Source organism: Oxyura jamaicensis, chromosome 10, assembly GCF_011077185.1.
Source record: "Oxyura jamaicensis isolate SHBP4307 breed ruddy duck chromosome 10, BPBGC_Ojam_1.0, whole genome shotgun sequence".
Classification (NCBI taxonomy): Eukaryota; Metazoa; Chordata; class Aves; order Anseriformes; family Anatidae; genus Oxyura; species Oxyura jamaicensis.
The window spans coordinates 1518669-1651348 of NC_048902.1; the positions used below are offsets into that span (position 1 = coordinate 1518669).

The 132680-nt window shown below is 36.7% G+C and overlaps 2 protein-coding genes and 1 long non-coding RNA gene across 8 annotated transcripts; 1 reads left to right on the forward strand and 2 right to left on the reverse strand.

Annotated features, from left to right (window-relative positions):
* The first annotated feature begins 47459 nt into the window (after positions 1-47459).
* Positions 47460-101801, forward strand: DMXL2 (Dmx like 2). Of its 5 annotated transcripts, none has more exons than XM_035336024.1 (44): positions 47460-47546; positions 55781-55906; positions 57416-57487; positions 58162-58240; positions 58887-59040; positions 59956-60022; positions 61808-61983; positions 62674-62857; positions 63477-63651; positions 64533-64769; positions 66015-66292; positions 66479-67175; positions 68375-68496; positions 69546-69635; positions 71358-71475; positions 72207-72326; positions 72735-72962; positions 73734-75413; positions 75700-75810; positions 76569-76738; positions 78022-78119; positions 78276-78441; positions 79400-79664; positions 80391-81490; positions 82540-82731; positions 84274-84350; positions 84907-85037; positions 85742-85990; positions 87881-88062; positions 88793-88923; positions 89933-90018; positions 90265-90466; positions 91258-91375; positions 92171-92233; positions 92632-92718; positions 92796-92917; positions 93696-93834; positions 94353-94413; positions 94496-94623; positions 96472-96549; positions 97151-97242; positions 97831-97883; positions 98966-99183; positions 100306-101801. In XM_035336024.1, the coding sequence occupies exons 1-44, from the start codon at positions 47460-47462 to the stop codon at positions 100513-100515; spliced, it is 9219 nt and encodes a 3072-aa protein (XP_035191915.1). In that variant the 3' UTR covers positions 100516-101801. The 5 variants fall into 5 exon arrangements, with proteins under 5 accessions (XP_035191915.1, XP_035191916.1, XP_035191917.1 ...); XM_035336025.1 differs by having other exon boundaries at positions 84910-85037; positions 100306-100515; XM_035336026.1 differs by lacking the exon at positions 92171-92233 and having other exon boundaries at positions 100306-100515.
* Positions 92780-96476, reverse strand: LOC118172255. The gene is made up of 2 exons (XR_004753618.1): positions 95354-96476; positions 92780-93487 (listed from the first exon to the last, which is right to left on the reverse strand). It is a non-coding gene; the product is annotated as an uncharacterized LOC118172255 (long non-coding RNA).
* A 1417-nt stretch (positions 101802-103218) lies between the features above and the next one.
* Positions 103219-121639, reverse strand: GLDN (gliomedin). Of its 2 annotated transcripts, XM_035335542.1 has the most exons (11): positions 121295-121627; positions 119349-119400; positions 117344-117361; positions 116207-116314; positions 113930-114076; positions 113248-113367; positions 108766-108846; positions 108554-108679; positions 107717-107867; positions 107464-107534; positions 106078-106801 (listed from the first exon to the last, which is right to left on the reverse strand). In XM_035335542.1, exons 1-11 carry the CDS (start codon positions 121622-121624, stop codon positions 106686-106688), a joined length of 1320 nt encoding a protein of 439 aa, XP_035191433.1. In that variant the 5' UTR covers positions 121625-121627; the 3' UTR covers positions 106078-106685. The 2 variants fall into 2 exon arrangements, with proteins under 2 accessions (XP_035191432.1, XP_035191433.1); XM_035335541.1 differs by lacking the exons at positions 106078-106801; positions 107464-107534 and adding an exon at positions 103219-104443 and having other exon boundaries at positions 121295-121639.
* Positions 121640-132680: the final 11041 nt, after the last annotated feature.

Sequence of the window (132680 nt, forward strand, 5' to 3'; positions counted from 1 at the left end):
TAGAAAAAATAATAATAATAATAATAAAAGCATCATATAAAAGCAGCATAAACCATTAACACTCCCACCACCACCACCACCCCCCCCCCAGTAAATAAATAAATAAATAAATAAATAAATATTGAAACTACTGTTCCATAAATAAGTTCCTCTGTGAAGGAAAGCAACCTTGAGGGAAATAATGCCTATGTAGGCAAAACTCGCATATCTCCAAGACAAAATGCTAAAGGTGAATGCCTGCCCAGACAAAATGATCTAGTATACTGTGGGGATGAATTGACCCAGGGTACAATCCTCACAGAACATTACTGCGCTAATATGCACTTCGGCATTTATAATGCAATATAGTTATGCATACTGATCAATATGAAAATCAAAGAAACTGTTTTCTCAGTCTCTGAATTTTCAGACCTTCATCCCTGATGAAGACTAATGTCACAGTCCAGCAGTGACAGATCATATGTACTCAGAATGACAAACGTTGCTAGGTGAGACTTCTCCCATACTAAGTCAGGCTTAAATGGAAGCCACTGTGGCTTCAGCAGCTAAAACTACATGCATTCCCCTACTAAGTGATGGGCTGGTTGACACTGAAGGCAGGCAAGCAAAGGAGCACGGACAGCACAAATAGGACTATGTAGCTGTATTATCAGGCAGCGAGTATAGAACACCAAAGGAAATGTTCATGCAACACAGAATTGCACTGTGAAACTCAGTGCTACGGAAGTTGCAGTCACTAAACTACATATGGCTTCAAAAAGATTTAGACAAATTCCTGGAGCATAGATAGGCCTATCAGTGTCTATTTAATACAATGGTTTGGAAACAACATTTGACTTGGAAGCCCTTACACTGTTGATTGCCACAAGCTATAAGAATATAAGATGACCCTTTCCTTAAAAGGGTCTTTATATACTTTTTCTGTTAAAATCTGATGCTGGACTAAATAGGTCTTTGGTCTGACCCAGTGAAGTTTTTCTCATCTTACCCATCTTCTGTGGTAATACAAGAACTTCAACGAAAGTCTTTGATCTGCCATCTCCCATAAACGCTAACTTTCTTTATATTGTAAATGATTTCTACAAAGTCACAAGGTATATGCATACTCATCTACAGTACAGAAGCAGCAGTTTAAATTCCAATAAACAAATGATTTTTGATGAAATAACTCACTGAACAATGCAAGTATTTTACTGAATAGGAATATTATGTACAGATAGTTTTCTTCCATATTTTGATTTATTCATGCTAATTATGTTTCCTAGCAGTCCAATGATATTTTTATTATGAGCTGTTTAATCCTGTATGAAGAATATTCATTGAATATTCCCAGTATTAAACAGATTTCTCAGAAGTTCATACACAATGTTTTCTTGTTGGACATGACACAGTTTTATATACACTGATGAGGACAATTTTATTTAATAATAATGATAATAATAATAATTAAAAAAGACACCAAAAATATAGGACTAGTTGATATGAATCTAACTAAGCAAACTTCATGGGAGTCCAAGGAAAACTTATACAGTCAAATTTATACAGTCAAATTGGTTGGTACAAGTGTTAGTCTGCTCTCAAATATGTCCAGATATAAAAAAAATGTTGCTGACTGATGTTCAGGAATTAGCTAGAGACAAAGTCTGGCACATTGTTCTGAAACATGCTTGCACACATCATTAGTTAATAACAAAACTTTTTATGCAAATATGGTAACAAACCGTAATGCTGTCCTACATAACAAACTTGCTAGACATGGATTGAGGTGGATAATGCAGAACTACTTAAAAAATTGGGTGGGGACTCAGAAAAGATTAATTTCATGTCAAACTGCAAATTTTTACTGCAGATTTTTCACAGACCCAGATGCAGAGTTATTGTGAGCCTGTTTTGCTCAGATGATCTCCATTCGCAGAGTAGGCTTACTTTAAAAAGTTAAGGATTATTCTCAACTCAGAATGAAAACTGTAAGAGCTGAGGGCACATGAGCTTCCTGCAAACTTTGTTATGTGCATTTAAAAGTAAAAAACATTGGACAGCTAGCAAAATCTCATATCATGTACACAGATACAGAAGTAGAAGAAGCAGCAGCTGATAATTTCTTGTGAATTATAGCAAACAAGACTGTGTAGTTTTAAATACGTGTAGAGTGCTTACTTTGCACAAAATCATTTGTAAGAGATGTAATTTTATTTTGAAAAAAAAAAAAAACATAGGAAGCATAACAGCAAAAGTTTCATCAGTGTGAAAAGGAGTCCATACCTGGTCTAAAAATCCCTTTTTGGAGCAGTATAGAGGAAATTGCTTCTCTGTTTAAACAACACTGAGAAAAGCAGAACAGCATTAATGGATGAAATAGTGAAATGGATGAATAGTTCAAAGCAATAGACAGAGTACATCAGATAGGCCAATGGCACAACTAGGAGAACCAGAGTGGCAGCAATTTAAAGGAGCAGAAATGCTTGATGCCTGAGATTCCCATTTTATCCAGGTCTTAACTGCTACTGCTATATAGTTAAATTGTGTAACACCCCAACAATCTCTTGAATCATCACTGGAACTCCTGTAGAGAATGTTTTTTCAGCAAGAAGCTGGCTATCTGCATGACACTAGAACTGGGAACTGATGTTGGGCTGAACTCTCATATGCTATTTAACCTCAGTTCCCTCAGGTCTGATTCATGCATTAAATAAATAGTGGGAAAATAATTTTAGCTTAGCCTTGATTTTTTAAAAATGTGTTGCAAAGACATAAAAAATGGGACTATCTAGAATTTAAATGTAATTTTTTCAAACCATGAAGATACAACACTGGCACTAGGTACAGTGTAATCTTGGGAATGGTTAACATGAAAGAAACCCTTAAGCCTGAATTCCCAACTCCAGATTGAACAGACAAATCTATCATCCTACTGACTGATATTGGACAGAACAGTCCCAGAAGAGACCACACTGGGGTACCACTTTCATTACCATATTGACTTGTTGTATCTAAATTATGTAAATCAAAAAATTAAATGAGAAATGCCATCTTAATTAGAAAGGCATCAATTTGACTAAACAAGTTAATATGTGAGACATGTTATTTCTGCCCTTCTTTCACACCAGCATTAAGTATTAATAAGAAAAGAGATTCTTCACTGAAAATCAGTTCAATGCTAAGAATCAGACTGGCATGAATCATATCAGGCAAAGCCTCTATAAATGTATAAGTGTTTTGCATTGGTAAAATGCTAGTTTACTTACAAAACTGCAGGAAAATGTTTTGGGATCAATCTGGCCAAGGCTGCTGAAGTAGAACAGAGCCTGTATTTCTGAGATATTTTGTCCCATTTAAAAAGTATATATAAATATTATTCTCACCATATCTTCCTTTAAGTAATACCACAAGATCCAATATTTCTAGAACTTGTAAAATTCTATTCAGCAGGAAACTATTTCAGTAAACTATCTTGGCCATTCATAAGCATTGGAAAAATATTCATTAAAACATCTCCACTGGTGTATTACAGGTACTGTGAGCATTCATAACCAAATATGAATAAGTACGTCCATAGATTCTACCTCCCACAATATACCACTTTCCCTTCTAATAAAAGGAATCAATAACTGTCTCTAATAGTACTTATTTCTAAGAAACAAAATCTATCAGAGAGGGAAAAAAAAAATCCAAATTAAAATTTCAATGCATTACAACAGCACTCAGAATCCAAACAGATTTCAGGTTTCTTTATAAGCAAAGTTTAAAAAGCCTCTATACCTTCTCTGGAAAAATTTACTTCCAACACACAGTAAAAAATCTAAAATAATAAAAATCACATTCTTCCATCAATATCAGTTTCAATGATCTTTCAAGTACTCCAAGCTTCTATCTCATTAGCAACATTAAAATATCTAATGTCAAAACATATGGCACTTACCTACTAGTGAAATACTAGGCAAGCCATTCCAATCTCTTTCATATATATTTCATTTAGGAGAAAACAAAGGCTGAAATAAAACCCCGTTTCCTACTGAGATGTGCAACCATGGCAATATCATGTGTAACAACCATTATACACCTCTACTTTCTGAGCTTTTGCATCCAGCATCCAGTTCCTTCTATGTGACTGTCCCTATACATTGAATGATGTGGGCTAGAGCACACTCTGCTTTTTGCCTTAGCCAATCTTGTTAGGGAAACATTTTCAACCAGTCTTTTATTTGACCTTCCCATTTTACACAGTTGTACTTGGAAACAGAAAGTAAAATATGGGGGGTTTATGGGGGATTTCAACTTGCCAGATGTCAACTGGGATCACCACATGGCTGACACGAGCAAGTCCAGGAGGTTCATAAAGCACCTAGATGATAACTTGGTGCACATGCCCAGGGAGCCAACTAGGAAAGGTGCCCTCCTAGACCTGTTGCTGGAGAACAGAGAGGGTCTTGTGGGAAAAGTGGCAATTGGTGGCCGTCTTGGTCATAGCGACCACAAAGTGGTTGAGTTTAGAATTTACGGTGACAGAAGGAAAACTGCCACCAAAACTTCAGCCCTGGATATGGGGAAAGCAGACTTCAGGCTGCTCAGGGAACTAGTCAGCAAGGTCCCCTGGGAAACTGCTTTTGAAAGTGTTGGTGTCCATCAGTGCTGGTCAATCTTTAAGCACTGCCTCCTAAAAGCACAAGATCAGGCAATTCCAAAATATCGGAAGTCAGGCAGGCGGGGCTGAAGGCCGGCATGGCTGACCAGGGATCTTCTACTGGAGATTAGGCAAAAAAAATAAAGTGTACGGCTGCTGGAAGGAGGGTCAGGTGACGAAGAAGGGGATGCTGTTTGTGTTTGTAGGCAGAAAATTCACGTGGCCAAAGCCCAACTAGAGTTGAAGCTGGCCATGTCTCTGGGAAACAATAAAAAAGGTTTTTTTTCGATATGTGAACAGAAAACGGAGAACCAAAGAAAACATAGGTCCATTGCTTGATGGGGAAGGTCTCCTCACAGACAATGACATAGGCAAAGCAGAGATGTTTAATGCCTTCTTCGCCTCTGTCTTCAACATGGATGATGGGCTTCAGGACCCAGGGTGCCCTGAGCTGGAGGACCATGACGGTGTAAATGACTAACTCCCAACCAACCCTGAATGTGTGCAGAATTTGAGGCTCGGCCAGGATCCATACAAGTCCATGGGTCTGGATGGGATTCATCCCAGGGTGCTTAAAGAGCTGGCTGACGTCATCACAGGACCTCTCAATTATCTTTCAATGATCTTGGGAATCTGGAGAGGTCCTGGTAGACTGGAAGCTGATAAATGTTGTGCCAATTTTCAAGAAGGGTGAGAAAGAAGACCCAAGCTATTACAGGCCTGTCAGTCTCACGTCAGTGCCTGGTAAAATTATGGAGAAGATGATTCTTGAAGTTACTGAAGCGCACCTGGGGGACAATGCAGTCATTGGTCCCAGCCAACATGGGTTCATGAAGGGTAGGTCCTGCCTAACAAATTTGATTTCCTTTTATGATAAGATCACCCAGCTAGTCGATCAAGGGAAACCAGCTGATGTGATCTTTTTGGACTTCAGCAAAGCTTTTGACACGGTTTCCCATAGGATCCTACTGGACAAAATGTCCAGGATACAACTTAACAAAAACATCATACGATGGGTGAGCAATTGGCTGACGGGGAGGGCTCAAAGGGTTGTGGTAAAGGGGCCACATCAGGCTGGCGGATGGTCACTAGTGGGGTCCCTCAAGGTTCCATTTTAGGGCCAGTCCTCTTCAATGTTTTTATAAATGACCTGGATTTAGGACTAGAAGGTGTTTTGAGCAAATTTGCCAACGACACCAAACTTGGAGGAGTTGTAGACTCGGCTGAGGGTGGAAAGGCCTTGCAGAGAGATCTGAACAGATTGGAGAGCTGGGCGATCACCAACCACATGAAGTTTAACAAGAGCAAGTGCCAGGTCCTGCACCTGGGACGGGGCAACCCTGGCTATACGTACAGACTGGGCAACGAGACGCTGGAGAGCAGCCCCACAGAGAGGGATCTGGGGGTTGTGGTTGACAGCAAGTTGAATATGAGCCAGCAGTGTGCCCTGGCAGCCAGGAGGGCCAACTGTACTCTGGGGCACCACAGTACAAAAAGGACATTAAACTGTTGGAGAGTGTCCAGAGGAGGGCAATGAAGATGGTGAAGGGCCTAGAGGGGAAGACTTATGAGGAGTGGCTGAGGTCACTGGGCCTGTTCAGCCTGGAGAAGAGGAGGCTGAGGGGAGACCTCATCGCAGTCTACAACTTCCTCACAAGGGGTACTGGAGAGGCAGGTGACCTATTTTCCGTAATCACCAGTGATAGGACCTGTGGGAATGGTGTTAAGCTGAGGCAGGGGAGGTTTAGGCTGAAAATCAGGAAGAGGTTCTTCACCAAGAGGGTGGTTGCACACTGGAACAGGCTCCCCAGTGAAGTAGTCACTGCACCGAGCCTGTCTGAATTTAAGAAGTGATTGGACTGTGCACTTAGTCACATGGTCTAAACTTTTGGGTAGACCTGTGCGGTGCCAGGAGTTGGACTTGATGATCCTTATGGGTGCATTCCAACTTGGGATATTCTATGATTCTATGATTCTGTGAAAATAGAAATATATATACATATTGCCATTGAAATTCTACCACACAGGCACAGGACAGTTAGTACAGCATTAAGAAGGAAAAAAAAAAAAAAAAAAAAAAAAAAAAAAGCACAAAACAAATTACCTACTTATTTTATATTATTTATATTATACAGGTAATAACTGGGAATGGATCCAGGGGAGCCTTATATTTCAAGTGAAGAGAAATACAGTCTAAGAGGGGAATCTGGTGTCCTACATTTATAATCCAGGTTTCCACAACTGAACAATATTAACATAAGGTAAGTTGCCCTGCAAATAACACAATCATCACACACATGATATAGCTTAACTGACTGCCTTCTCAAAATCTCTGGCTTTGATATTTCAGGTGCAGAGAACTGACACAAAATTTATACTATTAACAACTTTCAATTAAAAAAAAAAAAAAACTATTCTGCCTTTTTTTTATTATTATTTTCTGATTTATGTTTACTAGGAGTTTAACTGGACCAACATTTTATGAGTTAACACTAGCTTACTACACTGCATAACTATTTCCATAGCTGGTGTCTGATTTCAGACAAAGATACCCCTCTATTGATCAAGCTTACTAAAGTGTTTGCTGACTGCATAGATATGCCAGATATATGACTGCTTTATACAGAAGCCTAATACGAAGCAATCACAGGGTAGCAATTAATCAGATACATTAAATGTAAATAGAGTAAAACTGAGAAGGTACAGCACTGATTAAGGACATTTAAACAAAAGATTTTTCTTAACCAACATATTTTGAAGTGAGCTGTGCTGCCCTGACTTTTAGGGTGTGAGCATGGCACTAACTCCCCAAAGCTTCATCTGCAGTGCTGACACCATCTAGATGCCAAATGAGCAAAAGCAGACTCAATAATGAACATGACTAATAATTAAGAAATTTCACCAAGTATAGACATGATCCCTCTGTAGTACCCACATGCACATCTCACACAAAACAGGCGTAAGCGTAACTCTTTGCTGTTTCCCTTGGTCTCTTCTGAGTGTTTCCTTTCTCTTCTATCAATAAACATTATAGAAATAGCCCACTAAACAAGAACAGAGCTCAGTTTTTGCATGCTAAAACACTAGTTGATAGCATAAATACATTTTGTTAAGAACGTGTATCCATGGTTTCCATACATGGCTTATAGATTATTATTGGAAAACCAATGACATCAGTAGAGGAATGTAAAACTTGACCTTAAGCTAGACAGTGATTGGCATTGACTGTAATTCTTCATGAAATTTCATATAATCAACATGCAGATGCATGAGGAGCAAGTATATAATCAGTTGCTCTTGATCAGAGACCACTTTACATGAGAAAACAATCCAGCACTGGCATTCAAAAGTGTAAGGGCTATGACAATTTTAAGTGGAAGTTAAAGTTATGGTAAAAAATATCAAAGGGAAGTTGCAAATTTATTTTATTTGAATGAAATAATACATTCACACAGGATTTAAACACTACAGACTGAGAAGGGATTATGGACTTAATCAGTTTGTTTGGTCCATGGATGTTGCAAATAATATCCAAATGCCATTTTCACTGATAAGACTTTTTTTTTTCATCTTTAACTTCTACCAGTATCTCAGACTAATGCATGTATAGAAGGCTGTCTCTTCCTTACTTACTCATTTAGTTTTATTCAGCATTTATTGGGGACCCTACAAATATGATGTTAGCTACTGATAAAAATCATTTCTAGACATTAGAAGTCAGACTGGCAGGCAAAACAGTACAGTTCCTTCTACATCAGGCATTTAAAGAAAAAAAAATCCCAACATTAGGAAAAAATTCTTTACCGTGAGGGTAGTCAAATGTTGGAACAGACTTCCTAGTTAGGTGGTTGATGCTCCATGCCTGTCAGTTTTAAGAGGTGTCTAGATAGTGCCTTTAATAACACATTTTAACTTTTGGTTAGACCTGAAGTAGCCAGGCACTTGGACTTAATGGTCTTTGTATCTCTCTTTCAACTGAACTCTTCTATTTCAGACAAACACCGTTTGCTCTGATGCATATCACCAATAAAAGTTATTTACATCCCCAAATCTTGCACAACGAATCTGTGCACAACTATACAATTGCACATGTAAATTCAGTGGTTGCGCATAAGCAGTTAACAATCACCCGAGAGCAAGCACTTTTCTGATATTCATGTGTACTTGCAATGACTGCACAGGCAAACATGGGTGGACAGAGAAGAATGAAACCTGGGCCTTATGACAGCCACTACAGTTAAATAGAAGTTTTAGGAACAAACAAGTAGAAGGGTCATCAGATTGAGCCCATTCTTACTGCAAGCAACAATGCCTTGTAACTTTTATGGGAACTAATAAAGCTGCAGTGTCAATAGGTCAGTTTCAGGACTTTCTGGAGGGAAAAGTAAAACCATGCCAGCAAAGGAAGAAAGCCTGGGGTTCTTCCAGCTGTATAATCCAAATTCCACCTTAGTGGCTCTCAGTTTTACAAAGACTACAAATAATAGGTCAGACACTTCAACACCCACAGGTGCAAGTTCTGGATCGGGAATTTGAAAGCTACACAATTATATACTAAAGCTCACAACTTCATTAAGTACAGAAGTCAGTTGAGACCAAGGTTCAATCCAAATATTTGGGATTGTGGACAAAGCCCACCTCAGAATAAGTTTCATAAATCAAAATAACGTCCTCAGTAACAATATATTCTCTAGGAAATATTAAATGTGAAAAAAAAAAAAAAAAAAGATTAAAATGCCTCCCTTACTACACCTGCAATGTGTATTGGGTTTATAAAACAGTTAATCAGATCATCAAAAAGCAAGAGTAGTTCTTTATACAGCAGTTAAACCATAAAAGCAGGTAGCTGTCAATTCAAATTCAAATGGACTTTGTAATCATCTGGTCAACAAAGAGGAGTTATTAATCAATACTCTGTTGCGCTTCAACTTCAGTAAATCTTATTCACTGCTCTGATCATGAATGTGCATATGTGCATTTTAATAAAACTGTTCACTGCCCCTGTACATAATTTATCCATCTTTTTTTTTTGTTCTCTAGTATGAAAGAAATATAATTGAAAGAAATATAATTTAATTCATGTTAAAAGGACTCTGAATCAAACTTTCTCAAATAATGAAACTCAACAGGAACCTAGCTTCAGTATAAACTTACAGTAGCCTCTTTTCCATCCCTGAGTCATATATCCTTATATTCCCCAACTAGAATTCCAAAAAGTTGATTGGAGAAGAGGCATCTCTTCAGTCAATTTGCAGATCAAATACAGTAACAGTGTTCTGGTCCTGAGCCTCTGTGTTTTGAGCAGCATTCACAGTAGGCACGTTTGTACAAGTCCCTAAATACATATCCTGGGTTTATATCTAAAATAAAGATACACCTATACAAATATAACAGTTTGGATAAGGATTTCCATGCTGAATGTGCAGACTTGGAGAACACTGTGGTGGCACTGTGTACCTTTACTAGGAAAAATAATACTCTATCTTTCCTGGTTATACACATGTGCACACACACATAAATATTTTGGGAAGGTCATTTCAGCTGGACCCTTTTAAAAATATTCATTGTTGCACATACAGATTTTTAGTACTATAAAAGGTCAGCTCTTCTGATTCTGCAAGTGTTTCTTGTAAAGAAGCTCCCCATGAATATGCAGACGCACACCCCTCTAACACTTCAGTCACTGTGCATTAATGTGTGTTCTCTGTATATTTCAAAGTCAAACAAATAATACCTGTCATGAACATGAATTTCTAATGTCTTCTATATTTCATTTTAAATGAAATGTCAAAATGATGGAAAATATTTTCCAGAAAGTTTGCAAAGGGCAGTGTCTAGTAAAAAGTTGCAATATGTAATTCTGCACTGGTGCAAAACATCATTAAAGGGACAATGGCACTGTTTAAATCAGATTTTTAAAATTATTTTACTTACCTTTGTCAATCCCTACACTGTGCAAACTTAGAGTTGAAATCCGTCTGTAATCCTGATTTGTTATTCTCCAATTACACAGCTAGTGAGATTTCCCTGAAGCTGAGAAAATGGATGCCAGTATATTCTTTTTCCTTTGTAATACAATATCATGTTGACATGATATTTACAATGCACACTGAGCTGGAAGCCAAGTTTGGATGAGTGGTGCTTGCAAAAGATTGATTTTCCTGGCTCTGTCACCTGGCATGTACAAACGTGCTTTTATACATTTATTCACTATCATTGGTGCAATTTATTAAGCACCAAGGAAATCTTAATCAGCATATGTGGGGTATTCCCATAATGTTAGCTGCCTTTTGCATCAACAAGACAGACCCATCAGCTCTCCTCAGCTCCTTGACTTGATATATTTGTTGTCCCTTCCTCATAGCATTCAAGTTGTATTTTTTTGTAGCCACTCTATAGCCTGCTTCTTTTATTTTTCTTCCTAATCACACAGCTAGCAGCTTCTGACATTCAAGGAGGCCACAGTTGGGCTATCCTACATCCTCAGTCCCTTTCTGAACATGCCAGAAAGAGTTCATATCCACTTCTTTCTCAGGCCACAATTTTGTTTTCCCATCCTCTACTTGTCTCTCTCCAAACTGTCCAGCCTCATTTCCCCACCAATAGAAACATCAGAGCTCAAGTCCACTCAGCCCGCACACCTCAGCTCCACCCTGGATTTCTCCAGTGGCAGCTCACATTCCCCTCAGAAGCAAAGCTTCTCAGGACACTCTCCGAGATGCACCTTGAGGAGAGATTGCAAACAATTTGTTTTTTTTTTTTTTTTCTGGCAAATACAAAAATATTGAACCTGAATAACCACCAAAGAGGAGACAGGTGATTACTAGTAAGTAATCACTTATGTTTAATTCTAATAAGTTACCACTACAATGTTTAATTCTGTTTGGAGTAATCCAACAGTTTGTAAGTAGTTATGTTCCCCCTTAGTATGCTGCAAGTACAAGTTTTTTTTCTCTTAGCCCTTCAAGGGCTAAGTACAAGGGCTAAGTACATGTACAGCCTCTCCATGTCCACTTGCACAGTAACCGCCCCCTCAAAGGAGCACTTTGTGATTGAAAACACTGGACTTGAACTTGAGCAGGCACAATTTAGAGCAACTCCATTAATTCAAAGGATGTTGATTTATGTCTTTAAAGGTTGTTAACAAATGCCTGGCTAATAAATGCTGCTGTACCCAATTACAAGTACCAAAATCATTCCTTTTTAAAATATATTTGGCAAAGCCAGTCAGACTTCCTTCTTTTTATTTGAACAGAGACATCTTGCCTCAACTCCCTAAATCTCCTGTATACAAACAACCTTTTTGATCTTAAAGCATTTTTGAAAGATTTGCATCTCAAAGATGTTTTTTACTAGAAATTTATGGTAGCTGTTTGATATTTCTTGTTTACTAAAAGAATGTAAACAAGATTTTGTGTTCCTGAACGCATTATGAATCAAACAGCAATACAATTTCTTTAGTTGCTGTTTAAGCCTCTTGACAGCCTGTAGCCTGCCAAGATTCTAGCTCTTGCTTGCTTTTTTCCATAATTGCTCTGCAAATACTTTTTTAACAATACTTTTAACAATACATCCTCCGTACCCACATTTTGGTGTTTCTGCCTCCCTCAATTTACTCATCACCCAAAAAGTCTTTCTTCCACCCAAACAATGATACTTGGTCTCTCCTGCTCCAAAACAAAATATTATTTGGCCATATAGTAGAGATTCCAGATGATCCAGCTACTGTTTCCTTATATGAGAGCTATAAATGATTCTCTTTTATTTCTCATAAAGGAACTTAAATTGCACTGCTTAGGAGGTGAAAGGAAGAGGTGTGTTTTCTGTGTGGGACTGCTGTTCTTCCAAAGGACTTTCATTCTTACCCCTGCGTCCTCCTTCAGCTCACAAACTGCATGTTTGGTTTGTGTGTTGTGCTAGTGAATCTTTGTTAACATAGTAAGTCTATCTTTCAGTATATTAGCTATATTCATAAAAAGAAAATGGCATTAAGCCAAGTGACATAATTTTATCTCTAGCTAGGGAACACAAAAGAGTGGTTTGGGGTGGTTGGTTTTGTTGGGTTTGTTTATGTTTGTTGTTTTTTTTAATGTTGGCACAATCCCCATTTCTTTCAGCATTAATATTTCAGACTTGTGAACCATCAGAATACAGTTCACACAGATGAAAAGATGAATCTTACAAAAAAAGAAAGCATTGATTTTCAGGAAGCAAATGAATCTCCAATGTCCATACTACCTGCACTGCGATCTCTAGCAGATAAATTATTAATGCAAGCGTATGAACATCATTTTGTTGTGATTAGATTTCACTTAAATTTTAATTTAAAAAAAGTCACAGGGGATCGAAGAAGCAGTTGCATAAGATAAGCGAGTCAGTCAAAGTTTTATTTTTCATGTTTGTGTGCTGGGATTATCTGGAATCTTATCATTCATGCAGCAAATTACCAAGAACTACATTAAAAATGCGTATAGCCTTTTTCATTTTTGAAAGATTCAAGACTATAAATAATTAAATGGGTAAGACATCTGTTATTTATGAGCTAAAATGACAGTTTTAATTTAGTTCTTCGTTTAGCTGAGCCTGACGTATTGAGACTAAGTAAAAGAAAACACAGGAAATATTTTAAAATGATATCTCACAGAGCTTAGACATTCCAAGTGTGCAAATCAAACACTGGGAATTTTGTTTGTTTTCCTTCAAGGCCCATCAGAAAGCACTCTTCATTCATGACCTCGTATTACATGTCCATGTGGATTCTGATGACAAGATAGAGCAACCACAGAGGCTTCATAAAATAAATGAGCCACTTTACTTCTTTTCAGATTTTCTGAAGAGAAATCGTTGATTTTGCACATAAATACATGTTGCTCAAAAAACAAAGCATTACTATAAAGTAAATATTATTTCCCTTACTTTTCCCATTCCCTCTCTATCCACAAATACACTCCTGTACTTCTTTATCTAAAATATTACACTGACCTTTTTTTTCCCTGAACATTGTTCACTGGAAGAATTTTATTTTTTTTTTCTCAAGGAAAGCAGGAACTTGGTTCATCAACAGAAAAAAGGGAACATATGCAATAATACATATATCAGTCCTGATATGAATCATGTTGTTGTGAATGGAAATATTTCCCATGTGAAAATAAGATACTTGAAAAACAATGTAACAAGATTTCTAGAGAGATGGCTGAATCGAATAAAAAATAAAAGTTAAGTTTGGTGATTTGGTCCCCATCTCCACCTTGCCAACTAGCATGCTGAAACTGGTGTTTTGGTATGGCAATGAGAAGTCGGCTTTTTCTAAGAGGATTCTCTCCCTCTCTCAAATACCTTTGTACCATAAGATGATCCCTTAGGAACAGGCCTTTAAAGCTTCTTCCTCATGATTGATTGTTGAAACTACTTAGCATCTCATGGCTGCTATCTTTGAAGGAAAAAGGATTGGGCCCATATTACAGATGTTCATAGCAGACATTTTCAGACTTAAGTAAACAAGAAGAGTGATTAGAACCAGATTTTATTTTTTTTTACATCTTTCTATATAGAAGACTAAAAGATGATTTGGGATACACTTTCAACATGGATTACTAAACAAAGACAATTTTTGTGATCTCATTTATTTATATCTCCCCCAGTTTCATATAGCATATGGCCCTCAAGAACCAAGGACCCAGAAAGCAGAACTCAAACCGACGAAAAGTGATGCAAGTATGTTTATAAATCTTTAATTACAATTAATTTCAGACTGAGTTTGCATTGGAGTTAGCTGGCTTCATTCTCTATGTGAGAAATCCAGATTCTTCATAGCCTGATGTGACCACAGGTGAGATTAAGGAGAGGAAAAAAAAAAAAAAAAAAAAAAAAAAAAACACTAAGAAGGAAGGTTTCCAATAGCAAGGAACATCATAATTCTTCTCAGACTGAGGAGTTCAGGTCTGGACTCCCAAGTGGTCAGCCTGAAACTGAAACAGAACTGCTTTTCAGAGGTGATGGACATAATAGCTGTCACTGAAATCAGTGACAGTTGTGACAGTTGTCATTGCTCTTTCTTTGAAAAACACTGCTGTAATAGAAAGGGTTGATGACGTTGACATGAGCTTTGTAATAACAAGCTATCCTTTATAAGATCGTCTATGAAAGGCAGACACAAAAGCAAAATATACTGGCTGGTCTCATAAAAGACTGTCCCTACAAACACTGCATTTCTTAAGTAGTAGGCCATCACTAACAATATTACTACCATGTCTAGAATCGTCAGCAACTTTCTTTTGATATCCTCTAGTTCCTCAGACAACCAACTATATATTCAAAATACTCTCCGAATATTACAAAACTGTAGTGTACTTTTTTTGATAAAGAATGGTAGAGTATCAGTGTTTCAGGTATTAATTCCATCAGCTTGTATGGCAGTAGACAAGGAAAAAGGCAGTTCAAAAACCTGTATATTTTATATCTTTTCTCTCAAAGAAGAAAAGGAAACACAAAGTAATACTTTTGGTTTTGTACTTTGAAAAAAGATTTTTTTTTCTACAGGAATGCAATAAGAATCTTTCTTCTCATTAATCTTATTTTTCATTGGTCATCACCCATTTATTTAGTAGGATTTAAAAAAAGAATGTATTGGCTTTTTCCATTCTCACACACACAAAGACAAACAAACAAAACTGAAGTGAAAATGAGGAGAAAAAAAATATTTGTTTTCTTACTGGACGATCAACTTGATTGAAAAAAGACCAACAATTTGTCACATAACATGTAAACAATTACCTCCCCGCTCGCCCTTCTACCCCCCCTCCCGCCTCTTACTCCCAACATGTAAAAGTTGGGATAATTATTAAAATAAGGGAATCTGGAAGAAGGCAGATGTTGAACAGCATTCAGACCAAAGACAGCTGTTGTAGATTTCAAGAATATTAGAATAATTTAGGGACATACTAGAGGATGAACACAGGTGAAAGCTAGAAAATAAAATGGTGTCAGGAGAAAAATTAAACTGTGCTAATCATACAGATTAAATTAAAAGCTTGTAGATAAGCAGTGTTAACCCCATGAATATAAGCATTCGTGGCCACAGAAGTGTTTTCAGAGTTGCAGACTGATGCACACTTGGTCATATACATCCTATAACTTCACAAAGGTGCTTGAGTTTATTTCAAATCCATCTTTTTCCTTTCCTTTTTTTTTTTTTTCTTTTTGTCAGAGCAAACTAATATATGTCCTGAAAACAACTAATAACAGATAAGAACAAAACTACAAAAAAAAAAAAAGACTGTTACAAAGTAATATTTTAGAGCATCTGGAAATCAGATGTCAACTGGGTGGCTTTCAATATCAGGAGAAACACCTGCTCCAGTTGCACGGCATGTGGGAGCTATTTCAGCAGTGGAGTTGTGGATTGCCTGATCTACAGAAAGTTGCCTGCATCTGGCAAACTCTGTTTAGCTCTACTTGAAAAACAGACTCCTTTGAAGTCATAGATCATTAAGGCATATTTGTTAATGTATTAATGAAGTACAATTTTAGTTTTGTGAGTCAAATTTAATTAGGAAACTTTAAAAGCTGTATAGATCAGGCCCTGAAACTATGTGATACTACCAGCAGCATTGTTTCTCATAGCCTTGAAACACAAGAAGAAACACATGCAAGTGCTCAGAGCCAACAAAATCATTATTATTTATATGGATTGAAGCTCAAAGCCTAGTTATTGACAAGGAGGTATTAGCTCTCTTTTAAACAAACAAACAACAAAAAAATAGCAAACTCTAAACTAGAAATGTTTTGCCATCACAGAAGATAGGGCCTGACCACGATGTAAAACAAAGGGAAAAGGCAGCAGGTGCTGAAATATGGAAGATCTAGGCCGTAAACATAAGCTTAGTGTTCAGTGTCTGAAGAAGGATTATGAATTCTGTAGTCATATTTAGGGTAACATAATTCTAGCAAAATACAAAGTATTATTTTCTCCACCTTAGTGCTGCAAAGAAGAGTTGATAATAAATTTTCATTTCCACTTTCCAGCAGAGAGGTCAGAACTGAAAAATTTTCCCAACTGGAGCAATTTTGGAAAATAAATGCCACTTAGGAAAAAAAAAAAAAAAATAAAACAAAGCCAGCAAAATTTCAAACATATTTGTGTCTGAAAAAAATTACTGCATCAAATTTTTTGAATATTATGAGCTAACATAAATATTTCCAAAACAGATTTGCCTCCAGTTCATGGAGTGCTCATTTTCTATTTATCAATCAAGTCTCAAAATATCAGATTCTTTCATTACAAATACAAATGTGAGGTCTTGATTTTAATTGGAGTAAGTTTCTGTGATTGCTAAACTGTGGCTATTGATAAGGTTGTTTTTTTTTTAATTCAATTTAAAAAATACAACAGCTTGTCTATCTGTTTGACAGGAATTGTCAGTAATAGGACACACTATACAATATAGTAAGGTATAGAGCTCTTCTGTGAGTCCTACTGATATGTCATAATAAGACATATGGTTTTCCGTGCCAATACAACTGACGTGTTAGGTTACCGTGGAAAAATAAAGTGAAATGAATGTTCTTGTTGTTGTTGTTTTCTAATTGAACTTTTTTTTTTTTTTTTTAAGCATTGACAGGAGAGGGAGGGAATTAGCAGGTGTTTCTTTAAAACTGAAGTGATTGCATGACAAAAAAGTATATATATGCTTTAATTGTCAGTGGCATACTGCTTTAAATGAGATTCAAACATGAGCGTTTCTCGTACCAACTGGTGAAGTACCATCAAGAGTTAAAATCATAAATGAATACAGTCCGTTGGATAAACAGCTGCCTTTCTAATCCACCCACACAAAAGAAACCACTTGCCATTCTATATCAATGCTTCTAAGATGCTGAAAAAACAAGTTGATAGGATTTTAGGTTAGTTTAGTTTTTAATTATTAGGAAAAGAAGGAAAGAAAATCCAACTAAGCTGTTAAAGGAGACGCAGCTCTGCATGTGCAATTCATGTTTCACCACAGTTTAAGTACATATTTAACTATTTTAAATCTATTATGTGCAAAGCAAAAGTAATGGAAATTTTTTATTCTCCTCCCACTTGCATAATAGCTGACTGCATTTAATTGAAACCTTCCTCAAAACTTTTGAGCTGAGACTAATGATGGCAGTTTTGAGACAGCAGAATTTTTCAAAAAATATATGAGTTGGGGAGGATAAAAAGAGAGCTATAATGAAAGTCTCTTTGCAACATTAACTAGAGCATTCACTGGTGCAGAAATACCAGAAATTATCAACATACATCTTTTGCTCAGGTAGGCTGCAAATAAAACTTACACAGCAAAATGAGAGATTCTTCACTGGATTTCCACAAGTACAAAGTATATTATCCGAAAAGCTCAGGGTGAAGGAAAAAAAAAAACAATAACTTTAATTTCTACAATCCACTTGCCCAAGTTCCCCAAAGCAGGGAAAACTGCCTCTAGATGTACAACAAAAAGTCAAGGGCAAATCAACAAATAAGAACTATGTTAGTATTTCTTGTGTGAGTTGTCCTAGTAGTTGTTCAGGCATGAAATAAAGGTTTTGTTGATCACAGTAACAACAAGCGGTGATACTTCAGTGTAGTCTACCAGAAACAACAATTTCTATATCATTGATCAGTTTACACAGATATTTGCAATTGTAGCTGGGGAAAATAATAAACAAATAGATAATCTTGATATAAAGAAGTCCTATCTCTGAAATAATTTAGCAGTCTCTAAGCTGAAGTAAAAGCTACTGAAAATTAAGAAATGGTAACACGTCCCATTGCATTAATGCATAGCATTTGCTGTTTTATAGGAGATGGAGAGCTAGATGCAGTAAAGGAATTCAGTTTGGAAGCCAGATTTTGAAGCCAGTTGCATACCATAATGTCATTTTGGGGGAAGAGAACCTACAATGTCAACCTGTAACTCTATCCAGAATGGAAACTTTAAAACATCAGCTGAGTTTTGCTTCATGTTTACACAAAGCTTCACATATTGAATCCCTGATACTGATTTAAGCCTTGCAGTGGTACTGTAATAAGTACCAGTAAAAACAGTTAAAGACACACCGGCTTAAAAATAAATAAACAAACATATGCTGCCGTTGATTAAAAAAAAAAAAAAAAAAAAAAACGTGTTCATTTCACATGTTGTGACTAACAAGGAAAGAGGAGAGAAAAGGGTGATTGTATTATCATGCAAAAAAAAAGAAAAGAAAAAGAAAAAGAAAGTCATCAAAGAATTGATGACTCCTAAGCCTGCCTAGGCAGACATGTGTATATAGTGCAGTTAGGTAACTCCATGGAATAACTGCCCACATTTCAAATCTTCCTGTAACACAGGTATGTATCACAAGTGAGTGCAATTTTCCCCTACAGATCTGTGTGGCTATGGCATGTAAAAACAAAGAGCAAACCAGTTAAGCAGTTCTATAGAAAGGCCAAACTCTGTGCTGCATCAGTCAGTGTACTTTCATCCCAAGATCCATGACCTTACACAGCCTTTGTGGTATGCAAGGCCACAAATCATTATAGATTAATGGAGCTCTAATAGGAGGACCACCTCTCTGCCTTGCTCCATGCATCTTTGAGAGAGTGAGCTGACATCCAATAGAATGGTAATCAATACATACCTGACAACAGCGATGTACGTAAATTATAAATGAAGGATCATTTAAATACATTTAAACACCAGTTAGCCCTTCATATGCACTTGAAATGCAGATCTTGTTATACAAAAAATGGTTTGTGGTATATAATTGTGCAGGAAACATTTTTCAACAGTAGTAGGTCACATTACAAACTGGCTGAGTCAAAGGACCAGGTGGTTCAGGGAGACAATACCATCAGACTAAGAATAGTAGCAAACCAACAGATACTTTCCACTTCCCCAAGGTCTTGTTTCTTTATACCAACTGTAATTTACCTTAAGGTATTGATTGCCTTCACCAAAGTACTGAAGGCACTACTACCAGTATTATATATGTTGTCCATCCCTTTGCTCAAGGACCTGAGCTAAATAAAGGCACCCATTATCATTCTCATCTTGCTTACACCACATTGCTCCAGAATAATTCCTCCTGGAGCAGTTCCTCAGCCATGTCTCCTGTCTTAAGCAGCACTACACTGATTTACGCTAGTTAAGCATCCAGCCTATGAACTTTATATAAGCACAAGAGAAAAATCAAGGCCACAAGAGAACTGTTCTTTCTGTGGTGTCAGTGAGAAATGAGCTTAAGCACTGACATAACTAGTCCATGCATTTGTCATGGGCAACCTTCTTGTTTTTCTTCTTTATTCATCTCTTTCACTTGTTTTTCCCTTCACTTATCACTTGTTTCTTCTCTGTTCTTTCAGCTTTGAGGGACAAGAGAAAGGGCAAATGAATTCAGATATTCTGCTGAACAAAGAGTAGGCACCCTCAGAAACAGGAAACTACCTAAGTTTATTTTGCAGTAATTGCCAAGGAGTAAGTTAGTACTCCAGAGACAATTCTACCTAAACACGTAACATTTGGCTACTTCAAAGGTATATTAGTGGAACTTCTTCAACATTGACATATGTTCATATGACAATGTTCTTGTCATTCACATGGCATGGCCAGTTCCCTGTAGTGCATTAGGCAAACGATTAGATCTAATTTGGTCACTAAGAGAAAGCGTCAGGTTACTAACGGAAACACCAAAAAAAGATTCCTTTTCTGTTAAGTTTATATGAAACCTTATTTCTTTCTCTCCCATAGATAATACGCTCACAGCTTCTGAGTCTAGTATGAAGAAACTGAAGAAAGACTGTGCAGCAGTAAACCAGCACACACAAGAAGAGAAAACTTGCAAGAGTAACCAATAAACTCTTTGCTCCAGCAAGTAATTTGTTATCACTGTGATCATGCCTAGCTATTCTCCTCATTACTTCTTTTCTTGAAGAATACAACTTGATAGCCCATCCCTAGCATAGCTCTTGCGGTCAAAATGGCTTCATTCAGACTTTAAAACCTCCCAGCTTTTAGTATCTGTTCAGCTACTGCAAGAGTGAAATTGCCTATTAAAATTTTGACCAACCAATTTTATTTAAACATATTTTTCCCTCACTGCAAAATCATTGTCTAGTTTGAATTGAAGTTAAGGAAAGTTGTTCTGCTCACAGCAGCAACAAAAATATATGAGCACAAGACTCACCTTGATTCTAAGAGTTTTACCCACACAGAAGGCAAAAAAGCAGCTAGAAGTGTGCTGAAACTAAACTGTCCCCTCAACCCTGACCATTCCTGTAGCATAGAGAAAATTGCTGGCTGGTATAGAGCTTATTCAGGCTACTTCCAGCACAGATAACAAGAGCGCAGTTTCTGACAACAGCCACGTGCCTCAGTGCAAGTGCAGAATTAGTGCAAAAAACTGTACTGCAAAGAAGGAAAATATCCTACATGGCCTAAGAATGAAAATAGTACCTAAATATACATGTTGAATGTTAAGACCATTAGCCAATATTACCCACAATTCCATCTATATAGACAAATTAATGGTTGAAGACCTGAGTCTGGCCTAGAGAATCTAAAACCTAGTATTTAACCACTTCCAGTAAAAATAAGTACAGCCCAAACAACCATACGCCTCTACTTATAACTAGACTCAGTTATCATTCCTGTTTGACACAGCCTGTCACAAGAGTATCACGACATTGCCTGCATCAAGTGTTGAGTTACTGAATAATCCATGGCTAAAAGGACAACACAGAGGACTTAAATATTAGCAAGCCAGAGCAAACAGGACTATACAAGCTAAAAATGAGCATAATGAGCCTTGGTGGGATTTCTGGCTTAACAGGGGACAGGAGAACAAGACCTGAAACTGCTGAAAAGTTGTGGCATTGAAATCAACATGGACTAATTTGATCAGCAGCCTATGCTGACAACTGGCTGTGGAGAAGGAAAAAAAAAAAAAAAAAAAAAAGGTGGCACAGAGCTGGCATGCATACATCTGTCACCGCGTAGAAGCTGAGTGTCCAGAGTGGAACAGTTATAGGTTGGTGTTGAGCTGCCCACCACTACCTTACACCGAGGCCCGTTGGAGCAAGTGTCCGATCTCCATGACTCAACTGCGCCTACCTGCCAGAGTGATAATGGGGCAGGTCTCAGCTCATTCAGTGCATACCTGTTTTTAAAAGCATCTCTGACATAATCTATCCCTCACTTGGTCTGCTTTAGAGAGCTTAATGGTATCATGCTGTTTTTTACTCCTTTTCCCATGTGAGACAGGGGAAAGAAGAAGGCCGAAGGACTCTCCGCTCGTATAAGTGATTTAGCCAAGACATCCTGCAGCTGCCACATCAGCATTGCTGACAGCTTTCCAAAAGAGTAAGCTGTCAGCCTCATTGCTGCTGAGTTAGGATCACAGCAAACTACACAATTCAGCAGAGACACCTGACTAGAAGATGCTCGTACATTTTTGCTCTTAAGAGTACAAAGACATGAAAGTGAAGAAACACTTTCCCTCAATATCTTTAGACTTCTAAAAGATAAACATGTAAAAATTCAGACAGCTTTCAGCAAAAAATCTTACATTTTCAAATACCACTGCAGATGTCACAGTGATGAACTCACCAATGTAAAAACACACTGTTTGTCAACGCATTTGCTAACCACTGAACCAAACCAGCCCATCATGAAATATTCATAATAAATCAAGAAATCATACAAGCTGGCCCATTTTCAGGTTTTTCAGCAAGGTTAGGACTAAGGTCATGATAGGCTAAATCTTCTGATGATCCAGATCTGTTGTACAATGAACCACAGCTGAATTACAGCTTTATAGTACCACGGCACACCAATAGGTTGATTCACATTTTTTTAGGTCTTTGCCTGTGTACCACTAGAGTTCCTGGTTTCACTAAGGTCGGGTGATACAGGTAAAAGTGTGAGCTGGTAAAGTCAATAAAAATGAGTGTTGCTAAAGCAAATCTGTGCTCATTTTCTGTGGAATCCAAGCTTTAAAAAAAAAGAAAAAGGAAGAAAAAAAAAAAGAGAGAGAGAGAGAGAGAAATCCTCTCTAAAAAGCAAGCACCTCACTTTACACTAATCTCAATCACTGAAAAAGCCACAAATGTCCAAAGCTAAAATCATACTGCAGATACTAACAGCCTAAGCTGCTACCTTCCAAAAATCTTAGTTATTGTTCACATCTCACACTATAGGTTCTTCCCAGTTTGTTTGTTTCTGTTTGTAGCAAATGCCAGTTCACTGTGAAAAATACTATCTGGGAAAATATTCTGAGACATTGAAAAACTGTGTCTGCAAGGTATACTCTGAGAATACATCTTGAGATAAGCCTCCGAAGGCCAAAATGGTGGAATGACATTAGGCTCAGAAGTTAGGCACCATACCGCTTTCTTTATCAAGAACACCAAACCAAAAGCATGGCCTAATAAATACTACTGAGAAAAATTAATTTCCTCTGGACTTCTGGCAGGCTGCTCCAAGCTTGGGAAGCAGTGAGCTTTAAGAACTGTGATTTTGGGCTGGGCTCTTAAATCCTGTTATGTATCCAGCTTTTAATCCTATTTTGCTCAGTCCTGGTCCCAAGTACCATTTGGCTATGAAAGTTTTCAATCTGTCCTTTCATGTAGATCCATACCACTTCAGTGCAACTACATTCAGTGTCTGCTAAAACAGACAACATCCCTGCAAAGACTTGGATTTGTAGCTGTATTTTTTTATACATCCTCAAATCTATTAACAGAGCTTCAGTAACTCTTGCAATAAATTAAATCTTCAATTCTTGTTCTACGAGTGAAAGAATTACTTAAACAAGTGTTACATGCAAATGTCCTGTAGAAGGGAGGCAGCAGAATATATTTATAACTCATATGAACAAGCAAATTCATCTCATGTAAACAAGAGCTGAACTGTAGAGCTACTGTTTCCCCTTCCCTAGATCCTAAAAGCAAAATACCTGCCATGTTCATAAATCCCAGATAGCCTGTGAAGTCCCAAGAGTTACTCTGAAATGAGTTTCCACCTTCAACAGAACTACATTATTCAAAGGACCTTGCACTTCTAATTTGTCATTGTAATATGTTCTTCAATACCTTGCACTGACATTGTGTAATTTGACAGTGTTACGTGAATTGGTCTCTGAGGAAAAGTTATCTGGTAATATTCCCAGCACCCATTAGTTTCACTGCCAAACATGGCCACTTTCACAAGAAGGACAGAGGATTTAGTTATTGCAGAATAATTATTTCCATATTGGTTAATTTTGCTGCAAAGTTAGAAGAGGTATCACTGAAGTTTAAACAGCCTCCACCACCCCCTCGCTCTCTCTCTGACAGAGGCTTAAAACAAAGCTGAAACTGCTGAGACAGCAATGATCAAAATTTATCATGTTTTGCAAAAAAAAAATGTTCTGAAAAATCGGGGGGGGGGGGGGCATGACTCTTTTTCATAAAACAACACCTAAAAGATTCTCCACAGTGGTTCAACAGACTGAAATACATCAGACAATGCCTACAAATTTCCAACCATCAACAGCTCTCGGCTCATAGCTAACATGCTTCACTGAGCAAGGGACAAGGAAGAGAAGAGAGAGGGCCAGTAAATGAAGAACACATGCCAGAACATATACACCAACTTTGGCACATCAATATCTCTGTTCAAACAAATAGCACATTGTTCTAACAAAGAGTAACTTTTTTTTTTTTAGCTGTTATCCATAGGTTACTGTGATAATGTAAACTAGACAAAAAATGTTATCACAGATATGTACCTTAAAGCACATTTTAACACAGTTTAATTAAGAATTAAGGAACAGTTATCCCTGCAATCAGTGAAAAGTATAGCTCATTAGGTCAGACTATTATGGATGGAAATATATATATCTATATCTATATATAAAACAAAAACTATTTGATTGTTTAAAAACTACCAGACAATGATTACATAAAAATCACTGCTATCAAATTTTAAAGAAAGATATTTTCAAAAGAACATTGGTTGGAACAACTAAGTCTGTCTTCTAAGCAAAGTAATACAAAGGAATTTTCAGCTTTGCAAAATTACAGCTTGGTTCCTGATAATTCAGTATACTTCTCCCTCTGCTGGAAAATCCATCCTATTACACAATCCAAAGATGCATAAAGATGAAGTATGATTATAACATATTTCTCTGACTCCTCCTGCTGAGACTTGAACCTAAACACAGCTCAGTGCTTTTATAATGAATGCTGCATAGCTTCAATAATTTATTCAATTTCTCTTCAGATAGGAGATTCATTTTTGTGAGCGACTTGCAATCTGAAATCAAGGAATTATAACTGTTACTAGTTAAATGTTTCAGTTGATGGAGACTTTTTAAAAGTTCATTATTAATAAACATATTTTCTCCTTCCAGCCACTGCTTTCCAGAAAGGGGGGAAGGAATCCTGTATATGGACAAAGTTCTAGAAACCCATCATTTCTCCTAATGGAGAGAGGGGGGAAAATGTGTTAGTGTGCAATTACTTTAAGAGAACTTCTGCACACAGTTATGTAAAAGATAAACTCCTAACTTCATCTTCTAGAGATGCTGAAATCAATGCTTAGGTGCAAACTGATGGTTGAAATCAATAACAGAGTGTAGCATGTAACCACGCTAATTTGTAGAAAATTTTCCACTCGAATGAACACCTGATGGAATTAGATGCTCTGTACGAGTATTTCACAACCAGCGTAACTCATTCCATTGCTTAACATTGCAAAGAGGTTTCCCTAGCACTTTGGAGTACAGAGATCCTGGGGTAGGTGTAAGTAAACTTCCATAAAGAGAAATATATATGCAGACAGAAAGACTCTTTTATGTTTCTGGAAGTATCTGTTGCTGACATACAAGCAGCTGACAGTGATGAATTTGGGTTGGATACCCGTCCAGACTCAAACCACTCCAATATTTCCAAGAACCAATTAACAAAATTTCACTCGAGTCAGCAGTTTGATTCCCGTACGCGCAGCAACCTCTGAGTTCAGTTTACACAAAGAACAATCAGAAAGAATGAACACATCAAAAAGCAATTTCTTAAATGTGGCATTTATTTTGTTTATTTTGTTTAATAGCTACATCACACACTTTGTGATGACATTCTTCAACTTGGTTATCTTAATAGCATCATGATTGAACCCATTTTCTGGAGAGAACAAACTGTAATGAGCTTTGCAAAACGGGAGCCTACTTGAAAGTCAAAAAAGTAAGATCTTATTAAATGGAAAAGTAGCACCCCATGAAATCCTGAGCATAGCTTTCAGTCAGCAAGGCCTGACTCAGATACCTCCTACATTTTATCTCCTTTTCTGAAAAAAAAAAAATATATATATATATATATATATATATATATAAAAATATACTACCTTCCTAGCTCAACAGTATTTAAAATTCCTTGGTATGCACACGTGTATTAGCTACATAGCCAGCTAAGGTAAAGGTTAAGAGGACTGAGGAATCTTGCTACAGTTTTTGTTCCTATTGGCCTGAGACATAAACACTTTGAAATATGATGCCCAATGTCTGCTGACATCAAAACCAACTCATCCATTAGCAGAATTAGAATGGAAAATAAGAATTTGATTTGAATGCCAATATTTAGCAGAGCAATCCTGCTTAAGTGAAAATAGCAAAAATACCTCAGCTCTCACACCAGAAGCCTTAAAAGGAAAAAGCTTGTAGTTTAGTAGTAATCATCAAACACTACAAAATTGCACTTAAATTGCACTTAAACCTGTCTGCATCACCAGCTGCATCATCTTGGAAGCAGCTGATCCACACAGGGCACGCAAAGCACTGTTGAAGAATGCCCTCCGCCCTGAACAGGTAGTACATAAGATACATAAGTACATAATACATAAGAAGTTCCTACAAACATGAAAGTGTTGGTACCTTTGAAGCTATTACTTTTTCAATCCAGGAAAGAGCTAAGATTGAGTTTCAAACTGGCATACATATGGGCATATGAAAAGTAGACTGAAAAGAAGAAACAATAGTAAATAAAAAGGTATTCAAAGACTCATTGAACCCAGACAAAATAAATAGCAGACCATAACGAATTATGCAGAAGATCTGAAAATTGAGATAACATCATTAGAAACATGCAAAGGAAACCAAACCAGAGAGGAACAGGAAACAAATTACCCTGCAAGTTTCACACACAGCTGCGTAATCACTGATAAAACCAGAAACCTCTGAGTAGGAGATACTTCCGCAGAGCTGTTTCAGAGTGAATCCCAGCTGGCTGGTTTCTCTGCAGCACTTTGGAGTTTATAATTTTAGTTTTAATTTAAAAATCATAAGAAAATCCGGTATTTTCTGCCACTTTAAAATGTGATCACAAAAGATGCTGCCCTTCAGGCTGTCTCCATTTTCAAACAAAATTACTGCAGTTTTGTTCAAGTAAGGTGTTGGATTGGGAATCAAAACTCATTAATATTTTAAGTACTTTGGTACCATGCATTAAACTAACATACATCTTTGACCAAGATGCAAATAAACCCAAGAATAAAAAAGAGTATTTACAACAATTTCATGGGAAACAGGACTGGTCTAATCAACCTACATTTCCCAGTAAGTCACTACACTGACTGTGTCTATCAGCAACATTTACCTAACAATTTTTACAAGGAACAAAAAATAATTAACCTCTTCAAATCAATAACACTGATGATTTTCATTCCTTTGCCATTCCCTTGATAGGAAATGATAACCTACATCAATGAAGACAGAACGTAGCATTACAAACACAGGAATTGAAAATGAGTTTCAAGAATGACTGGGATTCTCTACTCTACTGTGTGTTACCTTGGAACAGAAGTACCTCTCCAGCAGCTTTTATATTTGGTCTATCCTCAACTTCTTCTGAGATTCTCATAAACATTAAGATACTTTTGGCTGCAGGGCTGTCTCACTATACCAACAACTAAACACAAAAAACCTTTCATTGAACTTTTAGGAAGTTCAGATTGGAAGCTAGGAAAAGATTCTTCACTGAGAGGGTGGCCGGGCACTGGCACAGGCTCCCCAGAGCAGTGGTCACAGCACTAAGCCTGCCGGAGTTCAAGAAGTGTTTGAACAGCACTCTCAGCATAGGGTTTAATTTTAGGTAGTACTGTGTAGAGCCAGGAGTTGGACTGTGTTCAACTTTCAAAACTGGATTTTTTTTTCCCTTAAAAAAAATGTGCACTCAGCTCCTACACCCATGCTAAGTAAATCTTTGACTACGCACCTGTCTAAATCTTTTATACTTTTTTTCATATCCCACACAGAAAAAGCTCAGAACCATCACCAGGGCTCAATGTATAATTACTGACTGGAGTAGGAGATTATGTATGTATAAACAGCTTTGGGATTTTTTATTTTATTTTTATCCTCCCCCATTCTCCCTTTCCACAGGACTACTTCACCTTTAAATCCTAAAGGTTAACTTTTATTTTTAATATTGCCACTGGCATATTTACTTTAAATTTACTGCTGTACTGTGTAAATGCTAATATTTCCCAATATATATATAAATCCTAGATTTTGCAATGTTATCATGCTGATTTATTTTGAGATACATATATTTAAGGTAAAGAAATACTGCAGCAGTCCCTGGCAGTGACTTATGTTTGGAAACAGTTTCTATTCATCTGAAACTAGAGGTACTATTATTCATAATAAATTAATATTTTGCTAAATTTAGCCCATTCTTTTCCTAAATTGTCCACATTGAATGTTATTAATTTGAGCAACTGTGAATTGTGAACCGTGAATATATATCTGCATGAATACATGAGCTGATGGGTTGATCGAGAATTGCATGCTTTTCATTCTCTCTTTTACTATTGTACTTGTTTTCTGACTTGTCTCTTTTTAGTATGATTTATTATTCAGAAATCAGAAGAATAATAAGAAAAAAGTTTCAAATAAATAGTATTTAACCCACATTCCATGCACACGTGTTTCTCCTTACATTAGTGTTTGAATGAAATGACCATTCCCTGAATTACTTTAAACTTAAAGGAAGAGCAAATGTAAAAGTCTTATTCAAGACCAAACCAAACAGCCATTTAGATTTCAAGTGAACTTGAAAGGACAATGCTGTTTTGACTCAAACCCAGCAGAATAACTCCACCCGCTCTATTTACACACCACATTTCCTCATATGCATAACTTTTGGAAACATCTACCCTGGGATTGAAATTTTTCAAACATTCTCCCTATCTAAAAATGAACAGTTGGTAAATAAAACCACATTGCCTCAGCCATTTCACTTATTCACCTGCAAGTGCCAAGAAACTGTAAACACTTCTGAAAAGAAAGATAAAACTGCTTGAAAATTGGATCCTTGGTACCAACCTCATCATCTCTGATGATACCTCTCTGATGCCTATGTCTGATTTGAGGAGCTGAAAAATAACAACTGTTAGAAACTATGCTCTGAGTGTTCACTAGTTAGGACTTCAAATTTTGGTAGAGTCTAACAAACTCTTGAAACAATCCGACACTTCCTTATGGAAAGTTATTCAAAACATGCCTATTTTGAAGAAAAAGTGGTTGTTGCCAATGTGCTGTTGAAGATGCCTACTCTTGCAGTAGCTCCTCTTAATACTGATGATCCTGTACGTCTAATATACCATTGGTATCTCTGGGTACAGATTCTCCTAATGTCTCCCATATCCACACTGTTTTTTTCCACATAGCTGAACCCAGCCAGGAATTTTAAATAAATCTCCTCAGTTGTAGGTTTTTTATGCAAAAGAAGAAGAAATTCCCTTGTCAGTTCATTGCAATTCTTCTCATCAGTTATGATTTGGGAAAAGATTTTTTTGTATCAAAAAAAAAAAAAAAAATGTATCTTCTTTAGAGAGATTAAAATTTGACTGAAACATGCAAAGTGCACATGCAATCAGCCAGAGCAACCACAGCATTTGCAGCATTTGCTGCATCTAGCACTAATGCCTAGAACTCTGTGCTATCTGGACCAACAGATGTGCTCCAGTCCAACTCTGCCTTGCATCTATATTTTCTTGGTACAATGCTGTACTCAGCCACTGGGTAAGACAGAAACCTTTAAACCCACAAACCTGGTGGGCCTCCACTTATCTGTATGCTCATTTGGTAATGTCAGGTGAACAACAGCAGGCAGATAGTCCTTTTAGAAAGTCCTTCCTTAAAAGACCTGTCACTAAACCAGATGGGATTTGTAGACAACCAGAACAGACTGTCTTTGTAACACTGCAGAAATGTCATGCTGCACTACAAAAGTCCTATAGCTGTCACTGTGAAGCATTGCTGCTTCGTCTTGCAGAAGTGTGCAGGCATATTGTTACATTTGATCTCTCACTTGATCTTCTTCCCTTTTCCCTTGGCTTTAAGCAGGCTCCCAAACAGCACCACCTCTTCCACTAAAATTCCCGATGTGTGTAAGAGTCCTCACATTTATAAGCTAAAGACTAGTAGCCTAAGGCCACATGTACATGAAATAAATGTGCCTCATCGCAGCTATGCTAATGCTGTCACACTGGAACAGATATACACCATATACGTGCTGCAACTTCACAAGTTCAGCTTATACCAGCTTGACTTTATCTGGCAGCACAACAAAATACATTATGTAACTATAATAAAAGGAACTGCCAAAACACAGAATGGGATTAAGATAATGAGTTTTTAGAGGTTTGGTGCTGACTATCTATGACTGTCTGTCAAGCTTCATAGCCTAACTTAATATATGTTTAGTACTTTAAATGTAAAAGAGGGTTAAACTCAGTCTGCTTTGTGATATTCTTTCTTAATTCCAGCCTCTACAACGCTGCCTTCCAGTATTGATAACAAGTCATATCAGACATCACAAAGAACTGTAAGTTACCATTTTAATTTTGCATTGCTAAATTTAGTTAATAAGAACAGATGCAGTTGCTTCCTTATCTACATAATTCTTTGTGCTGTTTAGAAAGTACAGGCTGTGTTTACTGCTTTGTAAGTAACCATGAATCTGACACTTTGTTTCCCAGAATTATTTTTCTTATTCCATCTTGACTGGCACTGCCAGAGCACAGCAATCTGCAGAGCAATCTCCATGCTTATGATTAAAGAGATTTTTGTGGTATTACTCATTTCTCTGGGAGATAGGATAAAAATATTCTGTAGTTAAAGTAAAGGCATACATCTGAAAAAAAAAAAAAAAGAAAAAAAAAAGAAAAAAAAAAGATATTTGAAAGATATTTGAATATTTCAGCTCAAGTCTGTCAAAGGCAGATATAAGAAAATCAATCTAACCCTGGTCTCATTTTGATTTCCTGGATTCTCTCCATTCATGAAACAGAGTATTAGCCAATCTGAATGGAAATATTATCTGTCCTAAAACGATAAGTATTACCCAGAAATGGACAGGAAGGGTTACTTGCTGAAAAGACAAACTTTGAGGGCTGAGCGATATTCAGGTTTATGATCAGTTGCTTTTGCTGTTCATCCCAAGACTCAAAGTCAGCCACTTAACAACAACACCATCTCTTGTGAAACAGATGCAGAAAAAGTGCAGCCATGTTCTGTCATATGCTAACATAACCTTAGCATGTGTTGAAAAGAGAATAGCATACTACCAGGAAAGAAGCATGTAAATGTTTCATTTTTAATAATGAACACAACAAAAGTTTGGAACAAATTCATGCAAAGTCAATGACACTGAAAAGGTCATAAGTCATACTAGCTAAGCACTCCTTCTAAAATGGATATAAAAACTGCTGGCTTTAATATGCTTGGTAAACTATGCCTGCCTTTGATGGAAGTCTCACAGTCTTCCTTAACAGCAATAGTATTTCATACTGATTAAGATCAATTGCAACAGGCTTCCTCCTCCACAAAGCCATATTTTCTCTTCCTATTGGTGAAAGACACATTTTCCTTTCTCTGTGAGGACAAAATTTAAGTCCACCAATTCAAGTACCTAGATATGGCAACACCATGTGTCCCATCCCTAGCCCCCGCCACCCCCCATTCACTAAGATTTAGTATGTTTAATCTCAAAAATACAAAAGCACTGATATCACCATTTTAACAGATGACAAACAAACATATATAGAATTATACAACTTGCTGACATGTGAAAATAAGGAATTGGACCCAAATCATTCCCATGAAGCTTAAAGGTCACATCACACCCTAGGTTCCGAAGCTAAGTTTCTATATTCATTAGATTACCTCTTTTTTTCTTTCTCTCCCCCCACCCCCACCCCTTTCCACCTCCCTCCCAACTCACCTTTTCCTTTCTTTCTCTAACTTTCTAAAGGTCAGAAGGGTACTAATATGACCACACCACCTTTGTGTTGCTGGAGTATGAAATTCCTACTGTCTAGCCCTTTCCTATCCTGAATTATATGCTGATACAGTGTACTATTTTAAAGTGTGAAATAAAGAGGGGAGCAAGGGGAGATAGAGAAAAAGGAAAAGGAAATTATTCTTTATGTCACACAAAAAGCACTTTTCTCACTACTATTAAACATATAATAAAGTGAGAATTGTTTCAAAACAAATTTGAGGTACCTTTTTCTTCATTCCCTTTACTTATTCAAATTTGTGAGCCTAAAGTACATGAAGAATATATACCCAGGAAAGGCACATGGACCAAACAGTTTTTCTGCAGGTTCTTTGAGGTCCACGTTTTACAAGGAAAAAAGGCTTACAATAAGTTTTGTAGTGTGTATCAGACCATAATCAAATATAACCACTGGGTGTCACTAATGTTCTATTTAAAAAAATAATAATAAAGATCAGCAATTTACTAGCTTTTATGTGTATTTTCAGGTGGAAATATTTCAGCATGCTTTGGCCATCCCCAAGCTCTGAGCCTTCATAACATACCCACATATTTAGGACCAGCACTAAATTTAAACAGATGAATAAATGGGAGTACAGAATCTCAAGAGTTCTGTGTTCTTTCCCAAGAATACTATTCCTGCCTCAACTCTAACTGAATAGTATTCAATTTAGCAAGCAACAAAATCCTGCCACAGAATAACAATACAGGAAAGCAGCTGTTTCTGTGCTGTTGGTCTGAGAACAGACCAACCTAATTAGTTGGTGTCAAATACAACAAAAAAAGCCAATGTGCTCCTACAGTAAAAATCAACAGATCCTTTGTATCATTGCTATCAATTGATACTAAAATCCACCACTGACAAGATCTTTTCAGCATGCTTTGTATGACTGCATGGTTGATCTGTAGGTGAGCTTTGAAGGTGAAACTCTATAAATTTGTTCTTTTTTTGCCACCAGTAAACTACCTTTCCACAAGCAATACTCTGGTTCAGCCTGAATAAAGGAAACTTATTAAAAGGATATTCTTTCATCAGATCTAGGGAAGGGGGTTGTCAAGGTCAGGTTGTCAACCTTTTAATTACTTCTTAACAAAATATGTACAAACAATAAATCATTCAAGACAAAAAATCTACCATTTTAAAGTATGCAGTTTCTGCCAGAGCAGAACAATACTCATGTATGCAGAAAGGCAGTTTTCTAGGTATGTTATCTAAACAGTTCTTTTGATTTTGTATTTGAAAGATCAACTCTAAGAGTAACACTTTAAATCTAAAACTACTGATACCAAGTTTATCCTTGCAGTTTAAGCATCTTCTTTTCTTATTAGCAATTCTATTTTTTCTTTGATATTCTAGTTTGTAAAAAGGAGAGCATTGCCCATTCCCTTGGTTCTTGAATACTGATTGTTATTCAAAAAGAGTAAGTTATTCAAAAAGAGTAAGTACACAATCTTGCTATAATACATTGAGTGTAAGGAATACAAAAATGTTATGCTAATAACAGTATACCTCAGAATAAAGTTTTATATCATCACCAGTGGTTTCATGGTTCACATTCCAAACTAATCATGTCCAATTTCATAAAGGTTTCTGTTTGTGATGACTTTATGCTGTCTGATGGATGACAAAATGACTGCTTCCCCTTCCTCTGCTACTCTGTGATCTAATTATAATATCAGATATCATCTGACATGCAAGTCTATAGGGTCATATGTAGATAATGCATATGTAAGGTATATAATATATGTTTGTTCCTGCCTCCTTTTCCCTGGTGCTATGTAACTTTAACATTCAGTATGCATCACTCAGAGAAGCCTGACAAGATAACATCAACAGATACAGACTGGTTAAAATAAAGCACAGAAAAGCTAGCGAAATTATCTTGCATTTTTTCCCCATCCTTACATTATTCATTAGATACTCAAATATATATTTTATGTTTTTATTAAAAGGAAGAGATAGATACGTAAAGGAGATATATATTTGAACAACATTTTAACGAGATGGAAAATGACTCTGAAATGATGCAAGCACACATAGGCCTGCTTAAAGACAGCAGGATAGGGCTGATTTGCATTAACCAAGGTCCCAAGTATCTCTTTGGTAAGGGCCATTTCTAAATACAGTTTCCTTGATTATAGCATGAAGAGAGAGATTCTGGGATCAGAAAAACAGCTTCATAACTGAAGGTTCTCTGGTGTCTGTCAAGCCCACAATACCAAATACACACACATACTTCTGGAAATCAAGAACAAAGCTAAAAGTCACTATAAGACAAAGATCTTGTCTCTCGCTCTCAAGACAAAGGAAGACAGACTTTTTCCTATAATCACTTCCCTGAACAGGTGGTCCTATTCCTAAATTGTTTTTTCTGTCTATGTAAATTGGATATTCCATGTTTTTTGTAATCTTTTGGGTTTTCAGGGGAAGAGGGAGTTGGTTTGCAACTGTCCATGTTCCTGGAGATATTTTCTTTAACCTATAAAACTGTAATAAAAAGACTGAAAGGCTTCTGCTGTATCTCTCGAAGCATCCATTCTGTCAGTATATGCTCTTTCTGGAACATAAAATGCTATGTGATGTTGCCCTGGAGGATGCTTAGTCATTTTTCCAAGGCATACAAAAGTATTCCTTGGGCAATTATTCTGATCTATTTCACAGTATTGCTACTTACTAATTACTAGCAAAGATGAACAAATTTGCACTTTGGGACACTAAACTGGAAACCAAACAGTAAATATTTAAGAATAGCATAGCTGAGAACAAAGCTATACAAATGCATATTTGTTGGCTAGCATAAATCATCTGGACACCACCTTGCAGACAACACCTTTTCCCCAAAATGTTACCTGCAGATAAGAATCCAGAGCTGTTCCAGCCTCCTCCCACCCCTTCTTTTTGGATCTTCTACTAGACATCCAATTCCAATGCTGTTCTACCCGCTGCATGCTCCAAAACATGGAGGAGAGAATTTAATGGAAGTGATCATTCATTTTCTCCCTTGATCAGTTAGGGCAAAGAAAAATTAGTGAATCATTTTGATATTTTGTGTAGGTGCTTCATATTTTTTCAAAATAGAAAATCTAAGGTCTGCTGAACTCTGAGATGAACTTACAGGCAAAAATAATCTACAATTGCACCTTACTGGGCAGACAAACCATGAAGAAAAGCAATGTCATGAGAAGCTTCCTTTATAACCAGTGTCACATCTAATGAGACCAGTGGTGACTTCTACCATTGTCAGAACCAACAAGTCTGAAGCACCTCAGTTACCATGAGGAACATTTTACCAAATGAATCACAGAACTTTCTCACAGCTAACACCACCTGGCAGAGTTCTGAAATGCTAATGTTTGTTACCTTATGAATCCAACCCCTTCTATGTATAGTAGCACAGACTACTTCCCCTCCTACTGCATCCGGGGAGAAACTAAAGCAAATTTTGACACACAGACCAACACCACTCAAAAGGTACTTACATATTTTTACTACATTTTCTGCAGTAAGTGTGCTGTCCTCCCAGATTCAATAAATAAATAAATCACACTGGCTGTGCTGGCTTGTCATTTTATCTCCCACTTCCATCTGCTTAGTTGCTCTCAGCTGGAAATAGGAGAAAAAGACAGCAACATTCAAATACTATTTTCCCTGGAACATGGAGCAAATTTTAGAAACAGAACAGTATCATATATATATATATGCACACACACACTTTTTTTTAATACACAACTTATGTATATTTTATATTTTTTTTTCCATCAAAAAATACAAATTGTATAGTCAGGTCAACATGACTACAAAATGACTGAACACAAGTGCAGATAACAGTAGCATTTCTATAGGACTCTGGGCTCAATAGAGCAAAACACACAGACCCTGTCACTTCTCTTCCCCATTAAAAAAAAAAAAAAAAAAAAAAAAAAAAAGGTAGAGATATTTTCAGTCTCTGCAGTTGGAACTGGAAAGAATTTCTGATGCTTTTGCAGCATCAGTTCCCAGGTTTCCCACATTAAGTGGAGGAAGGGGTGGAAAAAAAAAATAAAAATCACATGTCAGACAGCTCACTATCTGACGGTCCCAAATAACTGAATCATCATTTTTTTATTATTAATTTTTTATGTTTTGGAATTCCTGCTTCATAGTTGTTCTGGTTTAAATTTAATAATGTTTCAAAGTTTTCTGCAGAACAGGGATTTCAGTCAACAGCCAGCTCTATAAATTAATCTGTTTGTTATTTTGTTAGGACAACTGCACAGATGGAGACTCTACACTGGTGCTAGAGGTCTAAGCACCCAAGCATCAAATTAAGCTGTACAAACCATAATAAATTATTATATAGCTAGATTGCTAAGTAGCTGATTTATATCTACTATTCTTAGTCATGGCAGGACTAAATAATTAAGTCATTTGCAATGCTGAACCATCTCTTCTAGGCATCTCTCCTTTTCAAAGTTGGATCTTATTTTTTTGCATTTCAGGCTCAGACATAATGGAATAATTAATCTTTTTGCTAAGTCTGAGCCCAGCTCAAGAACCAAATGGAGAGCACTTGGCTTCTCTCTAGCTTGCTGTGGTTACTTCAGATCTGTGATAGAAAGCAGAACAAATGCAAGGCTGACCTCACCCACCACTTGCAGCAACAGACAAGGGGCACTGTGCTGCCACCCACAAAACACAGTTGGAAACAGAAGAAATTCAGCCTGGATGTTTCCTGTTCTAGGGGATCTCTAGAGCAATGAGGCGGCAGAAGGTAAGAGGTAGCAACTACTGCTCCCATCACCATTTCATCACAAGAATCTGTCAGCAAAACAGTGACAGATGCTTTAGCTAAATGAAAGCTGATGACTCCAGAACAGGTTGATGTATCACAATGAGGTTCTGGGACAGCAAACTGGAGACCATTTGAACATCAGAAGACACTGCTTATAGATCCTATATGCTGTACTTCACATTTTTTAGCATGGTTCAGTAACACAGCACAGCTGGTGTCCAAACAGATGGAAAAACAGCTATCCAAGATGTTGAATTTGCAGCCCTACTCATACTATTACACAGCTGGTCCCCTTAGTAAAACTGTACATTTATCCCTGATACTAAAAGCTGGTAGTCTGAGGCACTATATGGATGGACCACCGCACAGCCCTGGTTGGGCTGCACAGGCAGCACCAAAATAAAGCTGCTTTAAATAGGTTATTTGACCAAGAATGATGGCAAACACCCTTCACCAACAAACACAGCAGCAGTTGTCATTTTAAATTTGATTTGCTTAACTCTGAAAATGAAAACATAGATTCTCTGATAACTATAAGGTCATAATGAAATGAACCTTTTTGGGTACTTCATTAGTAATGTATAAGAAATACCATAAGATTCAAATAACAGACTGCTTGTCCTGCTACCTTAATTTCTGGATTTATATATTTCACATAATCACAGAATTACAGAATTGTAGGGTTTGGAAAGGACCTCGAAAGATGGAAAGGGTCCAACCCCCCTGCCAAAGCAGGTTCCTTAGAGCTGGCTGCCCAGGTAGGCGTCCAGACGGGCTTTGAATATCTCCAGAGAAGGAGACTCCACAACCTCCCTGGGCAGCCTGTTCCAGTGCTCCGTCACCCTCACCGTGAAGTTCTTTCTCATGTTGGTGCAGAACTTCCTGTGCTCCATCTTGTGGCTATTACCCCTTGTCCTGTCCCCACAAACCACTGAAAAGAGGTTGGCCAAATCCCTTTGTCTTCCACACCTCAGATATTGATGAGATCCCCTCTCAGTCTTCTTTTCTCCAGGCTGAACAGACACAGGTCTCTCAGCCTTTTCATAGGGAAGATGCTCCAGGCCCCGTATCATCTTTGTGGCCTTCCACTGGACTCTTTCCAGGAGATCCCAGTTTTTTTTGTACTGGGGAACCCACAACTGGACACAGTACTCCCGGTGAGGCCTGACCAGGGCAGAGTAGAGGGGGAGGATCACCTCCCTTGACCTGCTGGCCACACTCCTTTTAATGCATGTCAGGATCCCATTGGCCTTCTTGACCACCAGGGCACACTGCTGGCTCATGGTCAACCTGTCGTCCACCAGGACCCCCAGGTCCTTCTCCTCAGAGCTCGACTCCAGCAGGTTGTCCCCCAGCCTGTACTGATAGGTCCGGTTGTTCCTTCCCAGATGCAGGACTCTACACTTGCTCTTATTAAACCTCATTTGATTTCTTCCTGCCCATCTCTCCAGCTGGTCCAGGTCTCACTGAATGGCAGCCACTCCTCCCAGCTTTGTGTCATCAGTGTACTTGCTGAGGGCAGACACTATTCCCTCATCAAGGTTGCCGATGAAGATAGGACCCTCATCCAGGTCATTGATATTTTCTGGAATAGCAAAGCAAAGCAAAACATAATGTTGATCAGATACAGAGAAAAATATTGTTTACATTGATAAGGCTCCTTAACATCTATACCATCCATGGAAATTCCAAAATGTTACAAACAAAGAGATATGACTTGTTTTCACATGACTTTCAGAAAACAAATATCCAGGGGAAAAATAAAAAATAAAAAAGAAGCAAGTTTTCCCACAATTTTAACATATGGAAAATTATACAATTTTGTACTCCTCTTACCACAGCAAACCTTTGTGAACAGATGGTAGCAGATCTGTGTGATGCAGTGGGCAGCATTTCCATATCACGCTGCTGGCAAATATCAGTGACATTTAACTCGTTTACTCGTGCACAGCCTCAGAGCACACACACATTGCTGCATTGCTGCTCTGTCAGAGGTGTTTTGCACCTACAAGCCCTCTCCTTAATACTGCCACTTGCTTGTATTGACATTTTTTTCCTCCTGCACCGAATGAGCCAGAACGATCACAGAATCACGGAATGGCTTGGGTTGGAAGGAACCTTAAGATCATCTAGTTCCAAACCCCTGGCTTGGGCAGGAATGCCACCCAATAGATCAGCTTGCTTAGGACATCATCCAATCTAGTCTTGAACACCTCCAGGGATTGGGCATCCACAATAGGTGCTCACGGCAGCCTGTCCACCAGCACAAACCTAATTAAAGTTCTCTTCTTTACCCCACCATGAACTTCCATGGTATGTACAAGGGACTTCTGCATTTGATCAACCTGAGTTAGGGAATTCAAGAGTTTAGGGAAATGGAGTGGGAAAAAAATAAAAATAAAAATAAAAATAAAAATAAAAATAAAAATAAAAATAAGGCAGAAAGCATTGGGTGGAGGGGGAGCACAAGCTAATGGGTAAGAAAACACAACAAGACTCCAAAGACACACTACACAAATTAAAGAAAACCTGAAACACTCTTCCCACCAAGTCACTGGCAAAAACTCTAGGTTTAATTAGGTCCAAATTTTACCTTTTGTCTCAACTTAATTTAAGGTATGTAACAGGATAGGCACAGTGCCCTTTCAGTGAACTCTTTGCCCACTATCATTAATAATGGCTAGCATTCAGTTCATTTCTCATATCCTGTTTGCGGCTGTAGGAACCAAGAGAATGTTTTTCATAGGCATCATCTTTATTACTATCTCAGAATTATCTGCAAGATCAGAACACACAGCTCACATCCCAAAATACTAGAAATTCTTAATGCTACATAACATAAAGATTCAAGCAAATTTCACTTTAACACATACTAAAACATTGTGCAGATCAGTTTGAAGACTAGAGTAAAATCTACATGCTCCTTACAGATATGTTGATTGGCAATCAATCATCCTTAACTATCCCTGCACAGTGAATCTCCACAGTTATAACCCTCCACAGATCCCTCAAATTCACAGGAGAGAAGGTGCAAAAAAAATGAGTTGTTCCATTTATAATCTTCTGGGAAATATATTTAGCTTACTGTTAACAGAAACTTGTTTTTTATTATTTACTATTAGTAATATAAATCTCACAAAGGAATGCCAGTCACCAGTTTAAAACTAAGAAGTCCATAGAGCTTCACAGATGATACATCATCCTTGAACTGACTTCTGAGAAATCTTGCATGAAACACAATTTATTTTAGCAACGGAATACAGGGCCAGCACTTCGCTCTTGAGGTTATGTGCCAAAAGTGCCACATCTCGAATGGCATTTGCAAATATATAACATATATATACTTCAAATATTAATAATGTTCTTTGTATAACTGCTAAAAAAATGCCAAGGTTCTTCTGTGGACACAAAAATATGAACAGGTGTTAAACCAAGCAACCTCTGCTGAAGTTAAGTGAACTCCACTGCAGTTATGGCTCACTAACTCCCACAGCCACACAAAGATGATGCACTTCTGCCTTCCTGAAATAAAAATTTAGATAGCAACTGTTCTAGACAAAATGCCTATGACAAAGCAAGCTCAGGGAGAGAGGCTTTGTGAAGGCCTCAGCTGCAGGGTTTATAGTACTTAGAAAAAAATCACAGAAACAATATAAATCAAGAGACCAACTTCAGCTGCAAGCTCCATAGGATATGTATTAAAGATCTTACATGGTCACTGCCATTAAGGAGCAAAGAAAGGCAAAATCCCCAGGATTTTTTTTTGATTAAGTCTCTAAGTGTTCCCTTCCAACTTTAGCTACTAGCACTTAAACAGAAAAGCATCTAGAAGTCAGTCATCTGAAGTCATTTGGTCAGATGCCAAGCAAATACCTGTCAGTCCCCTTCCTAGTAAGTCGATTTGCAGTTGCCTCTGAACACAGGACTCTGTCTCTAAAATATTTCCTTAATCTAAAATAAGTACATCATTAAATGGTAATTTTACACTTTATTAAGAAAATGCCAGTAACCCAAACCTAACTCAATGAAAGACTGCTCACGAGTATTACTGTTGCTTTCTACCTCCTGAAGTTTACTTCACTGAGACTGTTTTAGAATTTAATTTTCATCTAGAGAGGCATATAAGTTCTTTGCTTCTTATGGTCACAAAGCGGTCAGACTGGAGATACTTGGGGAAAAAAGAAAATTAAAAAAAAGATTTTTAACTTTTCATTTCTGAGGATATTTTGTATTTTCAACTTTTTAGTCTGGTTGATATATAGAGAAAAATATCAGAATCCTGTACAGTCCCAGTTACTACTAAGTACATGCTCAGTTCTATATTCACAGCTTTTTAAGAGTTAATTAGACAAGAGAAACTCAAGTTTAAAAATAAATGTCATCAGTGAGCACAGTTGGTGAGAGATGCCTCAGTTATATCAGTAAGGAAGAATATCGATAACTATTTTACTTCATTTCAAATGGTTCAAATGGTATTAACAGGCTCACTGGAAATGCATAAAGCCTGTGGTCCCAAAGTTACCCATAGTAACCACATTTGCACTGCCTAAAGCACACCCCAATATATACAGGCATTACACTGTTGTTCTCAACACAAGAAAACACCATTGGGGTAACTAGCAGTGGTTCTGCTCGAGTATCAACAAGGTCACGAAGCGTATGCTACTGACTTGAGTACTGAAGAGTTAATTATTTGCCCTCCAAAAATTACCAAACCAAATCAAACCCCAGCAGCTTGCGCACAGATCAATTACAATGAACTGTGACCTGTTGCACAATGGACTAGTTCACAGTATCATTTAGTACATCTCTCTTCATGCTGCATTCCCTGCAGAGTCAATAAACTGGTAAACTCTTCCAGAGAGCACTTTGAAAAACCTACAGGTAGGTACTCTACATGAGTTGTTCCTCAGGTTGCTCTGTCGAGCATATAAGGAACACAAGTTAAACTACAGTAGTGGATACTGTTTCCACTCCTTTTCCTCGACCAATGCTAATATACATTTAACTAGAAAAATAGTGCTGATTGTTTTTCATATTGCAAATGTAGAATAGGTTCATAGTGACATTCAACAGCTAAATACATAAATGATTTCATATTTTAGTTCCATCTGCAGTTCAAAAAGTGACAGCTATAATGTTAAGAGCTCAGTTGTTTTCACTTGCAACTTAAAAGTCCATATCACAATCATTTGAAGCGTGGATAATATTACAGTGGGCTCAAGGTAGTCTTACCAAAAGCCAGTGAGTCATAAGAATTTTTTTTTTGGATACATTCAGATACACATAGGAAATAAGTTCAGCAGAATGACACAGCAAGTAAAATGTAGGTTTATATGTTGCTTTAAAAGAAACATTCTACATAAGTGCCAGTAAAATTCAAGAAGAGTACCAATAGGAAAGCAAAATGAAAGTAAGACGAGAAAAGCTACTCCCTTACAGATTCTTGTTCTTATTGGAATAACAATAGCTTTCTTATAAAATAAGGATGTATTAGTGACAAAGCACCATGAAAATGTACAAGAGCTACCAAGAAAGCAAAACACACACAAATTGAGAATAAACTTTTCAAATGAGGGTCCGGAGTGTCTTGGCATACGTTCCCTAAAAAGGCTTTTAATTCAAGCCTTCCTTAGTTCTTCCTTGAAGAAACAGTCTGTACCTGAAAACAGGCTTCAGAAATTCACAATCAGAATCTTGTTCTGGTGTCCCCCAGTTCCTAGATAAGAGCCTGTACTATAAATAACCACGTAACACCTTTATCACCTTATGGACAAAAATGTCTGCCTCTAGGACACACAAAAAAAACCTTACTGTAGCATAATACATCTCAATTTTGTTTCACCCTTCTAAAGGACATATGTGTCTGAGGTTTTGTTTGTTTGTTTAAAAATATGACCAGGAGAAATGCCTGGAAAATCCTTCATATACATCTACTGCCTTCAGAACACAGTCTCATATAGAATGCTTAATCATGGGTCAGGAAAGTTATTTGTATGTAATTGACTATAAAATCATTTATTGTTTTACTGAATCATCATTTAGGGTGAAAGTTGAAGAATATGCACTTAGAATCCCTCCAGTGAGTTCACAAATAACCACGTACATTTAATACTTTTCCTCCTGATGCTTGTGAGATTTATAGAAAAGATCAGAACTTACATGATCAGAACTGCAAAAATAGAAAGGATCATTCTTCCATCTGATGAAAAATATTTATTAAAACAACAGTGGCTCCTAACGTATGTTAGGATCCAAACTCTCTGAAAGTGATTCCAAACATTTGTTCACTAAAAATTTCACTAAAATTCTCTATAGCATTAGCATTTAGCAGAGAGCAAAAAGAATAAACTGAGCCAACAGAACTAGTTAATACTTAATTGTATGTCACTAATGTACGATGTTATGCCACATATCACTACTTGGAGTAACTCGGGCTTACGTTGTCTCTGCTTTCTTAGCATTTGGGTATTTACAACAGAATAAACAACTCAATCATTGCTTAAAAAAAAAATCCCATCTCATACAACTCTCTCCAAAAAGTCTAGCCATCTGGAGCTGGCATCATGATTAGACAGACTGGGAAGGAAGGAAAGAAAAGCACTGAAGCTTCTGAAGAAAAGTAAGATACAGGGCTCCCAGAAATCACCTGCCTTAGTCATGGAGTCAGTACTGTTGAAGAAGCGCCTCAAATCCTTTGTGCTGTTTTAACTATCTGTCCTTTTCCCTACCCCACAATTTAATTAGATTACAGTTTTAAAACAGTGGTTCCTTCCCTCCACAGGTTTCTGATTGCGGTTTAAAAGAACTCTTGAAAAGATGAAATTTAGGAGCAGCTTTTAATGTTATTGTTTTTTTATTTCACTCTTTAAAACTGAAGCATTGGTGATTACAGGAGAGTAATGGTCCACAGTGGTGGACATGTTTAGACACCCAACTACTGCAGAAAGCGTTCAGCATTTATGTACCCTTGAGGAAGGAGAACTTTCAGTTTCTAGAAACATAATCTTTTAAAAATATCCAAGCAAAAGTAGTGCTGTAACAAGGTCTTTTCAGCAGTATAGAAGTGATCATCCTTCACAGATGAATGTCTTCTTCAGCACACAATGAGCTTATAAATGAGTACATGAGCACACAACGAGTTTACAAAGTTATTAGGCCAAACCTGTTCTTTCAGTAATAACAAAAGTACAGCAACAAAAACGCATTCCAGTTTAGAAATTAATAGCAGAGAAGAGGTGTCGCATATTATGGGTTGAAGCATGTAAAGACAAGTACCTTTTCTTCAAATAAAAATACCACTTTTTCAAGAATGCAGTGAAGATTCAAGACAGACATCATGAATCACGGGGAAAACATTCACAGAATCATAAAAGCATTGTGTTTAAAAGCTCCCTGTGTCTTGTGAACAGGTAACGGCCTTCAGCAGAACAGGTACTGACACAGTGGTCCAGACAGGGCGTGCTCCTCATTCTTCAAGATACCAAGTCAAGAATACAGCATTTCGCTTTTGAAATAAAACGCAGTCCAATATGGCTATTTATCTTCCAAAATGTTTCTTCGGACTCCCTCCCCCCCCCCCCCCCCAAGGCTATGAGCAGAACATTTCTTTCATGTGTGCTTTAGGACTTCTTCTTGTGCAAATTCCACAGTATAGTCTTCTGAACCATTTCTTCCCCGCTCCATAAGACACTTGGATTTTTACCCTTGTACCACTAAGGAAACCTAGAAAAAAAAATGGCTATATGTTCTTTTGTTGTTGTTTTGGTTTTGCTTGTTTTATAATCATGATTTCTGTACCAACACATATTTCCTTCTGATTTTTCTGTATAATATCTTATTTCACCAAGCAAATATATTCCTTCCTCCAGCAATTAAAAAAAAAAAAAAAAAAAAAAAAAAAGTTATTTCTCCGCAGCATCTGTGTAGCTCCGTGCCTGCTTTCTAAATTTGGATCTCTCTCATTTGCCTTTCTCTCACTCATTTAGGAAGCCACAGAAAGGAAGAAGAAAGTCCCAACCTTTGAATACTTATGGGTTTGGGTTTTTTCTTTCCTTGTAGTTTGGAGAAGGCAAACAGTCATCCATACATACCATGCAAACACGGTCTTGAGAGGTAATCTAATCCACCCTGCTAGACCAAGCCAGGAGCAAAGTACCCTAAGTGCTCCTAACACCTTGTTAAATCTCCACCTAAGGTGCTGCTCCAACTGTGGTTTATTGGCATAAATTAAACTGTCATTTTGGTTCTGTCCAGCAAGCTACTTTCCTGCAGTAATAGGACCTCTCCTCCCCCAGTTCCAATTAATTTCAAGCCAAAGGAGGGACTTCCTGGCCAAACAGCTTACAGTAGAGGTACTGCCGATACTTTCCTTACTTTGTAACCCTAAGCAAAGTTATTGAACAATGCAACAAGCTAGTCAGGAACAAAAATGAAAAAAATGCCCCTTAGGTGTTTCTTTTTACCCTCAGAGAGAGAAGGAGAGGGGAGAATGGGAGAGATTGCTACATGTTCTTGTGCATAGAAACCACCATTATATGCACTGAAAATAATTTCAACATGAGATATTTAAGTCACAAATAAGGATGAATCAAGGTAAATGAAACTTGATCTGTCAGCAAAACTCAGGTGAAAATACTTTTTTTTCAGGAGGAATGGGAAGGGCTTATTTGCAGGTATTTGGAGAGCAATTCTTGTGCAAATATCTGGGTATGGAACTGACCACGTCTATAGGATTCCACAGACCCAAACACAGTATTTTACTAGGAAATCCCTATTTTGGCATTATTTTCACTTTAAAGAGGAATCTTACCTGCTTCAGAGTAACATGCATTCTCTATCCCACAACAAGGTCACAGTGGAATAAGAGCACCACACAAGTCAAACACTAAAAAATCCCTCACCAGCTCAAACAATAAGTCTTTCTCACAGCTGGCATACGTAAGAATTACTGGCACTCTTAGCCTGGTTAGGTAACAGAAGTCTGAGCTAAAAGCCCAAACTCTCACCAGCCGCGTCTGTCACCCAGTAAGATCAAAGCAGTCCTGCAAGTACTCTAGTTGCACTTAAGACTCTTTGCAAAGAAAACGAGATAGCTTTACTACACCTAGGAGAGGAAAATACTTTTCTTAAGATCATACTGTTCTCCTGTCATCCTATTTAATATTATGCCTGCCTGCACTGATTATCTATTCAAAAGCTCCTTATCTTTTCAGGCATTGGTTAAACTTGATTACACAATTTCCAAAAATACACTGGTTTTGCCTTTAAGTCCTGCTGCATGCATTTGAAAAATCTTACCAAAACAGAAATCAGTTGTAAGTTAGAATACATTTTATATGGAAGATAAACAGAAAAGTTATGGAATAGTATCAGTGGAAGCATAAGAACGTTCTATAGTTGCTTCATATGTAACCTGGCCAACTGAAGATCAAAATGGTATCTCCCATTTCATCTCAGAGATACCATCCCCTTTAAAAGGGAACAGCCAGTAAGTACCATGGGAATAGGGTCAATCTTACTTTTTTGACATTTTTGTTGGGTTTTTGGTGTGTTGTTTTTTTTTTTTTTTTTTTCCATTAAAAGTGACTTCATTACATTTTAATTTACCACTGCATTCTGAGTAAACTCATTTGTTCAGTAAGAGACATGTACTTTCAAGAAGCAGTATAAGGTGGGGGGAAATAAAAAAAGGTGGGGGGAAATAGAAACGCTGGGGTGCAGCTGGGCCTTGGGATGCAGGACCTATGCCTCCTGCCAGGAATAAACGTCCAAGGAGAGGAAAGGGTGGTGGTTTTCTCATCAAGGTGCTGTAAATTCATGTCTACAAGTTTGAAACACTTGCTTCCCATTGACACGAAGCAGTTCTCTTCATCCAAGGAGGCCCGCAGGGCTCCTGGTACCTGCTGCAGGCTGTACCACACCAGGGGCTCTGTTCAAACATGAACAGCAGCTGGAGGGACACTCACGGATTCCCAAGAGCTTGGTAAGAACTTTGAAACATGATGGAAAGTGATGTTCTTTAATGGAGAAAACCAACCAACCAAACAAACAACAACAACAAAAAACTCTCTGAAGCAACGTGAATAAACGGGCAGCTTGCTCCCTGCACCTGAGCATCGCCGGTCCAGCAGCAGGCTTCCAGTCAGCGAGGCGCTGCCCGGGCTCCTCCGACCCGAGAGCTTCCCTCACGCCTGCCGCTCCCCAGCCCACCTCCCGGCTGGATAAAAGCTCCCCAAAAACCCTCTTTTCCCTCCCTCCTGCTCCTAGGAGGCGCCCTGCCACAGTCTCACCTCAAGGCGTCAGCCGAGCGCCCGGCACACCGAGGCTCCGCAGCCGCCCCCCCGCGCCCCTCCACTGTCCCCCCTCAGCTCTCCTCAGGCGTCGCGCGCGCGAGCTCCTCACAGCGCAGCTCCCCCCACCCCCCCCATTACCCGCCTAACGGCCGGGCGCGGGCACAGCCGCCGCCGCCCCCACAGCGGCCGCCGCTCGCGCAGGTGTGGTTGCTGCTGCTCGCGCCTCACCTGACTCAGGCGCTGCCCAGCGCGTGCGCCGCTCCCCCCACCCCCCGCCTTCCCTTTGCCTTCCTCCCGCCCTCGCGCGCGCTCCCGCGGCGGGCAGTGGCCGTGCCCGTGCGGCGGGCGGGAGCGCGGAACCATCCGGGTCTCGCTCGCTCGGTGCTCGGCGGAGACGGCGGTCGCGGCGCTGCTGTCCCCAGGCGAGCCCGGCCGTGTGGGGGCGGGCCGCCATGCACCTCCACCAGGTGCTCACCGGCGCTGTCAACCCCGGGGACAACTGCTACTCGGTGGGCAGCGTCGAGGACGTCCCCTTCACGGTAACGGCGGAGGGGGGGATCGCTGAGAGGGGGGCGAAAGCGGAGGGGTTGTGGGGGTACGGGCGGCTGCGGGGGCGCTGCCGGGGGGCACTGGAGCTCTCCCGGCCCCGCAGCCCCCCAGCGGGCAGGGCCGGCCCCGCCGTGGCCGTCGGGAGGGGCGGGGCGGGCTGCGGTGCCCCCGCGGCGCTCCGAGGGCCGGGGGCCCTGTGCCCTGGGCCGGGGGAAAGCCCCGAGCTGGGTGGCCCCAGCCTGGGGGGTCGCTTCCTTGCCTCTTTTTTTTTGTTGATAGTATTTTTCCTTTTTTTTTTCTGAACGCGGACGGTGTCTTTCTGCGGGAAGAAAATACTCTGTTGCACCAGGCATCTGAAGAGGCCTATCCGCTATCCAAGGGCGGCTGGCTTCAGTTACTGTGGTTAAAAAAAAAAAAAAAAAAAAATTCTTTGGCAGATGCTCCTGCAAAAGTAGACAAGAGACACCTTCGGTAAATTTCCAGGGTCTGTGGATTTACCTAATAAATCTGCTTATCATCCACGGGCTATTTCTTGTCAATTCCCATGTCGATTTTGACTTCCATAGTTTCTGATGTGCCTGTCTGATTTTAACGAGTGATCGCCTTCTGCAGCGCTTAGCACACTAAAAGCTGATCGGTATGTTGTTATTTGTGAATAAATAGTCTCATTAGACTTCGTGTTAACATCTACAAAATACTATCCAAGACACAAACCAATTCCAAATTAAATGATATAGGGCATCATTTTTGGTCTAAGACAACCACCATCAGACTTGTCAAACATTTAAAGCTTACTTTAGATTATCACAGATGTCTAATTGCAGTAATGAATGCTTGAAATTCATAAGAAGTAAAAGGTGCCATCTTTTTCTTTCTTGTTCTGCTGCTGTGCAGCCATACTGACATTAAAGGGGCCTCTTACTTCTGATCTTTATATAAGTAACACACTCGCATTCGCATTCTAATGTGTTGCCTTTCCTGTAACAATTTGAGAAGTCAGTAAACTGCTACTATAAAAGACAACTTTTTGCTATTTCTCATACCAGTTTTGATAACATCAAAAATTAATATTGACATATAGTTTAAGTAAGACTTTTCCAAGACTTCAGTCACTGTTTTCTCTGTCTGCTGTGTCCATTTTTTTTATAACATATTTAAGAAGTAGCTAACGGGATGGGGATGACTTAATAAACGTATTTCCTGGAATTCTGCAGCTGTAGCTTTCCTCTTCCCTTTTTCTCTTCTCTCTATATTTGTGGTAGGCTTTTAACTTCCAGGTCAGTGTAGCCAGAGCTCAGATGATATTTTCTGCCTAAAAAATATACTGTTTTAAAGCTTTGCTGAATGGCATCTAGTTATTCTGAGAATGCCAAAGGGAAAAGAAATGTTTGCCATTCTTTTTTTTTTTTTTTTTTTTTTTTTTAATGTGCTAAAATGCTAGTTTTATTGACTCCAGGGAGTGAAACAAGTCCAAAGAAATAAGAGCTAAGATCAGACAGGTTTTTTGTTTGTTTGTTTGTTTGTTTGTTTTATTACTAAATGACAGAAGTTCTGTTTATGTCATTTCTGGTGATGCTTCAGTGCACTATTTGACTTGCTGTTGAGCTGGGCTTCCCATTCTCATTTCAGCAAATATTGTTACCTGTGTTTCCACAAAGGAATTTACAAAAGTTACAGGCAGTCAGTTGATATTTATTATAAATGGGCCTTACAAAGTACACACCCTGTCTAAAGAGAAAAAGCACACGGTATTTGAACATTGTAGTCTATTGGCAACTAATGTATTTCTAAAGCTTGTAAACTACCTACATTTTTCAAGCACTGTTTGATTTTATGTAGCTTTTGTCATTAAGCAGCCTTTTTTAGCTGACCCAACTTGAGTCACCGACCCTAACTGCATGCTGTGTATGTTACCAGTCTGACTTCCCATGACCTGGAATAAGGTGGTTTCTTACAAAGAAGATGAGCTGTGCTTAACCTGTTTGCATGACTTCTGCCCTTTGTCCAAACTCAAGGTTGTTTTTTTTTTTCAGAAACTTTGAACAGAAGATAACTGTTTCTAAGGTCAGTCTAGGTACCTGTACATAAGAACTTTTCTGATGGAGTTGAAAAGTCTTTAATTTAGTTTTCTAGTTTTTGAAAAAGCTTCTTGGCATCTTCTGTGCCAGTACTTGCAGTTGGTCTCTGGAACTGTGTGTAATCACAGAATCATAGAATGGCTGAGGTTGGAAGGGACCTCCAGAGATTATCTAGTTCAACCCCACACTCAAGCAGCGTCACCTGGAGACTCCACAACCTCTTTGGACAGCCTGTTCCAATGAATTTCAGAAACAGTTGCAGGTGGAGTTTCCCACACATGTGTAATCTTTGGCAATGAAAAAAGCAAAATGTTCTTCCACAATAACTGAGAATAGGTTTTCTACTCTGCTGTGCATTTCTCCTCTACTTCATCCTTCCTGAAAAATCACTTCGTAAAAGTTTCATTTGCAAATCCCACTGTTACTTACTACATATAATCTGTATGTTCTCTACTGTGTCATGTTTATGTGAAAGGCACAATAGACTCTTAACATCTGAATCCTTACTACGTTTTTTTTCTGTGAAACTTTTTGTAAACTTATTGTAAAGCATTTAATCTCGAATCTGTCTCAATGTCAGTTTAGGAAAGCCTACTCTACAGGCACATGGTAGCGGTGGGCTTTTTGGACTTATTTTGCCAGTTTGCATTGACCATTTGTAATTCTACTTGGGAGAGAGAAGGGGGATTGTAAATGTTCTGTCTGTTGATAGCTGTTTAAACATGTTTCAGAATCCAGGTGTCTTCATTGCTAATAGGAAGGAATAGGAATTTCTTAGTTTTACCTGCTTAGTATCTATAGCCGCAACTTAAAAAAGTGTTGTTATACAGGAGGAATACCTGAACTTTTAGATTATCTCACAATGCCAATATAGGCTTTTAAGGTTTTAATAAAGGTGAACTTTTTTTTTTTTTTTTTAATACCACTGTTAGCTGGTTCTGATTTTGTTCCTTTGAAATCATTTGCCATCTTAAAATGCCTCTGTACCCGTAATAGTAAATATTAGAGCTTGAGAACTTCTGCTCTATTTCACTCACATCAAATTTGTGGAGATTTGCAAGCTATAGAAAGAAGAGAATCATTTTATATACAAAAATAAATATAAAATATTACATATTTATAAAACATTGTTACAACCAGAGAACCAAATAGGAAAGCACAGACGTGAAAGATGAAGATGCACATGCCTCTTTCTTAGTATCTGAAAATCAAGGATATAGCATGAACTGTTACATCAGGATACACAATGTCCTGCTTTTTCAGAGGCAAAGCCTGGTGCTCCTGCATTCAATTAGAGCTTTGTCATTGTTCATTTCAGTGGTCCCAGATCTTGACAGTTAGAGCAGACATTGGCAAACTATAGCTTATTAGTTGCTTGTGAATCTTGCAAGTCATCCTTGCATTCTGGCAGTTTTGCAACTCTATTTAATTTTCTCTTTAAAGTTATCAGTGACATTAGAAATGGAGGTTGGCAAGAATTACACATGGGTGGTTTTACTGCACTTGTTTTATTCAGTGACTGCTTATAACTGTTTGTCTGAGGCCTCTGCACTGCTCTCACACGTTACAGTATCTTAGCATCTTATTCTCTACCTTTACTCTTTGTATGGCTTACCAGTTTTCTATTCCATTTATCAGGCTGTGCAGATCATCACACTGTTGCCACAAATATGGGAGCCACTTTTCTTATGGCAGGAGAGGTCTGTGCAGCCATGAATGATCTCCCTGAATCCTTTAGAAAGAACTACTGATGTTAAATATTATGGCACTTCCCTATTCTTTGTCAGTATAGGGTACTTCTACTGTGTTACCAGCTCAAGAAAGGACAAATTTAAAAGAATTTAATTGAAACACATTCTGTTCTAGTGTAAATGTGCTAATATGTTGAGTATATTAGAAAAGCTTCATAAAAGTAATCAAATGGGAAACTTGTATTTAGAGATATAAGGAGGTATGTGCATATACCTTTCAGTACTGGAAAGTATATTGACCCCTGCTGTTTTGAAAAACTTGAGACTATAAATGTGAAAAAGTGAATTACTATTTTTAAAATGAGGGCGTGCCTTTCCTGAAAAGTGGCAATATGATGTACTTCTTAAATAAACTTACGTTTTAAATTAAATATACCTTTACATAGTTTCAAGAAACAAGAGCCATTCTCAGAATAAATATCTACACTAAGAAAATGATCCCAAAACCAAGAGACAGCACTTACTCAAAGACCCTGGAGCTGCAGGCTGACACCTGTTGGGAATGTGTTCCAGCGGAGGCCTCTAAAGAACTAAAGCCCCTCTGTTGGCACAGGACATCAGGTGTGCTGCCAGCTGCTGGGGCAGTGCCAGGCACAGGCAAAGAGAAGGAAAGATAAGAGTGACAGTGGTAAGATTTCACTTAGAGATCTCTGCATTTTGATGATTCTTTAAGGAAAAATTAAAAAAAAGAACAAAAACAAAACAAAACAAAAAAAAACTTCTACTGTAAAACACCCTTTTATTTAATAACTACCTTTTCAGTTAACTTCATAAAAACATGCTAAATAGTGTAATTAGCCAAAAAAATGTTTATTTGCTGCTATAATAAGAAGGGGTACATAGGGGACAGAGGAGGAGAAACTAAAACATTGGAAGAAACCAGATACTGAGTTCTCTTACTTCATAAAGTAAACAACCGTACACGGCTATTAAATCTTTCCTGGTTCATGCATTATCAAACTACACACACATATGCATGCATGTTTAAAAAAATTAAGCACCCTTCCCCATATCAATTCCGAGGCACATGTCCCTAACTCCTCCCAATAGGACTGAAACTAGTGATAAATCATGTTTAACTGAAATTGAAATTTGCAAGTCAAGTTATCAATACTGACAGTGAAACAAGGGATTATCTGAGAAGTTTAAGACCTTATTTTAAGTGGATCAGTGCCTTTTTTTAGCTGTATTGAGCAACATTTTAAATCACATCTTTTTAGCAGATTTGTATCAGTAGTTATGAGGCAGACTGTTGAAATAAAAACTGAATTTGATTTTTTCGATTCTTTGCTGTTTTAATTGCTCACCCTTTGAGAAAAGTAGTAGGAGATTCAACTGCTTGTGAATATTGAATTCTGAATAAATTATTGGATCTGCAGGACTTGGTTCTATTCTCTTGTCTACCTGTGGGCATTCTTTTCTTGTTCTCCATCTTCCTTCTTACTTGAGAATGTTTGCTGGACTGACCAGCATTTCACACCACCAGTTGAGCTGGTTTTTCAGTAAATTCAATATAAAAAGTTGGAGAATGATAAGGCAAAAAGATTTTCTGTTCAGTGCCAAAACTTACTTCAGTATCTCAAGTCTTTTTGTCTCCCACTTTCTGGAAAAAAATAATATTCAATTTTAATAATTATTTGTTACCTCCCAGACTGGGTCAAACAATTACACAGCCTAGTCATGAAGGAGCCAGGATATTCTCTTATACAGATAACGTCCCTCTAACCACCTTTTAGCAGTTGTTTGTTGTTTTTTTTTTTTCCTCTCTCCTGCTTGCAGTATACTGATACTCCACTATCAGTTCCTCAGAGCTTCCCAGAGTGATTGCAGACTTTGAGGACACAAAAAGACAACGCTGTGTCACTTTATTTTCATGAGATGGCCTCAGAAGTCTTTCAGACAGTCTACATTTCATAGCTAGTTTTCATTTTTATGTGCAATTACACAGCTACTTTGAATATTTCATTGCTGCATCTACTTGTAAAATTAATATCTTCATTTCATGTTCAGATAGGCACTTAGCAACTGGGCCACATCACACAGGACCACATCAAAAGCTTGCATGTTGACCAGTGATGATAATGCTCACAAAAATAGGTATTCACAAGCAAAATTTATATAGCTATTGAACCTAACGTTCTTCAGACTGTAAAATCTGTAAACATGTTCTCAGTTAACAACTGTGCTAGTAGACATCTTCTGGAGCAACAAATTGCAATGCATTAAGAAAAAAAAAAAAGAGAGAGAGAGAAATTGGAATAATTGTTTTTCTTTAAAAGTTTCTTTACAAGGACATGCAAGACCTTTTACTTTAAATATTTTGGTAACAAGAAGGTCATTTATAGAAACACAATGATTTTCTGGGCTTCAGGAAACTAATAGCAAAACATTTTGTCACATTCTTTCTGAACTCTTGATATTTTTCTTTGTGTATTTTTTGCCAGTTCTCAAGTTGAGAGACATAATATTCTCAGCTGAAATTCCACAACCCTTTCACTTAGAAACAAAGATCCACAATTCCAGAAGTTTTAACAGTCATGCATTATGATTCTGTAACAGGCCCAACTGTTTGGCAGCTGTAGGAGATTTATTTTCACAGACGTGACTGAAAAAAATTATTAAAAGCTAAAGCTTTATGTATGCCAGGCAACACAATGTTTGAGGAAATGTTAGCACAAGGAACAGCTTACAGGTCTGCATATTAGATGAAAGTCGGTAATCTACCTCATGATAATTTCTTCAGTCTGAGTATCTGCTTTTCTGCTTATATTGCAGTTCATTTTTTGGTTTTAGCAGTGGCTAAACTTTCACTAAATTTAGCATTTTTCTTCAGATTTTCTCATCTGATCCTCCCAGGAGGATCACTGCTTTATTCAGCTGTTGTAAAATTTCTGTCTTCTGTATTGGAATCAGGGGAAAAAATGAAGGAGACCGACTTCTTACTATAACTTTTCACTCTGAAATAGCTTGTTAGTATATTGATGAAAGGAAGGGATTTCTATGCTTGAATGTGGAAGTTCAGTGCAACAGAGCATCTGGAGTGATGAAGGGGTTTAGAATAGTGCATTAGGACAGGTGCACTAGTGCATTAAGAAAAGGTTGGCAGACATACATACTTATCGTGCCAAAAAAATGCTGCAAACTGTCATTGTACTATAACCTATTCTTAAACAAATTATTTAGACTGTAGTTTGTAATGTACAATGAAATATAATATACCCAAGACAAATCTATTATTATAACATGTTTTTTAAAAACTCAAAAGTGCAGAAATTGGATTCTTATGGAATTGATACTCTTTGATACTCTTTTTAAATGGGGGGGCATATTTAAGGAATTTTTATGCAAATTCAATAACAAGTGCAGGGGACAAAACTTGAAAAACTTTAAAAAAAATACACAACGACAACAACAAAAGTGAAAGTACACACAGAGCTTCAGTTCTGTAATAAGTATTTCTTACTATTTCTTTTTGCCATGGAAGATTTAAGGTCTCCTTTGCTACTTTGTTTTGAAATGGGTTCATATTGCTCCTGCCCTTGGAACTTGATAACATAAAAATTGGTTCCACAAAAATGGAAACCAACCCTTGTAAATTTGTTATGCAGGTAGAGTACAATTCTTCCTGTATTAAATATGTTTTCACTGATATTCAGGAGCAGCAGCGTTATATAGCAGAAATATCTTTAGGCTCTGCTTTCGTTTATAAAAGGTATACTCTGGTTGTGTAAAGTAGCAAATGGGTAACTGCAGACAAATAGAATTTTTCTTCATTTCCTATGATGCTGAAGAGAAAATTATAATCATGGAGATTTTTTTTTTTTCCCTTGAAAGTAGAATAAACATTTTTAATATAATACTGCCAACATCTGACAGTTGGCATTATTTTTCAATGGGTGTTATACTCCACTGTCCAATAAATGTAAAAACATACGATTCCAAGGCAAGATGACAGTATTCATTATTTTATTGCACACTTAGTCCATAAACTGATCAAACCTCAGTATGTTCATATCTGTGCATAGAGGGACATACCATTCCACAGTTTTAAGTTTCTTAAGGTGTCGGCATCATCTGGTAGAATTTCTTTTCCCTCCTGAAAGAATCCTTCCTAATCTGAAAGACTTTGAAGAATGACCCTTAAAAGTTGCTTTTTACTTGTTGCTTATCCTGCTGGTGTTACCAAGACAATGAGGAATAAACTCTCTACATCGTAATAACATAAAGTTCATTATTTGTGTAAATGGAGATTTTCACAGATTTTTTTTAAACCGTAATAATTCTAATAATGATTTAGTTGTTTGTTAGTGCTTTTGTTGTTTTTTGTTTGTATGTTTTTAATAAGCTTTAAATCGTATTTCTTTTAAAATTTATTTCTTTTAAAAATTATTTCAGGCATATGGTTCTGGCTGTGACATTGTTATTCTGGCAAATGACTTCGAATGTGTACAAATTATTCCTGGTGCTAAACATGGAAACATCCAGGTCAGTTGTGTGGAGTGCTCCCAACGACAAGGCAGGGTAAGGATTTTGTTTGTGTTGTGTTTATTTTTTTTATATATATATATAAACTTAAGGAAAAATGAATACTCTAAATGAAATAATTAAACATAATACGTTAATGCTATTACTGAGCTAATTTCATGACAAATATCTTTACCGATCTGTAACTTTCTGAGGAACACTTCGTATGCTATTCATAGAATTGTTAGTATAATAGTAATTTTTGTAAGTTTGGGGTTGGGGTGCAGGGAGAAAGCAGGAAGCATCTTTTAAAAATGGATTTTATACCTTTCCAGGATGTACAATGACAAGCCTCGCAAAATGTAGGAATATGTATTAGTTACTGTATAGCAATGGTATTAAAATTCTTGCTTTGTGAATGCCATTATTGTATGCTTGCATATAGCTAATGACAACAAGAATAAGTCAATCATGTGTACATACATCTGTGTGTGTGTCTTTGTGCTTCCTGCAAAGTAATGTATTAGAAGTTCTTTATTTTTCAGAGAAGCCTAGGCATGTTTAATGTGTTTCAAAGTGCTACGGTGTGAGCTTTCGCAACTGTGTGGCCCTTGACTAGCTGCTCGGCTTTACTTTTAATCCCCAAACAATGCATGGCTTTATTTTTAATCCCCAAATAATGCTAAACAGACAGTCTAGATTGCTGAGAAAAAGAAAACAACTTTTTATGAGGTATTGCAGAGCACTGAGCAAATTTTGCTCATCAGTTGTCCCTGCCTACCATTGATAGATTGTAAACAAATTGGTTTTAGTATTGAGAAAGCCCCAGTTAGAATTCAGGCAAGTGTAGCTGGCAAGGCCTGCACTACAGCCAAGGAGTCCCAGTGGGACTGGAAGAGAGATTCCATCTGCATAGGGGCCCCTGCAAGATCACCACAAACCCCTGGGTGCTTCTGCATACAGGACTCTGAACTCACAGTCAGTTTTTTTGGGGGGAGTGTGTTGTTGCAACCTTTTTTTTTTCCTTCCCCCATATGAAGAGGAAGTAAGATTTCATAAGAATTGTAGTGAAACTTTTGCATCATTTCTGTATTGAAGACACCAAATCCTGAATGGGAGAAACTTAAACAATTGTTCTTTTAAAAATCTTTTAAGCAAGAAGACAAAATTTACAAGATATTCAAAAGTACTTATAAGCATTTGAATATTAGGAGCACAACCAGATTAAATTCCTAATAAAGACCATGGTGTAAATGGAGGTTTCTGTGAAAGAAGTAGATGAAAGCAATTAAGGAGTGGTACAAGTACTTCAGTTTTTCCATTTACCATTTGTCTCACCTGACAATATATCGATCTTAAAGATGGTCTCATTCAAAGGTATGCATTTCTCTACTTCCTGTAGAAGGTATTTGCATAACACAATGAATTACATTTATATTAATTTCACTTTTCTTGTTTGATTGCACATAGAATTTGTACTGGAAATTCTTTAGCTATTTTGAAATACTAAAGAGCAGCTAGACTTATCTCATAACATTACATCTTGAGTCTTCAATTTTTTTCCAGATTGCTGCATCATATGGAAATGCTGTTTGCATTTTTGAACCACTTGGTATAAATAATCATAAAAGAAATTGTGTAAGTATGTATTTCATGACTGTAATTCAGTTTAGGTTCTTAGAAAAAAAGTATGTCTGCCATTTATTATTGAATTGGCACACAAAAGACTAGCCAATAAACATTTTCACCATCCATAATAAAATTGGATGGATCATCCACTTGGATGGTCAGGATCATCCACTGTATAAACCGAACTGGGCATTGCACTTTTCCCAAGTTCCCAACATCTCATGCTAGAGTGATATGGTGGTGAGTTTGCATTTCTTTCAATTAGTGTATCACATCTGGAGTACAGAAATATGACTTGTTTGTGTATATGTGTTTTAACAACATGGTCATGACTGAATGCTCAAGTCTTAACTGTGCTCTCAAGAGTGTTTCACAATCTTTGTTGCATCTATAGTGCCATTCCTTATATTGTTGTAAATGTATGCCTGGTTTACAGTAATCTACAGATACATTTGTATATGTGACAGATCCAGGTCAGGTTCACACAGCACTCTGTGATGCATATCATTTTTATAAAACAATTGAAGAAATTATTAAAACTAGATTCCACAATCTGTCACTGGGTCGTGAATTTGTATGTAACAGGCTAAATAGTAATTTTCTCAAGAAAGAAAGAAATACAAATGCCTTTGTATTTTGCTGTTGATGTGAAAATTAATTCTTTATTTTTTTTTAAACTACAGCAGCTAAAGTGTCAGTGGCTTAAAACGGGGCAATTTTTCCTCAGTTCTATGACTTACAACCTAGCATGGGATCCTCAAGGTAATGTGGAACTTTTGATGCATTTGTTCAACATTTGTAGTTAGAGAACTTGAACGCAAATTATTTTTATTGAAATGAAATGGGAGCGTGAATACAGACATTTTAGATGGTATATTCTCAGGCAGCGTTACATAAAATGTGATGCTGCAATTAGCATTTGTGAAGATGCTATACCAAGTATTTGAGTGTTTTGTGCAAGATCTTAGTTTGGGAATCATGGTGTTACATTGCTAACTGGCTTAGATCACCACTAATAATCATTTAAATAGGATTTTAGCACAGTTCAAGTCAGCAGTGTACCAAGAGAGAGAAATTGATAAAATGCCTAACAATATGTAGTATTTGAGATGTTAATGGCTGTTTAGCATCTTCAACAGCCGTTGTAAAATATGATCTATCAATTTAAGTCATTTAAAAATATCAAAACAAACTGATATTCTTTCTTAAAAGACATTATAAATTTAAAATGTTCTGATAAAAATAGCTGTGTGATATGATTGAATACCCTATTATATTTTAAATGACTTTATAAAGTTGAGTTTTCAACTTGTTTTTAATAATTCTCATCAAAAGGTGATTACAGGTGTAAGTGTTCAATATGAATGCATGATCTTGGTTTCCCAGCTTTGATGTTGTTCACTTTCAGGTAACAGGCTACTGACAGCAACTGACTATTTGCAATTGTGGGCCCCACCATCTAGTGACATTCTAGAAGAAGATGAAGATGATCCTGACAATCAGATGAAAGATGATAAAGTTCTCCCCGTTCTAAATGACTGGAAGTGTGTCTGGGAGTGCAAGTGAGTGAGATAACTCATTTTAAGACAGATTGCAATGCCAACTTATATATCATCTCTATCTTTATATAGAAAACCATGTTGTAAAAATTGCTTTTAAATAGGCTTAAAATACCATAAAATTCAAACAATATAAGCTACTCAAAGTAAAAATATTTTTCATGTGACTAAATCATCAGATAACCTTGTCAAAGACTTAACTGTATCACTGACAATATGTATATATTGCCCCTCTCTTCTCAGCTTTGAAAGTAGTGCTGAGATACTGGATGACACCAAACAGAGGAGCAATAGCAGGCAGACATGCTATGCTGATCAAGATGAGAGCTGTTTTCTGAAACTTAGGAAGATTCTTGAAACACTCTTTCTTCCCAGTTATATTTGAGATCCATGTCACAGAAGTGTTTCATGATCAGACATTTCTATAGATACACAGACTTAGAAAGCAGTCACCCATAAACCTATGTCTGACTTTTGAAAACATTTTAGATTTTATGCCTATAAAGCACTGTGTAGGCTGCTTGCCTCTTTCAGCTAACCCATACATGTTAGTCACTGTGAAATAGCATCGCAAATTATCTAAAAGATCTTCACTTTCCTTTATTCCTAAGTCTTGGTTTCACTGGGAATAGAAAAGCAAGTGGAACAATATTCACTTCTGTGATCTCATTAGATCTAGCCAGGGCTTGCCATACTTAATTAATTTTAATGAGTGAGAATAGTAAATACCTTGTTTCATTGAAGCAAATACTCTTATGCTTCTGCCATTTCTAAAGTATGTTTAAAGCAACAGCTATAAATTTGACTATATTTCATATAAATAATGCACAGTAATACTGAATCAACTGAATATACATGGAATAAAAACATGGAATAAAAGACTTTACTTACAGTGTAAAACTTTACTCATGCCTTTAGGACTGCAGTATCGGTACATTTGATGGCATGGTCTCCTGATGGCGAATACTTTGCAACAGCTGGGAAGGTAAGAACAACAACAACAAAATAAATGTTTGAGATGTGTGCATTTCTTTGTCAAAAGTAAATAAGTAATTTAGAATGGTCCTATACCATATAAGCACATTATAGTCTGAGCTAAGTTAAATTATTTCCTATATAATACATAATTTTCACGTAATTCCTTGAACTTCAGCAACAATTTAGCTATGGATTTAGCTATGTACTGTTACTGACTACTTCAGAATTGATCTGGAAATACATTGACAGTCATACAGACATATCATTACATCATTATGATATAAAACATAAACATTTAAACTGGTGTAATATGCATATCAGTGGATAAGTTAGAAGAGATTTTTCTGTTTACAGTGGAGTCTGGGTTCAGTTATCAGTTCCTAACTTCTATTTCAATTTTTCAATTTTTTTGTCAAATTGCTAGTCAACCTAAGTTTTCAATTAATAATTCTCTTTAATTTTACTCTCTCATTTGAGTGATTTCCTTTGGTTTTTGAGTCAGGATAGTTAAGCATTTATTGCTTGTGCTTAATGTTGGTCAAATGATGAGATTAATTTTAGTAAGCTTTATTTTCTTACACTTACTAAAGAGGACAACTGAATCATGAGCTCTGTCATTTTATGACTATAAACATAGTTACACCACCTTAAAAATATTACATTTGGAATCACTGTGATTATAAAATTATCAAAGCATTTGCTATGTTTCATATTTCTGCTTCTCATGAATATACATATATTCATATGTGTATATATGTGCATACATGTATATATGTATATTCCCATATATATGTATAAAAATTTGAGTAAGGGTGTGAGGCAGTTGGTTCCAGTAGTTATTTCCTATTTGTAAGACAGCTCTATCTTAATTCCTATATAAGCTTTAATTGTAATTCTTAACAGGGCTGTCTGTCAAACTTCTTTCTTGTAGAATCTGTGGTTAGATACTGTATTTTTAGGTGCTTGTCAGGAAATACAAATAAAAGATCTCTCAGAGATAATTAATTCATTTATTTACTTTATTCTGTATTTGCACTCCTGCAGCCAGTCCTGAAATCCAGGGATGTGGCATGCAGCTGTATACAATGTATTTTGGTCGTACTACTAATGTTGCCCTTAGCCCACATCAGTGTAGATGTATTCCTGCCTCATTTATCAGCGTTTGTTGTATTGCTGCATCAACATTTCACTTTTCTTTCAGTTATCTACATTCGTGGTGCCCTACAATTCAAACCAGAAAGGTAGCATAGATTGTGCTAGTGGAGAGGAAGGTTGTATCATACGGTTACTGCTCAACTATGTGCCCATGCTCAGTAGATACAGTGCTTTCTGTGGAAGTCAGGCTTCCTGTGCATGGGAACCAATGGTGACTTACAGCACAAATTTTGGTAATGAGTTTAATACTGTCCTGTGAGTGGCAGCCCATTGCTGGGCTCTGTCTTTGCAGGGGAAAGGATGTGGGATTTAAGCATGTATATGTGGTATGCAGAAAATGCATAGACAACCAAGACGAAAGTAGGGAGCCAAACAGACTGCAAGAAAAATTACTTCTGAGACTAATGCGTTGCCAGCAGAGTATTTCTTTGGTCCTCCAACTCATTCAAGGATGACCATAATGAAATACATGGTCTCAGGAATGAATTGCCTGGGAAACTGTAAATAGTTCTGTGCAATAGATGGACTATTTATTAAAGATACTGGAACAGCAGTTTCCTTACCATTTAGCATTTTATTTTTGTGACATTTTCACTTACAGCTATCTAATCCCGTGTTATTTTGCTGCTTTACCTAGGATGATTGCCTCTTAAAGGTTTGGTATCCTATGACTGGTTGGAAGTCATCTCTTCTGCCCCAACAGAATGAAGAGAAGAAATGCTCAGGGGCTGTCCACTTTTCATTTGTCTATTTAGCTCATCCTCGAGCAGTGACGGGATTTTCATGGCGTAACATTAGCAAGTACATGCCTAGGTCTGAAAGATTTTATTTAAAACTAACTAAATAAATAAATATGTTTGACCTTTTTTTTTAACACACTGCTTAAAATTTGTCCACAAGAAGATGGTTCGATTTCTCTGCTTATACTTTCAAGAAATAAAACATATGAGTATCTTCACATATGCTTCTGGATTACTTAGTACAACAGTGATAGTCACGTTAATAGGAGACACTTATTTTAAAATATGGTCTTAACTTAAGTGCCTTCTCAGGTTATGCCAGAAAGCATAAGGCTTTGTCTTTATCAAATAGTATTGTGGCATTGGAAATAGAATATTTGCTTAAACAATTAGCGCTTATAAGCTTTGTTGTATACACTGATGTTTAATTAGCTGATTTCACTTCTCAGGATTGAGTAAAATTATATGTATTCTTCACATAATCTGGCAAACCAGATAATTTAGGGAGTTTCATGTCCGCAGTTTTATGGTAACTGTTATATAAATAATAACCATTCTGTGTTCACATGCATTTTTGCTAATAATTTATGAGTTTATCTATCAGCATACTAAAAATCACTACTCATACAAAACGTTTAGTTAGCATACAAATTTGGATGAAATAGTTATAACTGCTAAATACCTGTATATTCCCCTGATTTTTGCTGTGTCCATATGCCTAATTTAATTACATTGGATAATTCCTTGATATGTCTATCTTTAGGGGTTTAGTCTGTAATGTGTTACTCACGTCATGTCTCGATGGCATCTGTCGGCTGTGGGCAGAGACGCTGTTACCAGAAGATACTCTTCTGGGTGAGCAGATCTGTGAAACTAGCACTTCCAGCATTAGCAGCACCATTTCTCAATCTGGAAAGCAAAAAGACAAAATACAGCATGCACTAGAGGTACAATACTTGTCAATTTCTTATTTCAGGATTGTTAAAACTTGTAAATGTTTACTAGAAAAAATAAAATATGTAGAATTCTAATATCTATATATTAAATATTAGAACTATATCTAATATTTAGTTCTTATAAGCATAACAGAATAGTCTGAATTATTTTATATGAATTAAGTTTATTATTAATCACTGAAGAAGTCAGAGAAATCTAATTTTGCACCCAAGCTCCATGTTTTTAAAAGCACTACTTTTTCTGTAGCTAATTAATAGCATTGGGAAGAGACTATAGCTAACTGGTAGTGTTGGGAAGACATGATGTTTAATATGGAATAGTAAGATGGTTTCATTCTGAATGGGTATGAAGGTCTGTAGTTTTAACAGTAGAAGCAATAAACTCTTCTAGTTCTTTAGTTATCTGATTTGATAATTATATTCCCAAAAGGTGATATTACAGGGCTATGAGTTTCAGTGGTGGTCATGTGAAGTATATTAAATTTACAGGAAAAGAAAACATGTCAATGTAAAAACAAAACTGAACAAACAGTAATTACAAAACTATGCATTTATATCTTCTTTTTTTTTTTTTTTAGTATTTCTTAAATTATTTTTCTAATTATACCAGACAATTCACCATTTGAAAAATATGAGAAAAGGACAAAGGAGATCTTCAGTTCTTGTTACCCACACAGATGTATTACCAGACCAACAGGGTACTCATGAAGTTCAGCGTCACATTTCACACCATGCAAATGCACTTGGTCACTTCCATATAGCAGCAAGCATCAACCCTAATACAGGTGAAATAGAATCATTTATTAAACTGTTAATAATATATTTTCACAAAAAGGAAAAAATAAAGGGGGCTGAGGTTCATGTTCTTTGCTTTGCCTAATTGAATAGAAGGGATTTGTAGGAAGAGCACTATTTCACAATTCTGTCATTTGGCTTAGAGTTTTGTAAGACAAATGAAGCTGCTTTTTTATTATTTTTATTTTTTTCCAAAGATCACAGACTGTCAGAATGGTTGTAGGTCATCTTGTGCAATGCCCGTGCTTAAGCAGGGTCACTTATACCCAGTTGCTCAAGACCTTCAGCATTTTTAAAAGCCATAATTTCATTTTTGCACATCAGAAAGCAAAATAAATTTCACTACCTAAATTTCAAGTCTGCTTCGTGCTTGATTTGAGGAGAAAACAGTATATGATGACTGGATTACTTGCATCCTACATAATATAAAGTGAATGGAAAAAAAAAAAAAAAAAAAAAAAGCTGTACAAGATTTTATTAGCAGGAAAACAGCTGCTTTCTGTAGAGTAATTTAGAATATTTTAAAGAAGAGAATGAAAAACAAACCCGTGTGTAAAATCAGTAAATGATATGACAACACTGCAACTTAGAAAACTGAGCAATTAGACCCATTGAATCTCATCTACCAGTCTCATTTGAATCAATTGTTTTACTTTATTTCTTGATGCTAAAATCTTTCCTTTTTTTTTTTTCTTTTCATTTTTTTTACTCAAAACATACATAGAAAATTGATCTTACCTTTTCTAAACATACAGGCACAAGTTCTGTTCTACCAAAAGTGGGTTAATTGTCTTAATCAAGAAATCTGTGTGTGTTTATTAGATACGCGGTTTAAGATACAACTTTTTGATTTGATTACAATTGTCCACAGATATCCCATCAATTTTGGCTGGAACAGCTTTTAATATAGATGAAGGCAATGGAGGCTTTGTTGTTCACTGGTTGAATAATAAAGAATTTAATTTTACATCATCTATTGAAGTATTTATGCAGCATCTAAGAAAACTTTCTGAACAACAACTAGAACAAGATTTTGGTGATGTTGAGGTTGAAGAGGAAGAAGAAATGGAAGAAAAAGAGAGAGGTTTGCATATGAAATTAGATCACGGTTAGTAATCTTGATCTATAGCACAAGGATTATTCTGAAACGCATTTATTTAGTGCAATAATTACTGCAGTTATTTAACACATTATAAATAATAGTAATGTATTACTATTCTAAAATTAATAGATATAGATGCAATTTTGGCTCCTATAATAACTTGGTGGCATGAAAAGCTTAAGGATGTACTCTCTGTTGGAATGCAGTAATGATAAACACAGTGAAAAAGAAAGGTAGCTCTGGTTCTTTATTTCCATTTTGGAGCTACTCCTTAAGTTATGAAATTATGACTAAGAAGACTTGCTCTTGATTCGCCCTACAATCTCAGGACAGTAATGAGGCATGAATTGATGGCAAGCTTTAAGGAGGGTTGGACATAGCTCCATTTTAATGTAACTGCACTCTTTCCAGTAGAGGTAAGCTTTACATCTTAAACCTTACAGCACGCAATGATCCGAATTGTAGCTGTTCACAAAGAAAGAGGAAGAGAGAGACATATTTTGAAATTAATGATGAAAAACATGCCCTACAAGAAGGACTTAACATTGCTTCAGGAGCATCACTTTAGCCAGTATATGTATTCCTTCCATTTTATTAAAGATTATAAATCCCGTTTGTTTAAAATTTGAAAAACTTATGTCTTCCCTTGTCTTCTCAAAGTTAAGAATGAAGAATTATCTAAGAATTTGTAAAAATAAAAGCCTTTCTACTTAAACCAGTAAGAGCTATTAAAAACAATAAACAGATGTACTTTTGTTGTCATTTATAAAGCTTAGTTTCTTAAAATCTAGGTTACCAATGCAATTTATGACTAAGACTTGCTCGTGTCATCATTCTTAATGCACATGCAATACATACTACTTCATCACTTGTCACATACCATGTTTCATAATAATCAAATAAATTTTTAAAAAGTCATTAATTTGGAGCCAGCATTCATATAAAATACCTGTTTTTGTATAGTTGAGCAAAATGATCTTAGATCATTGATGTTAAGTGTCTGAATTTTTATGGTTGTATTTATTATTACATGTATTCCATAGTTAGGATCAATAGTCAAATGCCAGGGTCTCTCACTGTTGTGCAAACAAACAAAGGTGTTTCTACCTTCAATTTGCATGAATGTTCTTATGCGATAGCACTATTAACAGATTTGAAAATATTGTTGTTTGGAGTGGAAACTATAGTAGGACAATACTTGCAATTTGAAAAAACAAAACAAACAAACAAAATACTTATTTTCTGTTGCAGACTTGTCTGTAGATAGAGAATCAGAGACAGGGACTGCAACAGGTTCTTCAGAACATGAAGATGGAGAAAGAGAGGGAAGCCCCAGAACATCTCTACCAGCAGGCCTACGCATGCCTCTTCCAACAGTTTTGTTAGATCGGAAAATTGAGTTGCTCCTAGCTGAATGGAACAGAAATCCAGATATGCTTTTTACTATCCATCCTATTGATGGTACCTTTTTGGTGTGGCATGTGAAGTATTTAGATGAACACACTCCAGGCATCTTTCGACAAGTTCAGGTGTTGTATATTTGAAATTGTTTTATTATTTAGGATCTTAATGAACAGTCATTATGTTCCTGCTATTTAAATCTGGTCATCAGAATTACTTGAAATTAAATTAATTCCTGTGAAACAGTTGACATTAATTTGGATTTACATTGGGTTGTTATATTCTAATTTTTTTTTTATTTTTTTCCCCTCCAGGTTTCATTTTCTTCTAGGATTCCTGTTGCATTTCCTTCAGGAGATGCTAGTTCCCTTAGCAAAAATATTATGATGTATGCTTGCCCTGTCTTATTAAAAGATACCAGTAATGCTGTACATCAGAAGACAGTGGACTTCCCAGATAAAACCCTAGCAAGTAAAGGACCAGGCTTTGCTCAGAACAGCACAAATGTGAATATAATTTCTCCCATAGTGATGATGATTTCCAAACATATAGATGGCTCTCTAAATCAGTGGGCAGTTACTTTTGCTGATAAATCAGCTTTCACTACTGTGCTAACAGTCTCACATAAATTTAGGTACTGTGGTCACCGTTTTCATCTTAATGATCTAGCTTGCCATTCTGTTTTACCATTACTGTTAACATCTTCTCATCATAACGCTCTATTAACTCCTGAATCAGACAGTTCTCAGGATTCTGACAGAATAAACAGAATAATGGATCCTATAAAACATGTGAAAGGTTCTTCTAGGCAGCAACTTAAAAACGCAGCAACCCGTACATTCTATGACCCAAATGCAATCTATAGCGAGCTGATTCTGTGGCGTGTAGACCCTATAGGACCTTTGTCATACACTGGAGGAGTATCTGAGTTGGCTCGAATTAACTCTCTTCATACCTCCGCATTCTCTAATGTAGCCTGGCTTCCAACACTTATTCCAAGCTATTGCCTTGGTGAGTATTCCTAGCATGATCCCATATAGAGTTGACACTGGGGGGCATAAAACTACTTTTTCAAAATAAATCACTGTTGTATTTGGAGTATATTAACTTTCCAGCAATTTCTTTATATTGTGTCAGTGAACATTCTTCCTTTATTTGAAACTAAGCTACGTCAAAACAGCAGAGTTCATGTGGGCTAAGAGTTTGTAGTTACCATGGATCACCTGGCTTGCAGGAGCTTTTTTGTGTGAGTTAGCAATCAGTCTCACAACAAAAAAAGGTGATCCCATTCCTCAGTGCTTTAGGCAACTTTGCAGAGTGCTGTCTGCATTGACATGGTAATTATAATGCAAGTGTGATGATGGCATAGGTATCTGGGTTGTTGGCCTCATACAGTTGCAGGAGGCAGTGGATTGAACAGAACTAGTGATTGGACCACTTGACTGAAAAATTTCTAGAAATGTTAATCTATTAAGCCACTCAGATACTTATTTTTTATTTATAAAGATGTAGTAGTTGATGTTGTGTACAGTACTAAAATGTAAGTTATCACATTATTAAGTTTTATACTAATAGTGCCAGGATATTTTATTATAATAAGGCCAATCTGACCTTTGAAATTTTTTAATGGGTGTCAAAGATATTGTGCAACCTCAGAAATCTTAAATGTGCTTTCAAAGGCATAGAATTTCTTTGATTTAAAAATAAAAAAAATCCTTTTGCTCACATACTAATGTTCTATGCTGTCTCAGTCTCGCAAAGGCGCTATTCTAAACAGTTTACCTTGGATGCCTACTCTAAATCATCTCCAAGAACCTAGGGAAGCTAGAGTCCCTAAGCTCAAGTTCCAAACACCTCCCTTGGAGGTGACAGTGAAGAGAATATAATCATTTTAAAGACAGGAAGCATTCTTTTAGGTGTACTATCTATTGGTTTTTGCTTGTGTGAACAATGGTTGTAAACAATAGTGAATTCTGCTTAGGTTATTCAATGTTTATGAGGAGTTTTAGTTACATAATGAGCAGGAAGTTATTTCAAAGTCTAAATAGTGTTGTTTCAATGCACATAATTTCTTGGGGTGTTTTTGCTTCAGTATTTTATGACAGTCATTGTTAGAAACATTCAGATATTGTGAAGTGGAACTTGAGTACGTGATGCTATTTCATGCGATTTTTTTCTTTAACTATAAAGTTTTTTTGTGTTTTCTGTAGGTACATACTGCAACTCCGCTAGTGCTTGTTTTGTTGCATCTGATGGCAAAAACCTGAGACTCTATCAAGCTGTTGTAGATGCAAGAAAACTTCTAGATGAACTATCTGACCCTGAATCATCTGTAAGTTTTATGTAGCAATGGCTTGAAAGTTTTAAAATAAAAGTTAAGGTAACTTTTAAACTTTTTTTCCCCCTCCAGTGATTTTTCTTATTTCCTCATGTCTGTATATTAGCTTGTATAATTACATGTTTTGCAGATGTCTGTAAACATTAGCAGACAGTAATGTGGATATTACTACTAAAAGTGGCTGAACTGAAACAAATATCCCTGACAAGTTTCCGCATCTTGTAGTATGTGGTGAAAGAAAAAACAGGACTTTTTTCTTTGTCTTCTAGGGAGAGGGGAGTCAGGAGCAAGTGGGCAGGTGAAGATAGAAGAGAAAGACTAGGGTGTATACACTTATACACTACGGTGTGTATATGAGGGAGGACAGAGATGATGGGATAGGAAGGAGTCAGGGTAGGTTATTGCTAAGGGTAATATTGGCTCTTATTTTTTCCATTGTAGTCTATTCTTTCTGTTTTTTTATTATGTTTCATTTCTATGACTGAGCAAAGTAAAATCCGGCCTTGTAACTGTTACTGTATAAATAAGCACATTTTTCATTTTTCCATTCTTCTGTTATTTTTTAAGCTATCCTGCAAGCTATAGCTTGTCAGTATTCAGATCAGTCTGAGGAACCTGTTACAGGAGCAATGACTGTGAATGCTCCAGCAAAAATCAATAGTACATTCCATTTATATATAAGCTGTATTGATTTTTTAAATTTATTTCCGTGTTGTGACAAAACCTGAAGCTTTAAACAAAAGTGAAGCAGAGTTTCTCATAGTACCTATGCTGTTACGTTATTAGGAAAAGATAAGTCTTTAAATAAACCTTTACTTTCTATGTAAATTGGTATGCTACCCCCATGAATAGCTGAAGACTCAAAACAGTGCAAATGTCCTGACGGGTACATTATTCGTAACTGCCAAAATGACAACAGGAAGAAGCCTATTACTATTTACAGCAACAAAGAAAATTATAGCATCAGTTTATTGTAAATGATTGCAATTTTCTTCTGTCTGAAGAAAAAATATGCTAACTCATCTCATTTTCCTCTTTTTCAGAAACTTATTGGGGAAGTGTTTAACATTGTGAGCCAGCAATCTACTGCTCGACCAGGGTGCATTATTGAACTTGATGCAATAACTAACAAAGTAAATAAATGTTTAATTCTTTAGGGTATCACATAAAACTGTTTAATAGCTTTGTTGCTGATTAACCTAATCTGTTGAAAATACAGAAAAGAAAGGACATTTCTCTATGGTGATAATGACTGCCTTGAATTTTTGTGAATGTTGAGTTGCCTTGAATGTTTTTGTGAGACAACTTGTAGTTGTTAGGAGCTCAAAGCCTGTTGTTACAGAGTGTAACAATATTTTCTAACATAAATCTTGTTTAAAATAAACTTGTCTGAATACTGCTTTACACCCATCGTAATTTAAAGAATTAGCTACGTGTTTCAATCAATTAATTGATTGAATGGTAGTATGTTTTTGTTTGTCTTGTAAGTATTAATTACATAGGATTAATTTTAAGTTCAGGTTTACAAAATATTTGTTAGAATTTTTTTAGATTATTTTATGACTTGACATGAGGAGTACAGGGAATAGCTTATGAGGTAAGAAACAGTCTTCTGCATAAGACCTATGTTGTGGGAAATACAATAGCAAGACATCCTGGGTGTCTTTTATGTTTTCTATTTCCTTCTTAGTCATACTTTCAAGGCTCTAATGTCCTAGTATAAAGCTTAATCAATATTTGTGGACCTTACCAACTTCTACAGAAATGGTAAATAAGTTAGTTGGATTATTATTTTTCAGTTTCCAAATTTTTTTTAAATGAATGTAGAAATTAATGTATCAATTTGGGAGGCTGAGACTAGGAAGAGCTTTAGATGTGAAAAAACAGCCTGCAAAAATTCAAAAGGGCTGCAAGCAAGAAATAAGCCCTTTCTCTTCTAGGAAGGGTCAGGAAGAGAAGCCCTCTCTCTTCTACAAGAAAACACTGAATCCAGTTTCCTTAGAGGGCATCCCAATCATGATGGTGACCGAAGACTTTCCCATGATACAAATGTCATTCATGCATCCTCTCACTACCTCCTTTATCCCCATAGCACCTGCTGAAGCTCTAAAAAAAACCATCTTTTATATTGAGTCAGTCAGCTTTTGCCAATTTCATCCTGGTAGGATTTCAAAACTACCCGTGTGAAGGAAGATGCCTCTCCATGATTCTCTGGTAAAAAAAAAAAAAAAAAAAAAAAAAAAGTGTTCAAGAACATGAAAACTTTGTTGTCGCTGTCTTTGGGGGACACGTTTTCCTTGTCTGCAGAAATGGATTTCACTGCCAGCAGCCTCCTCTGTAGAGGGGTGGAGATACTGAAAAGAGGTCTGTTGCTGTCAGGAGGAACAGCTGTTGAGTTATAAGAGAAGGAATATCAGCAGTTTCTTCCTTTTATTTTTTTTTTAGCAGATTTCTCAATCCATTGCAGTCATCTTTCCACTGAATACTGATAGAAGTCTAAGAGTTGTTGCCACAGTCCTTTATTTGATACTGAAAATAAAAATACAAAAATTATAATAATAATAATCTGGCATTAGCTTCAGCAAAAATATTACAGAATTAGTCTAGTATGGTAGATTTCATTGAAATTTTGGAATACATACACAACAGGTTCTAGAACATGCTGTTCTTAATGTAAGAGATGAAATTGTTCTGTTTTTCTGATGTATTATCAACATGTATTTTCTGTATGTATTTTCAACATTATAAAAAAGTAAGTGATCCTCAATCGATAGTTAGACTGTACAAAAAAAAATATGTTAGTAAAAAATGTTGCTATACCATTCTGAGAGCATAACTACTGCTTGATTTTACAGTGTGGCTCAAACACGCAATTACTTCATGTCTTTCAAGAAGACTTCATTTTGGGATACAAACCACAAAAGGAAGATGTAGAAGGGAAGGAAACTGAGATATTTTTCCAGCCATCTCAAGGTATAGTATAAGAATAACTACTATGAAGTAGGTACCAAAACTGTTCTTAAAGAATACTGAAATCTAGCAGGCATCTGCTAGCTTCATTTTTAATGAGAATATATTGAATTCACTGAAATGGCTGATTCACATTGCTCATATAAATCATTGTCTACATGGTAATGGTATTAAATAAAACTATTCTAATTTACCTACAGTTGAAATATTTTAACTTGTATGACAAGGTCTGTTTTTCAAAATGCTTTGTGTTATATTTTTAAAATGTGTACAAAGTAGACTGGAAGTGTATTTCCTGAATTAATATGTTGTTCCAGGTGATTAGGTGCATATGTCTGACTTTCTCTTTTATCCTATAAAAAGTAACTGGGAATTTGGTGCTAGACTTAAAAGTTTAATTTTTATTTTTTTTAAAAAAAAAAAAAGGAAGCAAGCACTCTGAGAAAACTTTTATAATCTAGCAGAGCAGTTCAAATTGATTAAGAAGGCAAATACATCTAATAAGTTAGATTTGTCATTAATACTCGGGTTGGCCTTAAGTCAGTCTCTATTTTACTAAGTCTTCTATAGCTCTGAACAAACTAAATATTGATTAAAATGTTGTTAATAGTACCATTTAAGTATTTTGTTTTGTAATCAAACAATTTCAAAAGGTAAAAATATGTTTTTAGTATCAGTTTTTATCAATTGTTGAATGTAAACTTCATGATTATGGTAACATGTTTAAATTACAGGGTATCGTCCACCGCCTTTTTCAGAAAAGTTCTACCTAGTAGTAATTGAAAAAGATAGTAATGGCTGTTCTGTTCTTCAGATGTGGCATCTTCATCTCAAATCTGTGCAAGCCTGTTTAGGTGAGTGAGTAATTGTATTTTCTTAGAGATGAACATTTAAGTAACATGACAGAAAATTTGAGGCTTGGTGTTCTAGAAGCAATAGAAGGAATAAGTTTTCTTGCAAACATGGGTTGCATTCCATAGCTATGACAATATGAAAATTTGTTAAAAGAGTGAGTAATATATTTAAGCACTGGATTCTTTATTTTAAACTCTAAGTATTTCAGAATACTACGGATATCTTAAAATGAGTAACCATAGCATAAAATTATTTGCAGTAAAACTAAGCAGCCAATACACAATATAATTATTTTCTGCATAACTGAAGCAATGCTAAGAATTAGCATTGATTATAGCATGTTTATGCTTTGTCCTCACATACAAACATTTTTTAACACTGTTTGCAATGATTTTTCTTGTATATAGCAAAAACTACTGAAACTACTTTATCAGAGAATCAACTTAGTGTACCTGAACAGAAGACTGTAGATTCTTCTCCAGATATATCACCTGGTGTAAGTCCCATTCCACGATCTTCATCAATCGCTAATCTTCAGACTGCTAGTAAGCTCATTCTGAGCTCCAGACTTGTATACAGCCAACCACTGGATCTTCCTGTTGGTGTAGAAGTAATAAGAGCAACTCCTTCAGCAGGTAAATTTAACTTTTTTCTAATTAATCCACTAATTCATCTGCTAGTTCATAAACTAGTATGTTCTCAGCCTATCACTCTCTTGATTAACTGATACAGGCAACATGGGACTAAACAAGTGTTCTCAAATCCGTGTCCAAGTCTCTCAAATCAAAAATGTGCATTTTGCAAATCACTCCTTTCTTAATTGTATCAAGTCCTCATAGAAAAGCTTTTTGTGAAACTTACTGCTTTAATGACTGGAAACTTAACTTCTAGTCTTAATTTATGATCAATTTATACCCACTTGTTCACCTGCCAACATTAATCTGATGAGTATATGATGCTTTTTTTTTTCTTTTAACTTGATGTACTTACCCTGTCTACTTCTGTCTGTGTCTCTGTGTCTCTCATAATATTCTTAAGTACCATCGTGCCCCTCTTAGGTTTAATTTTTGTAGGCTATGCAAGCCTAGTCTTAATTTCCGTTATTGCATCTGATTAAAGCTTTGTGTTTCTTTATTATTCTAACAATCCTTTTCTGAATTAGTTTAGTTCAAGTGTATTTTCCTTGAATAGGGACCATAACTGCAGATGATTAACATCTAAACTGTTAAGACTGTTATCAGTCTTAAAACATTTGTCCTTACCCAGCTCCAAATTACAGTAAATAAATAAATAAATAAATAAATAAATAAATAAATAGTTCTCTATTAGTAGTTACAATGTTGTGTCTGTCTCATATAGGTATTTGACTTTTTATTACTGATACTAAATATTTGTTCTGACTTCAGGTCATTTGAGCTCTTCATCAATATATCCAGTCTGCCTTGCACCTTATTTGATAGTAACAACATGTTCAGACAACAGAGTGCGATTCTGGAGATGTACTGTAGAAAAAGACCTGAACAGCAAAAATGAAGAAAGGGAAACATATCATTGGAGAAAATGGCCTTTAATGAATGATGAAGGAGAAGACAACAGCAGTACAGTCACCATAGTAGGAAGGCCAGTTGCCGTTAGCTGTTCTTACACAGGACGTCTTGCAGTAGCATACAAACAACCCATACAGCATAACGGTTTTGTTTCAAAAGAATTTTCCATGTATGTTTGTATACTTGAGTGTGAGTCCACAGGAGGATCAGAATGGGTTTTGGAACAGACTATTCATCTGGATGATTTAGTTAGGGTTGGAAGTGTGCTTGATTCAAGGGTCAGTGTAGACAGTAATTTATTTGTTTACAGTAAATCAGATGCATTTTTGAATAAAGACAAATACCTGGTGCCCAGTATCAAGCATTTGGTGCATTTGGATTGGGTATCAAAAGAAGATGGTTCACATATATTGACGGTTGGAGTTGGTGCCAACATCTTCATGTACGGAAGACTTTCAGGAATTGTAACAGATCAAACAAGCAGCAAAGAGGGTGTAGCTGTCATTACTTTACCACTAGGTGGCAGCATAAAACAAGGTATAAAGTCAAAGTGGGTGTTGCTTAGATCGATTGATTTGGTATCATCTGTAGATGGCACTCCTTCACTGCCTGTTTCTCTCTCCTGGGTGAGAGATGGTATACTGGTGGTGGGAATGGACTGTGAAATGCATGTTTATGCACAGTGGAAACATGCTGTCAAGTTTGGTGATGGTGAAAGCGATGTCTTCACTACTGAAGACCCAGCAACTCAAGATCCACTCAAAGCAAGCTTGATAGCAAAGAAGACCAGTGTAATTGATGGGGCAGGTATTGTGGATGATGTTTTTGGCACTCCAACTGTAATTCAAGATGGAGGCCTATTTGAAGCTGCTCATGTTCTTTCACCTACGCTCGCTCAGTATCATCCAACCCAGCTATTAGAACTTATGGATCTGGGGAAAGTTCGCCGAGCCAAAGCCATTCTGTCACATTTAGTTAAATGTATTGCAGGAGAAGTTGCAATAGTTAAAGACACAGAAGCTGGAGAAGGAACTGGTCCTAAACGCCATCTTTCTCGCACCATTAGTGTAAGTGGTAGTACTGCAAAGGATACCATCACAGCTGGAAAAGATGGTACTCGAGACTATACAGAGATAGACTCCATTCCCCCACTGCCACTTTATGCTCTGCTTGCTGCAGATCAAGATGCCACTTACGTTTCTGAAGAAACTTCTAAAATACCTCAGGGGTCTGAAGATCATGCTAAAAGAAAAACAGAGGACCAGTACTCGGATCTATTCCAGATTCAGCCTGTTACAACTGACGACTTTATTGATTTCGAGCCTGAAAAGAGAGAGAGTAAATCCAAAGTTATTAATCTCTCACAGTATGGTCCAACTTACTTTGGCCGGGAACATGCCAGTGTCCTTTCAAGTCACCTGATGCACTCAAGTCTGCCAGGCCTCACTCGACTAGAACAGATGTTCCTCGTAGCTTTGGCAGACACCGTGGCAACAACAAGCACTGAACTAGATGAGAACAGAGATAAGAATTACTCAGGTTAGTTATGAGCATATTATTAAATTAACATTCTTGATCTTCCCAGCTAAGGCAAACTTACTCCTTGAGTATTTTGGGGTTAAAAAAGCTGAAAGCTAGTATCAGTTATTCAGATTAGATACAGTAAAGCAAAATCACTTTATAAATCTCTGTATTTCAAGCATAATACTTCATTGCAAACAGCAAATTTAGAAACGTACATTCCTTACATGCTGCATACAGTAAGTCATATATGTGCCCCTGTAGTCATCTGCATATTCTAAAGTCAGTATTTTGTATTTTACAGGAAGAGATACCTTAGATGAATGTGGCTTACGATATTTGTTGGCTATGCGCTTGCACACCTGCCTTCTGACATCACTACCACCTCTGTATCGAGTTCAGCTGCTTCACCAAGGTAATTCTTGGAATGTGGCATTACTTTCATTTTATCCAGTTGAGCTGACAGGACCTGATAATACTTGATTTATATTGTATTACTTTTATTATCTCCATATTAATTTTAGATGACACCTATTCCATTAAGGCCCTTGTCTTGCAAAGTATATGCTTCCCTGCATGCACTGTAAACAGACAAAAATGTAAAGTTCTAGAATAGCAGAGAGATTCTCTGCCATTCAGTTTGAGCATGAATAATTTCCCCAACCGCATAACATAAAAATTGTATCATATTTTACATTGTTTCTGCTGGAGGACTGAAGGGTTTGCTTTACAGAAGTATATTTTTTATTTTCCCTCTAAGATGATGATATTATTTTCATCACAGCAGGTTTTTTTCTTGCTCTGAGTAAATGCTCTTGTGAAATACAGGAAAGAAAAGCAATTACTGCCTCAACAGCATACAGAAAGGTTTCTGGGCCACGATGGGTCTGTCTCTGAGATAACATATTTTTGCTTCTATCTAACACCAAACGAAACTCAAGAACATACATGAACAGCGTGCTGGAAAGGAATGGAGGAAGCACCAAAGAGAAACATGTATTTCAAAGAGAGAAAGAAAAAAAATGCTTTGACTGCTCCTTGAATTGTTGTGACAAACAGTATCTCTCACATCTACCAACATTCTTTGCAAAAATCCCACTTTACCTCTCTGACATATTCCATTTGTTTATTAACAAGTTTTAATTTTCTGAATTTTATTATGTTACTGTTTAGGCCTATCTACATGTCATTTTGCATGGGCTTTTCATTCTGAGGCTGAGGAGGAGTTGATCAACATGATTCCAGCTATCCAGAAGGGAGACCCACAGTGGTCTGAATTAAGAGCTATGGGTATAGGTTGGTGGGTCAGGAATATCAACACACTCCGAAGGTGTATTGAGAAGGTATTTTTTATTGCTTACAAATATAGTTACGTGCTGTTATGCTCTAACAGATACTTAGGATGACTTGTGTAGAGCAGATCCCTTTGCACTCCAGCCCAGATAATATTTTAACAGTTGTTTTTTTCCATATCCAGCACCGAAACATTAGTACTGTCAGATAATGTTGGCGGTTCTGATTTACAACATTTGAGTTAGGAAAGCCATTTCTGAAGGACCTAATCTTTTTCCCCACATTTCACAGTATGTTTAAGATTATATTACTCTATTTTAAGAAGAATCCTTCTTCAGATATATGTGACAGCATATATCTATTGATGAAACAGGAAATTATTCGATACTGAGTCTTATTTAAAAAATAACCGTTTTAAAAAGTATTATTCAAGAAAAAAATACATTAAAAAATCCTCTTGTAAATTCTGTTGGTTTTGATAATAAAATAGTACAGAACATAAAAGGCCTGAGCTGAAAATAAGTGCAGTTTTTACGCCTTTCTGGAGAGTCACAAAAATAGTGTTTTATAGAAATATACACCTATATTATATAAAACCAAAATAACATCAAATCCCATTTTCATGCAGAGTTTTTTATGGGAGCTCCAATAATAGATTTTCATAAGATTTTTCATAAGATTTCATAAGATTTTCATAAGATTTTAATAAGATTTTCAGCTTTCTTATCAAGTTTGATGGATTTGATTTATTACTAGTCTTTGCTCTGAATTACAATTAATGTACTCTTTGAGTTGTTTGTGGAACTTCATCGTTTACTAAATTTCAGAGGTTGTAAAAAATAATTTATTTTAGTGTTACAGGATGTTTGATGAATCCAGGAGCAAAACTTAATTATTCTAGTCATCTAAATCTAATGCAATTACATCGCTGAGTCCTATACAGGGAAAAAAAAAAATATGGTCATTAAAGAAATATTTGTATTAGCTTGCAAATAATGAATTGCAAGAGGAACTTCACCCAGTAGTATGAGTTAATGTAACACATTTGAGGAAAAGATTTTTATTTTCACAGTTGTAATGTCACACTGTAGTGATGGGGGGGGGGGTTAATATCTGCAGTAGTGCTGTTTTTCTGAACCTTAAGAACATTAACTCTGTAATGAGCTGTCACCTATCAAAAAATTAGTTTCTGCAAAACGTTCTGAAAGAAATTACTGTTGCTTTATATAAATAATGCGGTTTCCCAGACCATCATTTCTGACAGAGAACATGTTCTTAAGCTAAAAGCAAGTTTTATATTTGCAGTAATAATACTAGATTTTGCTTACTATAGGTTGCAAAAGCTTCATTCCAGAGGAACAATGATGCCTTAGATGCTGCACTTTTTTATCTTGCTATGAAGAAAAAGGCAGTGGTCTGGGGTCTGTTTAGGTGAGTTCTACTAACTGTAAGTTTGATTAAATCATAATTGAACCAGGAATGCAAAACAGAACTCATTCAGGATTAGAGTTTAATTGGTGTTGTTCAATTGATTGTATCCTAAGGTTATATAATAAGAAGTTGTATATATTGCATTTCTTTATGCAGGTCCCAGCACGATGAAAAGATGACTGCCTTTTTCAGCCACAACTTCAGTGAAGACAGATGGCGAAAAGCTGCTTTAAAAAATGCTTTTGCTTTGTTGGGAAAACAACGCTTCGAACAATCAGCTGCATTTTTCTTGCTAGCAGGTTCACTGAAAGATGCTATAGAGGTATTAGCTTTTGAGAAATTATGTTTCAGTTTCTAGCTTGAACTTCATAACTGCATCCTTAAAAGCTGTTCTGCTGCTCTTTTTCACAAAGTGTGGCAGCAGAACGGGTATGTCTGTATGTGACCCCCTTGTGCCCTACAGACATCCCATTTACTTTCATACTACTGTTAAAAACAGATTAGAAGTTGATCTGAAGGCCAGAAGTATTCAAGTACATCAGTTCTCAGTAGACTGCCTCCTGGGAAGAGCAGTCATAACCCTGCAGGCAAAACTTTGCTTTGTTCTAATTAAGTTGTTGCAATGCTCTGTTCAGTTTCCAACTATTCTGCATTCCCTAGTGTTTTTTTGTTGTTGTTGTTTTGTTTTGTTTTTAATAAATAAATAAAAACAGGAAATCAGAGAGCTCTTCTGAAGCATCCTGATAATCCCTTTTTAGTGGAGCTGTGATGTTTCCTGCCAAAAGGGAGGTGAGAGTTGTCAGCAGGGTCATAACTTAGGCAACATATCTCAGGAGATAATGGAAATTAGAGAACTTCTATTTATCCTTCCTATTGTATGCAGTCAGTGAGTCTTTACCTGTGAAAGTACATTTCTGCAGATGAGTCAGTGGAAGAAAATCTTTCCAGTGATGTGTTAACATTAAAGCTGGAAGCTAAGTTTATTCGACTAGCTATAACTTCTTTACTACTGGTATATTATTTTTTGTCATGCTGATGTACTGCCATGCATACTAGAATTGCTGAAATAGAAGTCAGAACACCTCTTCCCAAACATGGAAGAAAATGTCATTTGGATGTATCTCACCACATTTTTGACTCAAAGATCAATATATACATGAAAGATCAGATATGAGAGAAAAAATCTGTTCTGTAAACATATATTGCTATTCACTTCATTGTTGTTTTAAAAAACAAACTTTTCCTTATAAAGAGACATTTTTCCCCCTTTCTTATCATAGGTGTGCCTTGAGAAAATGGAAGACATCCAGTTGGCTATGGTTATTGCTCGTTTATACGAATCTGAGTTTGAAACCTCTGCCACATATACCTCCATTCTTCATGAAAAAATTTTGGGTTGCCATAAAGATGGAACTGGGTTCAGCTGTACTAAATTGCATTCCGATCCATTTCTGAGAAGCATTGCATACTGGATAATGAAAGATTACACGAGAGCACTGGACACTTTATTGGAACAAACACCTAAAGATGACGATGAAAACCCAGGTAAGGAGAAAACATTAGTTTGATGGAATTCTCTAAGACAGAGTAGAGAAAGGGTAATACTTTCTGTGTATGCATGTACTCCCTTTTCTTGAAATGCCATTATGCTGAAATCATTAATTGGATTATGTACTAGCCCACTCAATTTCTTCTTCATTTTTTTTCCCCAATTTATTCCAGGGGCTTCTCTCCAACCCCCCTGTATTGAACTTAGTTTTGCTGTCAGATAAACTCTGGAGGGCCTTCCTTGTTTGGTACTTCCCTACAATACCTCTCTACTACTTAGTGCTGGCTAGTTTTTTCCAGCAGACTTCAAATTCTCATTCTTGCTTCTAGGAATCAGCATTGTCAAGCAGGGCTTCCTATCCCATCTCTTTTGAGATTAATGTTAAGTGACAGAGAGGTGGCTCCATACATTTCTATAGTATATTCCCTCCCCTAGGAAAATATCCATCTGTCTGGCCTTCTCAGCTTCTTGTAGGCTTAGCTGAGTGGAATATAGGAGTGAAGCAAATGTCAGAATTTCTTATCTTTCTACTCATCCAGCTCATATCTTTAATCTTTTTGTGTGGAGTAAGTAATACTTTTGCTTTGTTTTGGCAACTAGACCCGAAACTGTCTTTAGTTTTGTGTTTTGACACATCTTTTTAAAGCAGGAAATACTGCAAAGTGAAATAATACCATTTGAAAGCCATTGTTAATAGATGCCATATCTGTTTAATTCCTTAGTTATTGTCAAGTCATGCAATCCTGTGGTATTCAGTTTTTACAATTATCTTCGGACCCACCCTTTGCTCATCCGAAGATACTTCAGCTCACCAGAAGGGACTCTGGCCACCTTAGGTCTAAAAACTGAAAAAAGCTTTGTTGATAAAATTAATCTTATAGAAAGAAAATTATTCTTCACTACTGCAAATGCTCACTTTAAAGTGGGTTGTCCTGTACTTGCCCTTGAAGTTCTTTCCAAAATTCCAAAAATAAGAAAAAAGTCTACTATAACTACTGAGAAAGATGTATCTAGTCCTCCAATACAGGCTGGTGTTCAAGATTCCAAAGCCCTAGGGGGTGGAGCTGGAAGTGGTGATGTAGACTGGTCAAAGCCAATTTCAACTTCCTTTGCTCTGGAGGGTACTGTTGAATCTTCAGCACAATTTGACTGGAGTCAGCCAGCAGTAAAATTTGATGATGAGCCTCTTACTCTTGACTGGGGTGAAGACAAAAGTGAGTCAGACGATGAGGATAAGGATGTTGGCATAATGATGAAAAAATCAAAATCCAGTTCTGAGGATGAAGAACAAGATAAGAAAACCTCAGACACTAATGTCTCACAAACACCACATGGAGAGATTTCTGATATTGGAGACACTGAGGTTGATGTTATTGCTGAACAACTCAAGTTCAGAGCCTGTTTGAAGATCCTGATGACTGAACTGAGGACTTTGGCTACAGGTTATGAGGTAGATGGAGGAAAACTCCGATTTCAGCTGTACAGCTGGCTTGAAAAAGAGATCGCTGCTATGCATGAAATATGCAACCATGAAGCAGGTGGCAAAGACTACTGTAAAACATATACCAAAGTAAATGGGGATTTACTTGATCATGAGGATATTATGGATAAGCCAGACATTGGTTCCTATGAACGGCACCAGATAGAAAGACGTAGGTTACAAGCAAAACGAGAACATGCTGAAAGACGAAAGTGGTGGCTGCAGAAGAACCAAGCTCTTCTAAGAGTTTTTCTAAGTTATTGTAGTCTTCATGGGGCACAAGGTGGTGGTTTAGCATCTGTGAGAATGGAGCTGAAATTTTTACTGCAAGAGTCACAGCAGGTAAAGCAAATTAAACTAATTTCCTTTAACAAGTCTGAACAGTTCTGGACTGTCAGTTTTGTCAAATGCTTATGTTTGTGCCTTGATACATACCTCATGTTCTGCAAGTCCAATGTATTTGGGGCGAGAACTTGGTATTTTAGAGTTTTGTGTATCCACATCTGGGTTATTTGGTTCTTCAGAATTTGTTAGAGGGTTAAGTTGCCTGTAATTATGGTACATAAATGTTACTTTATATATAGTAGCTGCAGCATTATATTTATGTTGCAATTAAATTATTATATAGGTACCTAGAATATTGTGATCAAAACAGTAAGTTAAATTCACAGCTGATGAAGTATGATAAAATCTCATTCTCGACACCTCTGCAAATCAATGCAAGGGGGCTATAAGGGGTGGGATCTTAGTGTCAAGGCTTAACAAATAATACTAAGTCAGACAGTGTAGTGCTCCCTTTTACTATATTATGGCATTTTCTACATTTATTTCATACAGAAATAGATATTTTCCAGCAAATGTTAGTGACTAGTCTGAGCAAATAATCTGATACTGGGCAAATCACTTAACTGGCTCTGGTCCCTGGTTTTTTACATTTAAAACAGGAGCAATAGTTGATTGTTTTGATGGTGGTGAACTTTGTCATTTTAAAAGAGGGGGGAAGAGGGATAAAAAAACCCTGTGCTTTTCCACTTTTCCACTGAGAAATGCAGATTAGTGCAAATTTGGCTTTTATTATTAAACTCAGAACAGTCACTATGTCAACCCATACTGCTGCAAGTGCACATCTAGTTACTGTTCCTAAGTAGACAATCCCAATACTTCTTAGTGAACTACATAAAAATACTTTACCTGCACTATATCAAAAGTGTTCTAGCAAACTTGGCTATCAGGTCATTCATGTTTTTGCAGTAAATAAGAATTTACTAAGTAGATGTCAGTGGAAAAGAATAAATAACCCTGGAAAAAGTATAAGTAAAATTACTGTTTTTCGTTGTTGTTAGTTTGTTCTCAAAGTAATCATTTTAAATGCAATCTTTTCTTTTAAACAGGAAACTACTGTAAAACAGCTTCAGTCTCCACTTCCATTACCAACAACGCTACCATTGCTTTCTGCAAGCATAGCATCCACAAAAACTGTGATAGCTAATCCTGTGTTGTATTTAAACAACCACATCCATGATATTCTTTACACTATTGTGCAGATGAAATCACCACCACATCCTAATATTGAAGACGTCAAGGTAACAAAACAGTTCTCAGAAAAGGCTAAATGATTACTTATAAAATGGGGAGAGAGCCCGCAAAAATAGCGTACGAATTAACTTTTCAGCACTTACCCCTTTCACAATACTGACCTTCTCCCGTAAGCCTAGAGAACTGAAAATGGTAGATAACCACTTGTTTTCTGACATTTTTTTGAATCTGGTTAGTTCCGTTTCATCGAAAATCTCAGGAAAATATTCCAAGTTTGGATGTTCACTAAAGTACTGAATTCTTGCTCTTAATCATGTCATCAGCCAGGTCAAATCTGGTAGAGAGATTATGAAAGTAGAGATGGGAGGCTGTAAGTTATAGCTTTCTCGTAGTATAGTAACTATAAATCTTACTCCAGCACAAATTTCTCCAGTTGTACTGATTTTCCTGGAATTGTGATGAATTACTTTATCTGGCTCCATACCCTACAGTGAATAAAGACTGTTCAGATTCATGAGGTAGAGGGAGAAAAAAGCCAAAGAGCCCAAGACTATTGCATAGTTAATTAGTGAGATGCTAAATCATTAGATCGGGCATTTAGATCAGTACTCATATTCATTAAATGAATTTGATTTTCTATTGACTAGATGAAAGTAGAGAAGAAATAGGAAACAAAGTGGGTTGTCCCACTGCAAGTCAGTCAAAGATTTCTAAAACTGTACCCCAACCTCATTTATGTCTCATTTACTCATTATGCAGTAGTAAGCATCTTTTTAACTCTAAAAACTCAGGTTTCACATGCATTTTTATTTAAAAGAGAATTCAGAGAAAACTGACACTTATTAACTGCAAAACTCTTTAGATAATTTATATCTTTAATCTGAGATCTAACATCTTATTAAATAGGTGGTAGGAAAAGATGGAAACAAAGAAATGATTTAAAAAAAAACTTACAAGCTGGCATTTTTAGCAGTTTTGCATTACCATTTTCATCACACTTTGGACTCCATCAGACTTTCCAAGAAATTTTTGCATTTCTTCTTCTATTTAATAACTGGAGCATTTCTGCTGCACTGCAAGGCAATAACGGAGTACTGTTCTTGTTACTGAGAGAATCCTGAAAAATTTTAAGCATATAACTGAGGTGAAAAAGAGATTATATATATAATAAAATAATCATACAATTATTACACACACTTTTGTATTATGCATATGAAGCAACTAATACTATATTGAATTATGATGTCATATAATATGGCTTCCAAGAACCATTCATAATATAGAAATCATTATTACAACATTGTGAGAGTTCTATAAGCTCAATTATCTTGACATAATATTAGATTACATAATATTAGAATATGTATGTTTAGATTTTGACTGTTATCAATTAATCTCCATCAGTCAGTTGAATTTTTAAAATACTGTATTGTAAACCTAAGGTTATTTTTAATTACCATTTCCTGCACTTGGTTTAAAACTAGGAGATTTCTGCATAACATATTTTCATATGCTATTCAGAAAGAAATGTGGTTTACACACCATTTATGTATAATTTATATATAACTTACCAGCTGTTTTTATTTTAGGTGTACACGCTTCATTCTTTAGCAGCTTCACTTTCTGCATCCATTTATCAAGCACTGTGTGACAGCCACAGTTACAGGTACAAATAGAAAGTTTTCTTACAGTCCTACATTTGGAGTATACTTTGTGCATCCAAAATGGAAATTCTTCATGCTTGTGTCTAAGAAAAGTGATTAAATTGATGTGTATGGCTGTAGATAATTATACAGCTTACACATTGTTAGCTTTGATACTCCAGATCAGTTTTTTACAGATAAAATAACAGCAATCATTTTTCTCCAACAAATAACAGGACAATCTGGTGTTGCTCAGGATGCTTCTGAGAGAACATTTGAGTGCTGTTTTCCACAGCACATCATTACTGTAGAGGGGTGCACAGGAAATATTTTAGCCTAACTTAAGTCAGGTTTCAGAAAGTTTATATTTAAAACTAGAATTGGAAGAGAAAGCTGTAAAAACATACCAAGTTTTAATTTTAAAAAACAGTTTTTATTCCATGAAATTATATAACTCTTTACTTAATCCTGTAGAATTTTGTGTTGCATTTTCTAACTAAAATGAGAAATGTACTATACTTGATTACAAAAATATTCTAAAATCCTTTCTCATCAGAAAAAAAATTGGTTTGTATTTAGCAGTCAAACAGAAGCAAATCAGTTTACAGGGATGGTTTATCAAGGACTGCTTTTGAGTGACCGACGCCGACTGAGAACAGAAAGTATTGAAGAGCATGCAACTCCAAACTCGTCTCCTGCTCAGTGGCCTGGTGAGACAAATATAATGGTTATTTTAAACACCACTCACTGGACAAGCTCCACGTTTCAATATTTTCTCACTGTTCTGTAATACAAAAACTTACAGTACAACTTGATACTAATCTTTCATCCAAATCTGGATGAAATGGTGGATGATCAATGACGGAGGAGTGTTTTGTATTTAGTTCTCAAATGAGTAACAGCCTTTAGCTTCTTCACATATCAAAACAAACAAACTTTCTGTATTGCAAAACCTTATTCGATGAAGAGATGAGGATCCTCAGGACAAAGTCTGTAAGCAGTTAATTTGTTGTCCTAAAATGTTTTCTTTCAGTCTTTCTCACCCCCAAGCAAAGCTTTTCTGTTAGCTATTTAAACAGTACTGTCTTACATACGTGCTTTACTTGCTGTAGCCATCAAAACAGCTACTTCTGATGTACTAACATAGATTTAGTATTTTGAGGTCAACTCTGGCAATAGTGCAGGAGTTTCATGGGCAAACTGAGCTGAAACACAATTCAGAAGTCCCAGACCAAAGAAGATTTTTTTTTACTTCAATCTTTATGATTTTAAGAAAAATATTAATAGTATGTTTCATCCGAATAAAAATATCAAATGGCTATTAGTCTGTTTACCATAAAAGGTAGAGATGTCACATTGACTTTTTCCCTGCTTTTAAACCTACTCTTTTAATGCAGAACATTTGTCTTTGCAGGTGTGAGTTCACTTATAAATCTTTTAAGTTCAGCTCAGGATGAAGATCAACCAAAGTTAAACATTCTTCTTTGTGAAGCTGTTGTAGCTGTCTACCTGAGTCTGCTCATACATGCCCTGGCAACCAATTCATGTAACGAATTATTTCGACTAGCAGCCCATCCATTGAACAGCCGAATGTGGGCTGCCGTTTTTGGTGGGGGAGTGAAACTACTTGTAAAACCTCGAAGACAATCAGAAAATATTACAGGTACTCTGTTTTCTAAAGGTCATACTAATGATTTGAATTTTGTACCTTTTAATAACTTATTAGGGAAGATTTTTTCCTTTATAGACAAGAAACACACAAGCATTATTTTAAGTATCTATGGTCAAGAAATCTGTTACATTAGTAAAAGAGCCCAAAAAAATATTAGTCTTTCACACAGTTGTCCTTTGTAATGGCACCCTGCATATTTTGAATTTACCATTAAAACAATACACGTATTTACTCAGAAGGCAACTTTTTAATTTGACCTGATAATTTAACTATGGTTTTAGATAGCGGTATTAATTTTAATTCAGGACTTGAAGACTGTTGTCTGAGCACTTCTTAGGTTAAAAAAAAATCCAGAGTTCATCTTTGTGACTTACTGTTATCACAAAAAACAAGAATGTCAGTGGGGTAGAGTTTTGATTTTTTTTTTTTTTTTAATCTCTACTTAGATTGAATATAGAAAGTCATTGGACTTCTGCATTTAAATACTTTGACACACAACATAGACTTATTGGAATTTTTCTATCAGTCTTTCTAAAACAACAACGAAAAATTTCAGTTCAAGGTAACACAAAGTGCTTAAACAGCAAGATAACAGCAATATTGTTAACAGTCAGCCATCACACCAAGTAGTTTTGACTGTGATGAAATCAGTGTTGTGATGAAATCAATCACTGATGAAATCTTTTTTTAATGTAAGAACTAATCGCACTTAGAATGGCATTGCCAGTACTTTTGTTACTGAAACCTGCATTTGATATTAAACCACCAGAAAAATAAATTAGTGATGAGTAATTTTAACTAAGATGTTTTGAGTCAAACAAGCATCCTAAGCATATTTCTTTATGAAACTACTATTAGGTGCTTGCTTATAACACTTTTCAGTGCTTTTAGTCATTATTTTTAGTGAAAAATAAATGGTATAAATCAGTGCTAATACCTAGGTTTTCTGTATGTGAGAGAGAAGCCCAACACTAACTATTGCAGTAACTTGGAAACAAGTTACTTCTAATCACAAAGATTGCTGTCATTGATGACATTACCATACAGTCACCATTGGTCAAACAACATTCTGAATTGCATCATTATAAGTATTCATAATTTATTTATCTTTTATAGAATAAATTAATCTTATTTGAGAATAATCATTTTAGAAATGATCATTTATTTCGACAATGTGTTAATATAAACAACTTTTTATAAAAAGTCATATTTTCATTTGAGATGTGTTCTGTTCTCCTTTAACCTACAAGCTGCTACAGTTTCTGATGTTTCAGAGGATGTTAATGAAGGTTTGTAAAAACTTGCAGTGTAGATGAATATTAGTGACGGCTTCTAAAAAAAGTTTTTTAATATCTATCTACCTCCTTTGTAATAAAGTAAGTGCAATCTTCAATGTTCTAATTCCACATTTATATTTTGATAACTATCAAGATGGTTTAAATCATAACATTTCAGAACAGACTTCGGTTGTCAGAAAGACTACTCAAATTCTCTTTACTATCTTAAGAGTTCCTTGGCTTATATTTTGAATAACTAATGCTAATTGTGCAGTTTACTGTTTAGTGAAATTTTATATATTGCTTCTATTTCTGAACAGATTATCTTAATTTTTCTTTCTTGAGAAGCTAAATGCTACATCTACTGAAAACTTCATCCAGATAATAAAACGTATTTCTTATGATATACCCAATGCTACAGTTACTGAATTTATCATAATGAAACTTTTTGTATGATTACACTTAATTTATTTAGGCTGGCTTTGATTCATGAATTGGTAGAAGTTAGTACCAATAATAATGGTTTAATTTCCTTCAATTATAAAATACAACTACTTTGAAAGATGAAATGTTAACATCGGCTTTTCAAATTATCTGAGTTTAGCACCGCCTCTTCCTTCAGAAGAAATGGATAAACATCGTCGTCGTTTTAATATGAGAATGCTCGTGCCAGGAAGACCAGTAAAAGACAGCACTGTACCACCACCTGTGCCTGCAGAAAGACCCTCTTACAAAGAAAAATTCATCCCTCCAGAGCTCAGCATGTGGGACTACTTTATGGCAAAGGTAATTTAAAATGGAAAATATAAGATCATAGAATCATAGAATATCCCGAGTTGGAAGGGACCCATAAGGATCATCAAGTCCAACTCCTGGCACCGCACAGGTCTACCCAAAAGTTTAGACCATGTGACTAAGTGCACAGTCCAAACACTTCTTAAATTCAGACAGGTTTGGCGCAGTGGCTGCTTCACTGGGGAGCCCGTTCCCGTGTGTGACCACCCTCTCGGTGAAGAACCTCTTCCTGATGGAACCTCCCCTGCCTCAGCTTGACACCATGGGTCCTATCACTGATGATTACAGAGAATAGGTCACCTGCCTCTCCACTACCCCTTGGGAGGAACTTGTAGACAGTTACAGTTACAGTTACTTTTGTGAAGTTACAGTTCACAAAAGAGTATTTCTACTCCCTTAAGTTCTATAGGACAAAAATAATGTGAAATTTTTCAGTGCTCTTCGTAGTAAGCTGCATCATCTTAAAAAGCTTCATCTTAATAAAAGATAAAGAGTCTCAAGTCTGTTACTTGCCTCAGGTCTCTTAACTTTCAAAATAGGGTTCTTGCTAATAATAAACACTGTTCCCGTTGCTAGTTGTTTTTTTGTTGTTTTTTTTAGGGAACCTTATATATATGTTAAGTTGTTATCATTGTCAAAGAGTTTAAATGATACCTAAACTAAAAGAGTTTAAAGAGATCAGAAAACTACTTTTAAAGAAGACTTTTATTTTGCTTTGCAGCCATTTCTTCCTTTGTCAGACAGCGGCGTAATATATGATTCTGATGAAAGCATTCATAGTGATGAGGAAGAGGATGATGCTTTCCTCTCTGACATACAGATCCAGGAACACAAAGATGCCAATTCTTACAGGTTAGAAGAAATTGCCACTGTTTTAGAATAATAATGTCACGTGCTTACCTTTTCTTCCACATTAAAGAACATACAGGTCTTCTACACACTCCACAGGTTTGGTTGAGTATTTTTATTGTCATGGACTGATGTACCTCTGTCAGTGGGATTACAGGAGCAACAAATTTTTATCACAGTAACAAACGTTTCCCCATTTACTTTTCTGAAGAAAATGAGATTAGCAGGTCAGAGCTGTGTTTTGGCTTTTCTTGGTGGGAAGGGAAACAAACAAGAAATACCCTAAGAAGAAGACAAGTAATACCTGTTATCTTTAAGACACAAGGAGCATGAGCTACTACAATGCTAGCTCTAGAATGATGTTTCAGAAAACTGATTCAAGTGTGATTAATCCTTAGTTCTTGAATTAGAGACAGATTAAATAGAACACTTAAAGAGAAAACATTGCAAGATAAAATGGAATAAAGCAGATGAACTTAGCATTATAAAAGTGGAGACAAAATTGTGTTTTTTTTTTAATGTGTTCTACTTTTCAATTCTCTCTTTAGTCTTTACACTCTACACGCTTTGTAATTTTAGTACCTATGAGACTCTTTCAGTCGGGAAAACTTCTAGCATGAATACCAAATTCAAGCAATGGCTTGTCTATATTCATTGTGATTTCACTGGAGAACTTCAGGAAGTATTTCAGGAGGCTTGTACTTAATTCACATTCTTGCAGAGGCTCACATGTGCACACTTTTATATGATAGGTTTTTTTATGGAAAATAATTCAATGATCTTAAATTTATAAAGAGAAAGTGATGCTTAATGTTATGGGGGAGGGGGGGAGACAGCCTTACATTGCATAGTTGATAGATATGTCTTTCATGTCTGTTAAATTTTAAAACCTTGGTGAACCATCTGTGCCGTTTTTCTGATCTGTGTATTAGGTAGAAGGGAAAAAAATCTGTTCTACAGACAGATATGTTAGTGTTGTTTTAGCACAACTAAAACTATTCTTTTTATACAGCTGGGCTCTTCTGCATCTGACAATGGTAAAACTAGTTCTGCACAATGTTAAGAACTTCTTTCCTATTGCTGGTCTGGAATTCACCGGTACGTGAAATGCAACTTAACATTTTAGTTTTCTTAACAAGTGTCTTTCTGTCAGACTTTGCTTTTAAATACATTGTTTAATTTTTATTTTAAAATTTATATAATTTAAAACACTATTTGTGACAGTTGCAAACAAATACATTTTCTTTGAAAATTTTTTAAATTACTTTATTATTCTACTTTTTTTTATATGCGCTGTAAGTTATATTATTTTTTCTCTAAGACTTTTTTAATATTTCTGTTTAGATCTGCCTGTAACATCACCATTAGGCATTGCTGTAATAAAAAATTTGGAACACTGGGAACAGATTCTTCAAGACAGAATGGACCAGTTTGAAGGCCCACCGCCAAACTACATTAACACTTATCCTAGTGACCTTGGAGTAGGTGCAGGACCGGCTATTCTCCGCAATAAAGCAATGATTGAACCTGAAAACACACCATTCAAGTAAATATTTTTTCCCTAGAAAAAAAAAAAAAAGATTCCTTGACCATAAACATATTAAAGATTACTTCCCCCTGAAGCTAAACAGCCAAATGAAGTTTAGCTAGATCTTCGTTCCAGACAATGCTTTACAGAAACCATTTTCCTAAGTCCCTATGCGACTTCTTATGCAGCTGTCTCCTGCAGCTGCTTTTCATATTCTGCTGCAGCTTTCTCAGCTGCATTAAGAAAGGAAAATAAGGAAAGAGCAGTGCTTGGAGGACTACAAATTGAGGACAATAGCTCCTGCTAGGAAGACCCTATTCAACCTTTTTCTATTCCTCCAGTAGTAGCTATCTCCCACCCTACCTCAGCAACAAAAGTTATATAGATGCCAGTAGGAGAAGAGAAAAAGAGTTGTAGTAAAGTCCTTATAAAGTCAATCCTCCTATGTTGGACCTGTGTCATGCTTGCAGGTATCTTTAAATGCAGGTATTGAAGGATACTTCCAACTCAAAAATAGTTTTGCTTTTCTCCATATACTAAAAAACAACTTTTGTTTTGTTAGCTATATGTGACTATATATGAGATATATAATTTGTATGGTTGGTACTGTAGGATTTTATTAACATATTCTAACAAACGTTAAAAAAAAAAAATGTATCCCTTGATATTTGCCATGTACAAATTAGAACTTAAATTTGGAATTTCATTTAAAGTAATTTGGAGTCATTCTCCAAATTTAGGGATGGATGGGGGGATGTTATCTACCTTTAATTAAACAGAAGCCTTTTCTTTTTTCCTGCGTCATCCAGATCAAAGGATTATTCAGCTCTTCCAGCAAAAAGGCTATGGCATTTTCTTGTGAAGCAAGAACTTCTTCAGGAGACCTTCATAAGATACATATTCACAAAGAAAAGAAAGCAAAGTGAGGTAAACAAAGGATATAACTTTAATTTTATTTTTTTAAGAAAGCTCAGTTATAACACTTCTTCAGTCTCTTCAGTATATTTTAAATTTTCTTTCAATTTTTGTTGGCATTTCAATTTCTTTCATTTTACAGTGTTTTTCATTTAGTCAACATGACTATCATGTTGTTTATTGAAATACTAACTGAACCAAATATTTTTAGACAAGACATATTTCACCTTACCTTTATGTATTTGAATACTGTCCTAGTAAAGAAAAATTACATTTACAATAAAGGTAATAAGTAAGTAAACTTGAGTATTAGTATATTTTTTGTTGTCATATTGAAAAAGAAATTTCAATGAGCTATTACTTTGTATATATGTATATATGCATGAGTAATATATACATATAAAAGTAATATTATATAATAAGGTATAATATGGGGTTTTATGAATTGTACTAGTTACAACTGTAATGAGTTGTAATTGTAAATTTTAACCAACACCAGTACCATGCAAAATAACTATACTATTTAATATCTTTAAGGTTTCTTGTAAGTATGGAGTTTGTGTGTGTATTACTCCTCCATTTATTTGCTATATCATACATTTTGTGTTCATCTAGGAGGCATTACATTTTAAGTGAGTTTGTTTAGATTCCTGTCTTAGTTCCTGTGCCTTTTATAAGAAGTTAATAATACATTTGTCATCATTTGCTGACAGAGTGGCCTTTAAAATCTAGTTTGGAATGTTTCATTCTTTTTTTATATTTGTTTGTGCATGTGTTTTGTGTTTGTGACTGTGTGATGTTATGTAGTCTGTAGAAGATCGTGTGGAGCAGGTCAAACAAAACTGCGTAGCAGAAGATCACAAAAACAAGGTAGTATCCCTTCTCCCAAACCTCTAGCACATTCTTAAAAGTTCTGTGGAACTGGCTTTTCTTTCTCTAATGTGACTAACAGAAGCTATGTGTTCTGTGTAGTCTGTGTGGCAGGCTTTTAATCAGTGAATGAATTAACTTTGGATGTCCTATAATTGGGATGAGTGAACACCTTGTAAACATTGTTGCGCACACAACTTTGTGTTTCTTACACTCAAACATAACTTCTGACTTTTAGAACACCAAAGAGTATGAGAATTCTAAAGTTTGCTTCCTAAACAATGCTGAGGCCACTGAACTTTTCTTGCATGAATTTTGTATCGACTTTCGCAGTCTGAATGTACCACTACAAAATGGATTTTCACTCTAATTAAAATTTTCCCATTAATGTTTTGCAGGTTGAAGCAGATCTTGGCTACCCTGGAGGAAAAGCAAAAATCATTCACAAAGAATCAGATATGATAATGGCATTTGCAGTTAATAAGGTAAGCCTTAAATATTACTAGTATGTGCAATAAATCTTAAATAAAGTTAGTATAAGTTTTCTATTTGTTCTGCATAGGCAAACAGCAATGAAATTGTTTTGGCATCTACACATGATGTTCAAGAACTTGATATTTCAGCTCTACTCGCTGCTCAGTCATTTATATGGATTGGAGAAGAATATGACAGAGAGTCTAAAAGGTAGGATTATATCTTTGTGGTTATAGTAAGAGTTTACCATGAGGCTGGGTATATAGTTACAGTAAATGTTGACTGTACACAAAAGAATGTTAATTGAATAATCTTCAGTAGGTTTTAGATTACGTTCCAAAGAAGTAGTGGTGAGGGAAGGGAAAAGAATATTGCTATGTTCTACACATGATAAAAATAAGATTTTGAGGGGTTTAAGTATATTGAGCATGTTTGCACTGTTCAGTGAAGTAAACTCCTGTGATGCATAAGCTACTAAAGGAAGCACTACCTCAGAAACACTTGCAGTTGCATCGTTGCAGTGTTGAGGCTACTTGTGGTAGCTGATGCTAGCTGTCTAGTGCAATAGCCTGAACTACAGTCAGCTACTACCATTATCATGGTGAGAAGTGTGAATGTGTCAGCTGCAGCAAGCACTTACTTGCACTAAACTTCATTGCACAGAATAGATGCACAGGTCATCAGCGTTGGATGCTGTATTATCCTTCTGTCCATACTTTTACTAGCAATGTTCTCCTCAAGGGAGCTTTTATTCTCAGCATCTACCATGGTTAGAACCATCTGTTGAGGTTAAAAATTGATATATTTGGAGCATTTGGAAAATGTTTGTATAAAGTAAGCATAGGAATTGTGCAATTATTGTCTCATTATAATTGCTTCCTCTATCCACTGTCATTGGGCTCTAAATCATGAGATAAGCAAACAACAGTGATAGCAAAGAAGCATTTTTTTAAAGCAAAAGCTGCCGTGTTTTTTTGTTTTTTTACAGTTCTGATGATATTGATTTTCGTGGTTCTACCACAACACTAACACAGTCAACTGCACCATCTTTTGGAGTGAATCAGATACAACCATCTTCATCTATGCCATGGTTAGGCAGTGGTCAAACTAGCACTGGAGCTGGCGTGGTAAGTGCTTTTGTTGCATGCAGCTCTGAACACTATTATTTTTTAGCTGTATTATTTAGTGAAGTCCTAGAGTATATAAATCATCATGCTGTTAATTCAGTGTTGACATAAAAGGCCTGCAGTGGCCAAGACCTGACAAAACTAAGTATTGTCTTGTAGATTGTGGCATAGAATTATTGGAACTTAGAAAAAAATGGGACAGTCAAGCTTTTCGTATGGGACCTTTGAGGAGCTAGGACTAGCAGTTTTTCAAAAAGAATAAAAAGTCTTGCTTTGGGACTAATATCAGAAGTATTGCATCAGATCTCTGTACAATAGAAGATAACATGATCTGAAATTTCATGACCGAAAATCTAAAGACAACTAGACATAATTAGCTACAAATAATGTTAGTTTACAAGCTTTTTAACTGGGGGGAACATTTACATATAGAAGAATAAATAAGGCTGAATAATGCATTTGTGTCTTATCTTGATTTTTATTTTAAAATTATTTTTATTTCCTTTTCTTTAATGAAGCTTATTAAAAGGAATCTGAATAATGTCAAGAGAATGGCTTCACATCCAGTCCATCAGTATTGTAAGTAAATCAGAATTGCCAGTACGAAGTAAATATTTTTTTATATTATTCTGTATTAATGAACATCTGTTTTTCATCTCAGATCTTACAGGAGCACAAGATGGTAGTGTTCGAATGTTTGAGTGGACAAGGCCCCAGCAATTGGTATGCTTCCGACAGGCTGGGAATGCCAGGGTTACAAGAATGTATTTCAATTCACAGGGCAATAAGGTAGGTACAATTTAGGATTTTAAATTTCATTATTCATAAGAGAACACATTTGATAGTGTTGTGACCTCTAAAACAGTTCTAACTGATAACACACAAAACTCGTAAGATGGCATAACCAGTATGATTTCATTTTCGCTGCATACGGAAGCTTTATAATAAACATTGACCTTTATACTCCCTTCTTTTCTATCAGCTTCATGCTGATACATGTGGAGATATATTAATTCAAAGCAAGATTTTCAGTAATCTCCGCTGTCTTTACACCTCAAGAGTAAAATCTATTGCAGGAGAAATGCACTGAGTTATGTCAGCTTGACTGTCTTCTCTTACCTGTCTCTTCCTAAAAGAACTATTTATTCCCTTCATAGTCTAAGCAGTCTCAAAACAATTTATTCTCAAACTCTCTCCCTCTCTCTCACACACACACATTTAATCCCTCTAAAATTTAACTGATATCATTTACAAGATAGATAGATCTGAAGCCTCCTTCCTGCTGTCCCCATAAGGGAAGTCCAATATGATTCACTCAAAAGGGAACTTCTGGGGGCTGTCAAGTCATCTTATCTATCTGTTAATCTCTGGCTAGTCTTTATTGTTAACTGCATTTTAAGCAACTCAGTATTACATATCCCCTTTGCCCTATTTTCAGACTTCTTGTCTCCCTTTTCTGAAATCTGTGTTTCTACGTGGAGGGTTTTTTAAATTAAACATTAAAAAAAAATGAACTTACCTATTTTGCAGAAGCAAACTTGTATCAGACGAGGTTTAGGTGTTCAAGAAGTGCTTCATACTTGCTTCCTAGAAGATAGACTTGCAGCCCATTAGTTGAAGAAAGTAAATCTACAGTGGAGAGAAATAAAAAAACTACAAAAGAGCCACATACTTTGGCCAGAAATGAGCATGAGGTAAACTGCAGAAAACAGTGGACAAAGAGAAGGGAACTGGGAGAAATACGCACCTCCTCAGTTTTTCATAGAGTATATGCCGTTACTTCAAGAAGTCTTGTCCTCTGCATTTTACTGACGTAAAATGTAACTATTTAATTTCATTTATAGTTAAGAACATAAAAAGTGAATTAAAGGAGTTGGCATGACTGTAAGAAATAACATTTAGAAACATAAAATCTCTCCCACCACATCTTTCTTCAGGTAGCATAAAACCTCATTTTTTTTTAAAAATCAGTGTTTTGATTATGTTTGAAATATTATAATCTAACATCATACATTTTAAAAAGAATGAACTATCACTGCTGCTTCACATGAAGGTCACTCAAGCAGGACTCATGACCAGAGAGAGAAAATAGGAAAAATAATTCTAAATGTTTCTAAAAACATTTTGTAAAACATTTATAACTGTATGAAATACACAGTATAACTGCCATGCATTTGGCCTAGTTAATGGTACAATAATGATACATGATACAATACAGTCTTTCCAAAATTGTGATCAAAATCATGCTTTTATTAGATGCTGTCATGCATCTTACTTTACTAAGCATTTTCTAACAGTCGGGGAGTAATGATTCCTCTGTAGGCTTCAGTGTTTAAAAACAGAATTCAAATGATAAGTTTCCCCACTTAAAATGCCTTCAGTTCCAGAAAAGGTTTAGGCATGTAGGAAAGCATCCATCATTAATCATTAAACAATCAGTGCTGAAATGAATTGCCTTCTAATTTGCTTGTTCTATCTGAAAACCATTGTTGTTGATATTTGATGTGTGGGCAGTGGTTTTGTGGGTTTGGTATGTTGTTGGTTTTTTTTTTACCCTGAATTCAGCTGCTTGCTGTCATGAAGCAAACATCCGGTAACCAATAAGTTATTCTAATAAAAGCATTTCACTCCTTGCAGTGTGGTGTTGCTGATGGTGAAGGATTTCTAAGTATTTGGCAAGTAAACCAAACCACCTCAAATCCTAAGCCCTATCTGGTAAGTAAATAGACAACTTTTTAAAATTCTTTTTATAGACAAAACTTGAGTCTTCAAGATTTCAGGCAAGCCAAGAGTGTAAGAGTTTCACTGAGGCATTTTTGATTTTGCTGCTTTTTAATTAGCATACTTTACCAGTATGTGTGGTTTCAATAATATGTTTTTGGAAAACTAATTGTAGAAGAGCCATAAGCTGCCATGTAATTACAAATACTACCAGCATTACCCTTGATTAAATTAAAAATCAGAGCTCACAATAATGACTTTACAGCCCCAAGACATAGTAAAAGTACACTCTTTTTTTTTTCACTGCTAATTAACTGTACACAAAGACCATGCTTAATTTGAAATTCAAGCTAATGCTATGCTATGTGATTTTTTTTTATAGTGCAATTGTTGTATTATATTTTTATCTTGTTTTTTAATTAATTACTTCATCCTTTGGACTTCAAGCTGTGTTTTATATCTGTTTTTTAGCTTTTAAAACTTTAAAAGACTGCTTGCAGGATGCTATCAGTAACATCACACTAATAGTAACTTTGTTGCAGATGACAACTAATAAGATTGCATCTGTGTTTTTGTTTTGTTTTGTTTTTAATAGAGTTGGCAGTGTCACAGTAAAACCACAAGTGACTTTGCATTTATAACCTCTTCAAGTCTAGTTGCCACATCGGGACAGTCCAATGATAACAGGTGTGTTTAAAGATCACCAAAAAAATTCACCAAAGCTACCAGTTAATGTCCATTAACCCACTGCCTTTCATGCATTAATGTGTGGCTGACATTGCAAGGATCAGCATGATAAGCTTTGTTAGAGCTTGGACTTGACAGTTTGTTTCTTTGAACGTCATTCCTTCAGTCGTTTGTTTCCCACCTTATAGTTTATATAAGGTATGGTCAACAGTTGACCATTTTTTTCAAGGTGTATTCCAAATACAACTAGTTCTGAGGTGCTGCTGTTGCTAGGGGAGAAATATGTTCAGTAAAGTCAAGGTAATTATTTTTCTCTGAAAAGAGCAACTTGGATAATTTCTTGGTACGACCTAGGATTAGTACACATCTTAAAGGCAGAAAGTATAGTCTCCATTGTGAAGGACAAAAGAGCACAGAAAGTGTTAAGCTCTTAAGTCTTTACGTATGCTCTCCAATGACTGAAAAGAGTCAAGGGCTCCTTGTTCAGTTCTACCTTCTAGGCTTTGACACAGAACACAAGCACCCTCTGAGTCATGTCACACCATGAATCACTTATCAACAAGCCATAATGACTTTTTTCCCCTTCAGAAATGTGTGCCTCTGGGACACGTTGGTTTCATCTGGTAACAGTCTTATACATGGTAAGTGCTGCAGAGAAAAACAGATGTCTTCTTTTCATTGACTCAAGAAATATAGTTTGTGTATGCATTTGGGTCAAGGGGAGAAATTTATGCTGGGGTACTAGTCTAAGTATTTGTGTGCCACACTAGTGCATGCACCAGGACTGATACTGTGCATGATGATAATCTGCTCTATATAGAAAAGTATGAAGAAGGACGATCATACATAAAGCTATTTTTGTGACAATATTAATAAAGCCTGAACTATTTGAATACAGTCCTGAAAAAAACTAAGCATCTGCATTATTAAAGTTTGTGTGTATGCAGGCTTTCACTTAAACTAGCACTTAACTAATAGATCCAGTACTCTACTGAAGTGCAGGAGAAAAGACAATTGTAATAGTAGAAGCAACTCAGAAACCACTGTCCATGTTTTTCAGCACTTGGACTAGATTCTTAACAAGATGTTTGTATCTATTTGTTCAGGTTCAATAATTTCATCTTTACATAAAGAACTAAAGCAAAATTCTATCATCTTGCACTATGGAAAAAAATACAAATTTGATATCTAGGGTTTGTAAAAGAGCAAATTCAACCATCATATACAGCCATAAACACTTGAAATACATGAATAAACATAGCAATTACTTGTGTAAACAACAGGGGCATTTTTACTCATATTTTAAAAGTAGCAGATTGCACAGAAGTTCAGTCTCATTTTGAAGAAATCGAGTTAGGGCTCCTATGCAAATTAGAATTCAGGAAATGAGAATATATACATTTTAAACTCAGGAATTTAATTTAGCTTAATATATATGGTGAATTTTATTTGATTTTCTTTAATTCATGTATGTGCCTGTATTCTAACTTGGATTAGACTGCATATCACGCTTCCTTGTGCATTAGACCTGTGTTGCAGGTCTAATATATAGCAAAGAGCTAATAATAGCAAAGAGCTGTTAACTGATATGACATTACCAATATGAAGGAATGCATCTGTCAAGTTAGAAAACGTTCAGATAACAATTCATAGCAGAAACGCATTTCAAGATAGAAAGCTACTTACAGTTTCAAATCAATTCAACTGTGGCATCCTTCTTCAGCCTTCACCTGTCATGATCATGGCGCCACGGTACTACAGTATGCACCTAAACATCAACTGCTAATCTCTGGCGGTAGGAAGGGTTACATCTGCATCTTTGACATCAGACAGAGGCAAATCCTTTATACCTTCCAAGCACATGAATCAGCTGTAAAGGCCCTTGCACTGGACCCTTCTGAGGATTATTTTGTTACAGGCTCAGCAGAAGGTAACATGAAGGTAAGCCTTAAGAGTAGCTGAGTCGTAATAAGTGAGTATTTACCTTAGGTCCTGTATAGATATATTTTGATCAGCATGCTGTAAATTGCCAGATGAATGTGGTAACAAAACAGTAAAAAAAAGAAATCCACAAACCTTCTACACTTGTTACACAGGATGCTTGCTTTGTATTTATAATGTAAGCTTAAATATACTAATATGCTTCTACAGCAATTAGCTTTTGTTCTCCACTAAAGAAGAAAAATTGTCTTTAAAAAGTTGTGTGACTGAATTTTAAATGGATAAAGCAAAACGCATGATTCTGAAATCAGATTTATTTTTCCCTCTTGTGTTGGTTTTGGCTTTTGGATTTTTGTAACACTCAGCAGGCACTCAGTAACCTTAACATCTCATAAAGTTGTTGTAACACCAACTTCTGTTTACTTTGATGTCCCGGGCAGCTCCTGAGGTCTCATAGCAGTCAGACACACACAAAAATAACAGAAACAAAGTCCCTGTTTTAAAGGGCTTATTTCCTGAGCAGTAAAGGAAGGAAATACAAAAACATGGTGAAGAGATTGAGAACACAGTTTCTTTCTTTTTAGCCAGACTGTACAGTGTTAAGGGGTACCTTCTGTGCCTGTGCGTGCTTTGTGGCCTGCTCTTGGTGAGAGCTCCTGCAGCCTGGGACACAGGACAGCTCAGACAGTTGCACTGCCACTCTGCACGCTCATTAATTATGCAGCAGACTCTCTGCAGCATTCCTTAGCAGAAAGCATTTCCAGCTGCTGCAAAGCTGACACAGTCATCTTCATCTTGGATTAAAATGTGACCTGTTCATTTCTGCACCTTTCATGGGGAGGAAGCTGGTGGGCACCACTGATCAGGTAAAACAGCAGCTTTGCCCTGCAGAGTAACCAGCTGGCCTTACAGTATGGTAGCTTTATGCTATTTTGCATTATGCTTCATCAAAAGCCTCTTAAGACTCTTGGACTTGTTATCATTGTCGCTTATAGACAACAAAAATACCCTTTATCTTTGCTCAACAGGGTTTAGAACAGCTAAGAATCTGAAACATTAGGGAAAAAATAGAAATCCTAATTTTAATCTCCTTTTTTCTCATATGGCATTCTTTTGATACAGGTGTGGAGACTGACTGGCTATAATTTAATTCATTCATTTAAAAATGAACATGCTAAGCAGTCCATTTTCAGAAACATTGGTGCTGGTGTCACCCAGATTGAAACCGTGCAAGGGAATCGTATCTTCTCCTGTGGAGCAGATGGCACGCTGAAGATGAGGGTTCTTCCTAATGCTTTCAATGTACCTTCAGGCATTTTTGACATTCTGTAGCTTTATGTGAGCTAATCTTGTTTTTATATAACGTCCCTTTAAGTATCTAAAAATGCAGCGATATGCACTGTGGAAAGGAACTATTTTGTTACCTTTCAAAGTAATTACAGCGGCATTAAGTATTATGGGAGAGAAAAAAAAAAAAAAAAAAAGATTAAAAAAGACTTTTACAACAGGTATTTCTTGAGTATGCCTATAAGGATCACTGGGGTGGAAATGCATGTACTGTATTGTAAAAGCAAAGAATAAAACCCAGTACAGTCATAGATGGGGTTATTGTTCAGTAACCCACAAGCTGCATTTAATAGTGTATTGTAAAGATCATGACAGCTGTTATTCACTTAATAAGCACTGTGGCTCTACAAGTCAGTAAGCATTTCTGATGTGATTCTGATTATTTTAATTTTTTTTTTTTCACACTAATTGAAGCATGTCTACAACTTCTCATTGTAAAATAGTTTACTTTTAACTAAGGGTACTCAGTGTATTTGATTTTCGCAAGAAAATGTAATGGATGCAAATGCTGTGAAACAATGTGCAATCAAGAACGTACTGTGAGACGTCTCATTTTATGCTGAGATTTTTTTTCCCTGTTAGTATTAATACATAGTTGATACTGTAACTTGCACATTAACTCATTTTTAAATGCAGTTGTGTTGTTTTTTTTTTTTAACTTGCTCACTATTTCCCTTTCTTTCTGACAGATATGTTCCCTATTAGTCACCTGCCTTTACTTTAGGAATGTACTGTACACATTAAATGTTTGTAGTGAGGACATCCATGATTCTGGTCAGCTTTTAGTTTGGAAAATCATTTGTCCAGAAAATACTTCATTAAATGAAGCTATTAAGAGAATACCAATAGAACGTACAACGCCACATTTCAGATGAATGTCAGGCTTTATGTGGCCAGCTAGTAAATAGTGGATAAAACTGGTAATTAAATAATTACCACAGCATATTGTATAAACTATGCAGAGTTCAATATTGTTTGCTTGTAATATAACTAGCTACTGTTGTCAGATGTATTTTTCTGTTGTAAACAAAAAACATGTTCTTAAGACACTGGAAAAGATGTCTGCATATTTAAGTGTTAACAAACTGTCTTACTCCTCCAATGAACATTTTGATGTCTGTGCTGTACTGTAAAGTATACTAGAATAAAAAGCACCTTTCTCCAAAGGCAATTTTAAATTGCAGGCTGTGAAGTAGGAAAAAGAAGAAAAGTAAATGTCATTGTTTAGGTTTCCCTTTGTAAGTTAAATAAATTAATTTTATTTCATGGAACAATTCATTCCAGAACTTTCTTACATTTAAATAGACTTACTGAACCTCTGATAGACTGACCAGAGACTGCATGAGCTAGCTTTGACTTGACCTCAGACAGTACTGAGGTAAAAAGGATTAACTCTTTGCATTTTACTTTCAGCTGTCCTAAAAATTTTTAAAGCTAACAGAATACAGTTCATCTCCATCAAAGGCAGCTAGCTGCAAGAAACACTTCTTACACAAGCCAGCTTCTGTCACTGAGGAAGGAGGCAGAGTTTGCTGTCCCTCCTCCAGGTTGATCTGAGTGGGTCAACAATGGCATTCAGAAATTTAACGTGGATTTAACATCTGCACATTATAAAAACATTTTCTGGCTTGAACTATATTTGCACCATCCTTACCATGCAAGGCCTGAATCGTGGTCTTAGTGCAATCACCAAGTACGCTGAGAAGAGAGGAGTTTAGCTGCAGAGGTATTTTTCCAGCACATCTGCTAGACCAAGGTTCTGCATGCATAGATAGTCCTTCAGAGGTGCCCTGATGTCAGGTATTAAATATCTCAGTGCAGTCAGGGGTTTAAGTGATGCTTTGTTTGTAAATATTTAGATGAAAACCACATGGGCTTTACCGATAAACACAGGCAGCCTAGAAAACACCTACCGAAATTTCTGAGGTCATGATGATTTTGCATTGAAACACACAAAGCAACAGACAGGATTTACCTTGCAACATTAATTTTAGAAATATGAAGTACTGAGAAAAATTAAAATCAAAATTTCCTATCATTTTTCACCTCTTAAAAATGTGAATGTGAGCAGGAAAAGAGGAGGCTCAGGGGCGACCTTATCGCACTCTACAGGTACCTTAAAGGAAGCTGTAGCGAGGTGGGGATTGGTCTATTCTCCCATGTGCCTGGTGACAGGACGAGGGGGAATGGGCTAAAGTTGCGCCAGGGGAGGTTTAGGTTGGATATTAGGAAGAACTTCTTTACTGACCGGGTTGTTAGTCACTGGAATAGGCTGCCCAGGGAAGTGGTTGAGTCACCATCCCTGGAGGTCTTTAAAAGACGTTTAGATGTAGAGCTTAGGGATATGGTTTAGTGAAAAGATTTGTTAGTGTTAGGTCAGAGGTTGGACTCGGTGATCTTAGAGGTGATTCTGTGATTCTAATTTCCAAACTAACAGTGACAAATTGAATCACTAAGCATTAGAATAAATACATGAAATTCTGCTACAGATATTTTATTTTTCTATGACTAGCAGTCAAAAAAGTATGCCCTTCATTTTGCATTTCATTTGTATGGAGGAGTGTGAGGAAAATTTAGTAAAAATATAACTTAATACAACTAAGTATAGTTTTAAGGAAGTTATACTTCCATGGAGTGGTAGAGCTTATATGGCAGTGAGGGGTAAGGAAGAGACTGCAGCAACACAAGTAACTTGAACACTGTTAAAAGAGGAATTTTAATCAAAAATTATACATATTTTCTTCAATTTTGTACCTGGTTACTTTCCTTCCAACATTCTCATTACTAAACACAGTTTCATATGCCATTATTCCCATTTTCCTTGTACCTGGGCTGGATTTTGCTTTTAGTTATGTAACAGTTGGCTGGACTTTTCAAATTTGAAGATTTTTTTGTATACATATATATTTAAGTAAATATTTCCATCCCCATTATATTTAACAGCTGTATATCTTTGTCCAAAACATGTTCACAGAGGATCACTGGAAAGTATTAAGTGAAAATAACAGAGAAATGTATTTGTACACAAGAGTTCATTATTTAGACGCTTTAACTAAGACCATAATCACTGACTAGAAAATGATTGCAGATAAGATGATTGCAAGTGAAAGTTATAAATAGTCACTGTCAAACACATGATCATGGAATAATCAACATACATTATATCTAATTATTGTCTCAAGAATGGGGGAAAACAAAAGCAAGTCTGTGCTGTGTGCCAGCTGCAATATTGAACAGCTATTATTTGAACAAAAGATAATAAAAAATGGCCTATATAATTTAAGAGTGTTTATACAAAGGGGTCTGATCTGCTTTTAAGCACACACAAAAACCACCATCAGTGAACAGAAAATATATGCCAAATGAAGAGACTTTGATATGTATATAATATAGCTTTAAATAATAATTTGTTTAGCCAACCATGGCTCTCTAACATGCCATTTTAAAATATATTCATCTGCCAAAATGTACAGGGTATACCATTAAGCTCCCGTTCTCCCATGTGTACAAATTCTTATCTCTAAGACTGTATGAAAGCATAGCAAGAACTGACTGTGAAGATCGTAACTCAAAACTTATATCAATCTGCTTTTCTTTCAATAAGTCAAAAGCAAAACTTACTGTCATATCCTTAGTATCAGTAACATACATAACTCCACATGCTATGAATGCATTACCAGCCTTGGACTTAGGATATGTGGTATTGATATGCCGAATGACTGAAAATGTTTCTTCATCAATGTGTGCTACTATTATATTTTCATCAGTGCTTGAGGCATATATAATCCAAAGACCCTTTTCATCCACTGCCACGTTGAAATATGTCTTCGAGTTAGCAAAGAGGTAGTTACGACCATGATATAAGGCATTTTCAATTAGCAATGTGCCCAAGGATGCTTTATCAAGCCCAAATCTGAAATGAAAATAAAATAAGTATTTAGTATGTTGTGTTAGACCTTTGTTTTTATACACACAATGGGTGGTTGTATTGATTCAGAGTACATAATTACTGACAGAAACGTAGCTAAAAATAGCTGAGTTTAAAGACCACTCTGATATCTTTTACGATGAAGTACTCCACACAAAGCATCTTGCAAAACACTAGGAGAAAATTCCAGTGTAATAACAATTTAAAAGGTGTGCAATGACATGAACTCACTTTGGTAGGTTTCACTTTATATAGTTTATGAACTTTATTATCTTTAGGGTGAAAGAAGCCAACTAAAAGAAGGAATGGGTATGAAAAAGAATTAGATACTAGGTGAAGCCCCAAACTTATAACTGAAATCTGTAGAGAAATTTGCTTTCTACTGGATAGGAACAAAGGAAGAAAATGACCAAACTAGCATGAATTCTGGGCAGGATCACCTAGTCTTAGAGCTTGTCTTTCAAAAGCGGTTCAGATAATGCAGTGATTTGCTCAAGTAAACATCAAAGGAATAAAAATTCTACTTTTGCAGAGCCAAAATTCTGACCTTGTGCTGGCCTCCAACAGGACAGCCTAAATGTCTCGTCTCTGATGTATAAAATTGTTTTTATTCCTTGAAATTCCTTAACACGATGATAACCTGAGGACAGTGGCATTTAGCAGTTAAAATTGAGTTCCTCTACTAACTAGTTCAGGAGAGTAATCAGCTACTATCAAGACATATATGCAGTTAGTATTTAGTCACAGAACAACGTAGTGCTTTAGTAAAGGCAGAGTGTGCTTTATCTTTTTAATTAATGTATTCTGTAGTGCAGAATTACAGCACAGTTCACTGTGACTTCTGTGTAACTATATAGCTCATTTCCTCAAATAGAGGAAAAACATTACTCAGTACAAGAATCTGCTACAGTTCCAAAAGTCTTCTGAAAGGACAGACTTAGGAGCATTTCACATCCAAGAACTTTCAACATAAGAGAAAAATACTGGAACACTCATTTTTCTGTGTAAGAGTTGTTGAGAGCATATGCAGGAAAATCATCCTAAGAAAAGTCAAGAATGACTAGACTAGCAAAATGATTTTTGTCAGCTTCTATAAAATTCAGGTCTGCAGCAACTCTATATTCCAGCAGCCTATGTGTGCACTAAAAATGCTTCAAGGCTGGAGAAGATTTCTGAAAAATGCATGTCAACTCAGTTAATCTTATTAATCACTTCATGTTGGTAAATAGCTTCATGCTAAAGCTACAAGAACAGACCTTAGCAGGAACAGTTACATAGAAATACAGCTTTCTTCAGGAGGTAATTCTATAAAGAGCCAGCAAGACAAAAAGTATCTAAAGATTCTTTAGAAACGTGCAAGATCTGCAACACAGAACACCTTGTCTTTTCCTTTTTTATGTGAAAATTCTGAAGGGAGCAGCAAAGTGACATTTCATTCCTGAGGTTCTCTTGCTCTCACACAAAGAAGGGCAGTCCAGCCTAGAACTCCAAAGGGTTCAAAAATATACATATAATCTTCTGCCAGCTTGGGGTAAACGATGAGATTCAGGTAAATGTTTCATGAGCCACGGGGATTATCAAGCTACAAAGTTTTCTGATCATCTAAGATGAGTAAGTCAACCAAAACAAATACAGGTGGGAAAACATTAGACAAAGGAGAAAGGGATGAAACATTCCCAAATGCATCAAACAAAGCTAGTTTTGTCAGCTTTTAAATATGACAGTAAACTCCTTGCAACATCTGCAAAATCAACTAGATAGGTCCACACCTGTTACTCACATTAAATCAATACAAAAGTCCCAGAAGCTTTTTTGCAGCCCAGAAACAAGGACTTTAACAAATTTCACAGTGCCTAATCCTGTCTATGCTGAAGGTAAATAAAGTGAATAACTGAAAACAAAGACCATCTCTCAGCAAATTCTTAGGTTTTGAAAATTCCACAAATAGCTTGTGTTTGTCTATATATGAAGGCAATTCCAAATTAGTGATGCCCAAGCAAGGGCAAGGAACTTCTGTTCCATCACTGTGCATTGCTTAGACAGAGATGGGCATTAAAAAGGTTTAAACAAAAAGTCCTACAGGTATTTAAAGGAGGTTGTCTTTGGCAGAATAAATATTATAGAATCCAAGCAGCTTGCTCACATTCCTTGGCATCCAAACGAATATAGGAAGAAGGCGCTCACACCTGCTTGGGTAGAGACATCAAAGTATAGTAATGTTCTTGGCTCAAACATCAGAGTCATGTAGTGGAGCTTGAAAGCAGTTGCAATCTTTCACTTGCCCTTGACTGCCTTTCTTTGGCTCTCCCCACAAGATGAGATTTTGGTTTTGATTTGTATTGTCTGTCGTCAGTAGAAAGTGAAGAAATAAAGATGTAATTCCCAGTTCAAATTCAGAAAGACGCATTGTGAGAGTTGCAAAAACTTCTTATTATGAAGAAATCAAACAGCAGAACCACTCCTCCACAGAGGAATGTACACCAGGTCGCTACGTCCTCAGCTGATGCCTTGGTGCATTCCTCTGCACTAGCAGCATTAAATCAACTCCTACCAGCAAAGAACAGTGCTATTTGAGAATAAGGCATGTGTGTCAACCCAGCAAGAAGCTCTGGAAAGCCAAGGTGTTCCATAAGTGGGCTTCAGTCATGGAATCCCATACCTGTGCACCCTGACTGCAACTGAACCGATTTCCACCCTGATGCAGGTACACATGCACAGGTTATTTTCTTCAATTCCGCTCTTTCTTTCTGAGCCCCAAATTCATTAGTCACTTTCCACTTATTTGTGGCAATTATGAACACAGCAAAGAATCCAAGTGCAAGAACACCCAGAGCAGGGTAATGTATAATACAAACCTCACAGACCCCAGGACAGCCAACAGAAAAAATCCACTGTCATCTCTGCACACAGCATCTTTTCATTCTGGAGGCCCAGTTGTCCTATACATCTCACGTATCATGTAGCAACTGACACAGTTAGAGCTGAACAATGCTTAAAGAACTGACCTTCACAGCAGAGTAATGGCTGAAGACTACCTTCCCAGTTCCTCTGCTCCCACAGATTCCGTACACACAGACTGTGTGGAAGGCCAATAGCCAACATTCCAGTTACAGACAGAAAAAAAAAAAGTTAGTTGTTCTGTCCTGGAAAGAACTCTGATCCATTTCCTCTATTCTCCCTATTTCAGGTAGGACCAAAAAGAAACATCAAATGGGACAGAAAAAAAAGGTTGCCTTAATCTAACTATATTTGACTTACTTCAGAATGACATTGGTTCCTCCCTTTTGGTAGTACAGATGATTGTTTTGTACTGTGTGACCACATCCATAAAAGAACCCTGTGATGTTAATGATTCTGTAGCTATCATTCAGCAAGGCATTGGAGTTCTCATATTCTTTGATAGAGTTTCCTAAACGAAGAGGAAAATGACCATCATTTGGTTTATCTAGTTTCTGAAATCTCTACTACAATTCAATCAGAATCAAGTTTGTGACAAACAACAATCTTATTTGTGTTTTCAACAGTGATTTAATGTGCTGGAATATGCTAAAATAACCCAGAGACAAACACCAAGAACCTACAGAGGTGTTCAAGGGCCTGCTTTCCACGGAATGTGCTGAGCCCTAATTCTGAAGGTAGTTGGTAAACTGTCAAAATATTTCCTTTTTCCACTTAGGTCCTGGAAATTATCCTGCAATAAATGTAGCTCATGCAGCATCTGATTCATTTTCATGCTTTCTTAAATGAAAATGCAAAAGTACTAGCTACAATTTAAGGAATTAAAACTATAAGGGAACCATTGAAAGAAAAGAATACAAAGATGAACAACAGACATTTAAATTTGGACTGGTTAAAAAAAAAAAAATCCTCAAACTATTTTCAGAGTCAACACCAGATCCTGAAAATGTCAGAAAATACTACAGATGTCTATAGCCACATGTATAGTTAAGTATTATTTTGGTAACATGGAAAATATTCTGAAAAATATGTGAGTAAAAACATCATACTTTGAGAAATATTAATTTGGATTGAAAGAATTTAGAAAGCAATGTTAATATAAAACTGACTTTCGATCAGTAAGTACTACCACTATACCTGAAAAATGCAGGGTAAGCCAAATCCTTTCATCGCTTATATTTGCAGGTTCTCGCATCCAAGTACCAAACGTTTGCTGTACACTGACGAAGTGAACAGGACTTCCTACAGATGTTATGACACATTCTAGTAGAGAAAGAGCACACGCGTTATCTGTTAGACTACAAAAACAGTAAGGAGCAGTTAGTCTCACCCCCTCTGTAATAGGTTACCAGCTTTTTTTGAATAATCAGGGGCTCTGTCTTCAGCTTTTCCAGCCAGAGTATCATCATTTGGTACAGCACATGTCTCACCTAGAGTTGAGAGAAAAGGTAAAACGTGACATCTTTCTATGTTCAGATACATAGTCACTGACTTCATCAAACTAAGGGAATAACAACTGGGATTTTATTTCACCTGGAAAAAAGACAGAGAGGGGGAGATTTAAAAAAAAAAAAAAAAAAGGCATTTGCTCTCACTTCTGCCAACGAAAAGAAGTGTTTGGGCTGGTCTGTTCCCTTGAAGTTGTTGAGCTGACAGACAGCTTTGAGGAATAACAAATTCTGCCAATAGATTTAATTCTCTAGCTGTGAATTCCTGAGCAAGTGCTTAGAAAGAATGGGTTGTCCCTTTCCTTAGATAACAATAGATAATTGAAACAGCTGGCAGCTGGCTGACTTATCAGTAATACCAAAAATGCTTCCTTGAGAATGAGTGATGACTAAACTCAAAAGTTTCATGCCCAGATCTAGATACACCAGCAGAGGGGGCGTGCTCCGTAGGCAACTGTGGAAGTTTTGCACTTGTCATTAATTTCCAAAACAGTAATGTACTAACACGCACACTGAGCACTTTATGCATAAGAATGCAGGTCAGTCACCCATGCCATTAAAGTAGCAGAGGGAAGTTATGTGCCACATTCCATATAGAAAAATGGTTCACAGAAGCAACAAATAAACAGCTGAAAACATTTTCCCCCAGCCCTCAACAATTTCTTAAAGGTTAACTGATTGGGTTTTCTCTAACATTTACTGTTTAATCAATGCCTTAATGAAATTATTTATAGAATTTCTGTAAACCCTTCTTTAAAAGATCTCTTCTCTGTTTTAAATCAGTGCAGCACGATTCATTTTACTTAAAATTAATAATCACAGAGAAGACTTCTCAGTTCTGTGCTGAAGGTATCACGATTTCATGGTAGGCTTGTTTTCCAATCTCATTTCTAACATTCATCTCTTTACACATTTTCACTGCCTAACATGCAGGCTGCAAATTCTTTCAGACATGCACTTTCATTGTTGCTTTCCAATAGATTTCTGGGCTTCATGGGGCTGTGAGGAAGTTTAAATCAGTAAAATAGCAAAAATATGAAATAACTATAAAGTAATGCTGAAAGGGTAGTGTGACATTGAGGAAAGTAATGGCAGATTGCACTGCATTGTTGTTTTCTCCTTAAAGTTATATCCTGTCTTTGTTCACAGAGAAAGAAAATACTCCAAGATAGAGCAAAAACAACATATTTCTCCCATCCACTTATCTAGGACATTCACTGATATGACATCAAACTTGTAACATCAAGTTGTAACTGATCACAACTCTCGTAAAAAGGCACAGCAGTCAGTGCAGCTGTAGGAAAATGTATGCCTATAGCTGGAATCTAGCAATCCCTCTAGGTCGCTTGCCAGCTTCTGATCTCAAAATATTCTCAAAATATCTCAAAGAAGGAATCCACTCAGCAGAAATTATAAGTTGAAATGCACAAATGTATTAGTCTCAGCCCAAGAAAACTGACAAAGTTAACTCTGTGAGCAGTTCCCTATACAGTAGTTTATCTAAGAATATGGAATAATCAAGGACCAAGCCTGTGCTTCTGGTGAAGCTGAATGCACTACTCGGATCTGTGGATGTCTGCAATACTCTGAGAATTTTCAGCTGCAGGAAACAGAAAACAACTAAGATTGAAAAGACAGTTTTGCTTTGTTTTTAATCAGAGACTACTATGTGAAATTTTCATTGCTTTCTTTCCACCAAAAAAAAAAAAAAAAAAAAAAAAAAAGAGAGAGAGAGAATATTCTGGATGAGAGTTAATGGAGTTTACAAGATATGAAAACTATTGATTTGGTTTATCTGGGGGAGGGTGTGAAGGACAGATTGAGGGATGTTTTGTTTCTTTTAGAATTAGCTAACGGTACCACTGAGACCAAACACACCTGAGCTTGCAACTAATTATTGTATTCTCTTAAGGAAATTAATTTTTGAAAAAAGTAAAACATGATTTATGGAAATCATTCTTATATTCTTATGCAATAAGTTAATTACAGTTATAAATCAGCATGTGCATCCTCTTTTCTTCAAAGGGATATGAAGATTTAGTTACAAAAGATTTATTTTTGCATTATGGTGACACAATCTACGGGCTCATAAAATGTAAATGCTCACAGAGGAACACCTTTTCTCTGCAAGTTTATTTGAGTATAACTCCTATTTGCACACTGGGATTTCAAATCCATCAGAAATCCATGCAATAAAGCTTATATCTCCAAAGCACTTCAGTCTGTTTCAACACTTGAAAAGAGGCTACCTGAGTAAATGGTCCGATTATATCTTGTACCACAGTTCACGCATTTCTGAATTTCTAATAGGATCAGATTTCTGTTCAGCTATTCACTTTCCACTGTAAAGAGACTCTTTGGGCTCCATTCTGATAATTCAATACCCAGCATCTCCCAGCTGAGATTCTCACATGCTACTACAATTACAGTTATGTTCTACATTAAGAATAAGAGGCAGAAATCATTGATGTATGTTCCATCCAGTATTAAATATGCTCTAGTTAATAGCACTTATAAAAAAATAAAATTTTCTTTTTACCAAACTGGTTAAGGGGACAAGATGATGCTAATGCAGGTCTTAGCTCACTTGAAACTACTCTTAGCTAAAACAGACATCACCAACAGCTAATCACTAGTTATCTCCTTGCAGTAGACAATGTTGATGCTAGACATCTTCAGTGCTGTATGCTGCTTTGCCTGCAAGATGAAGGGCTACTAGTGTCAAACTGGCAGAAGAGAGAACTGTTTCAAATCCATTACAACTGAAACCTTTTCTCCCAACACCAGAGAAGAACTGTGCTCTCCCTTTGCAACTTTACTATCGCAACATAAGATCAATATCACCCTATTAACAGCGAGACATAAAAATCAAGGTGCATGTTTCACACTTAATAACTGCATGAATATCTTGGTCTATTTCCTTTTGATATGCCTCCCAAGAAGCTACATTCCCAATCATAAAAGAAATGCCACTCAACCAAAAACTGTCACAGAGAGCTGCCTTCTTTTGTAGAAATATGAAAGAAAAATTAGGAACTGAGACATTCTTTGTTATTCTTTTGTTGGATCACTCTGACCTCCCTGAAAACAGATTTCTCAGCTAGGGGGGGAATTCAGAACTGTAGGGATAGTAACAGTCACTGAAAGCTACAATCATCTTTGACATCAAATGTAATTCCATTGAGGGGTAAAGGATAAGGACAACAGGGGCAGATCCAGTATGTAGATCCAAGCCCAAAGGTTTGCTTCCATTCTCAAGCTGGAGTAAGCTAGAAATACAAATGCTGTTCTAGCACGAGCTTCTCTTTGCATTTTATTATCGGTTAATAGCTTGAGCCAAATTTTCCAGTTATCACAGTACAACAGTGTTTGTAGATCTCATGTTCCAGAGCATCCAAGGCCAGCAGCTCGTCTCACCTCCCCTTGTTTCACTGACCAATAAGAAACGCTCTCAGATAACATTTCTGGTCAACAATTTCTAAAGTTCAGTGACTTCACACATCCGTCTTGGAATACTTATAAAACACGGCTGCTGAGTTTTACAATAAAATGAGTGAGAACATCCTTGATTTCCAAGCACCAGCGTGTCCCCTTCCCCTCCTCCCCAATATAAAAAGAAGGGAAGAGAAGAGAGGAGAGGAGGGGAGAGAACTGGATGGCAGCTCCTACGTTTCAGCAGACGATCTGTGAACTGGCATTCTAACCAGCTGACCGGGTTCTAACAGTATTTGCTGTGTAACTTGCAGCCAGTCACTGCAGCAGTTTGAAGGAAGTCTGCTCTGTTTTTAATTTTTATTTTCTGTAGCTCACCAACACAGATACAGTAGAGCAAATAAGAGAGTCATGATCATGAATTGGGATGCAATAATAAGAAGCAAAAAATGGAAAACAAGTCAAGATCACCTTGCTCCAAAAACTTCCATAACCAATTGGACACAATGCCTTTTATCTTCCTCCAACTAGTCTAGCTTGCAGTGGTTCTGCCAATAACCAGGCAATTTAATTTTGCAGAATACAGTGAAATGCAGCCTGGTTAACAGGTGTTGTATTTACATGCAAAATTAAAGTTCTGCCTTTAAAAGCTAAAAATTTCAACAGCACTTCTCTTACTTTCCAAATACATTCTATCTAGCAGAAAAACCCATTTGTAAACACTTTGTTTTAGCATTGGGATAGTATGCATAAAAGAAAAATATTATAGATAGCTTGCTGCCTTACCAAGAGTGCATTTCAACAAAACATCTATGTACATACTCAGCTTTAAGTTTTTTCAGTTTTACTTATGCCAGAAGAATTAAATACATGCTTATTGTTTCATGAGTCTTGGAGCAATGGGTTTTGAACCGGCTTATAATATCAAAAAGAACAATGGAAAGAACTAACCTGTGCATTTGTTGCTGTATATGTTCTCCTGAAGCTGTGTTTTACCTTTACGTTTTCTTGGAGGCCCTGGGGGTCCAGGTGGTCCAGGAGGCCCTGGGGGTCCAGGTTCACCTTTTGCACCTATGTAAAAAAATGAAATCCAATGTTGCAGGCCCTGCAGGCAAGCAGGCAATCTGCAGAGAACCGTATGTGTCCACATGATGGACTTTTAGAGATCTCTGAAAGAGCCTCTGACAGTGCTTAAGAGGCTACAGTTTTAGCAACTTATAATGTGGCTGCCATGATGCTTCCTTCGTATATTCCTGAGTGGAAATCTGCTCTCATTTTCTAATACATAAATTAAACTACACTGCCAGAAAGAGCAGGAGATCAAGTTTTCTGAAGTGTACTGTAAAGGGTGGAATTCATATGCACCTCAACCCAAAGACCAAATAGAAGAGTATTTGTGAGGAATTGCATTATAAATGAAACATACTCCCCTAGGCAGTCCTTTTAATTTTTGGAGCTGCGCACACCCTTGAGACTATTACTGACCAATACTAATATCTAAACTGTAGCAATACCTAAAAACTTTACTGTGGATAATGTGGTTATGTTAGCTGGTCTTACTCTTGCAGAAGCAGAGTGTATCTTTTTCTGTCATGTACGCTATTGCAAGAGAGTTCTTAAGAGTACTTCTTACCTTCTAATACTATGTCATTGTTTGCATCCCCCTTTTCACCCTTCGCTCCTCTTGTGCCTTTTCCACCTGGCATACCATCTTTGCCAGGTAAACCAATTTCTCCAGGTTCTCCTTTCTGTCCTTGATCACCTTTTTGTCCTGGCATGCCTAGAAATAAAAAGCATTTCAGTACCAAGAACATTTTTGCAGTATTAATCACACAGTTCCTAAAATCAATGCATTTTGTTGAAATACAAAATGTATTCAACCTTGTTGTTGGTTTTGTTTTGAGTTTGTTTTTTTCACTTGTATTTTTCTGTATTGTTGTAACTTGCTTTGATTTCAAAGCAACTTTATAACCAAATAAGCAGAGAAACAGTGTACAATTCATTAGGTGTGAAGAATATTTTCTTTACCTAGTAATCTCTCAGTTTAGATTGTGAAACATGGAGACCTGGGCCTTGCCAATGCTGGCTAGAGCATTTCTGGACTAGGAACACTAAGGAAAAAATGTGAAGTCATATTTATTTTACATTTGTAGGGCATAAAGAAGAAGTGCATTTTCATAGCTCCTCTTTTCTTAAAGCCCTTATGTACTAACATTACGACACATTGTACTTTCAACATTTTCCCATGTCCCAGCAGAGCATAGTCAGCTACCCAGCAACCTTTTCACGTGGCTACTATTCCCTGCCCCTACACTTGTTACAAGCACGATCAGTCCAAATATTTTTTGTGCTTTATCATTTAGCAAAATTAGCATTTTTAACAGAACGTTCGTTTGTCCTGTGTAATCTCAGCTGGAATATTTTGCAACAAGGAAAACAATGCTGTGTTTGTAAAGCTGACATATCAAAACTTTCCCCCCTCTACCTTTGTGTCAGTTAGTATTTTCATGCTTTAGGAGAGAAGCATTAACCATCGTAAGACTGGAAATATAAGTGTTCTTGCAGGCATAGGTTTCAAATACATTACATTTGTAAATACTTGAGAAGAAAGTGCTTGTTCATCTACTTAAAGTTTTACTGTTTAAATTGACTCTGTGAAACCAGAAACAAGTACTCTTTTGGGGTGAAATCTGAAATGCATCTTTGGCACAATTGCCATGTGAATCCCTGAAAACAGGTTCTCGGTCTCATTTCCAATTTAAAAAATAATTGCTGGGGAGCAGTGATGTGACAGACCATGTTTTGTCTCAAGGAATCATAGACAATTGTCCTATTTGTACCTGCCAGCAGGCCCATGCAATATGGTGCAAAAGCCAGACTAATAGGTGGGCCGCTATAAATACCTATGTGCTAGCATCAGCCAACCAATCATTAACATACACTTCTCTATCCTCCCTGCCCCCCCCCCCCCCCCCCCGTATTACCCCCTTCTGATGCCATTCTGTCTCCTTACTCTCCTACCATGTGCAACCCACTATTTTGTCACTCTGCCTTGAAGAACCAGTTATCCGTCAGTGCTTTCAATTAGCTATGACGCATCAGATGTGTCTGTAAAGCAATTACTGCTTTAAACCTCTACAGTAATTTACAGCCTCAGAGCACAGTAACTGTCACCACTGCACAGTGATTTGTTGAATCAAGCATCTGAGAGACAACAGCACTTCTCTGTGCTCCTAGCAGAGACGTGTCATGGTGAAATCAGGAAGTTAGGACAAACAGTTTCCTTGACCAGCACAGAAAATTGCTTGTGGACTGCATGCAGACTATGGGCTATTTAGCAGAGCTGCTCTACTTGTGTAGATTATATTAAAATTGTACCTAGAGTACTCTGCATTATAGAGTCTATCTGCAACTCAAAAAAAAAGCTGCTCCAAGAGTTTCCAGCCTAAACAGACAGTTTAGAAAAAATAAAAAAAAAATAAATAAAAAAATACTTTCCCCACCATGATTATTATGTATCTGAAAGCAAAACTATGGTAACATGAAACTCCCACTCCCAAACTCTGGCTCTGTTGGTTGGGTTTTTTTAAGCCCTCTGAAGTCAAAGCGTCCTTATGCTGGAAGGTTGAGGGAATGGAAATATCCTTGTAAAGACAGTATTTAACAGCAAACTCAGAATACTGAGATACAATTAATCTCGTTCAATAACTTTAATTTGCATTATCCAATAGCATGAAGTAATTAAAAAAACTTAGTGTAAGACAAAGCATTTTACAGAATTCTGCAATGTGCAAATTCATTGTAAACATTAAAACCCTTCTTCATGTAACAAAGGTCTAAAAGTAACTGCATCTGAATATAACAGCAAGAAAGGATTTTTTAACAGAAATATATATATATATATATATACCTATTCTTCCTCTTTTTCCATTTACTCCGGGTTCTCCCTTTTGACCTGGTATACCTGGGACTCCATCTGATCCATTGTAGCCAGGCAGTCCATCAAGTCCAGGAGGCCCTGAACAAGCCAAGCAGCATAATTGAATTTTCACTGTTAAATGCAATTTAGCCTTAAAATCACTAAATCTATATATATTATGTTTATGTGTATATATTCTTCAGAAATACAAGATCCTTTAATTGGCCATTATGGTCTCCATGCCAATACAGTATCCTTCTAAAAGAAACCACCCACAAACACAAAAAGTAAGTGAGCATTTGCCCTGGCCTTAGCATAAGAAAACTGACTGAACTGAATGCTGCACATATTTTGCATGAAGGCCAGCACAGATCAGCCTTTTAGATTCCACTTGAAGGATCAACACAGTGGAACCCATTGTTACAGTCACTGTCAAAGTCAGAAATACATCTTCCACAAGCCACAGAAGCTTTGACATTGCTAATGATACAGGCTAGACTAATCTAACACAAGAGCATTTACCTACTCATCCAGAATACTGTAGTACCAAACTCTGGCTTGATACAGAAGGTATCTTTCCCTTTATCACTATTGAATCCCCACAAACAAAAAGTGCCCATTACTTTTCTGATAGAATTATTCTAAGATCCACAGCCAAAGAAACCTGGAAAGCGAGCAAGTAACCACTCATATAGGCTAGCAACCATGAGTGGTAACAGAAAGAAGGAAACGTTATTAGGGAATTGGTGGGGAGGGGAAGGGTGTCAGAGATCAGTAACCAACATTTTTTAAGAAATATTTATGGTGTTATATTAAAATATCGGTTTGCTCTTTTATATATGTTCTTCACCTAAATGCTACTTAACATCTGGTTTTGACCACATATGTTTCAATAAACATTAACCTATTCTCCTCTTCCCTCTGATACAAAAGCCTCCCTCCCACCCCTTAAAGGGGCGTAGGTTGACATAATTATAAAAGTTATAAAGGCAGCCATTCAACTTTCCCTTATTCTAATAGGCAAAGAAAGACACTATTCTATAAAGATACATTTCTATATTTCAGCATTTATACCAGCTTCTGTTTCAGTTACCCAAATACATTACTGCAAGTGTCAAAGTACATTACCTGGTGGACCTGGGGGGCCTACATCAAGAACATGCAAAAGAACACAAGAAAGAGGAAATGGTGAGTTTCTCCCAGCAAGGAAACAAAAAACAATTCCAAATAGAACTGATTGGCATTAGATTAGGACAATAAAAAGGGGGAAAAGTCCATCAGATTTCAAAATGAACACCTATGGTTTTAGCTGTTTTGTATTAAAAACAGCCATTTGAACATAAGCACAAACTCACCTAGACTTCCTGAAGGAGTATCCTTAAAAGCAATTATATATACATACATGGTCTGCCTTTTGCAAATTTCAATTGATAAAGATTTGACAAACAGCCACCTCTACAATATAACCTCACTCGGTTTAGGTGCCTTTCCAATGCCACAGACCCAAGCCATCCAACAAGTACATCCAACGAGAACCTGGTTAGTGAATTGGTTGGTGCACTAGAAATTGGACTTGCTTCAGTTATTCTGCAACATGTAATACAACAAAATCTGTCTTATTCTCTCTGACTTAATTCCAGTTTAAGGCCTTAATGAAAAGAAAGCATAGTGGGCAGGAGTAAAGCATTACCTGAAAATGTTTCTGTAACAAGATACATCTTATGTGATTCTCAATACATTTTTTTTTAATAAAAGAAAAAAGAAAAAAAGAAAGCAGGTTAAGAGAATACAAAGAAAAGTGGGGTTATTAAAGAGTTAAATCAGTGCTGTGAACACTTTATTCAGTTAAGTAGTGTCTTGTTTCAACAAAAAATCTCTAAAATAGAAAATAAGAGTAGTTTCTGGATTTCCCTAAAGACAACAGCCTTCAGCATTAATTAGAAAGCATTACAAGGAAAGGGGAAATCATTTCATAATACCATTACAGTGATTATTCCTTTTAATCAGTACAGGCAGTAACATCACTTAACAACTCACTTCCAATTTTCCAGTAAATGAACACTTTTTCCACACTACAATGTTATGTGCATTAGTACCTACAATGACTTTGTCATCTGAAGCTCAGGATCTTGAGTATCCTTGTATAAGCGTAAGATAAATAAGAAAGGTGCTCGAGAAGTAATAAGTATCACAGAGGGCTACAGCAGAGAAAGCCACTACTGAAGAAACAATGTAGTAGTGTCAGGAGAGCAAAAAGCGGCGCTAAGTAGCATGAATTCAGAACTCTGGAGCCCAAAGAAATAAACATTTAGATTGCCAGTGGTTCAGCCTTAGTTGCCATCAGAACTGATCTGCAATTTCAGAAGTAGTATTTAGCATGTGTGTACATTATAGTAAATGTCTTGTCTGCTGAAATCATCTGAGCCAGTTAAAAATATGAACAAGACAGCAAGTTAAGTGTTTTATAAACTTCTAAAGAGTGGCTTATTTCTAATCTTCTCATTTCCAAAGTGAACACGATTCAGTCTGCTACAGTTTTCACACTGGACCATACCCCTTCAGTTGGCTACTGCCTGATGTTCTCTTCATCAAGACACAGAAATTGCTCACATCATCTGTCCCAGCTGTTCTAACTCCAGACTGCTAACAAGGGAAACCCAGTGCCCTGTTAACATGTTCCTAAGGCAGGGTAGGTTAGCACGTTGCTCTTCCAAGTCCCACTACTCCGCAGAAGTTACAATGAGAGCACACGTTTATCCCATGGTAGCCTGGAAGTGTGGGGACACATACAAAAATACCAAGGCTAAATCTCAACTAGCATTTTAAACACACCCAAATCTTTAAGATATGATTACAAAAATTACGTAGGAAAGAAATAGCTCCAAGTAATATAAACTGAATTCCTTGACTTCCAGCGTTTACAGCATTTATAATAAGTAGGTATAGGTAAGCCCCAAAATAGCACCTGTTACTTTTTTTTTTTTTTTTAATAAATAACCCAACTGATTTATTAATTCTGATAAATACCATAATTCTTGGACGTTTTAAACTCTACCTACCTCAAGTTCTTTGAAAACCTGGTAAATCTGTATTCTTGAAGGTATAAGTGTAACATTTATAGTAACAAACATACCTGTTAAGCATACCCCTTTTGTGCTGTTACATAAATCCACCATCACCCGGACCTAATATTGCAAAGAAAGTAAAGTTTGAAACAATGCATGCCATAACAATTCAAAGAAAATTATCTGGTTTAATTTTGACTACAGAAATCATTTTCCTTCTGTCATAAGCCTTTCTGTCAGTTTTGTTTTCATGTTGAAGTTTCAAACATTTTGTCCCCTGAGCAGCCTGATCTAACATCAACATCAGCCCTGATCTGAGTGGGGACTTGGACCAAATGACCTCCCGAGTCTCAGACATTCTGAGAAGTTTTAGATCAATTTAATGTAGCTGAGAAGAGCTAACTGGTTTTGAATATCAGAATCTGATTGTTCTCTTTTCCTTCATCTCTCAAAAAAACTTGGCTTCTACACTGTAATTTATAAAATACACCTTGCCCAAGTGTTCTCTAATTCAAACTGCATTTTAATCTAAATGGTATTTATGAGACTGCTGAAAGGATTACAACTTGCTTTGGAGCCCTCAAATTATCTCTGCATTGTATTTGCCAATCGGTGCGACCCAGTTGACAGTTTTAAAAAAAAAAAAATATGGCATTCAAGGAGTGTGTTATAGCAAACAGCCTACATCAGAACCACCAGCTTAACTATGAAAAGATTAGCAATACAGCCTTCCCATGAGCCAGCCTCACCTTTGCCAGGAAGAAAAGCTACAGATAAAAGTACTTTGTTTAAATGCTAAAGGCTTAGTTTTCTTCAGAGGGAGAAAGGGGAGCAGGGGAAAGACAAAATAAAACATTAAGTAACTTCTCAGAAAATTAGAGAGAGATACGTAAGCCATCAACTTTTGTGCAGTTTTAAATCTCACTTTCAAACTTGGTGCTTACAAAAGTATTGGACTGTTACTCCCTCACCAGTCTTTCTACACTAGTATATGTCCTAATTTCCTATTTTAATTCCCCCACAAAATAAATACATATATTTATAAATACATGAAAATAAACAAAGTGCCAGAACCTAAAATATGCTCATGCTATTAATGCTAAAATAAGATTTTTAATGCCTAAAGTTATTTCAAAGATTCTTGAAGAGTGGCCATCCACAAAACAGAATAGGTTCCCCCCAACCAGCTGTTATGCATGGCAGTAGGATATCAGTACCCCTAGCACCCAACTGCAAAAATCTGTGCCTCTACTGCAAGAGAGATCCTGCTCAGACAAGACCTCCAGTCAAGGCCCACATTCAACAGAGACCTGGAACATCATAGCTGTGAACACCTATGCCCTACAATCTCATTAGCTCTAATAAAAATGCAGATGTTATCACTGTAACATTATCACTGCAATGACTTACTGACAAAAACATCCATGGGACGTTATTGAAAAGGTATTTCCTGTGAGAAGCTTTTGGAACCAATATCAATAGCCACATCAGGAGGAGGAGTCTTTTCTGCTTTGGCTGTGGGCTTAAACCTGCAGTCTTTATTGGGACAGACTTTCCATTAAGGTTCCTTCAACAGTAATATTTTTTTGCATATCTTCAGACTCAGAACTTAAAAGCTTCTAAATCAATCAAAACTTTTCAGCTATTTAACTGTTCCTACATAGCAAGGATAATTTTTCACTGAAGTGCAAAAAGCTATGCAGTTTTGGCAGATAAAGGGCATTCTCCTGCAGTTACAGTTCTCCTCTTCCGACCCTTCATGCAATACCTTGAATTTAAAGCTCGCTAAAAGGGCACGACCAATTTCAGAAAAGCATGATGTCAAAATAACGCCTGGTAGCGTCCTGCTGAGATGCAGGACAGAAAGAACACGGGCGATTCCACCAGCAGAGCAGAGGTTTGAAAATCTGACACCTCCAAACCCGGCGGGCTGACCTTTTATTCCACCCCTTTTTGCAGGAGCTCCACTAAACCCACTAGCGTTTCAAAGTCTGAGAGCGCTCCTCCGCCCTACCGGCACCAGGGAGTAGGTGAGCATCATCAGCAGCTCGTCCGTCTCGGCGCGAACGTGCCCGCGGGCGCGCTCCCCGCGGCGGCTCCGCTTGCTGCGGGGGGCGCCGGGGGGCGCCCGGGGAGGCCCGGCGGTGCCGCCCAGCAGGTCCCGGCCGGAGCCGGGGGCCGGGGGGGGCCGCGACGCCTCCAGCCCCAGCTCCAGCTCACGCAGAGCCGCGCCCAGCTCCCTCCACTGCGCCAGCAGGAAAAGCGTCCCGGCGGCGCTGAGCGCCGACAGCAGCCCCACGGCGGCCAGCAGCGCCCGCAGCGCCCGGCCGCCCGCAGCCTCCATCGCCGCCGGGTGGCCGCTGCCGGCGGGGAGGGCTTTATGGCCCCGCCGCGGTGGGCGTTATGGCGGAGGGGCCGGCAAGGGGCAGCGCGGCCGAGCCGCGTGCTACCAGCCTGCAGCCCCTCTTTGCACTCTTAAGAACAGTGTACACAATTCACCAAGAGCACTACCTGCGGCTTTACATGTCCAAGCGTGGCTGGAATTTTTCCGATTATTCCTTGTGTGACACGGGATATCATGTTATCTCTCTGATGCAAGCGATTTCGCCCCTCGTTAATTAACAGTAAAGATAAGAAAAGAATTATACAGAATTGAACTGTTGTGAGGAACAGCAGAACTTGCCTGAATACAAAGAGTTCATGAAGACCAGGAAAGTTACACAACTCAGAAAAACATTTGTAGAAAAGTTGTTTAAAATGCTGAAATCTGAAGTTCAAAGACAAAGTCCTTGTTGCTTTCATTTGTTGTTGCTATGTCAAATGGATCTCAAGAAATTCAGACACTTTAAATGCCAAGTTCCCTACAGGAAAGGGTTCTTGATTCTCAACAGTTCTCTGCAGACTTCTGTAACTGGTTGGGTACCACAGTTTTACACTATTCTAACTATGCCCTTGACATGCAATTCAAGTTAATCCCATAGTGCACTAAAGAATAAACTATTAGGTCAAATCAAATTTGAATTTAATATATGTAGTTCTGTTCCATCCAGTTAAACACAGAAGAGATACCAAGAGGAAAACACCTCTATTATATTAAAGTCCTAATCTCTGTGAAATAAAAGAAATACTACAGAAAGCATTGGTGACCTCAAGCATCACACTGGAGACAGTTTTCTTCTGAAACTATCCTGATGGATTTAGGTAGAGAAGAGCAAAAGTAGAGGGGACAAAAACATTGTTCCACCTCATTCCACAATGACAGATGAGACATAAAAAAAAAATACCATACAGCCAAAGGAGCAAGGCTCACCAGCACGCTAATCTCTCAACCTTCTGAGCAGTTCTCCTGCACAATCACAGAAGCCTACTGTGCCGCGGAACAGGATAATAGGGGTCTCTCTTGTAGCTCATACATGTTGCAAAAATAATGCCTGTAGGTCAGACAGATTTGGAAATTCGGGCTTACTGTATTGTGTAAATATTTCCTACCTTGTGCTTTAGGAACAGGTTACACCACCTCACATCCATTGTGCTCAACTTCTTCCACATCACAATACGTTTTTCAGCTTTCTCTGTTTGACAAATCAGAACAAGGAATTTGATCCCCTTAATGAACAGGTATTTTCAGAAACCAGTACACTATTTAAAAATTAATTCATCTATTAAAAATCCATTTAAAAAAAAAAAAAAAACTATGATGGAACTGCAGTTTCACTGTCTGATTCTATTTATATTCCTACTACTAGCCTCCAATGGAGCATTCAGCAAAAAAAGAATCTCACTGAAGTTTAAATTACTGCTTGAGCTCTACCTCAGTTTTGCAGATAGTATGTTGTAGAAGACAATTAGCATCGTACAGATGTGCATACCTTTATGCAGGATGATCTGTCTTAGAATGTGCTCCATCAGTAAAATAGTGACATTCTAAGGAAACAATCAAATCTAAGGACACAAACATTCATAACTCCCCTGAAAATCACTTCAGAGGCCTTGGCCCTTGGCAGACTAAAGCTATCAGAGAATTAAACATATATAAAGTGTTTCTGATGCCAATGAATTTACAAGAATAATCATTCACACACACATTCACACATTCTGCAGTTGATATCCTAGCTTATTATAGAAGTACTTTTAAAAGTTTTGCTTATACTATTTAACTTGGGAAAGAAAAAAATAAAAAGAGAGAGAGAAATATGACCTTGCACAGAAATTCTCAGAAGATGCTGTATCTTAAGCAAGATTAGTTTATAATTTCATACCTATAATAAAACCAGTAAGAATCTATCATAAGAGCAAACTAAAGCATTTTTCTGTCTTAGAAAATAAATAGAACTGCACTCCAGAGACCACAGAGCATAACAGTTATCCTTCCTCTTTATTGCCCATCCCAGAGTATAATGATCAAGCAAAAAGAATATAATAATCATGAGCTACCATTTGGAGAATAAGAGAGGTAATACAGCACTCTGTTTCTCCATCTATCTAATCTTGTAGGATTTTCTCTGTGTTATGAACAAAAAGAAGCTGAACATTGTTCATTAAAAATAGTGGGCCATTGGATCACTGTGAACACCCTATCCAAGGCTGTGGTATGGAAGCTGCTTAGCTGGCAGAGCTGCAGGACTCTTCCCCAGGCTGTTAATTGCTCAGAGCTGCTATCTATAGCACGGGACGTACGGCAATCTGTGCTGCTACAGTGCTTAGCTTGTTAGGACACAGGGAATTTCACCTCTGTCAAGAAAATGCCCTATTTTTCAAAGTCTGGAATCAGTTGAAAGCAGAGTTTTGTGGTTAAAGAGGGCTCCCAAGCACGGGCTGCTTGGAAAGTCCTATTAGCTACTCCAGTGGCAGACCAAGCCCTCTTACTGGGCTGTAGACATGTCTTTCCTAGCTTTCTACTGCATCTGTCCCCATACCATATAATCAGCACTCCATCTAAAGGTCTCCCGATCTGCTCATGCTCTTCTACCCCCAGCTCAGAGCTAATTCTGTGTCTTCGTCTAGATCTCCCATCCCAGGATAACACACCTGAAGTTTTGGTCCATCCATACAGCGCTCGTCACCAACTACAATGCATCTTCATGCTTGATGACTCTGTTCCTTCTTTCTGATGAAAATCAAAGATCGCTATGGTAGACTGATGAACAGTGAAGCCAGCTGAAGGTTTGGGAATCCTGCTGATAAGTTCTGGAGACATTACTGCAATTTCCTTATCAAAGTTACAGAAAAAATGTGCTCAGCAGCAATCTAAACTGACATAAGAAAACGATTGTCCGATATACCCATTTGGTCTTTTTATCTGGGTAGACCAGACAGATGCAAACAAGTAACACTTCAGTTATTTTCTGGCATTTCAGGATTTTTTTTTTTATTTTCTAATGCATGCCCTAATGCAAATGTGCATCATAGCTTGAAGTGGAGAAGCATGGCATATAAAGATGATGTAGATCTGCCTAATTTATGTGTGAAGTAGGATCAAACTATCAATATATATACACAAACTGCAGCTAAAACATCACATTTATTCTGTTCACAGTTCCAGCTTAGTCACAGAGTTGAAATAAATTGTTAGGAGATAAAACATAGCCTTACCACAAGAGGTATTTTTGTATCCAAATTATAGACCATGTGTGCAATAAAGAATATCACTTGATTATTCCGATGCAGAGAAGGTATTCAGAAGGTGTCACACTTAAGTAATGCTACCACTGATTTTTAACTTTGCAAAAATTGCCATAACTGAAATCCCAACTATTTAGGCAGCTCTCACAGTGATGAAGCACACTGGAGACTGGCATGTCCTTTTCACTTGGATAACTAATGCTGAAAGATGGACTGAGTTGCTGAGGATGATGCTCTTAAAAGACAGATAACCAAACATCCTCTAAGGATGCTATTACAATGAAGATGCTAAAACAGGCTGAAATTTTTATAAGCACTATTAGAAAGAAAGTAGCCTCTTTCCCCAAACTTGTTAAAGTGGGGGAAAAAAAAAAAAAAAAAAAAAAAAAAAGAGTTTTAAAGCTTTCATAGTCTCCTATGGTAACTGTCATATAACTGACATATATTGAATCCTCTTCTTATCAGAAAATATGGTATATGCTTAATATTTTAGTTTTAGGATTCCAAACCTACTCTACAAACCTACAAAGTAGGAGGGGAAGAGGATTTTTGAACTCAAACCCATGGAGAGTTATGCTTTTCAGTGAGTTCTTGTTGCTTTCCTTTGAGACGTTTGATACTGATAACCACTGCAACTGTACATTCAGCATGGATATAGTCAGGAAGGCTAGCCACACTCTAAGCCATAAATGCCCTTTCTCTTTGTCTCTTATCACTGCTCAAATCACATGACACATTAGCAGCCAAGCAGCTGTAGAGTTCCTCCATCGAAATCACAGCTGCAATTCAATACCGGCACTGACACCAACATTGTTTCACTATAAGCAAAGCCTAGCTTTAGAATATTACAAGGCTTCTGACCACATGCAGAAAGAAAGGCTTTATTTTGAAATTCATATTAGGTTCCATTCTATTCATGTTTGGAAAAAAATGGAATGCGTAGGTTTGAAATGTTTGTGCAATAACTGTAGGGTCAGCTACAATGGCAGACTTGAGTAATTTAGACTTTGCACTAAGCTTCCTGATTAACCCCACCCCACAGAATTACTCAAGTTGCATCAGTGACAGACACCAGAATGCAGCCTACTCTGGTTCTGCACATACATTCCACATGCATGTAGCATATTGGACACACAAGCTTCCTTTGAGGAAGAAAAAAAAAAAAAAAAAAGAAAATTAAATATACAGTAAATAGTAGAATTACATTCATTTTTTATCAAAATAAGTCCTCTCCTTTTTTTTTTTTTTTTTTTTTTTGTGAGAGAATCCTTGGATGCTTCTATAAAATACTGCAGTATTGTTAATGTTTTCTGCAGTTTTATTAGTAGTAGAAAGAAATGTAATTTTTTTTTCCCTGCTATACTTTGGCAGGATTAATAAATCATGAATTCATGAATTCAGTTCCAGCAAATGGATGAACCCTCAACAATTGTACATTATTACCAAAACAACAACCAATTAAAAAATATCACAGATTGAACAGTACTGGAATAAGTACTATTGTGGAGGGACTCTTTATCAGGGAGTGCAGCGACATGACAAGGGATAACAGCTTAACACTAAAAGAAGGTAGGTTTAGATTAGAAATTAGGAAGAAATTCCTTACTATGAAGGTGGTGAGGCACTGGACCAGGCTGCCCAGAGAAGCTGTGGATGCCCCATCCCTGGCAGTGTTCAGGGCCAGGCTGGATGGGACCTGGGCAACCTGGTCTAAAGATGTCCCTGCCCATGGCAGGGGGTTGGAACTAGATGACCTTTAAGGTCCCTTCCAATGCAAACCATTCTATGATTCTATGTGAAATTAATCACAGGAAGGACAAATGGTGTTTAGTTGGATTAGGGTAACATTATTTTAAGCAGTATTTTACATTTTAAAAATATACAAATTCTGCATGGAAAGATTTGGGATTGTTAGATAACTCTCAACAAATTACCATCTATAAAAGCTGGATCTATACCCCAACCCATTCCAGCTTCCACTGTATATTTTAGTGGCAAAATTATATAAAACTCCTTAAAACATCAGCAACATATACCTTAGGAAGTTCCCATGATTTTAGGGAACTTAGTACAGAGAGGTAAAAATAAATACATTTATGCAAAGGATATACCAGCTACTACTTTGGAATATTCAGTCAGTGATAAAAGTAAATTTAGAACCAACGAAATTGATTTCTTACTAGGTCAGCCAAGCTGGTGTTTAAAGCACAAAATAAAATCCACAAATATCTGCAAGTAGTGCAGCACAAAGAGTACTATTCAATGGCACCAGCAGAATGTTTGTCTTTCAATGACCATTTAATAATCTTGGCAGAAGATGCCTTAGAGATGCATCATTAGGGCACTGTCAGCTAAAGAGGACTTTCCCAGAAAAGTGCTCAAAATTCCTCTGACACATGTGTGTCAGAAAAACCAAAGCTGAATCGTAGACAAAGATGACGTACGGTGCAAAGTCAAACACAGCAATTCAAACACCATGGCTACAATTGCTCATTCATAATTTAATTTACAGGAATAAAAAGCAACTGATCACAAAACACGACAAATGGTAAGTGACTCAACAGATCTATCACATTCTCATAATACCACCAGGATCTGAAAACAATAAATGCAGCTGAAAAAAATTCACAAGACAGCTACCTTTAAAAAATAGTCCTGGCTTTTTGCAAAGGATCCTGCAGTTCAGCAAGCTATCAAAGGAAGAAGAGGAACTCCCCAACCACTCCAAAACCCTGCCAGGAATTATATATTGAATATTTATTACCATACAAATGTTATCAAACCTGAATTGCTTCTAGGTTGAGAGTGAAACACGAAACACCACCAAAGATCATTTTCTGGTAAAGGTATTCCAACAACACGACTCCCAGAACTTTAACCCAGCTCAGAGTTGTATGCTACAGACACTCACTTCATCCACTTCTCACAGATCTGTTGAAGGAACCAAAGTGAATGTCACTGTGGCCCAAAGGTACCAGAATGGAAGAAGAAAAATAGCTGGATATGAAGTAGAGCAGCCTTAAGGTTTCCTCTCTACTTCAGACATTTCTCTCTCTGTCCACACTAGATTGGGTGTGCATTGCCTCCGTTCCTCTTACTGCTAAGCATCGAGCACAGTGCAATCTTCCAAAAGCCAATTACAGCTAGCTATATCTCTTGGTAATTTTCAGTCAGAAAGGACTGAACACCAACAGAATTCTGGATTATTTATTCTCAGTATTCCATCATTCATTTTATTTACCATTATGATTCACTGGAAATTAAAACCATATTTTCCTATTTTAACACTTCTGCTTATTCATTTGTTATAGCACTATACACACTTTAAACATGTATCTTAAGACTATTTATAAAGCCAAGAGAGCACTCGATAGTCTGTTTAACAAATCACAGAAGAAATCTCAAATCAAGTATTTACTACATGCATCTACTACTTTTCAGTAATAGTCACAAAGACAGCTGCAAGAGAAATGCACCAACTGCACTGGAAGATTTTATAAGTGGAGGAGATGGCAATGTGATTTCAGAACATTTGCAAGTGAAGAATTGCTAGGTGTATTCAGTAGATTATTATATGCACTATATATTAGCTTAAGCTCAAACCAGAGAACATATTCTTTGAAGTCTTTATAGTAAAACACACTGCACTTTAAAGATTAAGAGGGATAACTGAAAGGCTATATTAAACGTTGCAGTAAAATCATACATTAGAATGACACTAAAAAATAACTGTCTTAAAAAATATAATGTGCCGTTTTCATCTTCAAAGTCTACCAATATCCTAGAATAGGATTTTCTTTAATCAGAAGCGTAGTCTCTGTTAGTAACCAAATAATTACCAACTACATTACTACCTATAAACAGGACAAAATCATGTACACTGGACCAACTAAATAGAAATTTTAAACTTATCCATGGCACCTGAGTGCCTCTTACAGAGGGACGTGGAAACTAAGTCACCACGCAGACTTCTACACGAGATGAATTGCATTCTAGAAATGATTGCCTTTCCTCTACGGCTAATGGAGCAGATATACATAGTCCAGACATACCTGTCTGAGGTTAAGGACAATGCACCATGCACACAGTAATATTGCCACTCAGGGAGAGGGGGATATTACAGTAGTCCTTATTCAGACGCACTTCATAAAAGATCATCTCTATTTCAAAGATTTCTTAATCTCATCTCTAGTCAGCACACAACAGGAGTAGGAAGCAAATGAAGATAGAGATGGAGTGCTTTTTTATTAGGGCTTTATTACTAGATTTTAAGGAGATTTTTAAAATAAATTATCTAGTCCTACATTTTTCAGTAAAGCTACTCATGTAACTTAGTTACAGAATGTACACTCATAAAACTATTTTGAATATTTTGCCTTATTTTGGGAGAAAGTGCAGAAGGCACTGAGGTTTTACTGGCAACAGGGCACCCCCCACCCCCAGACACCCTATTCTCAGAGCTGTATACCTCTTCCTTTTCAGAATTAAAAATTTGCAAGCCCATGCAGATCTCAAAATGGCACATGGCTATGACACAACATTCAGATTGTTCTGGGAATACAGGATGGAGGGGGCACTCTGGCAGAATACTTAGTGCCTTTACAGGCGTTATAGCTACTGCCCACATCAACAGCAAGCAATTTGGCACATTCCACGTCTGGGAAGAACCCTCTCAGATTGCACTGTCTGAATTTTTATTCCTGGTCTCCATAGAAAAAGATCTGAAGGTACAACAAAGGGCCAAGAAATGCCACAAATCACGACTTGAGAAATAGTACTTTCCTAAACAAGTAGATTAAGTCAGAAAGAAGAAATACTTAAAAATAAATAAAAAGAGTAATTTTATCAGACCATTGAATGTGCATGACAGGCTAGATGCTACAGGACTGAAGTCTCTAAGGTGCTGACTATCTATACCTTCTGCAGGTGCAGAGATCTTGCAATAATCAGATCTAAAAATATTCTTCATAGCTGTTAGATGTTGTACTGGCAGTTACATTTTATATTGCAGACGGTATATTTGGGCAACTGAGCTCAAACTTTTCTACTATACAGCTTTTTTTTTTCTTTTTTCTTTTTTCTTTTTTAATTTTCCCAGCCTTAATCTAACAACTTTTATTATGTCATCTATGTTATGTTAATTCAGAGTTTCCAAAAAAGATGAACCAGAGAGCTAAGTATAGTTGCCAGTTGTAGTTCAGCATTTCAACAACCAATATGGAAAATGGATGTATTTACTCTTTAACACAAGCTATAAACTAAGGATTTAATCTCAGATAAATAAGTGCATCTGGCACAGTTTATGTTGATTTCTACCTATGTATTTTCTAATATGTTAGCCAATTAGTAGGATATTCAGGAAACTCTTTAGATTAGAGCTCACTGCAAGGTAAGTTTAGAAACATAATGGTTACTTGCCTTTTCTTCTTAGACAGTTTTTTGTCACATGAAATTGCATGTTCAGTCCACTTTCGTTCTTCCTTCTAAATCAAGATCTGGCTCTTGGTGTCCACAATGACAGGTAGACCTAAAAAAATATTTTGCTTTCAGAAACACTTTGTAAATTCCCAAGGCTCTTTTTTATTGCTTGTCTTTTATTGATTTTTTTTTCCTTGAAGTTTAACTTGTAACAGTATTGATTTTTATTTCCATGGAAGTTTTGGATTATATTCCCCTTGTTACACATTGGCAAAAATAAAATAAAAAAGAAGAAGAAAATCCCTGCACTTCCTTAAATATCCTCCATAACAGAAAAAATTCCTCCATAAGAGAACCTGCTTTGGCAGGGGGGTTGGACCCAATGACCTTTTGAGGTCCCTTCCAACCCCTACAATTCTGTGATTCTGTAATTCTGTGAAATAAGCATGGAATTTAATGTATTTCAGGTTCAGATTTTGCGACTAACATTAGCATATGTTTAATGTCAATGCAATTCAATGTGATTATACAGTTTCTTTCAGGTGGGAATGCCAGGTATCAGCACTTAATTTTTTTGGAAAAAAGAGGTTTAGTAGAGATAAAGAGCCGTAGCATCCCCTCAGGCAAAACAGCTGTTGAGGTTGTTTTTTTGTTTGGTTGGATGTCTTTTGTTTGGTTGGTTTATTTATGTATTTTGACAGTTCTAGAGTAATTCACCACTATACATTACTCTTCCAGCAGAGAGCAGATGCAGCATGATCTTGGGCTAATTCTGAGATTATTTTCATCATTCTTTTGTTGACAAAATTTGGAAGTTGATGAGTGCATTTGAATGCTAAGAAAACTGTCTATCTATTGAAATATTATTTTTTAAACTAATGATTTTATGCATGAGTGATTTTATCATTTTTGTCTTGTAGAATTAAATCAGAGTCTGTTAAAGGTCAGTAAGGAACCTGATGTCATGGAGAGATGAGGATCACCCAACAATTTTTATATGAAATAGAGCTACAATGACTGGTTTGCTTATTCATTATAAAAGAACATTCATCATTTACAACACTCATAACCTGATTTCCCTGCTTATTACTCAAGCTTCTAATTAATTATTTTTATTTTTTTTAGTAGAAGATCTACTGAACTTGACATCTCCTGAGCCTAAAAATATAAACAACATCATGAAGAAAAATAAAGGCAGGAGATTTCCTCTTGAATACATATACCAGCCACTTCATCTTCAAAAGCAGAGCCAATGGTTTCCGTCATACAACTGCAGCAGAGAAATTTCCTTCCAAGATCTATACAGCAGAGCAAAATACCCCAGGCAGAGTACCAAACTACTGTGGTCATTCTGCTAGCAGTTGCCAAGGTATTTCCTTCAGTTAACTTAGGTATTACTGAGTAGTTTGGTAGTGATGTAGTGATGTGAGACATCTTTGTAGTGATGTGAGACAATCTACAAAAACTTCACCAAGAACTGCCAATAATCCTCAGTGTTTCAGATATTAAAATTAAAATTTAAAAATTTAAATTTAAATTTAAATTTAAAATTTAAAATTAAAAATCCCAAACACTGATCTGAGAGGATTCTACAAAAAAAGTGTTTCCATTATGCTGTTTTCTTAAACAATCTTCAGCAAGCATGTCTCTTCAGGGGAATACATTTCCATGCTGCTTAAGTTTGTGCTTAGCTTGCTGTAACTTGCTTTTAAAAATACATTGCATTTTACTTGTATACACACAACACTAATTGTGAGCAGCTATATAACCGACAAGTTAAAGTTTCATTCTAGGGCCAGCTGCTAAACATAATTACAGATGATTCAGAAGTCTGACCTTTGTAGGCTATGACAAATTCTGCTTTGTCTGCATTTCACAGCTTATTAGGAAGTAGCCAGATTAAGCATATTTACTTCTCATAACTTTAAAAGTCAAAAATAATATTAACGATCACAGCTTTGGGGAAAAAATAATTCTGAGTCGCAGAATGAGTTCCTGCAGAACTCCTGAATTCTGAGCTCTCAGTCAAAGAGTTGTAATATTCCATCGAACGCTTACATGAGAGGGCTTAAACAAATAGCATGGTTTCTACATTTCTACACAACTGGCTTGCAGGCCTTACAAGATGGAGGAAATACAGAAGCTTAGAACAATATATTTCAACAGAGAGGTAATTATTTTGAAGCAGCATTTCCAACCTGAAATTCCACTTAGCTCTAAGTTGGGTTTAGCTAAGACTTATGGCATTATTTCTCCATGTATCACTTCAAAACATTTGCTTCTTGTATTTGGAAAAAAAAAAAAAAGCCACAAACAAGGGAGAAAAAAAAAAAAAAAAAAAAAAAAAAAAAAAAAAAAAA

Bases quoted from the DNA above. Each gene is read 5' to 3' on its own strand.
- DMXL2 (XM_035336024.1), top strand. From the start codon at position 47,460: ATGCACCTCCACCAGGTGCTCACCGGCGCTGTCAACCCCGGGGACAAC. The intron at 90,467-91,257 runs GTAAATATTTTT...TGCGTCATCCAG, and splicing joins CCTGAAAACACACCATTCAA to ATCAAAGGATTATTCAGCTC. The intron at 97,243-97,830 runs GTGTGTTTAAAG...TTTCCCCTTCAG, and splicing joins GGACAGTCCAATGATAACAG to AAATGTGTGCCTCTGGGACA.
- GLDN (XM_035335541.1), bottom strand. From the start codon at position 121,624: ATGGAGGCTGCGGGCGGCCGGGCGCTGCGGGCGCTGCTGGCCGCCGTG. The intron at 108,680-108,765 runs GTAACCTATTAC...TTTCTCTACTAG, and splicing joins TGATTATTCAAAAAAAGCTG to AATGTGTCATAACATCTGTA. The intron at 104,444-107,716 runs GTAAGTCAAATA...TTTTCATTTCAG, and splicing joins GGAACCAATGTCATTCTGAA to ATTTGGGCTTGATAAAGCAT.